The following is a 104483-nucleotide window of genomic DNA, read 5'->3' on the forward strand; positions in this document are numbered from 1 at the left end:
TTCTACTGCAACTCCAAAAACAGAAACGTTCCACATGATAGCTGCAAATTTCTTGCCTTTTAAAGTGATTACACTTAATGCAAGCATACTCATTCATTTGCCTGTTTGCCATGAAATGAAATTACTGCCTGTGACATCTCATAATTCATGAAGTTGGAGAGTCAAGCCATTTACTTGACTTCTAGTGATAACTCTTTTAAGCTGTCCCAAAGCAAATGAACTAATATACAATGCTACTTACTCAAAGGGAGAAAGAAAAACAAGAAAAAGAAACATCCTTCACTGTCTTTCATTAATTGCATCAATCAGGACACACAAGGCAGCATCTTTCTCTATCATCTGGTCTTTCTGATGATAAATTCATCAGAATATTTAACAGAATGACAAATTCATTCCAAAATTCATGGGAGCTGAATTTTCTCTCTGTAGTTGATTCTGACCAGTTCTATCACCAGCCATCCATCGCTTCAGTTTTTACTCTTCATGCCTGCCTGCTTCTGAATGGGGCAAATCATCAGGAAAAGAAGCCAAAGGATTGTGAATCATCTCAATGACCTGTTGCACATGCTTTTGACACATCATAACTATTTCAAGGTGTTAACATTTCTGTACCTTCACTGTCATATTCAAGATCTCTCCATGTGGTGCACATCTACAAAAAGCAGCTTAAGATCTTCTATCTTTCTCTTCTCATTTTATATTTCCGGGGCTCCTTATCAAAATATCTGAAAGGTCTAGGAAGTTAACAAGGATAGACATATTGAGTTTTCTCAGTTCATTCTCATGACAAACAGCATAGGATGAAGCTGTTTGATGTCCTGTCTGCAGGGCAGATGATAAGATCACCACATTGGAACTGATGCCAAACATCATGTAATTCTTTCTTATTGGAAGTGTAGGCTTGACAGGCCTTGCTGAGTGTTTCCATCTGTATATTCCTTGATGTACTGCATCAGAGACGGTAGAAGGTCGCTCACTTGCTGTGGCTCGCCCATCGTGGAAAAGCCAGAACTCCAGCTTTCTCTTTACACTGGTAGCCGCCTTGGTCACCACTGCCAACATCTGATCTCTGGCCTCCTCCTCCAAGAAGAAGCCACTGAGGCTTTTTAAAAATTCCTTTCTTTTACTCACATGCCACATCCAGTCTATCAGTAAATCATGTTGACTTTCCCTGCAATATAATTCCCAGTTTAATCCATTTTCTTCCATCCTTGCTGCCATAAACCTACACTAAACCACTATCATCTCTTGGCCTGTCACTGCAATAAACCTCTAACTGTCTCTCTGCTTTCATTCTTGTACTCTACCTCCTGATTCATTCTGCATATGGAGTCATACCTTAACTTAGTTAATATCACATTATTCCACTTTCAACAGTTTCTCATATTTTATAGAATAAATCAAACCCCTCTTTCTTCTTTTCTTCATCTACCATGCTTTCCTCCTCTAACTTAGGTCTGAGCATAGTGATCAAAGCCCACAGTAAAACAATTTTATTGCAACTGAAACCAGTTAGGTGTTTTATTCAAATTATAGCAGAATATTTTCTTCTGGAATTCTAAATATCCAAACAATAAAGCTTCATGAGGTCAAGAATGAGAGGTAAATTTGAAAAAGCTTATTAAAAATGTTTAGCCAATAAATATCTGAATTATCATATTTTAAAGTAGTTGAATTATTAAGTTGGAATTATTTTAGTAGTTTCAATAATTATTTGAATTACTAACAAGATATATAGTGTATCAGGGCAGATAGTCTTGGAAATAGGAAAGTGATATGTATTCAAGAGTAGACAATGCATTCTTCCAAAAATATCATTTTCTCAGTATGTATTTGCCTTCTTTTTGGCTTTTCTTCTTTTTTGCTTTAGTTAATTTTCCTCAAGTGTTCTTCCTTTCCTTTGTTCCTTAATGACACTTTTGTAACAATAAGGTCTCAAACTTTTGTGTCCAAATTTAGTCATTCCACCAATATTTATGGCTTCCTTACTCCATGCCAAGCACCAGTCTAGGAGTTGAAAATGGTACAAGACCCACATGGTTTCTAAGTAATCTCTTGAACAATGTCAAGCACATACTGACATCATATTCATCAATTCATTCGTGGATTAATTTATCAGTAATAACTGCTGATTATAGAAGTCTCTTTCTGTCCACATGAAAGTACCTTAATAAATCTTGTTGTTATTACCAAACATCATCTCTTACTGCATTTAGTTGAGCTGCAGAACTGGAAGCTTCAGAGAAGACTAAGGAATAGTAATTTATGATCACAGGGAATGGGGCACACCAGCTAGGAGGCTTATAATCTTGCGATGAGGAGACACTGTAAGTGTACACAGAAAAACAGATGGCATTGCCATTGTTGGGTTGATGCTGACATGAGAGGCAAGCGAGTGTCTGATCTAAGTCATCCTGGTCTTCTCCTTTTGTCCCTCATCTATCTTTATCTCTATGTTTATGTAATTCTATTGCTTTCATTTTTACCCTCCATCAGCCCAAGGCAAAGCTTGGGATTATTACCAATTTATCCAGATATCTTCTTGTTTACTATTCTTTTTGTTTAATTGCTTTTTAACTTTAGGCAATTAACTAGCAGGCAATTTACAAAAGACGATAAAGACTTATACAAACAGTATAGCAAATTCATAGTCTCACAAATTCGCTGTTGCCTTAATTCAAGCTTTAAAAAAAAAAAATCAAGATTTTTTTTTTTTTTTACTTTCTCCTAGAATTTTTGCTTCAATTTCTCAACTTCTTTTTTCTTCCAATAACGCAAACCCTCTGGCTGCAACTTTCTTGCCAAAGCATTACACAAGTGTGAAAATAAACAAATAGGACACATTGCTTAAAGATTGCAAGCCTCAACTCCAGATGTACAATTTGGCATCCAGATTGAGGTAAATTCAACCCTAGGAAACAATCATGCTTTAAACTTCTCTGTATATCATGTTAGGGAGTTAGGACTTTATAATTTTTTTTCCTAGAAAGAACTACCAAAGAAAATAGAGGTCAGGAGTCTCCCAATTTTGCACAGAATCAAATTATTTTAAGAATAAGGGACATAGGTATATCACTTAACTCTTTGTGCCTCAGTGTTTCCATACTTAAATAAAAGGCTTTGGACTTCAAAATCAATATAATCATCACATGTTGGGGAAGAAAACTATTCTTATACACTCCAGGTTCTCTGGCTACACTAAGAATTGACATGAGACAGATTAACAGAAATTAAAAACAAAATTTAATTATGTGCACACACAGGCCCATTAATGAGGCTGAGACCTAAGGAAATTACGAAGGCAAGCAATTTATATACATTTTAGACAAAGAAACAATACATCTGTGAGAAATTGATGGAACAAAGATAACTTTTGTTTGGGAATTTTGATCAGTAAAAACATCTAAACAGCATTTAACTGGTGGTAGTAAATTAATACAAGTACATGGTTTGCTAATACAGCTTTCATGACTCTAAATCCCCATTTTGTGGTAATAAGGATTTCTTTTTATCTCCTGATACAGGAATAGTGCCTTTGACATGGGAGACATCGCCTGCTTTTGGAAGACAAAGAGGCTGTCAGAGTGCTCTTCTTGCACCGGCTGTTTCTCAAGTATCTTATAATTCAGAATAGTCAATATGCCAAAGTGGGACACTGAGGCTGCTTGCTCTTCGTCTTGACATATGTTATGCTCTCATCATCTACTAAGATGAAAACTGGCTCTGAACAACGTTGCCCAGAACAACCTTAAAAGCAACAGTCAACCCTGGACAAAATTATAAAAAGAGAACTGCTTATATGTAAATTTGTTTTGTTTTGTTTTGTTTTGTTTGTTTTCACCTGTAGTCTCTGTATCCTTTCAACTATGTATAAATCTATCCCTCTGATCTCTATTAGGGGTTTTGTATTTGGGAGACAAAACATAAAACGTCTCTACAGTCTAACCTAATCTTCTCAATAAAGAATCCAATAATATTCACTCACACTAACATTTTTGGTACTGTGTTCTTCCTACATTTTATATTTATTTGCATTTTATTTTGTCCTTCCCTTCTCTCTTCATGTCATTAAATGTTAATTGAACCGATGCTATAAGGCAGACAGTATGGTACATGCTGTGGACACAGGATAAATGAAATATAATTCCTGCCCTCATATTGTTCATGTCCTATAAGGAAGCCAGGGTTGTTACCAGTAAATGATGTTAAACTGTAAAATAAAAACAGAAGGGTGGTAGGGAGTGGGAGTGAGTGTGCTTAGAAATATAGAGAAGGGTAAATGACTTTATCTAGGAATTCTGGAGAGTTATTCTGTATGTTGACAAATTGAACACTAATAAAAAATAAATTTATTATTTAAAAAAAAGGGAATTCTGGAGAGATTTCACAAAGAAAACCATATTTAATACTGAAAGGTGTGAGAGAGGTTGTTTACCAGGCAAAGGAAGATTGTGTTCTGGGGAGTGGAGGTAGCATTGCCAATCAGGGATAAATAAAATAGACAGGGTTAAAACAAAGGTTTTAATACAGTGCTGCCAAAGCGACTCCCCACTGGTCTAACTCAAAGGGCACCGAATAAGTCAGTTTTATTTATTATGTTTGAAGAAATTTTAAAAGTTTGAAGGTGGAAATTACTATGAGAAACTCAACCAGTAATCACTTGGGGCAGTGAATACATAGGTTAATTAAATTAAGGATTGATTAAAAAAGGCCAGAGTCACTTGGCTCAACCCCACACAGGGGATTCAGAGCCTTTTGCACAAGAGTAGGTAAAATGGTCAGGAAGTGGAGAAGAGCTCCCAGGACTCCTGGATACAGGAGTCCCATGAAGTGTAGTCCAAAAGCCCATTGGTGAGGCCCTGTCCAGAACTACAATTAGATAGAACATCAGAATGTAATGATTGATAGGATTATGAAAATTGGAATATTTCAGCAAGATTTTCATTAAAAAGTTGTGTCTCCTCTACCTGACTGTCTTATGGGAATGGATATCATACCATACTGGGCAACAATTCCCTGACTAGTGTTGTAAAACCAAAACCTGTTGAAGTCCTGAAGAGGCCATAGCTAGGAACATAAGGGTCGATGGAATTCAGGCAAAAATTTGTAGGAGAATTGACATGTTTGAACTGGCTTTACGTGAAGTGATTGTATCTTTTTTACCTGATTATATTATGGGAATGAACACTGTATCTGATTGGAGAATACATCCCCATCTGGTATTGTAAAACAGCAGGCATGTAAATCAGCCCTACAAGCAATGTTTACTGGACATGCTAAATGAGAATTAGTAAGATGATTCAAGCCCACACAGTGTGGAATAATAGTAGGAGCAAAGGTGAAGACAAATTTTCTATGTGATGGCTTATGTGGAGTCTAGAATGCAGTTTAGAACAAAGCCCATGAGCACGTTCCAGCCATGGCCATAGGGGCTTTGAAGTCATCCCCAATGACTGAAGAACATAGAGTGATTTTGAAACCTGAAATCGATCAATGATGTCAGAGAAATGCTCTAATGGGGATAGTGGTGTCCAGAAAAGTGTCATAACAATGTGGAAAAAGTTTATACAGGATCTTGGTATTGGGAGAATGCAAGAGAGATACTCTAGGAAGGGAGCCTCTTTTCCTCTGGGATGGACTCTGGAACTGTGTGAGGAGCTACTAGATTCCATGGTCCTTTAGCCAATGCCTATAAACAGCTCTTGACCAATTGACAAAGAGTCGCTTGGTTTGTGGAGGGATGGCAGTTCCAAAGTGAATGAACAACAGGATCCTGTTTGTAAGTTCACCACTGTGATTGAAGAAGATAAGAAAGATCTGCTTGTTGATGCTAGCAGTGAAATCTTTGGTTTTCTTAGCAGTGATGGAAGAACTGAACAGTGAGAAAAGCCCCTATGTTTGGGTTTTTTACTGACTCATGGGCAGTAGTCAATGGCTTAGCCAAGGTGACCGGAATTGACAGCGGATATCCCCTATGTTCCCCTGAGGTGGCCACGTGGGTCTATGAAATAAGTGGATATGAGGGTAAGTACAGAGACGAGCTGAATCTAGTCGCACTCTGAGGTATGTAATGCCAAGAGGAACTCTTCTGTCTGCCAACAAGGAGACAGAGACTGCAGATGGTTATGTGGCAGATTCCCTTGTGAGGAGGTCCTAATTGTAGCTGACAAGTCAGACTGATATTGATAGCCTTCGGGCTACAAATGGATCTTGACAGGAATAGACACTGACTGACTCTCGGCTAGGCTTTGCTTACCCAGTGGATAGATGCAAATGCTCAGAGCATTATAAAAGAACTGAACAAAAGATATTGCACTAGTTTTGATGGCCAACTGCCATTTCATTTACAGTCCATAAAATCCAACAATGGATAGAGAGATATTCCGCTCAGAGGAGTAGTTAGAGAATTGGAATGAGCAACTAAATCATTGATCATCTAAAATAAGAGAGACAGGGTCACCTGGGTAATTCAGTGGTGGAGCGTCTGCCTTTGGCTCAGGGTGTGATTCCGGGGTCCTGGGATCATGTCCAGCATCAAGCTCCCCACAGGGAGCCTGCTTCTCCCTCTACCTATGTCTCTATCTCTCTCTGTGTATCTCTCGTGAATAAAAAAATCTTTTTTAAAAAATAAAATAATATAAAACAAGAGATACCAGTAAAGGACTGATTTACACACCTTCACAATATGTACTCTCTACAAAACTGCCCTGTTAGATTTCTGCTTTTTTCTGGTGGATCTGGGGAAGAGGAAGTGGAGAAGGATGTTAGTATGACAATGCAAATCTTGCCAAAGAGGGAGGACTCTGGTATAACAATTTTACTTTTAAAATTATCTTCCCCACATCATCTCAACCTTCTCCCCACCCCTGCCTTGATGTAGTGGTCACAGGATCAGGGCTACAACCACAAATGCTGGTAATAGGAATGATTCATAAGGAAGACATGAGTATATGGGTTATGTCATAAGGGAAATTCAATATTTACATTAACACCTCAAAAGAGGTTTAGAACAAGAGATGATATTGTCCCTTAATTTATTATACCAGTAGCCTAAAAGGGTAAGTCGTATTATTACTGAGGCCACTTTTGCTTTTGGAAGCTGACAAGATCAAATGGAAGTCTGCAAACCTGAGTAGCCCTCCCCTAGGAGGCATTTTCATATGATATGATGGTGAACTGGAATAGTTATTAATGACTCAATGAGATTCTAGTAATGTGCCAGTGTCTTTTAACTTCTATTACTGTTTTGCTATAAGGGATCTTTTCTCAAAGACCATGGGATGGACTGTGGTATTATGATTTATAGTAAGAAATATGTATTTGGTATTCAACCCCTTCCTGGCAGAGACCTCCTAAAACCCTTGAAATTTCCTAAGTGATGAGAGAAATAAACGTAACTTGTTATGTTAATAAGGTGGCTTTGGGACGCACCTTAGAATAGGGACTGCGATTAGAGGGTTGAAATTTCCTATCGCACTCCCAACCTCTAGGAGGCAATAGGAACTAGTGAATGACCATTGATTTAATCATTCATCCCTATGTAATGAAGGCTTTATAAAACCCCAAAAGGACAGGGTTCAGAGAGCTTCTAGATTGTTGAGCATGTGGCACACACAGAGAGCATGGAATCTCCTTGTCCTTTCCCCATACTTTGCTCTATGCAGCTCTTCCATATGGCTGTTCCTGACTTACAGATCCTTCTATAATAAACCAGTGATCAAGTGAGTAAAATATTTCTCTGAATTCTGTGAGCTGCTCTAGCAAGTTAAGTCCCTCCAAGGAGAGAGCCCTTGGAGCCTTCAATCTATAACCGGTGGTTAGAAACAGGTGATAACCTGGGCTCACAATCAGCATTCAAAGTGAAAGGGAGTCAGTCTAGTGGCACTGAGACCTTAATTTGTAGAATGTGGTGCTATCTCCCCTAGATAGTGGCAGAACTGAATTGAGTTGTAGGATACCCAATTGATATTCAAGAATTGCTTATTGGTGTGAAAAACCGACCACCATATTTGAATTGGGTGTAGAACACTTAAACTTGCTCAAATGTTGGTTGCCTCATCAGATTTTCCCTATCTCTCCTCCCAACCCCACCATCCCTCTCTCTCTCTCTCTTTCTTCTCTTTCTCCTTCCCTTCCTCCCGACACACACACACACACACACACACACACACACTTACTTGCTATTACTATTATTGCTAACATAATATGATAAAATGTTTTATTTGTTAATTGTCTTTCCCACCAAAGTATCATGAAGAGAGCATCTCTGTCTTATCTCATACTGTATCCTGAGCCCTTTGGCTTATGAGCAGTTTTTGAAAGAATGAATAAGAGAATGAAATGAGTGAATTAATGAATGAATTTATTGCATTTTAACTTCAAATCTTTTCCCTCCATGATTTTCTAAAGATTATGGAAGAAGTAAGTGTATATTTGCTCAAAAACTAACAAAAACAGTCCTTGCTTCATTTTGCCTTTAAATTGCCTTTAGATAAATTCAATAATAAGCCTTAACTTTAGTAAATATGAACTGAAATATAGGACTTGTGCATATATTCCTATGATAAAATAATTAAAATACAAATGCATAGAAAAGTGGAATAGAAACTTCACTAGCTTTTTTATTATGGATCTTCTCAATCAAGAGATCCTAAAGCCACCAGATTGTATATAGTTTGATGAGTATATTTAATACTAAGGACAGATCCTCACACAGAATGGTGGCAAACAACTAATGATTCATATTTTGATACCACTTAATGAAGTTGTATGATAAGCAGTAAGTAGCTAAATTATTGTTCAACTTAGTCACCCTTCTACATGATTTTTGTTTGTTTTTTGTTTCAAGATGAATGTAGCTGAAAAATGCTACACTGACCAATTTTTGGTTCAGTTGGTTTTTTTCCAATCAAAATAGTGACAGCATCCATAAATGAATGAATTAATAAAAATAGATCCCAGTCTCCATTATCCATTGATACATCAATGCAATATTAATTCTGGATCTCCAAAGCAGATTACTATATTTTAGTAACAGTCTCTTATGTGTTTTCCCAAGGACACTAAAAATGTGTAGAGCAGGTAATAATGAAAACTAATGCCTAGTGACAACCTATTTTGCACCAATCACTATAAATAGACCTCCTTTATTTTATTTTATCTTTACAATGTAAGTATCAATTTATCAATGATAAATTAGAAGCTCAGATAATTATCTAACTCGTTCAAGTTTTCCAAAAGTCAATATTTTTAAAGAATCCTAATTCCAGAGATCTCTCCCCTTTATGCAATTAGCATGATTTGTCAGAAGGGAAAATTGTGGCACAAATTAGAGAAATGACTTGCACTGAATGGTGAGAAGGATCAGTAATAAAATGAACAGACATTTGCTTTTCCCCATGGAGTTAAATTCTCTATGCATATGTGTGCAAAAATTTCATAGTCAGCTACCTTATATAAGACATAATCTTCGAATCATTTTTCTAGTAGCATTCCCCTATAAATGCAATGGCCCACATTTATAAGACACCTGGGGTTGAGTATTCATCCTGCATCACAGGAAAAGTCAAAGGTAACCAGAACTTGTAGAATTTAGCTTCATCTTTATATTCTAAAATTCAGAGCTAAATAGCCCCATAACAAAGCATATTCTCTCACAATCCTCAGATTCCAGCAAAGAAAAGAGGAAAGTTAGTATTTGTAGGGCTTGGGAATTTTAATTGAGCATTTTTTTTCCTTTAAATGGTCCAGCAAAGGACAGAATGGTTAGCTTTACCAGAATATTATTAAAGACTGTCCCTGGAAATACTAAACACTACCAAGTCGATCTGCCATCATGTTTATAGCCAAAGATTAAAAGTTCAAAAATCATCTGAGATGGGAGAGATCAGAAAAAGATCAACTCTTTCTCAATCCCAGGATGAGCCTAACTCTCTACTACCTCCAGAGGGACTCAGAACCATTAAGCATCTTTCCCTCCAACCACTGTCCCTCCCTTCACTCATGCCCTACCGTGCTCTCACCAAACAGGTAGGAAAAATGAGAAAAGGCAAGATGTAACCACAGCCTTTGCTCCTCCCACATTATCATTATAAACAGCAGTAACAGAGCAGCCTGGGTGGCTCAGCAGTTTAGCATCTGCCTTCAGCCCAGTGCATGATCCTGGAGACCCAGCCTGCCTCTACCTCTGCCTATGTCTGTACTTTCTCTCTCTCTTTGTCTCTGATGGAGAAATAAATAAAATCTTTAAAAAAATAAAATAAAATGAACGGTAGTAACAGAAGAGAAGATTCTCAAATTGCAAAGGACTTAATAACATTTTGAAAAGAATTCAATGCCATTTTAATGCTGGAATTTTGTATTGACAGAAAAGTAAAATGAGTAGCATTTCTATAAATAAGAGCCAATATTGGAAACAGAGAAAGGATAATATTGTCAAATATTCCATCAAATGTGTCATTTAAATAATTTAGTGGTGATACATGGAGGTTTGGGGATGAATATAAAATTTATTCTTTTCAAAAAATAAAATTTATTTTCTTTAAATTGTGTATTGAATATTTTTTTGCTATTTCTTATTGTATCCTAGGAAGATTATTTATTTAAAGTTATATTTTATCTTTAAAGGGTAAAATTAAGGTCATTAAATATTCAAAGTTATAAATAGCTAAGACAGTTCTTTGTGGTACACATCAAAATTAAAATTCTTATGGACAAAAACAATTCTGTCAAGTAAACAAATAACCTTGGGAGAAAAACAAAAACAAACATATTTTTTCAAAGAAGTAACAACAATAAACCTTTACAGAGAGGTTGACATATTTTAGAGTTAATTGTAATTTTCTATTATATTTATGGTAACAAATATACCTTTGGGGTCATGTACAGTATTAACACTGAAATTAGAATATATTCTTTAAAAGCAGCTAGATTTAATAAATGTGTTCAGAATTATGACCGTATAATTTCTGAATGTTCATTGAATGTTTTTGATACAGCATTTATGAGGGAAATGCACAGCACAGTAACCATATAAAAAATATCTGACTTTCAAAAATGGTGATCTGCTCCACTTCAAAATTCCAATATTACAATGTCCCCCAAAACAATTATTCAGTTTAGTTAAATGTGATTTTTGGCTATGCAAACTATGCTTTAATTTAAAGACAATTACAGAAAGAAGTAAAAGGAGGAAGGAAGGTGACTAAAAAGAACATAGAGAAGAAAGAAAAAAATAGCCAGAACTGAGCATTTCTCTTATTGGAAGGGAAACATATTTTTAATGAGTTGTCATAATGATGCATCACAGATGAGTGGTGAATTATAAAGCCATCCCAAGAGGATTCTTAAAATATTTGAAATTGAAATAGTACAGGAATTTTTTTTTAATTAGGAAAGCAATCTTGATGCAAAATTCAAATGCCAAATTTGGAGATGAATATAAAATTTATTCTCTTCAAAAAAATTATTTTCTTCAAATTGTGTTTAGCCTCTTAAATTTCTATTTAAATCGGAGATAAGGGAAGCCTGGGGGCTCAGAGGTTGAGCATCTGCCTTCATCTCCGGGCGTGATCCCGCGATCCCGGAATCGAGTCCCACATCGGGCTCCCTGCATGGAGCCTGCTTCTCCCTCTGCCTGTGTTTCTGCCTCTCTCTCTCTCTCTCTATGTCTCGAATGAATGAATGAATGAATGAATGAATGAATGAATGAATGAATAAATAAATAAATAAATAAATAAATAAATAAAATTGTTTTTAAAAAATCAGAGATAATTGTGGATCTTCCTTGGTTGAGAAAGGATCAGTTCATGAATATCCATTTGCTAGTCGTAAGTCCCCCAAACGGACTTGTAAAATATTCACAAATAGTACATATAGGAATAGACTCTTCTTTATATGCCAAATCTGTGTTCACTGGCTGATTTTTACCTGGCTTACAAATTATTTAGGAACATTTCACTTTTCCACATTATTCTTTTATTTTTTTCCCCAAATACTCGACTCTCCCTTTAATAAAAGCTACAAGCCAAGCAGGGATTTGCTCAAAATTAAAAAAAAAAAAAAAAAAAAAAAAACAACCCTTTCCATTAGGTTGATATCCCATTTGCCTACATAACAGTAGAGAACATGATATATATCTATTTTTCTGAGACAATGCTATCTAACTTTCTATTAATGATGATTCAGTTACATTGAAATGGGAGAGGTCTGTCATCAATATATTAATGAACTGAAAACAATTTCTTTCTGTACTTCTCTGTCTAAATATTAAAGACTAACTTCATGTGTTTACGTATTTGTGTAAAAGGTGAATTTTGTTACAGGACTAGAAATTAGATAATGAGTCAAGGTACACTTTAAGGCACAGAATTGTTCCAAAGTTAGAAGTATGTTTGAGCTAGATAAGGTACATCAAGTTTTCAAATATTTTTACTTGACTTCAAGATAAGTGCTAAGGCCTTTTATCTTTTCCACTGATGAGAAAAAAATCCTTTTTGCTACAATTTGCAAAGATTTTAACTACCTTTTATATCCCTTCTGATCTTATAAATAATGCATATTAGTCTTAGGAAATTTGGAAAATGAAAAAATAAAAGAAACATATTTATTATTATACACAATTTTAGAGGGTCCCAAAACTCTCAAGGAGCAATAAACCTCCCAAAAGAAAATATGATCCTAATGGTGAAAAGTCAATAAAAGGAGCAATCTTTTGGATTAATTGAATGCACAGGAGTCTCCTTTTTTATATTATATATTTGTAACATCCTCATTTCTTCCTGTCGCTTGCCTCTATCCAATGGCTCCCTCATAAGCAGTAGTCATCATAAGCCACAATATTCTTTAAAAACTATGTTTATCTTGGGTGCCTGGTGGCTCAGTCTGTTGGGTTTCTGACTGTTGCTTTTGGCTCAGGCCATCATCTCATGGGTTGTAGAATCCAGCCCCACATCAGGATCTGTGCTCAGTGGGGTGTCTGCTTGAGGTTCTCTACCTCTGTCCTTCTCCCTGCTCATGTTCTCTCTCTTTCTCTCTCTCTCTCTCAAATAAATAAATGTCTTAAAATTTATCATGTATATTCAGCATCAGGAAACATGTTGCTTAAAACATCTTTTATTAAACTGGCTAGCTAGCTCCTGATGGGCAGAAGTATAGGGGCTGTAAATTAGAGGCTGGTCTCAGGATACCCTCAGTGCAGTGATTTTCTGTTGGTCAGTGTGTGGCATCATCTCCACAGAAGCAGCATTTACAGGTTCACTGATGTGAAAAAGAATCAAAATACAGCAGAGCCAAGAATTAAGAAGTCATGGATAGTTAAGAATTCTAGTCCACAAAGCGTCCTAATAAATGGGTCAAGTAGTTCCTAGGCCAGGTGTTAAGTGAGCTAGTCTTTAAAGCTGGGAGCTGAAATAAAAAATAAAATCCTATAAGGACATTTAACTTGAGGCTTCCTTTTAGGAGATGTGAAGTTGGGTTTGAATTGGATCAGAGGGACAGAGTCTTAGGCTGATGGTATGGCATCAGGTAGAAGGCATTGTAAATAGAGAGACTGCCTTAAGCCAGAAGAATAATCCAAATGCCAATTTGATAGGGAGTTCCCATAGAAATCCAAATATGAACAGAAATTGCCAAATTATTATACCTAGGCAACATCTGCTGATATGATGTTTCCACATGCAAAATGGTTGAGAAAAAATATTGAATTCAAAAAACTTAGAAACTTTATAAGTAGCCACTTAATTTCTTGGTTAGCTTAAAGTGACTTTTTCCCCCCTAGAAATGTGTGTGTTTATAGATTAACAATCTCATGATTCAGACTTGTAAAAATGCCCTAAAGCCACTGACAGATCCAAATACCCGTTGCAGCTTGGTCAGGGTATATTATGTGAATGTTTAGTTCCTAGATATGTTCTTGAATTTATTAAGGAGGAGCAATATCACCTGCTCTAGCTTTACTGTCAATACATAAGAAGTCTTCAATAAATGTTTTGAGTGAACAGTGAAGAGAAATGATGTGGAACCAAGAGGTTTCTTAGTTGCAAACTACAGAAACTAAATCTCTTTTAAGGAGAGAATGGGATTTGTTGGAAGAGTACTAAGTGGCTCACAGAACTAATTGATGATTGGAGACTAAAGATCAGAAAACAAGCCCCATCAAGGCCAGCTGTTTCACAGGCAGAGGACAGCACAGGAATATTCCAGTTATTCTAGTTAGAAAACAACCATTACTGTTGTTCACAAATTGCCTCTAGGATGTCAATTTCTGTGCATTTTGTATAACTGTCCCCAAATTATCTAGATTCCAGATATGAGGATCTAATTGATAAAGCTCTGGGTACAGGCTTAAACTGCCAAAGTAGGGTTGGGAGAGTTGGAAATATCCATTCTAGCTTGAGTTTCCACAGTGGGAAGTCTTTATTTAAAAATTCCCTTCAAATAGAGTTTTGGATGTGCATGACCAAAACTGACCATCAGAGCAAAAGTGACATTTATTGCACCCACATTATGTCCCAGGTTTGTTTGTTTGTTTGTTTATAGAGAGGGTAGTGAAGGGAGGGGCAGAGGCAGAGGGAGAGAGAGAATCTTAAAATAGGCTCCATGCCCAGTGTAGAGCCCAATGCAGACTCTGTCTCACAACCCTGAAATCATGACCTCAGTCAAAATCAAGTCTGGACACTTAACTGGCTGAGCCACCCAGGTGCCCCACACGCTTTGTTCTAAGTCTTTCCTAAGCACTACTTTTAGAATCCTCACTATAACTTCATGACAACTCTGTGAAGTGATTATTATCCCCATTTTTCAGAGAACAAAACCAACCACAGAATTAGACTTACCCAAGTTTATATGCCAAGTAAACATTGCAGCTGGGATAAGAAGCCAGGCATGCAGGATTCAAGGTCTGAGGTACTAAGAACTGATATATATACTATGTGCTCCAAAATGCTTTCAAGCATTTCCTTCCCCAGCTGATTATAATGCTGAAGTTTCAATGTATAGTTTTATAGTTGTAATCTTCTAATAAGAATCTTTAGTGATCCTCTATTAAAATATCAAAACATATGGTTCATCTATACCATGAAATATTTTTTACCATCTTAAGAAAAAGAGAGGAGAAAATAGTCAATGGTATTATAATACTGTTGTGTAGTGACAGATGGGAGCTACACTTAACATACAGAGTTGTTGCATCACTATGTTACACACCTGAAACTAAGTACCATTGTGTGTCAACTATGCTTCAATTTAAAAAAAAGTTAAATAGGGGCGCCTGGGTGGCTCAGCGGTTGCGTGTCTCCCTTCAGCCCTGGGCATGATCCTAGAGTTCTGGATTGAGTCCCAAATCAGGCTCCCTGCAGGGAGGCTGCTTTTCCCTCTCCCTTGTCTCTGCCTCTCTCTGTGTGTCTCCCATGAAAAAATAAGATCTTTAAAAATAATAATAATAAATTTAATTTAAAAAACAAAGAGATAAAACATACTCCAGGACTTATGGTTACATTTTTAACAAAAGAGTATTATATTGTGATGTTGACATTTAAAAAATAAGATATATGTATACGAAAATCTATTTATATATAAATGTATAGAAGGAGACTGGAAAGATAAACACCAAAGTATTGCTATGGAAGTGGAAGTGAATGGGTAGATGTTCATTTTCACTTATATAGTTCCATGTGATATGAATTATTTTTAAAAGAACAAATTTGTTTATAGCTTTTATAATTTAAAAACTACAAATGAACATAAATATACATATATATATGCATACATACATATACAATTGTTTATACTTCTCTGAAGGGGAGCATTTTTTCTAGGATGTGAGTAATACCTGCAAGGGTAGATAGAAAGGAACCAATATGGGTTAGCCGAAGAAAAGGAACAACAGTTTCAGAGTCAGATAGATTTGCACCTTAATTTGAGTCTTGGAATTTTCCAAATGATATGACTTTGGAAGTCTTTCAGTTTCTTGGTTTTCCTATTTGTACAATGATAAGAAGAAACAAACCTACCTTGCTGGACTGTTTCAAGGATTATATGTAGCATGTTTGGAGAGCCTGGCGGGTATCAGGTGCCAGTAGGTGTGAAAAAGGCCATCAAATGTTTGCTATAAAGCCACATTAGTGCCTGAAGTTCAGCAAGCTGACGCACATTGATAAAATGTGGTGGGGAGAGAGACCAAGTTCTGGAAGGGAAAAAAAAACTAAAGACCTGTTTTATTTTCCAGGAAGACCTTTGGTTCCAACCTTATCTTTGAGAAACAGCTTGCTCAAGACCATGCCTGGTTTGAGTGACTTCCCTTTCATTTGAGCTGTACACTCCCTTGGGCCCAACGGCCAGCATGCTAACAAGGTGGGACCTCCTTGGAAACCAAATGCAAGTGTCTGTCCCCTGCCTTCCTCCCCTACCATCTCCCCCTTCTCTTTTGTTCCTTATTTTAATTTTGTACAGTGGGATAGCAGCTACTGCACTCATTTTATTCGTGAATTTAGGGAAGCATACTTGGGATATAAGCCTTTCTTGGCAAGACTGCGGAGAGTAAATATTTTTAAGCATTAAAACTCTTCTCTACCTTAACCGAGTAACCAAAGGTACCATCATCTGTAAAAAAAAAAATATTGATATCATTTTAGCTCTGATATAATAGGAGAAGGGCATTTCATCTCTGTAATATTTAACCCTACAATCCATAACTCCAGACTAATTGTGTACAAACATCAGACAAAGTCAGATTGAGATGCTTTCTACAAAATATCTGACCAGCACCTCTCAAAACCTTGATCAAGGTCATGCAAGACAAGGAGAGACTAAGAAACTGTTACAAAGTACAAGACACCCAGAAGACTTGATAACTAAATGCAACACAGGTCCTGGATTGAACCCTGGAAAAGAAACAGGGCAGGATACTAATGTAAATGTATGGAGTTTATTTAATATGTGCTAGTGTTCATTCCTTGGTTTTGATCTTTTGGTCATTGTACTATGATTATGCTAGATATTAACATTACAAAGAAATTTTATGAAAGATAAGGAATTCTGTTATCTTTGAAACTCTTGTAAACATAAAATAATTCAAAATAAAACACTTAAAAATATTTTCTGATTCCTAGTGTTGATAGGATTTAACCATCTTGATGATTTTGTTATTTAAATAGTGTGTCTTCATTTTTACAATTTATTGTACTTTAATACCGAAGTTTCAAATTTTTCCAAGGAAAAAAACCCTGCCTCATATATGTATCACTTTGATAGCTCTTTAATAGCCTGGATTTATCATCTTTTTATGATTTATAAAGTTACCTTCATATATACTCTCTTGCCTGGTCTTTAAAAAACAACTGCTTTAGATGGACAGGAATCCTCACTGCCTCCCAAAGGATGAAAAAAAAAAAAAAAAGGATGACAGAAACAGTGTAAGAGATTCACTTTATGATATATGAGTTACTGACATAATCTTGTCAATAACTGGGTCAGAGCAATTTAACAATATTTTAAAAATTACCTGATGAGCAGAGAATATGAATAGATGTTACTTGAGGTACAAATTACAAATGGTCAAAAAGGCACTTGTTCAACATCAGTCATCATCAGGGAAATGCGAATCAAAATCACAATGCATACCACTTTGCCCCACTAGAATGGCTAGATCAAAAAGTCAGGTCGCAGCAAGCGTTGCTGAGGATGTGGATAAATCAGAACACTCATACACTGCTGGTGGAAATATAAAGTGGTGCCATCATTTTGGAAAATGGTCTGGCAGGTCCTCAAACAATTAATCATGGAATTATCATACGACCTAGAAATTTCACCCCTCAATGTATGAAATGAAAACATGTCTAGCCCAAGCGGTCAAAACGATCCTTCATTCCCCCTGGGACAGGTGGAAGCAGGGAGGGTACAGGGAAGCAAGAACTCTCCTGCCGCTGAGCACCCCACAAGCTGTGCAGATCACTGCACCTGTACTTGCTCCCAGGAGCATCTAGGCCAGTGCAGAATGGGAGACAGTGGTTGGTTACTTGCAGGGAGCTTGCCTCCAGAGCTAGAAATCTGGCCACAGCCATTTTTGTTTTTCCTCTTTGTTTCACCTGTGCCTAGGAGAGGTGAGGCCTCTAGGGAGAAAAGGCCTCACAGGATAAACCATTCATATTGAGCCCAGCACCTGGCGAGGGGTGGGGCATCTCCACACAGGCACAGACACTTGAGAATCAGCACAGCAAGCCCCTCTCACAAAAGAACTGCTGGAAGAACAGGGGAAGAGCAAGTTTATTGACCAAGCAGCACTGGAAAGGCCATGCCTGAGGGAAAATAGTAAATAGAACTAAAGAGTCCTTTTTTTTCTTTTTTTTTCTTTTTCCTTATGACTCATTTTTATATCAAACTAAAAATTTCTAATATTTTTTTCTTTTCCCACCTTAATTACAATATTTTACCAGCTCTTCCTTTTTAAGCTTTTTTCCTCTCATTTCTCTACAATTACATGTCTTAGATACATTTTTCCCTTCTGGATTCCATTCAACGTATTCATTATAATTTTGGTAGATATACAAGATATGGGTATTTGTTTTTTTTTTTTTCTGCCTTTTTTGTTTTACAATAGTGGATGTTAGTACATTCAAAAACACAACCAACATACACACCAGAACCAAATGGAATACTGTATTGGTTCCTTCTGTGAGATTATATCCTCTCTTCCTTTCCATTCTGCCCCCGTCTTTTATCTTGTTTGTTTTTGTGGTCAATATTGGGGTTTTATATAAGGATTGCTGGTTTATATAAATTTGGGATTGAGCATCTTCTAACATACAGAACAAAATACACTCAGAACCAAGAGGATCACCCTCTAGGACCCCTCAGGTAGACTACATTCTCTCTCTACTACCACTTCCTCATCACCACCATCCCCCACTTTTTTCTCTTTTCTTTCATTTTTTTTTCTTTTTCTTTTGGTTTCTGGCTTTTTATTTTTACTACTTTGTTTTAAAATTTGTTTTTCACTCTAGTGGTCCTTTTTTCTTATTTTGTTCTGTTCTTTTCCTTTTGTTTTCTGGTCTCTGAACTCTTTGGAATCATCTAGGGTGTATTTTACTTAGGTTGTGGTTGATATTTTTGACTCAGCCCACTCATACAGCAACTCTGCACTGGCCAAAATGACTAGAAGGAAAATTAACCACAAAAGAAAGAACCAGAAACCATACTCTCTGCCAGGGTTACAGAATTTGGATTTAAATACAATGTCAGAAATTCAATTCAGAAGTACAATTATAAAGCTACTGGAAGCTCTGGGAAAAAAAGCATAAAGGACTCTAGAGACTTAGTTACTGCAGAATTGAAATATAATCAGGCCAAAATCTAAAATAGATTACATGAGATGCAATCCAAACAGGATGTTCTCAATGCTAGGGTAAATGAGGTGGAAGAGAGAGTGACATAGAAGACAAGTTGATGGTAAGAAAGGAAGCTGAGGAAAAAAGAAAAAAAAAAGCCCATGAGAGAAGGCTTAGAGAAATAAATGATAGCTTGAGAAGGAAGAATATATGTCTAATTGGGATTCCAGAAGAGGCTGAGAGAGAGAGGACCACAGAGTATATTTGAACAAATCATAGCTGAGAACTTCCCTAATCTGGGGAAGGAAACAGGCATTCACATCCAAGAGATAGAGAGGACCCCCCCCCCATATTAATAAAAACCATTCAACACCTCGACATTTAATAGTGAAACTTGAAATTTTCAAAGATAAAGAGAAAATTCTTAAAGCGGTTTGAGACAAGAGATTCTTAACTTATATGGGGAGATATATCAGATTAACAGCAGACCTCTCCACAAAGAACTGGCAAGCCAGAAACGGCTGGCAGGATATATTCAGGGTACTAAATGAGAAGAACATGCAGCCAGGAATACTTTATGCAGCAAAGCTGTCAATCAGAATAGAAGGAAAGATAAAGATCTTCCAGAATAGGCAGAAACTGAAAGAATATGTGACTACCAAACTGGCTCAGCAAGAAATCTTAAGGGTGGGGAGACCCTGTAAAAGAAAGAGGGAGCCCAAAGAAACAATCCACAAAAACAGGGACTGAATAGGTATTACAATGACACTAAATTCATATCTTTCAATAGTTGCTCTGAACATGAAAGGGCTAAATGACTCCATCAAAAGACGCAGAGTATTGGACTGGATAAAAAAAGCAAAACTCATCTATATTTTGTCTACAAGAGACTCATTTGAGACCTAAGGACAAGTCCTGCCTGAAAATGAAAGGTGGGGAACCATTTACCATTCAAATGGTCCTCAAAAGAAAGCAAGGGTATCAATCCTCATATCATATAAGTTAAGGTTTATAGCCAATACTGTAGTACGAGATGAAGAGGGACACTATATTATATTCAAAGGATCTATCCAACAAGAGGACCTAACAATCATGAATATTTATGCCCCTAAGGTGGGAGCTGCCAAGTATATCAATAAATTAATAACCAAAGTAAAGACATACTTAGATAATAATATACTAATAGTAGGAGACTTAAACATGGCACTTGCTGCAAATGACAGATTTTCTAAACACAACATCACCAAAGAAACAAGGGCCTTAATTGATACACTGGACCAAATATATTTCAGAGATATATACAGAACTTTCCATCTGAACTCAACTGAATACACATTCTTCTCAAGTGCACACGGAACTTTCCCCAGAATAGACTGCATACTGGGTCACAAGTCAGATCTCAACAGATATCAAAAGATTGGGATTGTCCCCTGCATATTTTCAGGCCACAATGCTTTGAAACTAGAACCCAATCACAAGAAGAAATTTGGAAGAAACTCAAACACATGGAGGTTAAAGAGCATCTTGCTAAAAGACGAATGGGTCAACCAGGAAATTAGAGAAGAATTAAAAAGATTCATGGAAACTAATGAAAATGAAGATACAACGGTTCAAAATCTTTGGGATACAACAAAAGCCGTCCTAAGAGGAAAATACATGGCAATAAAAGCATCCCTAAATTTTTGGAAAAAACTCAAATACACAAGCTAACCTTGCACCTAAAGGAATTGGAGAAAGAACAGAGAGTAAAGCCTACAAAAGGAGAAGACAACAGATATTAAAGATTTGAGCAGAACTCAATGAAATAGAGGCCAGAAGAACTGTAGAACACATCAACAAAACTAGGAGTTGGTTCTTTGAAAGAATTAATAAGTTAGATAAACCATTAGCCAGCCTTATTTTTAAAAAAGAGAAAGAAAAGACTCAAATTAATAAAATCATGAAGGAAAGAAGAGAGATCACAACCAGACAAAGACCTCACCAAAAAAGAGAATTATAGACCAATATACCTGATGAACATGGATGCAAAAATTTTCAACAAGATACTAGCCAACAGGATCCAACAGTACATTAAGAGAATTATTCACCATGACAAAGCGGGTTTTATCCCTGGGATGCAAGGGTGGTTCAACACTTATCAAACAATCAGTGTGATAGATCACATCAATAAGAGAAAAATGAAGAACAATAGGATCCTCTCAGTAGATGCAGAGAAAGCATTTGACAAAATACAGCACCCATTCCTGATTAAAACTCTTCAAAGTGTAGGGATAGAGGGAACATTGCTCATATCTTAAAACCCACTTATTGGGCAGCCCGGGAGAGGGGGGGGATGCTCAGCGGCTTAGCGCCGCCTTGCGCCCAGGGTGTGATCCTGGAGACCCAGGATGGAGTCCCACGTCGGGCTCCCTACATGGAGCCTGCTTCTCCCTCTGCCTGTGTCTCTGCCTCTGTGTGTGTGTGTGTGTGTGTGTGTGTGTGTGTGTGTGTGTGTGTGTCTCATGAATAAATAAATAAAATCTTTATTTTAAAAAAGCCACTTATTGAAACCCCATAGCGAATATCATTCTCAATGAGGAAAAACGGAGAGCCTTTCCTCTAAGATCAGGAACACGACAGGGATGTCCACTCTCACCACTGCTATTCAACATAGTATTAGAAGTCCTAGCCTCAGCAATCAGACAACAAAAAGAAATAAAAGGCATTCAAATTGGCAAAGAAGAAGTCAAACTCTCCCTCTTGGTAGATGACATGATAGGGTACATAGAAAACCCAAAAGACTCCACCCCAAGATTGCTAGAACTCATACAGCAATTCGGCAGTGTGGCAGGATACAAAATCAATGCCCAGAAATCAGTGGCATTTCTATACACTAACAATGAAACTGAAGAAAGAGAAATTAAGGAGTCAATCCCATTTACAATTGCACCCAAAAGCATAAGATACTTAGGAATAAACCTAACCAAAGAGGTAAAGGATCTATACCCTAAAAACTACAGAACCCTTCTGAAAGAAATTGAGGAAGACACAAAGAGATGGAAAAATATTCCATGCTCATGGATTGAAAGAATGAATATTGTGAAAATGTCCATGCTACCCAGGGAAATTTACACATTCAATGCAATCCCTATCAAAATATGAATTTTCTTCACAGTTGTAACAGATAATCAAAAGATTTGGATGGAATCAGAAAAGACCCTGAATAGCCAGAGGAACGTTGAAAAAGAAAACCAGAGCCAGGGGCATCACAATGCCGGATTTCAGGTTGTACTACAAAGCTGTGGTCATCAAGACAGTGTGGTACTGGCACAAAAACAGACACATAGATCAATGGAACAGAATAGAGAACCCAGAAGTGGACCCTCAACTTTATGGTCAACTAATATTCGACAAAGCAGGAAAGACTATCCACTGGAAAAAGGACAGTCTCTTCAATAAATGTTGCTGGGATAATTGGACAGCCACATGCAGAAGAATGAACCTGGACCATTCTCTTACACCAGACACAAAGAATAACTCAAAATGGATGAAAGATCTAAATGTGAGACAAGAATCCATCAAAATCCTAGAAGAGAACACAGGCAACACCCTTTTTGAACTTGACCACAGCAACTTCTTGCAAGATACATCCATGTAGGCAAGGGAAACAGAAGCAAAAATGAATTATTGGGACTTAATCAGGATAAAAAGCTTCTGCACAGCAAAAGAAACAGTCAACAAAACTAAAAGACAACCTACAGAATGGGAAAAGATATTTGCAAATGACACATCAAATAAAGCGCTAGTATCCAAGGTCTATAAAGAGCTTATCAAACTCAGCACCGAAGAAACAAAAAATCCAATCATGAAATGGATAGGAGACGTGAACAGGAATTTCACCAAAGAAGACATACACATGGACAACAAGCACATGAGAAAATGCTCTACACCACTTGCTATCAGAGAAATACAAATCAAAACCACAAGGAGATACCACCTCACACCAGTGAAAATGGTGAAAATTAACAAGACAGGAAACAACAAATGTTGGGAGAGGCTGTGGAGAAGGGGGAACCCTCTTGCACTGTTGGTAGGAATGCAAACTGGTACAGCCACTCTGGAAAACAGTGTGGAGGTTCCCCAAGAAGTTAAAAATAGAGCTACCCTATGACCCAGAATTTGCACTACTGGGTATTTATCCCAAAGATACTGATGTAGTGAAATGCCAGGACACCTGCACCCCAATGTTCACAGCAGCATATCCACAATAGCCAAACTATGGAACGAGCCATGATATACTTCGACAGATGAATGGAGAAAGAAGATGTGGTCTATATACACAATGGAATATTACTCAGCCTTCAGAAAGGACGAATACCCACCATTTGCTTCGACGTGGATGGAACTGAGGGGTATTATGCTGAGTGAAATAACTCAGTCAGAGGACAACCATCATATGGTTTCCCTCATACATGGAATATAAGAAATAGTTAAAGGGATTATAAGGGAAAGTAGGGGAAGAGAGTGGGAAAAATTAGAGATGGAAACAAACCGTGAGAGACTCTTAACTCTGGGAAACAAAGGGTTGCAGAAGGGGAGGTGGCAGGAGGTTGGAGTGACTGGGTGACAGACACTGAGGAGGGCACTTGATAGGATGAGCACTGGGTGTATACTATATGTTGGCAAACTGAAGTTAAATAAAAACAAATAAAAAAGAAAACAGGGCAGCCCCGGTGGCTCAGCGGTTTAGTGCTGCCTTCAGTCCAGGGCCTGATCCTGGAGACCCGGAATCGAGTCCCATGTTAGGCTCCCTGCACAAAGCCTGCTTCTCCCTCTGCCTGTGTCTCTGCCTCTCTCTCTCTCTCTCTCTCTCTCTCTCTCTCAAATAAATAAATAAAATCTTTTATAAAAAAAAAAAAACATGTCTACACCAAAAATTGTACGGGACTATTCAAAGCATCATTATTCATAATAGACAAAAGTTAGAAACAATCAAAATATCTGTCAATGGACAAACAGATAAACAAAAAAATGGTATGGCCATACAGTAGAATATTAATTGTTCATAGGAAGGAATGAAGTACTGAAATATACTATAGCATGAATGAACCTTTAAAAAAAGTGCTAAGTAGAAGAAGCCAGTCACAAAAGACTTCATGTTGTATGATTCCACTCATGTGAAAGCCCAGCATAGGGAAATAAATAAAGGTAAGAAGAAGATTAGTGGTTGCTTGGGGCTGGAAAGGGAGCATGGGGATAAGGGAGTGATTGTTAATGGATTCAGGATTATCCTCAGGGAGCAACAAGACAGTGAGGGAAATAGCCATTTTTTTAAAAAGATTTTTTAATTTATTTATTCATGAAAGACACACAGAGAGAGAGGCAGAGACACAGGCAGAAGGAGAAGCAGGCCTCCTGCAGGGAGCCCGATGGAGGACTCCATCCCAGGACCCCGGGATCAGGACCTGAGCCAAAGGCAGATGCTCAACTACGGAGCCACCCTGGTACCCCAAAGTAGCCATTTTTAAATGTCATAAAAATAATAAACACCACAGAAACAGTACACACAATCCACTGTAAGAAGTGCTATGAAAGAGAAGATCACAATTCAATGAGAGATACTTTCAAGAACCTGGGTTCAAATGGGAAGTCAGTGAAGGCTTTGCTGAGGAAGATACTTTTTATCTAAGAACTGAAGGGCTGATGTGTGTAGGGTATGGGATATGGGGTGGGGGTGGGGAGGGGGAATGTGTGAAAAGGGTGTTCCATTTAGAACAGTTTGAGTGAAGAGCTATAAGAAAAAAATAACTATTTTCCCAGATTGTACATGTATCAGCTTATTTCAATGCCAAGGTTCAGAAGGCAAGCAGCAGATCTGAGCCCTCAATGGTCAATATGCCAACATACTATATTTTATCATTTTTAAAGAGCTTAAAGCTACATTGATATATGATATTGTTTAGATCTTCTTGCAATATATACTTTGTTGCTTTTTTTTTTTTTACAGTCTAGTATATAGTTTGTCAACATAAACACTTGGCATTTATGATTTGCTGGAATTCTCAGGAACAATCTTTGGGCTACTGCAAAACCAGAAATCAAAGTGTGGAATGGACACATGTATTCCCCTAGCTAAGCATATGAACCCACTCCTGCTGTGCCATCCTGTAAGGAACAATGGAAGTAGCCATTTCCAAAATCTTTGAACTGTAGATTCAGAAAATGTAAGGTCACTTAGTCCTAATATGTTCTGTTGTGGACAAATACAGCAGAAAGAGGAAAGCAAAACAGAACAAAACAAACTTGCTGTTTTCTTTCATAAACATTTGTTGTGATATACAATATGGCCCAGCGGTCATATGTACTTATATTCTGAATAAAACCTTTTGAAAATGAGTCTTACTAAAATAATTTTATTTAATTGCTAGCTATATGTTCTCAAAGCTCTTTATTTTGCTATGAGAATAATTACAGGATGGAAGCAAGAGCTGTCATGGTAGTTTTTAATTGTTTGGCATCTTATTTACAGGTGACTATTTGTCAGGAGTGTGGATTAACTATGTCCCTGTTTACATGCACTCTCTTCTATTTTACCACTAAAAAATATATCTCAACGTATTTGTACACTCATATACTTATATTTGTGTAAAGCAGAGTATGAATTCAAGAAAAACATTATCCTAAGTAAGCAAAACCACTTCTTATAGTGCTGTATTTTCCTCATTGCCCATTGCCTACTATTCAACATCTAGTATCTTTAATTTTGAATACAAGGCATTTTACAATCCAGCCCAGCTACCATTACAGCTTTATTCCAGACATTTTCTTCTTCCTTCCCCATCTGTGCTATATTCTAGCTTTGCATAACTAATTGCTATTCCTCAAATATGCTGTGTTCTTCTAAGCCTGATGCTAGTCCCACAGTCTTACTAATAAAGCCTATTTTTTAATGTCTCCATCAATATTGTTTTATGTGCTAGTGTTCTTAGCCTGAGACAAAATAAATTGCTGCCTTATGTATGTTCTCTAATACTTTTATAACCACTGTTATATTACCAATTTGCTTTTAAACAATCATTTATGTTTGTTTCTTTCTTCCTAGCTAGATTCTTAACTTCCTTAAGGAAATTAATAGATTCATTCTATATTTTATTTAGTTTCAAGTCTTCCGTAGAGCCTAGCTCAGTGCCTGCCATACAGCAAGCACTCAAGAAGTGTCTGTTGAACGATGTTAAATAAGATTCTAGACACTTTCGTGCAATAGATCATTTCTATAGCCTGGCTTCTTCAAATCTACATTGTATATTCTTCAAACTGGCTGTTAGAATGATTCTACTATAGAACATAACTCTCCCCAAGAGGTGGGGTGTTTCATCAATTTTACCCATTTTTTTCTTGCAATGTCATTGGAGTGAGTTGAACATGCAACCCAATTCCACACACAGAGCAGTCCCCCTGTTCTTATCAACCTTCCACAGCCTGTGAAGCCCTCAGTGTGCCTCTGTACTTTGCCACAAACATGAGGTTCATATTCCCTACCATAGCCATTTTGCTGGAGGCTTCCTTGATTGTTTTATTTGGATTCTTTGTCAAGTATGAAACAGAGCAGAATGCTATCCAGCAGCCCAACAGCACCAACTCAACAAAAGTGGACAGATCTCTTGAGTTATATCCTCGTGAGTAAGCCATCTACTTCTTATTATACATTTTGGGTTTTTCAGAATGCGAACCCATTTGGGAGACGGAGACTGTGAAATCTTTGAATTCTGTAACCATCTGAGCTCCACACTGGAGGAGCACCTTATAGAATTTGAGATACTTATGAGTGCTATGGGTATTATATGTTTATGCTGAGGTATCTGGTCTATGACATCTGGTCTCTGTAGTTAATGTGTTTGGATAGAATCTATGTCTATTAAAATATCAGCATAAGAAGCCAAAAATTAAAACAATTGATTAATCTTTTGTGTTGCCTACCTCTGCTAAATGACATTAATTTTCCCTTAAATCGACTCCTCTTTCTGCAAAGTAAAAAAATATCACCTCTCAAACAACAACAATAACAAAGAATCAAAGGTAACTTTCAAAGAAAGAGTAGAAACAAAGTGAAATATTGAGAAGGGAGCCTGGATTTCATGTGGCGGCCCTAAGGCATAAGAAGTGATATTAAGGATGATATTGGAAGTAAATGGATGTACTCTGCATTTTATAGCATTCGAAAGGAACGCAATTTGTTCCTCTGCAATGGAAGAAAAGTGTGAGCACCTAAAGCAGATTCCTTCCCTGGGAATGGTTAACTGAAGAAAAGAAAGGATTTAATTTTGAGTTTGACAGGGAAGGCAATGAAATAGTTAATAAAACAATAATAATTACCATTAACTGAGTATCTATTTGGAGCCAGGCATATTCATTACATCATTAACACCAGGGTGGGAGGTGATAATATATCCTTAGTATATAGATTTTTTTTAAATAAGGCACACATGATTTTATTATTAATTAACTTACTAAATATTAACTTTACTAAATCGTTTAAAATAGTAGCAATGTTTATTACAGTTCTATGGTGTATGTCTAAGCTTTTAAAAAAACATATGACATTTGTTCTCTCATTCCTACATTTTTTGATGGGGTTATATAATGGGGAATATTTTCATGCAGATGATCTGACCCTGGAGCCATCAAATGACTCAGCCATATTATCCCTGGCTAAAACATCTTGTAGAATAGCCCAGAAGCTACAGGATTATGATTATACAAGTATATTTTCCTACATTTTCTACATTTTTCCCTACATTTCAAATTGACTTACACAAAACTTATGTGACAGCTTAAACCGTTTAAAAAAGATTACTAAATATTCTCTTATTAAGAAGAAATGTTTGGGGCAGCCCGGATGGCTCAGCAGTTTAGCACCTGCCTTCAGCCCAGGGCGTGATCCTGGAGTCCCAGAATTGAGTCCCGCATCAGGCTCCCTGCATGGATCCTGCTTCTCCCTCTGCCTGTGTCTCTGCCTCTCTCCTGTGTGTGTCTTTCATGAATAAATAAATAAAATCTTTAAAAAAAGAAGAAGAAGAAGAAGAAGAAATGTTCAAGTCAAACACTTGGGGGTGCCTGTCTAGCACCATGTGTTGTACCAAGAGCAGGATTTAAGTTAGTACAGGGAGGGCTCTGCTCCTGCTTAAGAAGCTCATGGTGTGTTACAACAGTTCTCAACTGCAGTGTGCTAAAAATTATGAGTTTTCCACAAAGAAGCAAGGCAGAGTATTAATTTATATTTCAAATAAAACCAGTGAGATATAGGTTTATTCATCCCTCTTGCTTGCTTCTGCTATGCTTTTCTGAATAGCAGAGTAATGTATGCTGTCACATGGACCATCCCAGGGCACAACCGTCGAAGTATGTGCACATCGGAATATCATGTTTCATGTCATGAATGGCTCCTTAGATAGTCATTTTTTAAAAGATTTTATTCATTTTATTCATGAGAAATACAGAGGGAGAGAGAGAGAGAGAGAGAGACAGGCAGAGGGAGAAGCATGCAAGGAGCCCGACATGGGACTCGATCCTGGGTCTCCAGGATTGCGCCCTGGGCCAAAGGAAGGCGCCAAACCATTGAGCCACCCAGGGATCCCCCATAGATAGTCATTTGAGAAATAAGCTACACTCTGTGGAGTTTTGGCCCTCATGGTACCTAGCCAAGTATCAGTTACTCTGCTGAGAAAAATATTTTGACGAGGAGTGAAGCATGACAGTGACACTTGGCCAATTCTTGCTAATTTGTAGACAGAGTAGAAAAAAAGAGAGTTTAGAGAGAAGGCCCTTTGTTGAGGCCTGTCAACATTTTATTAGATATTCTACAGACACACATCTCTAATAGCTATGGGATATGAAAGCCACATCCATGATGTTGTTGTACTCTATTACATGCAAAGCCATGGGTCTTGCACTTTGAGTAGTTTTTACCTATGTGTGATCTTGTTATACAATGCACTGGTCATTTGAAAAATATTGATTGAAAGTTATTCATAATATAATAATCAAACATATAATATTCTAAACATTGACATAATATTCATAATATAATAATTAAAAAGGATACTTCTTAATACCACCAATAACTTCAGGAAGCCCTTGAGAAGTATCAGGAAGCTAATAAGCTCATAGGGACAGACACAAGCTTTCTAAAATTATAATTTTTTTTAAGTCAAATGCTATTACTGGCAACAAATACTGTCAATTCTTTTCCTTGAAATGACAGCCTCACTTCATTCATTTCTCAGACTGTGTCAATACCTGTCTGAAAAACTATAGCTTATGTCAGTCTTTATTTTAAATAAAAATAGAGTTCAATAAAAAAAACTACTCATTCAGCTGGTACTCAAACAATAACAAACGTGCTTTGTTTCTGAGATGCACATCATGTGTTAGCAGTGCTTTATGTATAAATGCATTTCCACAGACTAATTCAAACAGAATATCAAAAGGACATGTATAGTATAAGAAAGTCAGTAGTTAAATTAATAATTTTTCCTACTTCATCAAAGAATTCTTAATTAAAGCCTGCTTTTTTCCCCCCTTCAAGTGAGTGGTCATTAAGAATACCACATAAGAGAGGTGTCTGGGTGGCTCAGTCAGTTAAGAATACCACATAAGAACCTCTTAACTCTAGGAAACAAACTAAGAGTTGCTGGAGGGGAGGGGTAAGGGAATGGAGTAACTGAGGGATGGGCAGTAAGGAGGGCACATGATGGAAGGAGCACTGGGTGTTCCATGCAACTGATGAATCACTAAACTCTACCCTGAAATTAATAATACACTATATGTTAATTAAATTGAATTTTAATAAAAAATAAAAAGAATACCACAACAATCAGCACAGTTTGGTGCTACTGCTTTCATCCTACTAAAGTGCCCATAGTTTTTCACACCTTTATTTCCTCATCTCTGGAAATACCAACACAGCAAAAAAAAAAAAAAAAAAAAAGCAAGTGAACACCATAAAATTATCATGAAAATAGTTTTCACCTCTCAGACTCCTTGAAAGTGTCTCCAAGACCCCCGGATGTGTACCAATCAACTTTGGGACCACTGAAGATGAAGGTAAACTGGCAAAGGTTGTACATGGCCCTTAGACATTATGTTATGAATTTCAATACCAGCAATGGATTAAGTACAATGATCTATTTTTAAAGAGCTACATTTAAGAATGTGTTTCTATATTTACTCAGATGTTGTTCAGCTCATTTATTACCCAAAGATTTAGCAGATCTAGAAACAAGTTACAGGCAAAGAGTAACTAATTTGTGTAGTGTAAATGAACGCTAGGGAATTGTTTGCTGTTATTCTAAATGTTACCTGGAATTGTTTCTATTCCTGAAATAACATACTGTCTGTGGTTTATAACCTAACAAGAAGATATCAGCCTCTAGTAGAACACTGCATGTTGCCTTTGACTGAATAGTTTTTTGTGTACTGGAAAGGGCTGGAAGCAACGGGCACAAATAGAACCCAAATCCTAGTTTCTGAATACCATTCCCCACTCACAGGCTCATTGGAGAAATTGTTGGTTCCAGGTCAGGGTAAAGAAAGCACTAGGTAAGCCAAGGTGTAAAGACTAATGGGAATATGCTGAAAGATCACAGGATCCTGATTGAAGCAGCACCAACTAGACAAATTGGGGATAAATGGAGAGTTAAAAATAATAATGACATGGTAATAGTAATTCATGGAAAGAAAGATAAAGGATTCAAGGATGCCTGGGTGGCTCAGTGGTTGAGTTTCTACCTTCGGCTCAGGTCACGATCACGGGACCTGGGAACAAGTCCTGCATTGAGCTCTCCATAGACAGCCTGCTTCTCCCTCCGCCTGTGTCTCTACTTCTCTCTGTGTGTCTCTCATGAATAAATAAATAAAATCTCAAAAAAAAAGAAAGAAAGACAAAGGATTAGGTGAAACCATAGAAATATTCCCCAAAGAGGGGTCCCAAAGGGAGAGAGAAAAAGCTCTTCCTTTTAGAAGAATGCCAACTAATTAACATAAAAGAAATAATATATACAGAAAACTATAATTTTGAACTTAAAAATGTAATAACTGAATAACTGATTCCAGCAAGGTTCTTTAATGAAAGCAAAAACCATTAGGTAAAGTTACTAGAGAACACATTTCTGAAAGAATTGCCCCAACAAACTGCTTATAGTTTATCAGGCAAAAGTTACATTTATGGTGAAGAGACTTAACAGAACAGTCTCAACCACATGATCAAATTTACCATCACCAATAATATGAAAAACAACTTACATGCCACCTCGTGAGGTGAAGTGGGAAATGCATAGCACCACCCATATAATATTCTTCCCAGAATATTCAGTCTCATTCTAACTATGGTGAAACAGTCAAACAAATCCAAATTGTGGGACATTTCACATTAAGGACAAAACCGTGTGGGAGAACCCATCTAAATAAAAGACACATGGCAAACAAAAAAATATATGAAAGTTGAATGGATAAGGGGTTGAAAATCCTAAAAAAAGAATAATTTGTGAACAGTTGGAAAAATTTCAACATAGATTCTATATTAGATAATATTATTGTATCAATGTCATATTTCTTGGATGTGATGATGATGTTATGATTATTTAGGAGAATATATTTTTCATTAGGAAACTCACACTAAAGTGGTTGGGAGCAAAATGTCATCCTACTTCCAAATGATTTAGAAGAGTATTTACATATACATCTGGAGAGAGACAGTAAATATGGAAAATATCAACAATTGACAAATCTGGTGAATAGTACATATATTCACTGTACTATTTTTCTAAATATTTGAAATATGTGAAATTAAAATATTTGGGAGGTGGGAGAGGAAGGATACCACCCTAAGAATACTTTTCTCTCATAAGAGTTCAGAATATAATCCCAACTGATTCAAAGGACTAGAACTCTCTAAGAGCAAAAAGCTATGTGCTTGGCAAACACCTTGCCAGCCTTTAACCATTAAAAAGCAAAGCAACAACAACCAAAAAAAAAAAAAAAGGGCAGGTGGCTGGCAACCCATTCTATGTAATAAAGTCCCGGCCATCTGCCCATAGCAAAAAATAAAAAAATAAAAAATAAATAAAAAGCAAAACAAAAGAAGAAAGTCAACCAATTTCTAATTGACCAGCTGAACAATTTTCATGACTTGAAATTTTCATCACCAGAAAAACAATTTTTCTAAATAAAAGACTGATAGTCCCAGTTAGATGAATTCCCAGTGGCCCTCACCAGTGATCCATTTATTTATGCATAACTGAGGCATCTCCTGAAAAGCTACAGATGCCAGACTTTCTGATGGAGCCTATGAGCGACAAGCCACCTCTCGTTCTCACCTTTATGCTTGGATTCACTTTCTCCTGGAAGGGTGCCTTACTGGCAGTGCTCACTCCATAGGCTATTTGAATAAATGACAAGCATTTAGACAAGCAAGCACACAGAGTAACAAACAGACAAGCACATAAACAAGTGAAATAAAGTAAGAGGGATATGCACAGTGTTACAACTGTGACCCTTAACAGTGTGCAGAAATTCTGGTTCTTGAAGGGGGTATAGAAGTTTGCCAGGGGAAGACCCGTTGGGTTTGGGTTGGAGAGGTAGCTGGCATTACAGGAGAGAGAGGGAAAGGACGGGTGGGTCTGTTTCATTCTTTTGATGGTAGTAGTGGTGGAAAGTGAGTTGGAGCCATCAGTTGCATCTTAAACATGTTGAGTTACCACGCCTTACAAGATACCCTACCACAAGATAAAGGTGGAAGTAAAACAGAACAAAAATACCAGCTATTGTCACATTTGCTCTGGAGGCTAAAATCACACTCTATTGAAAATATCTGATATAGACAAGTCTTGGCAATTCTTGAAACCTTTTAGAAGACTTCACAAAAGTTCGATCCTCTTCCCTTCACACCATAAAACTAAACTCACGATCCTCTGTCTAGTTCCCACCCACAAATTCTGAGAGCAGGATAAAAGGCAATACAGAAACCTAATTGTTTATAGATCTTTCTTATCCTCACTTTTTATACAAAATCATTATGATTCACAACTTTGTAGTCACCTTAGAGACTTAAATAGTAGATGAGGTTCTTAAGCCCCCTTGTGGCGAAAAGCAGTAACAATCTGAGGGGGAGAAAACCATCAGCACACAGATAATATGTATGGTACTTACATTTCAAAAAACAAACAGGTTCACGTTAATTGACAGTTGCCAATCAACAGGTCACATAGAATCCCAATCCTGAAGTTCCCTGAATAGATATGAGATGGGGGTGGCCCTCCAGAACGCTGGCATTAAGTGAGATTGTTGGCCAGTCTGCATTATCTAACTGGAAGAAAGAAAGCACAGCATTCTCCTCTCTGAGGCTTTCCTCAAAGTTGCTGAGAAGAGACAATTTTTAGAAATATACTATTCCTTTTTTTGTCCTCCTCACACTGCTCCAATGAACAATAACATGACCAAAAACCTCATTGTATGGATAGAGTCAGAAGAGTAAATGACCCTAGTATGTGCCTGAATCACAGTAGGCTGTTCTCATTCCCTTTATTCTTATATTTGCTGCCTTCATCCACAAGTTAGATTGGCTTCTAGACCACCGAGGGATCCTACTGACTCAATCTATGAAACTAAGCATATCTGTCTGTCTTGTTATTCTTCGTAGAGTAATACCTTAGGATAAATCCCCATGCCCCCCAAGAAGCCCTTCATATGCCTTCAAAGAGCTTTTGAAATGCTGGGTGCCTTTGGAAAGTCAACATCTTCATCCACTTCTGAGTGGGGTCACTGTCACAGATTATTTCATTAAATCTAATTTGCAAAGTTTAAAATTAATGTGGTATGCAAGTTGTGGCAGGGAGAGAAGGTCAAGAAAGTTCTGCAGAGAGGAATGTAGCCCATAGAGAAGGTGCTACAGGTTGGCCTCCCTGGGAATCAGACTTTAAGATAGACATTAGCCTGAAAGGAGTTTTAGTAGAGAGTTCCTTAAGGATCAACACCTGTACTGGGAAGTTTTTCAGGGAGAGACCCCACAGGGTATCCTGAGACTGGAATTATTTAGCTGCAGGTGGTCCTCCCCTGAGGCCAGGGGATGCTCCTGTCAATCAGTCATTGGGTACAGGCTGACCCAGAAAAGGTAAGAGCATTTCCCTGAAAGAATTGAGAGCTCAGGGCTATCAACTAGCAGCACTCCCTACAGCCAGGGGAATGGAAAGAATAAGTTCTTAATTTCTAAAAGGGGTTTCTGGAAAGTGTATCACAGCATCTCCTACAGTAGAAAGAGCTAAGTGGCATAATCTCCCAACCTCGAACACACTGTCTCTTGAGCCCGAGGTAGAACAGAGGTAAAAAGAACCAAGAGATTACTATTACTATCACTATTACCTGTATTACTATTACAGGTCTTTGAGCACCTGGGAGGCCAACATTCTGTCTTGGTTATACTTACAACCATCCCTACCATGCTCAATGGAAGAATTGGTGTCAAGCCTGGATTCAAATCTTAACCCCACCTTTAGAAATCAGTTGGATTCTATTCTCTGAGTTTCCTCTGATATTTTTGAGGCATGTCCTCCCTCATGACTATTTCCACTTAAACCCCTGGCCACAGTGGTTCATAGTAATTTGACACTAAATATTTTCTTTTTTCCTCTCTGGTTTTATATTTATGCCCAATTCTATTTCAGTTTGCTTTATGTATCTATTAGGTTGAACCACAAAAAGTTGCCAATAACTGACCCATTTTTATGATAATTTCCATGTAAAAATTGTAAATGATAATATAGTGTGGCAAATGCTAAAGTTGAAGTAATATGCAGAATGATGTGTGAAAGACAAAAGAAAATGTTAATTTTCCCTGGGAGAACTGGGAAAGTCTGCAAGAGTGGATGATGTTTGCACTGTGCTTTGCAATGTCTTCCACAGGTAGAAAATAATGGAAAACTCTTAGGGTATTCTAAGAAAAGGGTCAAATACTGAATAATTTGCCCAAAGTCTCATGGCTGGTAGGCAGCTGGCTGCCCAGTTAATGCTCTCCCTTTGCAGTGTTTTATATAAAAGATGTAGGGATCCCTGGGTGGCGCAGCGGTTTGGCGCCTGCCTTTGGCCCAGGGCGCGATCCTGGAGACCCGGGATCGAATCCCACATCAGGCTCCCGGTGCATGGAGCCTGCTTCTTCCTCTGCCTGTGTCTCTGCCTCTCTCTCTCTCTCTCTCTGTGACTATCATAAATAAATTAAAAAATTAAAAAATAAATAAATAAAAATAAAAAATAAAAAAAAAATAAAAGATGTAACATTTAAAAATGGAATATACTATGATGCAATACTTGCTTAGTTCTCCCCCAACATAGAATTTTTTCCTCTTTTTTTTTTTTTCAGTATTCCAAGATGTGCATGTAATGATATTTGTCGGATTTGGCTTCCTCATGACCTTCCTGAAAAAATATGGCTTCAGTAGTGTGGGCATCAATCTACTCATTGCTGCTTTGGGCCTCCAATGGGGCACTTTTGTGCAGGGGACGGTGCACCGCCGCGGACAGACAATTTACATTGGAATCAAAAAGTGAGCATCCCTTATTTTCAACCACTGTGTCTTCAGAGCAGATGTTTCTCTGCTTGGTGTCTTGTCAGTCAGCCTCCGAATTGGCAGGCACACTGTCTCCCTTAGACCACAGAAGATTGTTGGGATCCCAGGATGTGCATCAACACCTTGCTCTACTGAGCTAGGTCATACATCCATGTCTGTATCTCTCTGGTTTGACTCTAAGGACACAAAAAATCCCCTTTCATGGAAAGATTATTCCTTCCATCTCAGCTACAGGGAACAAAAATCCTCCATTAGCTATTTTTCTATATGTCTATATTTACATTTTGAAATGTAAACACTGTAGAAAATAATCCATTTATCAGACTGAAAAAAATAAAGAAAAACCTAAATGAGATCAAGAACAGGTTGATCAAAAAAGGAAATATTGGGGATCCCTGGGTGGCGCAGCGGTTTAGCGCCTGATTTTGGCCCAGGGCGCGATCCTGGAGACCCGGGATCGAATCCCACGTCGGGCTCCCGGTGCATGGAGCCTGCTTCTTCCTCTGCCTATGTCTCTGCCTCTCTCTCTCTCTCTCTCTCTGTGACTATCATAAATAAATAAAAATTTAAAAATATATATAGTTAAAAAAAAAGGAAATGTTGGAGCAGCTAGAGCTTATGGCAGATGGACAAGAGGTAGGGTAAAGAAGTGAGAATGTGTGAAAGGGTACATGGGGTGAACACCTGATGGGGAGCTGTGGGGAGGGGACTTTGCACGCTGGATAAAGTGATGCTGTAATTCATCCCAGCTCACAGTTTTATGTTGGGTGTGCATTATTCTTTTATGTATTCTTTCTTTTTTCCTCAGCATGATAAATGCAGACTTCAGTACAGCCACAGTCCTGATTTCTTTTGGAGCTGTCCTGGGAAAAATAAGTCCAACCCAAATGCTGATCATGACAATGATAGAAATCGTGGTCTTTGCTGGCAATGAATATGTGGTTGCTGAGATATTTCAGGTAAAGATTAGAGGATTTTTACTTCCTAGCTTTGGACATCAGTTCTGGTTATACCTAAAGGATGCCCACTCTACATAGGGACAAACATTGATGAGCATAATAGCATAGCAAGTGTAATTACACTCATCACTTGTTTGAGTGTCTTTGGTAAACCAGGAGTCTTATCAACATTGCCTCATTTCATTGTCACTACCACACTATAACCTGGATATTATGTTGTTACTGTTATACAAATTACAGCTAATGATCACAGATGCTGAATGACTGGTCCAAATCTGGATTCAAGCCTAGATTTTTCTAACTCCATAACTCATTTTATTACATTATATTTCCTATTAATGATCAATATCTATTATATTTCAACTATTACACGACTAGCCTTTACTTTTAAAAAAAAATATATTTTATTTGAGAGAGAGACTAAGAGCATGATAGAAACAGAAGGCAAGCATGGGGTGGAGGGCAGGGAAGGGAAGGGCAGGGGGAGTGAGAGAAGCAGGTGCCCCACTGAGCAGGTAGCCAAGGGACTCCATCCATCCCAGGACCCCAGGATCATGACCTGAGCCAAAGGTGGACACTTAGCCAACTGAATCACCTACGCGCCCCTGACTAGCCCTTTCTAAGACTTTTGTTAAAGTCTAGATCAATTTTTTCCCTAAGGATAATCGATAGAATATTTCCAAGATAGAATATTTCCAATATTTCAATATTTCCCCAGTATTTTGCTCATTTCTATTGAACATTTAATGTCACAGCAAATTCTTTTTAAATTTTTATTTAAATTCCAGTTAGTTAACATACAGTGTAATATTAGTTTCAGGAGAGCAATATAGTGTTCAACACTTCCATTCAACACCTGGTATTCATCACAGCAAGTGCACTCCTTAATCCCCATCACCTATTTCTCCCATCCCCTCACCCACCTCTACTCTCAACATAAAATGTTTTCGAAAATTTTCTAGGTATCATGTGATGGTGATTTTGACTGACAAAATAGCTCATGTCCCTGTATCTATAGAATTTACAGTCCAGTGAGAGAGATAGACATTGAATAGGGAATCATATATCACCCACCCACCAGAGCCACCTGCATGTACATGCACACACAAATACTATTATAAATTGCAATACCTGCTATGAAAAATAAGTAGAGGGGACTATGGGAGAGCATAACTGGAAGACCTAATTTAGATTGTGGAATCAAGGAAGGCCTCTCTGAGGAAGTGACAGTTTAGCTGGATCTGAATGGTACAAAAGAATGTATCAAGTATGAAAATCCTAAGTAAATTAATAAGTTTGTATCATTTTCCTACCTTAATAAGTACACTAGGAACTATGCCTCACATTTGGTACTCCTAACTTTCCCTCTAGTGGCAGACAAATGTAAAAAACTGGATCAAATTCATAGTGTCCTAAGGAGGGACCTAAATATATTGCTTCAAATGAATCTTGGACCTCGGCTGGTTTTCACATCATCACATAACACAATGAAAAAAATAAAATATAGGAAAGACTGGGGATTTTGAAAGCTTCAAGTCTTTGAATTGCAATTAAGTGAGTTTTAGCTGTAATGTCAAATGAATGCAAAAAGCATCTTCCTTTTGAAACAAGCACAGTACATAATATTTCAGTAAGAATTTCCCTAACCTGGAAAAGTAACTTATAATGAATGGAAGGTCACGAATACCTAGCACTTTACAAACATGGCCCCACTAAGTCTCCTCACAACTATATTAGCTGGGTAATATTTCCCACTTTACAGAAGCAGACATCCAGAGAAGCATAGTAATTTACCTAAAGTCACATTGCAAGGAAGTACCTGATAGAGCATTGGAAGTCAGTTCTGCATGTCTCTAAAGTCTGTATGTTTTTTAATTTCACTATCCTGTTTTATTCTTTTTGGCACATCCTTCCTTTCTTTTTAACATTATGAGAAGTGAAACTGAGTCTCACTATGGAGCAATCATTTAACCAATGAAGCAGTCCTTTCATTGACTTTTGCTCCATAGTGGGACTAAGTTTCACCTCTAATAACATGAATGCTTTGCCCCTCAGGCCTCTGACATTGGAGCATCAATGACCATCCATGCTTTTGGGGCCTACTTTGGCTTGGCAGTAGCAGGTGTCCTGTACCGGACAGGCTTGAGAAAGGGTCATGAGAAGGAAGAGTCTGAGTACCACTCAGATTTGTTTGCAATGATCGGTGAGTAGAGATGAACTTGCCTGATTCAGTACCTAAGGCAAACTGCCTCTGCTGGACTGTCTTCCACATCCAGAACTAATTTCCTTTTCTGTGTTTTACTGCAGGGACTCTTTTCCTATGGATGTTTTGGCCCAGCTTTAATTCAGCCATCGCTAAAACTGCCGAGGAACAGTACCTGGCCATCATAAATACATACCTCTCTCTTGTTGCCTGCGTGCTCACAGCCTATGCAATGTCCAGCCTTGTTGGGCACAGAGGCAAGCTCGATATGGTAAGTACATATTAACCACCATGGAAGCTTCGCTAAGTGACACTGGTGGTTGCTTAGATGAGTTGGTCATTTCTGCACCACTGCTGAGCTGCCACAACAAATCACAACACCGCAAACCTCGCAGAATATTTTGAAAATTATGTTCATTTGTTTCTTCATCAAATTTGTATTGTGGCAAATCAAAAAGTGTCCCAAGGAATTTACAGTCTATTAAGGGATATAGTCATGCAAAAATCAAAGATTTGAGCCCTATTTCTTTAATGATAGAGCTGACTGTCTCCAAGGTATTAGAAAATCCTCCTTAGAAACAAAACTTGCCAAGTGTAGAGAAAGAGAATGGGGAGAAGGTGCACGTTAATTCTGTTTTCCTGACTGCAAATATTCCTCTCAAAGAAATGACAACTAAAAGCAACATGACAGGGGATCCCTGGGTGGCGCAGCGGTTCGGCGCCTGCCTTTGGCCCAGGGCGCGATCCTGGAGACCCAGGATCGAATCCCACATCGGGCTCCCGGTGCATGGAGCCTGCTTCTCCCTCTGCCTGTGTCTCTGCCTCTCTCTCTCTCTCTCTCTGTGACTATCATAAATAAATAATAATAAAAAAAAAGCAACATGACATCCTGAATAGGACCTTGGAAAAGAAAAAGGGCATTACTGGGAATGCTGGTAAAAGTCAAATAAGACTTTTACTAGAATTCATTCTATCAATGCTAATTTCCTGGTTCTATGATTGCATAAAATGTTAACATTGGGAAAAACTGGGTCAGGGATATATGGAAACTGCAGGATTTTTACAACTATTACATGTCTAAAGTTATTTCAAACACATTTTTTAAAAACCTCCCCAAGCTGGTCTTTTGAGTTTCTTGCCTATGAAGCAGAGAAATGTCAGTGAAGGAATAATCCACACATCAGCTGCTCTTCTTTTCCAGCCTGAGGGAGGAAAAGGATATTGTAATTTCTTCAAGCATAGCTAAGGACATGGATTTCAATGTACAAATTGCTTAATGAAAGAAAATTGGAAACACAAAAAGAAAAAAATTGTACATGTACAACTCAGTCCTAATTAAAAGTAGGGATGAACTTTTCCCCTCAGGCAGAACAGCCAAAACATGATTCCTGTGAGGAATTCTGGTAAATGGAAATTGGTTACTCTTTCCACTATCTTCAAATGTTCTCAATAATGAAACTTGGGAAAGCTGTTGTCTCTCATGGATAATGTGCACATTTTGGTGTCTCTACATTCCATCTTTAAATATTGGGATATCATGGACTCCACAAAGCACACAGTAGCCACAGACCTCTTTTGGTTCATGAATACCACAAACGCATTCTCCAACTGAAAAAAATAGACATACCACAGTTAGGATAACTGTACATACCCCGGTCTTCCACTACCACTTCTTTGGTTTTCCTCACATCCCTCCCCAAACTGGTCTCACTAACCCAATCACTTAGTCATTACCAAGAACTCCAGCAAGGAAGATATCAAATGTCACCTGCTTGGAAGAAAGGCCTTCTGTCATCTTTTTAAAAAATAATCTATAGCTCTTTGAACTGAAGAATGTGCCATGGGGTCCATGGAACCCTATGTAGATTGCTTCACTGCTTCCGAAGGCTGCCTCATTCAGCTCACTTCATTCGTGTTTCTGTGCTCCACACAGGTTCACATTCAAAATGCAACCTTGGCTGGAGGAGTGGCTGTGGGCACTTGTGCAGACATGAAGATTCACCCCTATGGTTCTTTGATCATTGGGAGCATTGCGGGAATGGTCTCCGTGTTGGGGTTCCGGTTCCTGACCGTAAGTATGACAAGTGCTCTCAAACTTTGAATCTGTACCATCATCTTCAGGCATGCCACCAACAGAGAAAAGCCATGAAAATTCCTTTTATCATCACCCCTCCTTGTTTGAGGATCATTTCCCTTCCTGTCAGAAATACCACTCACATTTCATTGTGTAGTGGTTTCCACTCTTCCTTGACTTCTTTTGTGTAACGGGAAAGAAACTGATAAATTATTAAACAATTACTGTGAATTAAATGTTAAGTACTGGTGTTACTTCCTTAGGACAGTTCCACTAAAGGTTTTATTGTTGGTGATGTTTATTTGTATAATTGAGGATTTTGTGCCCTTTTAACCCCTTAAACTCCTTATCATCATCAGTAGGTAAGAAGGAGGATAATTTGAAATCACTTAAACTTCAAAACCATCTACTAAAAACTAACAAGAGTAGTTTTGTACTAACATATTCAGATTCTTTGACTTAAGGGGTTTTAGATCTGGATGGTAAAAGGGGCATAGTCATTGACTTCAGTTATAGAACTCTATATGTCAAAATAATAAACCTTCTTCTTTTTACAATTTTAGCCGTGTCTTACTGCTAAACTGAGGATCCATGATACATGTGGTGTTCATAACCTGCATGGCTTACCTGGTGTGGTAGGAGGCCTCTCAAGCATTGTGGCGATAGTCTTGGGAGTATCTACAGTGTGAGTTAAAGAATGGGTTTTCCTGCACCCTGAGGTTTGATGATGTTTTATCTCATTCCTGAGGAACCTGGTGATGAGAGAGCCTTTTCTTTAGCAATCCAAGCCACAGTTCATAAGTATTGTCCTTACTGGAGCCAAAGAGACACAACTGAGATAATAGAACTGTATAGGAAGATGTGTCAGAACTAATGTTATTAATGGTGATTGGTTTTCATTTGTTTTAATTAACAGTGTTAATTTAAATTTTAAATTTTTCTACCATAGGCAAGTGTCTCCTTGCAGATAGGGCAACTTGATAATCACAACCAAATTATAGTAGGCTTACTCTTTTAGTTGGTCTCACCAAAATGGAGGATGGGGCATCCGTGATGAGCTGAGTGGTCATTTCCTATAATCAACACATAGAATAATGAGTTAGCATAATGTGAAAAGCAGCTGGATCTGGAGAATCAGGAAGACTGGCATATGCTCCAGCTTTGGTAATGGTTAATAATGAGGCCTTTGAAAATTCACTTAGCTTCTGTGGTTCTCAGTTCCTCTTCTATAAAATGAGAGAATTATATTATTTATTCTCTAAAATCCCTTCAAGCTCTAATAGACCTAGATTCTTCCCAAAGGGGGCATAACTGTTTAAATGGCTAGAGGAAAAAAAAAAAAAAAAAAACAGTTATCAGTCAAATCCAGGACAACAAAAGTAATGTCAAAGGCCATCTGTTGTCATTTTTAGGTAACAAGGTTAGAACAATTTGATATAAATGTCATCCATGCAAGACAGCTAGGAAGATCACTCAGTCTAGTCCAGATCACTCAGACATTAAGAGGAACCAAAACACTCAATTTTTAAAGCCAATTGAAAGCATGAAGTAAGGATGAACATGTTTGAAAATGTCTCAAAGCAACTACTGGCTGGAGTTGAATAATCTGAAGAGAAAAATCTCTTTAGTTCTAATAGATTAAAATTCAATTCTGTTGAGACCAGTAATGATAAATATTTGAAAAATTTGTTTAGTTTAAACATTTTCTACTGAATAGCTAGCTTGCTTCCGCTTTCATCTGGAGAGACCACTCATATCTTCTGTTTGTTTTCTTTTTTTTTTTTTTTTTTTTTTGCCTCCTTCACAAAATTGGAGAACAACCCCAGAAATAACCACATTTTCTGGTAATTCTCTCCAGGACCTAACATGCTGTTGAGACCAAACACTAGCATATTTGAATGCAAATCAAGCATGATAAATGCACGAGTCCATGAGCTCCTAAGGGCTATAGTGTATAAACACTCTGCAAAAACACTTTTAAGATGTGCCTCATGATTAGAAATAAAGGAATTCTTGAGCATCATGCCTGCACAGTTCCATGGATGTATGTAATAAAACAAGATTATCTGGCTCTCATAGGCTGGGTCTGGGTCTCATTTGGGTGGCCAGATTTTGGGTAGGTTCTGTGATTGAGAGTCTAGTCCTTGAGCAGCCACTCCTCAACACGCTCAGGGGGACTTGGAGGTGGGGGTGGATGATGAGCTTTGGAAGACCTATTCACATGGATGAAATTCACATATGTTTCACACACCAGACAAAATATTTTGGCCAACAGCCAAGACCATTTACCCAGGTGTTTCTACTCAGAATATTAAAATGCAAATCAGGCTTCTTGGTAAGCATAGAACAGGAAAAGTAAATATTCTTAAAGGATATCTGGGCACATTATGGCAGCGTAATTTTAATAAGGCTGTTAATTTTGTTAAACCTCATATTTTCCAAGCCTGTTTTATCATGGAACTCTTTTTATCAAAATATCTTTTAATACTGTGGAAAAGATTTTGGCAAAATCTGATAAAATTAACAGGCAGTTTTAAAAAGAAAAATATCAAATGAATAAATATATTTTAAGTAGTTGACCTCACTGGTAATCAAAGAAGTGCAAATTAACACAAGTTACCAATTTTTCGGTTATCAAGTTAGTAAAAATTAAGTGAATAGTACTACTGAATGGTAGCTAAAATAGAGAAATGGGAAGATGAATATATATTTTTCTATTTCAAAAAGCCCTTTAAAAAGTGTGTAAACTCTTATTAATAATTCCAATTCCAAATCGGTTTTATTTTAGGGAAATTATTGGGCAAATTCATAAGCATGCTCATAAGAGGATGTGTTCTCAGCATTTTTAAAAAAAATATGAAACATTGGAAACAACTAAGAATCCAACCTGTAGAACTATAATTACAGTACCTTTTTACAGTGTAGTACTTGGTAGTGGTACGGGACAGCTTGGTTCTTGTCTCACAGAATCGAAGAATGAACCTAGCAAAGGAGAGCAAGTAAAGCAATAGAAGTTTATTAAGCAAAGATACAGAGAAAGCTCTCAGAAGTGAGAGGGGTCCCTACAGGGTTGCCACTGAGGGCTTATAGTGGCAATTTTTTATTGAGAACTGACTAGGAAACTTGTGACCTTGCAATTCTTGTGCTGTCTTGGTTTGAGTTAGGGCTGGTGATAACATCTTTAATGGCTTACTTCTTTGGAGTCTATTCTTGACTCTTCTTTGCTGGTCGCAGATGATTGTCATAAAAAAGACATCCTCCCACCCATACACCTAGGGCAGGGTGGTCTGGCTGGCTCTCTTATCTCTGGTTTCCTTACACCTCAGCATTTTGGGGATTTCTGTGAGCCTGATTCTGTGACCCCCAACCTAGCCCTGCCTAGCCCTATTTTGTCCCTAACTCAGTAGTAATTAAAATTATGATCCAGATCTACATTTACTGACATCAAAGGACACTTTGACTAAAAGGATTAATGGGAAAATCAGTATTATAACGTGATTGCCTTTTTATAAAAATATATGTCTCTCTTTTACATTCTTGTACTGAGTAGGATTTGAGGGAAATTAAACTTTTTCCCTTAATTTTCTGGATTAATTGTTTCTCATATTTTTATAATGATCATGTATTATCAGCACAATTTTTTTCACATAGTAGAAAAAAAACCTTCAAATAAAAAGAAAAAAACAGAAATCTGAGTTAAATACATACTCTCTCTTGGATGATGAAGATGAAACACCAAAACACTCTCATTTTCCAGTTGTTTGCTTCCTCATAATCACTCATTCATTCCATCTATTTATGAATTGCCTGCTAAGAGTGAGTTGCCATGCTACAGAGGTATTCACATTCCTAGTCCTTTTGTGACTCATATAACAACCTTATGCATTTCATTAGCTTTTAATGATTCTTCCATTCCCCAAAATTATGAGGCACTTTTTTTACTAATTTTATTTTAAGGGAACTATGTCTAAGATGACTTACAGAGATTTTAATGAGTTGTCTCTACAATATATGCTAAAATTAGCTTTTCTGATCTTGCTGATTTTTTAAATTGAAGTGCAATTGTTCCTTTTGGTATGGGGTGAGGAAAGATGGCCACTAGTGTTTATTTTGTACATTACTCCATCTGTAGTGCTTAAAAGGGAAAGTGGCACAGAGTGAGTCCTGAATAAATATTTGTTGAATGAATCAGGGATCACAATCTGGTACCATATTTTTAGAAAATACTAAACTCTTTCTAAGGAAGACCTTTTCTTCATTTCTGAAGAAAAAGACAATTTTGCTTGAGTGCTTATAAGGACCTTTAAATATTGCTCAAGAATTTCAAAGAAAATAAAAATACAAAATAAAAGAAAAATCGTAACGAATGTTTGTTTGCTGATGTAATGCTGCTCTCTGGCCTGAAGATGGCAAGCGTCCACTCCCCCAGGACATGAGATTTGTCTGCTGGTAATCCTGGAAAACCAACACTGGTCTTTTCTTTTGGCTTCTCAGGTCTAGCATGACAATGCAGGCAGCTGCCCTAGGTTCTTCCATTGGATCAGCAATTGCTGGAGGGCTGATCACAGGTAGGATGAAAAGTAAACAGTTCCATGCATGCTATCAGCATAATAGATGATAAACATATCGACTGGTGAATTTGAAAATATTATAAACTTCTGATAGTAGTTATCATGTAAGCTCAAGGGGATGATTTTATAGCAATATATACTTTTTAAATATTTTATTTTTAATTAATCTCCACCCAATGTGGAGTTTGAACTCAAAACCCCAAGATCAGGAGTTGCCTACTTTCTGACTGAAGCCAGCCAGGTGCACCTTATAGCAGTATTTTTACTACTATGCAAGTAAGTTTTCCTCTTCAGCATCATAACATGACTTATTTTCTCCCTACCCTCACAGGTTTAATTCTCAGGTTCATTGTCCGTGGACAGCCATCTAAGGACAACTTCTTTGATGATTCTGTTTATTGGGAGGTACTGTATGTACAGTTTTCTAAGGATGTAAATGATGACTATATCAGGGAAAGTTTTGCTCACCCAAGCCTAATTGTCTGTTCGGCATCGTTGTGACAAACTTGGATAAACTGCATATTTATAGAGAGAAATTGAGACAATGTGTCCAGACAAATAAAATCAAAAGCTACTGTCTTTTCCAAAGCAGAAAGGACATGAAGAAAAGACAGAATTTAGTAGACAAATGTCCTTTGCCCCTCTGAGAACAATAAAAAGCTACTCATAAAAATAATAGGAATCCCAGGCATTAGCATGAGGTTTTATACCATATACCTGAGTAGTCAAAAACAGTAGAATATGGAAAGCTTAAGAACCTTAGTGAAGAATCTCACAAAAGTTTTTATGAGTAACATCATCTTCTTTCTAACCTCCAGTGTGTACCTCTTTACTCCCTTGCCATTTTCCCCAGATTATTTCTTACGAAGCTTAAGAGTGATAGATATTTTGATGTGTTCAATGGGATTTTCAGAGAGAACAACTTAGGAAAGAGAAGGTAGTCAGGGTGAGTGGGGTAAATGTTTTTGTTCTTTCATTCTTCCCCAACACAGACAATTTTTATTTTTAGTTCTTTCTGAACATGGATAATAATTATAGAAAATATCTTTGCTTCTATCCTAACCTCTGACATGACCAAGCAAAAGAAACTACAAAGTGCCCTAAACTTGTTTTCTTTAAAGGTCCCATAGGAGAAAGAACCGGACAATGCATGAATGTGATGGCTACAACCAGCCAGGACCTGAAGACTGAATATCATTCCTGTGCCTCGGCTTCCTTTCCCATTATCTAGAATCATGTTTAAAATTTTTAAAAAGCATCATCCAACTTAGAACATGGAACAGAACGGATGGGTCCTGAGCCTCAAATGTCCAATGTGAAAAATCTTACCACAATCTGGTGCTATTTCTTTACACTCATTGATTGTTTAGTTGTAGGACTATGGCTTATAAAACAGTCAAATGGATTCTTTTTAAGACTCCCAGACTACTTTCGCCAGTGGGTAGGTCCAGGGTGAATATTCCATATATATTCCTTTTTTTTTTTCCCCCATAGAGGTAAATTTACAAAGAAATCAACACATCTGATTATGTCAGTTTCTTAATATACATACTAGGTCTTCAATCCCAAAGATTATAAAACTAAAACCAATAAAACAATACCTAAGAAATCAATACAAGAAATATGAAAGAAGGGCAGCCCCGGTGGCCCAGCGGTTTGGCGCCACCTTCCGCCCAGGGCGGGATCCTGGAGACCCGGGATCGAGTCCCAAGTCGGGCTCCCTGCATGGAGCCTGCTTCTCCCTCTGCCTGTGTCTCTGCCTCCCTCTCTCTGTGTCTCTCATGAATAAATAAATAAAATCTTAAAAAAATAAGAAATATGAAAGAAATATATTGTGTAGAGCAAGAATATAATTATTTTTGGTGGTGCTTTATTGATTTAAAAAGTCGTTAGTAATATGTCTTTGCTTGAATATTCTTATGCTTAATTCTTTTTGCATGTTTAATATTTCCAACAAAAGCTCAAGTGCTATCTGACCAAAGTCTATTTTGTATAAAATTCCAATAAATTAAATGTTATTTTATTATAAATTAAAGCATTTGTCTTTGGCTCTTCTTTCTTTGGTGGTTGGAATTCATTTTATTAACAAGCACACACACACACACACACTCATATTTAGTCCATATTCAATTCCAATAAATTGTTACTATGTATTAACTACAAAATAATCAGGTTAATGTCTCCTATTATGGGGCAAGTTTTAAGAAACTAAGTCTTAGAAAAGGTAACTGACATAATCATATAAAACCATTTCTAAAGAAATATGATTTTTTTCTCTCTCTCTAGAACCTTTTAACATTTTCCTTCTGTTTCTGGAGTCCTGGGATCTTGTCAGGATATATCTTTGTATCTGTGAGGAAATAAGCCCTGGTAAAATTAACAGAGCCTTTTACTACTAGACGCTAGATTTTTAAAATTACAACAGTGAATTATTTAATAGTTTATTCCTCTGGAGAAAAAGTATAATTTATTTATAGATCTTAAGTATTTCACTAGACAATTAGGTGTTTTCTTTCAAATGTACATCAGAGTCTCTTTCACATGGATTTTGCAGTGTGCTTATTTTATTAAATCCACTATCCCTAGTCTTGCTTATCATAACAATCATCTTCACTACCCAGATGTCCAGAGACCCCCTTATTCCCTGCATATCATAAGGCAAAACTTAGAGGATCTTGAGTATACACAGGTATTTTTTTTAAGTCTATGATTGTGACATGCTTAGGAACACAGCTGTGATGGCCATTAGCCTTTGGCTTATGAACATTCTCTCCTGCCTTGCTACAATGCTGTTCTTATTAGGGGTACTCTTATTTTAAAATTCTGAATTAATGGTCTTTTTTTCATAATAGAATATGCTCTTTTTATCTATCTTGTCTAGAATTTGGTGAAGCATCCTAATTTGATGATTTGAGTCTTCTGCTCAGATAAACTTCCTTCTACTACTTAATGGCTTCTTCTCCATCTGTTAACTTTTCTTTGTCTAGTACTCCTGTTATTCACATGGAAAGTTAACTGGAACTGTTATCCAAATCTATTGTATTGGCCATCTTTATTTCATTGGTTTTAACAGAGATTCTGTGCTCCTTCTGTCCATCTATTGACTTGTTTGCAAATCATTGTCCATATTTATAGGTGCAGCTATATCTTGTGTGTGTGTGTGCATGTGTGTGCATGTGTTATGCTTGAATCTCCTTAATTGTTCTTACAACTTTGTTTATTGAGGAATGTGGTGCATTTTGTTCAAGTTTCAAAGTCTAACCTGGCTCTGTTAATAGTTAAATAACGTTTTTTTATATTCTTTATCTGTTCCAAAAAAAAGCATTTCAGATATCAAATAATACTATTTATATTAATTGGCTGATTTTTCAGCTCTACTTGGATGATCAGTTTCAGGAAGTTTTTGCTATTCTTTGTTCCTATCTAAATCTAAAAGACTGGCCTATAATTTTTAACTGCAATTTCAGACAGTTTGGTGAAAGCTGAGATATTTTCAGGCTTCCCAGCCCTTAATTCTACAGTCTTTACTGCCTATCATATAAGAGAGCTCTGTTGATCTAGGGGAGGACTACTGCAATAGCTTTTTTTTTTTTTTTTTTTTTGTTAGAAGTCACTTATTTTGTGTATCTCTTAAATCTCTTCATTTTGGGTTCTGGCGCCCCTTCAATTGGTTGTTGATTTAGCTTGTTCTCTGGGAAATTAAATTCCAGTTGCTAAGGCACCATGGGTGGCAGCAATCTTGATAATGAAGGGAGGCACAGCAATCGGGCAAAATATGTCAGAGATTTGCCAGATTGTGAAATTATAATTTCTCTAATTAAGGCTTGAACAAAGTCTTTTTGTTCTTCAGTCTTTTCTTCATGCAATGCTTGGTGTTCTTCTAGAACCAGGGCCAGAAAGGACTCATTGCATCTGGTAAGCATTCCTGCAGCTCATGGAGGACAAAGGAGTCCCACTGTCATCCCAGGAATGCTCAGTTGAGAAGATGAATTACCATTTCCTGGGAATTCACAAACTTCTGCAAACCAATAGTTCTCAAATCTTTACCCCTTGGGTCTCTGCCACCTGCCTCCAAATTCTTATCCAAAACAAAAGAGGGATGTTCTCTATCAACTTCTTTTCCTCTCTTGGAATCCAAGGTCTTACATCCTCCAGTTAAATAGTAGGCCTGGTTACTGCTCAACTCAGGGCAGGTCCTGTAGTTTGATTAGAGATGTAGGATGAAGAGGGACTGTCTGGCTCAGTTAGGATAGCACATGACTCTTGATCTCAGGATCATGAGTTCAAGCTCCACATTAGATGTGGAGCCTACTTAAATTTTTTTCTTTTTAAAAAAAAAAAGCTAGAACAGGAATCCCTGGGTGGCTCAGCGGTTTAGCACTTGCCTTCTGCCCAGGGCATGATCCTGGAGTCCTGGTATCAAGTTCCACATCAGGCTCCCCGCATGGAGCCTACTTCTCCCTCTGCTTGTGTCTCTGCCTCTCTCTCTCTTTCTGTGTCTCTCATGAATAAATAAATAAATAAATACTCTTTTAAATAAATAAATAAAAATTTTAAAAAGCTAGAACGGTAGCATACACAGAATGTCATAGATAAGAGGAGAGGGGAATCTAAATAAAATTCAAGGAAAACTTGCCAGAGGAAAAAAAAAAGCATACAGTTAGACAAAGAGTAATTTAAAAACTCTAGGGGTGCCTGGGTGGCTCAGTCAGGCAAGCCTCTAACTCTTGGTTTCAGCTCAGGTCATGATCTCAGGGTGGAGGGAAAAGGCCCTGAGTTGAGCTCCATACTCAGCATGAAATCTGCTTGAGTTTCTCTCCCTCTAATCCTCCCCCCCAAGTAAATAAATAAATCTTAAAATAAAAACATATTTTAAAATCTCAGAAAAACAAAAACAAAACTCAACTCTATTGAAAATAAAGTCAACACTCTTTCCCCTGGAAACCACTTGCTCATGAAATGAAAGATTAGATGTTTCCTCAATCCATTCTTCCTTCTTCTTCTTTTTTTTTTTTTAAGATTTTATTTATTTATTCATGAGAGACACAGAGAGATAGAGAGGCAGAAACACAGGCAGAGGGAGAAGCTGGCTCATACAGGGAGCCCGATGCAGGACTCGACCCGGGACTCCAGGATCATACCCTGGGCCGAAGGCAGGTGCTAAACCACTGAGCCACCCGGAGAACCACTCCTTTTTGAAGATAGAATCTGTTGGTGCGTGTGTAATTATGTGGATGTGGTTTGGTGGGATAGGTCAGTTGGGGAGAATAGCAAGTAAGATGAATTAACAAATTCATGAACTGTCAGATCTCTCTAATCTGTACTTTATTTCCTAAATCACCAACTTCTATCCTATCTATCCCTAGAGCTATGTTTTGTTCACTTGGGGGGCAGAAAATCCAGTCTTTTCTAACTAATGATTCTAACTAATGATCTTAGCTTTTATCTTGGCCTTATTTCACTGGGTATTCATCAAAAATCTCTTAGAAAAATATCTACCCCAATTTTAGCCAACCTAAATGAGAACAGCTCCAACAAGCATATCTTGTCCTTGTTAACCAAAGAAACTTCCTAGACCTCTTCTGACAATAAGTATAGATCTTCCAGGTCCACTTTTAGACAAATTCCTTCTTTTGAGGGGGGGGGAGGAAGGGAGTTGCCCATTAGTATGCCAGGTCTTGAATTTAACTCCTGCTTAGTCTTTTACTATTTATGTGTTTTTAGAAAAAGTATTTTATCTCTCTGAGTCTCTTTATTCACCTATAAAAAGAGATAATATCTACTTTGTTGAGTTATTTTGAGGACAAAAGGTAACATTTTGACAGGAGCACTTAAGACAAATTAGAAGAAATTTAAATCATCTTAATATTGTTTAAATTTTTTAAAGTATTTATACTAACTAGGTGCTTTTCCATAAACTGTCCAAATTTACTCTTGCAATAGCCCTCTGATTCAGATATTATCAAAGAAGCTGAGATTCTGGCTAAAGGAGATTCAAACTTATATCTTGTAACTTCAAATACCGATTTTTTTACAACCAACTCCAAATGCTTCTTCTAGAGATTAACTTATAAAAGGACAGAGAAATGAATGTCTCTTGGTGAAATTTCAAGTATTAGTGCAAAGATTGAGATTTCGGCGCCACATAACCAGCAGTTTACCTCAGCCCTGATTACATCAGGCCTAGGGAAGAGGATCTTAGATGTGAGCATTCTGCTACTTCTGCTTGAATCATGATTACTGTGGGGATATTTTAGCCCCCAGCATTTAGAATTGGTATATATTTCTCCTAAGAACTCATTTCTATCAGGGGTACCTGGGTGGCTCAGTCAGTTAAGTGTCTGACTCTTGATCTCAGCTCAGTTCTTAACCTCAGGGCTGTGAGTTCAAGCCCTACATGAGGCTGCACACTGGGCATGGAGCCTACTTAAAAACAAAACAACAACAACAAAAAAGAAAACATTTCCATCAATAAAAAAAAACACCAGAATTTATAGTCCCTCAAATTTTACCCATTTCTTGATTTCCATATATGAATTAGATGAAATGATGAATGAAGTGCAAGTAACTTTTCTGGTCACAAGGAATATCAGTACTTACCTTGAAAAAAAATCCGTTCTTGCAAAGTTCCTTTTTCTATACATGGTGTAGTTTCCAAGAACAGAACAATATTGCTCTGTAAAAACAAATAAAACCCAAACAAATGCCTGATCTGTTTCCGTGGTCACATTTTCACATCCCTACTCCAGAGCAATGAACTAGGCAGAAAGTTGCATCTTGCTTAATATATGGGAGTGCCTGGCACAAAATCCAGCACTCATGTAGTTAGTTCTGGAGGGAAGTCTCAAGTCCCATCTTACTTCTGCCTTTCAGTAATTAAAGCTCCAATATAGCCTAGAGTTTGTTGGATATGCAGGTCAATATGTTTATTTAAAAAAAAAAGTATTCTAAGAAGGCTGGCTGATTTTTTGGTCAATTTTTTCATCAACATAAATCTAAATGTTACCTTTCTATATACTTTAGTCTATTATCCTATTAAAGTAAGGCCAAACTCCTCAGAAAATACTGGGATATTTTGCTCAATATCTCTTTGAAATAATGAGATTTTCTGTAAGTCTTTGAAATAATTTTATTTTGAAACAATCTCAAGCTTTCAGAAAAAGCTGAACTATGTAAGTTTCTGGCTTCATTATCCCTGACTACTTTAGTATATAGTTCCTATAAACAAATATTCTGTCAGCCAAAACACAACCATCAAAATCATGAAAATAGCATTAATTTTCAAGCTGACAGTGGTTAGCTTGGGTTGCTATACCAAAATACACTAGGCAGCTTAAACAGCAGAAGCTTAGGGATGCCTGGGTGGCTTAATGGTTGAGTGTCTGCCTTCGGCCCAAGGCAAAATCCTGGAGTTCCACGATCAAGTCCCAGATCCGGCTCCCTGCAAGGAGTCTGCTTCTCCCTCTGCCTGTGTCTCTGCCTCTCTCTCTCTCTCTCTCTCTCTCTTGAATAAATAAATAAATAATCTTAAAAAAAAAAAAAAAAAAACAGCAGAAGTTTATATTCTGACAGTTCCAGAGGCAGGAAAGTCCAAGACCAAAATGTCAGCGTATTGGTTCCTGGTGAGCGCTCTCTTCCTGGCTTGTAGATGGCTGCCTTCTCTCTGTGTCCTCATATGGCCCTTTCTAGGTGTGAGTTGGGATGGCGGGAGAAGGGCTTGAGGAGATGAAAGGTACAAGGAGAGGGAGAGGAAGATCTCTTTCTCTTCTTATAGGACCACCAATCTTATCAGATTAGGATCCTGCCCTTATGACCTCTATCTCCAAATAGAGTCACATTGGGGGCTAGGGCTTCAACATGTAAATCTGGTGTGTGTGTGGGGGGGTGCACAATGCAGTCCAAAGCAACTATCAAATCCTGAGCTCCTCATTCAAGCTTCACCAAATGTCTTAATGATGCCGTTTGTAGCAGAAGATCCAGTTCAATATCACATTTGCATTTACTGTTGTAAATTTCTCTCTAGTCCTTCAACTTTAATGGTTCCTCAGTCTGTCTTTGACTTTCATGACCTTGACTCTTTTGAAAATGATAGGACAGTTTTTTTGTAGAATGTCCCCCATTTGGGTTTGCCTGATGTTTCCTAATGGTTAGACTCAAGTTCTAAAATGTACAGCAATATCGCAAAAGTGAAACTACATGCTTCTCGTATCCTACCAGGTAGAATTTGTTTTTGTTGTTTTGTTTTGTTTTGTTTTTAAAGATTTTATTTATTCATGAGAGACACACAGAGAAAGAGAGGCAGAGATGCAGGCAGAGGGAGAAACAGGCTCCATGCAGGGAGCCCGAAGCCAGACTCGATCGCGGGTCTCCAGGATCAGGCCCTGGGCTGGAGGCAGCGCTAAACCGCTGAGCCACCCAGGCTGCCCCTAGAACTTGTTTTTGAACTTGCTCCATTACTAAGATCATTGTGATTATTGATGAAGATGGTGCCTATTTCTCCACTTTAAAGTTTCTTGTTTTTACTTTTGTAAATAATCTTGTTTTGTTGGAAAGCAAATGGGAAACATCCCATGTCCCAATGTAAATGTTTCATTCTTCCTCAATCTTCTAATTTTTTATTTACTGATTTATATCAAAAGAGACTAATGAATTCTTATTTTATTCAAGTGTTTCCAGTATGGTCATTATTTATTGTAATAATAAAATTGTCAAAAAAAAAAAATAATAATAATAATAAAATTGTCCCAGATTTGGCCAGTGGGAAACGATTGAGGCTGGTTTCCTATATCTTTCTGACACATGCTTATCTTATACTTTCCTTGTTCCAGCTCTGGAATCTGTCTTTTTTCCAGGTCCTGGTTTCTTCTAGTGGTACAGACAGTCCTCGACTTACGATCTTATGATAGTTTGACTTACAACTTTTCAATCTTACAATGGTGCAAAAGTAATATACATTCATAAGAAACCATACTTTGAATTTGGAACTAAGATCTTTGTGGAGCTAATGATATGTAGTGTGACACCTCTCCTGATGCTGGGTTGTGGCAGTGCAGCTCCCAATCAGACATGCAACGGTAAGGGTGAACCACCAGTGCACTTACAATCACTATGTCCCCATACAATCATTCTGTTTTTCACTTTTGATACAGTATTCAACAAATTACATGAGATGGTCTACACTTTACTATAAATAGGCTGTGTGTTAGATGATTGTGCCCAACTATAGGCTACTATGCTTCGAGCACATGTAAGGTAGGCTAGGCTAAGCTGTGATGTTCAGTATGTTAGGTGTATTATGTTCATTTTTTTACTTACAACATTTTCAATTTGCAATGGGTTTATTGCGATTTGATCCCAGTGTAAGTTGAGGAAAACTTGTATTTAGATTCTGAGATCTAGGTGTGCTCATTGCTATTGCGATGTTGTCTCTCCAAGGTTCTCTGAGTGGTTGGAGATAGAGAATATCTAGATAAGTTATGTGTGTATATTTGCATCTATAAATATTTCAATACATATATATATATATATATATACAATGAGTTCTGCTATAATGTTTGCTTCATAATGTGATTTTGTTCCAATACAACTGAAATATTAAGGAACATTTTGAACATAGTGCAATTTTCATGTTTACTTAGGCATGATTTCCTCTTCAAGAAACACAAGATGAACACAGAAAACTACACCCGGTTGAACCAAGCTTTCCTTGCCTTATGTAAAACATGCGCATGCACACACTCACACATGCACATACTCACACATACACACTCAACATCTACCATCTACTCCAACTCACTTTATGTGCTACATGCCATCTGTCTGATTTCAAATAATTCTCTTTTCCATCACTTCACAATGACTCCAAAGCTGTAATCCTTCTGATACTTACTTCCACAAGCAAATTTATGGTCCTTCTAAATGTAAAATGCTGTATTTAGTATATAGTATTTATGTATTTCTTACCCATTTAACATGTTAACCGTGCTATCATTTTTACTATGTTCCAAACTTTTTTTTAAATGTGTCACTGATGAAGTGTTTGCTCCAACCTTATTTCTTTCATCAGCCCTGTTTTTTTTTATTGTCTGATTTTGTATGACATGATAGTTTTTAGGAATATGTATGTCACCTTATAGCAGAACTGACTCTATTCAAAACTGTAAATCCACACAAACATCTCTAATTCCAACCCAACAGTCCAGGATTCATTATAATTTTCTTGTCTTCTATTTTGGGAGGCCCAGTGATAGACCTAACTCTTCTTATCCTTAATCTGAGCACTTAATTTATCAAGCCCCAGTACGTAACACATCTCTCATCACTACCACTACCTCATCCTCCATGCAGATGGTCTCCTCACCACCCACACTTCATCATCAGGGTTCTCCCTGTGTAGACATCAGCTTATTACCCTCTGTTAGGTTATGACAACCCACTGAACCACTTTTCCATGTGGTCACTCTCTTCACTCTTCTTGACTCTTATTCTCTGCCATGAGCAGTTTCTTACATGGACACCATTCTTACATTGTTCAGGCTCCAACAACGTGTACCTGTCTGAGCCACTGAGTCACCCTTACCGCAAGGTTGAGCCTTGTTCAGTCCCACCTATACCTGTAGAACTGAATTGTTCATTAAAAGAAGAAATAGAAAGGGAAAGAGGAAGAAAAAGAGTTGGAATTTTTGTCAGATGAATAAAAAATAGTGACATATCACCCTGCAATAACTGTCTTTTGGACTTGCATTATGGGATTGGCTCTATTTCATTTTATTTGTTTGTTTGTTTGTTTACTGTAAGGTTTTATTTATTTGAGAGAGAGCACGAGCATCAGGAAGGGGTAGAGGGAGAAAGAGAAGCATACTCTCCACTGAGTAGAGAGCCCTACGTGGGATTTGATCCCAGGAACCTGAGATCATGACCTAAGCCAAAGGTAGAACTGACTGAGCCATCCAGGCACCCCAACTCTATTCCATTTTAGAAAAGTATAGAAGGAGCCAGGGATTACATCTACATTGAGTGAGGCTAAATTATCAGTAATTCTCCTTCCAAATTTCTAAAATGAAGCAAAATGGAGCGTGATGTGATTAAAAAATATCACTTTATAAGCTGCTGCTTCAATATGTGATGGATGTTTAGTTTGCTATGCATTAAAGACATTTTATTTTATCCTTGATTTCAAACATAAAGTGACTTTTTAGTCCAACATGAGTTTTACAAGCCTTCGATGATGACATGGAACACACTTCTCTTACAGAGAAAACGCTGTTGGGAAGGGAATGTAAGGGAACAGAGTCCAGATCACACAAGCAGTGAGCTGCACTATGATGCTATCACTTCCAATTTTCACCAACAGAACAGGTAGCTAGCACTCAGTTTATAACATAGGAAGCCAAAATATATATAAACCAATTGATGAAAACCTCTCCACTTATTCTTTGAATAAATTCATGGGGGAAAATTAAAAATCTCAAGGCAAAGTACCTTAAAGAAAAATATGAATATGGGTAAGATCAGACAATAAGGAGCCACAGAAGTATCTCTAGGATCTGATCTAAGAAGAATCTAGTTCAGTTCAAAACTATTCTCTTAGAGGCACTTTCTAATAATTATCACCAATTCTTTATTGAGCTAGAAATGAGAATTTATATCAGATTCCACAATATCCTCTTTTGAGTTTATTGGCCATAAGTATGTCAGGCAAATTGTAAATATTTCAATCATTCTCAGCAAGCCCTTTTGATATCTTCAAAATTTCCTCAGTACAAAATCCCTTTTAGATATCATCATAGTACATATAATGATTGGCTTAAAATTCATGTCTCTAAAGGGAGTGGACTCAGGTACAATGGCCTTCTCTTCAGTTTCTTAATCAATATACAGTAGAAGTTCTCTTTTACTGATATCTGTTACTCAACTCATGGAATTAAACAAGCTGACTAGTCTGTTACTATAACCATATTTCTCAAACGATTATATGTTACTAACCTACTTTATAGTTGTTTGATCCAGTTTTAGCAACTTGCCAATATGAAGCCTTTCTAAAACAACTAATTCAATATTCACTCATGTTTGAGTGTACTTAATGTGAGTGGTAATTTCTACATTGAATTTACTAAAAAGTACAAAGTTTGGGAGTCCTCAAGAATACCCTCAGGTTCAATAATTTGTTAAAAAGAGTCAGAATTCAGAAAAAGCACTTATGCTCACAGTTGCTGTTTACTATAACATAGGGCTAGAAAATAATCACACAGGGCAAGTCCAGGAAAGTTTCTGACATAAGCTTCCAGTTGTCCTCTCTCAGTGGAGTTAAGTGAACATTCCTGGTACTGCCAACCAGGAAGATCACCAAACTTTGGTTTCTAGAGTTTTTGTTTGTGCTTGGTCACACAGACATGACTGACCAACACATGGCTTATCTTAGTCTCTACCCTTCCAGAGATTGAGCTGTTACCACATGGCCCAAGACCACACTGTAAATCATAGTTAGCAGAGACTGTTTGGGTGGCCCAAGGTCCCCAGGTAAATGAATACACTCCTATCAGGCAGGACGTTCCAAGGGCTTAGAGATTACCTCCCAGAAGCTGACAGCAAAATCCAGATCTCAAACAATTGTATGTTATCAGTTTACTTAATACTTCTTTGAATGATGCAATTTTAGTAACTTGTCTATATGGAACCTTTCCCAAATTCAATGCTCATTTATGTTTTATAAGCACAATTAGTCAAAATGTTAACTTCTATGTTGGATATATTAAAAAGACTATAAAGACAAGTTACTAAAACAATGACAGCAAAAACAGATTTTGTATTAGGTATAAATAAGACAATACAGACTGGAAAATAAACAACACAAAAATCCAGAAAGACTCAATTATTTCGATTGCTTGTCAAGCTTCTTTATGTTATTTAAAGAACCTGAAGCTGAATATCCTAGACAACTAAGTTTTGTGTAGTTTATGCCAGAAAATAGATTAGAAATTTCAATCTGCAGACTGCCTCCACCCCCAAAAAAGGTCTTGGCCTTACAACAGAAAGTTGGTAAATAAGTGCATACATGTGGATCTTTATTGACTAATTCCTTTTTCTGGTTTTAAAGTTTTTCAATAACATGCCAAACATTAGATAACAGGGAATTGATAATGTGGAATTTTATCTGAGCTCTATGCTCTAGGAATAGTGAATGTTAAAGGGTCCTTACCCTTTATGCTCCAGAAAATGAAAGAGCTCACTGGAAAAAACCACCCTCCTCATAAGACTCGATAAGACTTACAAAATCTCCTTGTTTACCTATGACAAAGCCAAATACAGACCCTCCAAAATCCCATATTTGCCTCATTAAATTATAACCTCAACTATTTACACCACTGATCAATCAGAACAAAATGCTTGTTAGTCAAACTTGGTTAAGCTTCTCTCTTAGCTCCAGCTGTAGCCAGCATACAACCCCTCCTGAGAATAGGCTGGCCTCAGGTGGAAGAATATTCTCTGAGCTACTATGCGATCATGCCCTGCTTTCATCCCCCTTCAATTTTTTTCTTTCTTTTGTTTCTTTCCTCATTTTTTACCTTATTTTTCTTCCTTTTTCTCTTTTACTGCATTAGGAGGCAATTCTTTTTGAGTCACTATGCAGTTGTCAGCAAAATGGTGCCCCTGCCTGACTCCATCTCACCCCTTCACAACCTGGAAGTCTCAGGGAAACTCTTCCTGAGGAAAAGCCCGTCAGCCTAGCCCAACTCTGAGGCACTGAAAACAATGTTTTGGGTATGTTTATGCCTTATTCATTCCAAAATCACTTAAAGTGGTAAATAATGCTATTTAGATTGATTTGATTAAAAACCTTAAGTTTTACTGAGAAGTTTTTGTATTTTTGGTTCACATTTTAAATGGAGAGATTAGGAGCACGTGGGTGGCTCAGTGGTTGAGTATCTGCCTTTGGCTCAGGTCATGATCCCGAGGTCCTGGGATCTGGTCCCATGCCAGGCTCACTGCAGGGAGCCTGCTTCTCCCTCTGCCTATGTCTCTGCCTCTCTCTCTGTGTTTCTCATGAATAAATAAATAATATTTAAAAATTAAATAAATAAATAATAAAATAAAATAAACTGAGACATTAGTTTATAATTATTGACTGTAATTACAGACAGTTGGTGAAAATTTACCTGTTTTCAGGCTTTACCAGCATTTGTTTCCACCAATAATCTTTAAGCTATTTGTTGTAAATCTTGAGATGCCTCCCATGAGGCAGGGGAGGATATAAGACTATACTTTATTCATCTAGGGATTTTGTCAAAACTAACCAAATATATTTAAGGGTCCTAATTCATTAAGCAGGTTGCCACCCTCATGAATAAACTGTTATATTTTCCCCAAATTTACAGATTACCAGATAGCCTAAATTCTAATTTTGTTTGATTACCAAGAAAAAATCCTGAAGATGTTTGATATTTTGGTGTCCTATAGATGGTCCACAGAAGTGACTTCCTAAGTGAAATATTAAGGTGATCATGCTTATCATCTTGGATATAGTGAGAGAGGCAAGTGTGCAGATTAATAATAATGTACATTTTATAAAGAATCAACTATTTACAGTATAATTTTCATTTACAACTCACTAGAATGAAACAAATTTTGGGAGTGAAATGGCCCTCATCTTTTAATTAGGAATTTTGGTAATCCAGTGCTCTATATAAATGTAGAAAACATGCCCAATCATGTTTGGTAGGTAACTGGCCAATAAATCAAATTGTTTTCATACATTTATTTTATTTATTTATTTTCATCTATTTATTTTAATTTTGATAAATCCTTTATATTAATAATACTTCATATTGAATCATAGAGTGTAAGTAGCTTGGCACAAGCAACAGAATAAAAAGCAGAATCTGAATCCAAATTTATATATGCTGGTGTTGAAGGCCACACTTTTTTTTTCATTATGCCATGCATTATGCATCAAGAGCTGTATAATGTGCTTCAGACCCTCCTTAGACCCAGAAATTAAATACCATAATATAATATTGGGGTACATGTAAACTCTTAGTAATAATAATAATAGTAATAATAATAAACACTTATATTGCATGTTATCAAAATTAAGGAATGACCCTCAGTTCCACATCATTATAAAAGCATGGTAATAACCTATACACTCTTTCTCCTGAAATAAGAGCTTTGGAATCAGCAAAACGAATTCTCTTACTTATTAACTATGGGACCTCAGGCAGATCACTTAACTTTTTGTTTGTTTTTTAAGATTTATGTATTTATCTGAGAGAGAGAGCACAATTAGAAAAAGTGGCAGAGGGAGAAGGAGAGAGAGAATCTCAGGCATATTCCCCACTGAGTGTGGAGCCTGATGCAGGGCTGGATCTCATGACCTCAAGATCATGACCTGAGCCAAAACCAAGAGTTGGACGCTCAACAAACTGAGCCACCCGGGCGCCCCAGATCACTTCTTAAAGCTTCAATTTCCTAATTTGAAATACTGGAATAATAATAACAACACTAGGATCTATTATTATATACTGTATTGCCTATTATTGTATAGCAACTTAAAACAATCCACTACGTTTTAATTATTGACACACCCTGTTTGGTCTGATCGGACTTTTTGTCTCTCCCTTTACTCCTTGTTTTAGAAAAAGACCCTATTTGACAGTAACATGTTAAGCATGGATGCCATTGAACAGGTGGCTTTGATACTAACAGTTGCTTTCCATGCAAAGGAATACTGCCCTTCGTTTTGTGTCTATAGCTGCCCCTTTTAGATTATTCACAAGTTCAAGACATGGTTGAAGAAGGTTTTCATTACTGCCTGCCAGATAGGGCTAATTGGTATTGTGTTCCAGCAACCAATAGCCATGTCAAGCAGAGAAGTCACATAGTTGTATACAGAACATTTAGTATCATGGGATTAAGCCATGTGGTATAAAGAGTATTGCAAAGAAGCAGACTTAAGTCCTACTTGTGGCTCTCTTGGGAAGAAGCTTCATGACCCTTGCTGAATCTGAATTCTCTTGGTTTGTTTACCTATCTACAAAATCACAGAATTTGGTACATATAGTCACTCTGTTCCCCAAATTCCAAGTTACTAGGAATGACTCTCCAGAAATAAAATATTTGGAGGACTTCAATCACTTATTTGCACCCTGATTTATTCACTAATTTAAACTTGTTAAGTGCCAGGCATTGTTCTAAACATTGGAGATCCCACAGTGGGGGGAAATAGAGTCCTTGATTTCAAGAAATTTAAATTCCTTGAGTACAACAAATGATAAACTAAAAAAGTAAATATGAAACATGATGGCAACTTGTAGGAAACTTGAGGAAATACTGTTATCAAGAAGGCAATATATTTAAAAATTGTTCAATTTAATCTATTAAACTAGTTCATTATTCACAGTCATTCTAGCACAGAAAGGAAAGATACGTATTTCTTTCTTGAGCAAATTGACTAGAATGGGCTATATCTCAGATGCAAAAGTCAGTAGCACAGAAAGATGGAAAATTTGATGACAGCAATATAAAAAAATACAGAAAAGAATATAGACATAAACAAATGAGAAAACTTTTCAGGAGTGAAAGAGGGAAAAAATGAAGTATGCCAGGCAGTGAATTTTAAGTCTTTGTTAACAGTTGTATATGTGTCCATTTTTAACTCATTGTAACAAATGAATAATTTATGTATTTCTCTCAATTTAAAATGCAACTAAGGCTCAAAGACCTCAAGTTAAAAACCAGTGCTCTTTCCATTGGCACTGGGACTCCTATGAAACTCTTTTAAGAACTTACCATTGTATAGGAATCTTGAAATTCTTGGTGTGACACTGTCATTTGAGCAGCCACACACAGATCATGGGGTATCTTAGCAAACAATACAACTTTTTTTACTGTGAAATGTAGATTTCACATCAAGGATTAAACATACTGTGTTTCTCTGAAATTTCAAGACAAATTCTTGTTTTACATGAAGAGGAAATCCTTTGCCCAGGCTTTATTGGATAAAACAGATTGAACTGAGAAGTGAAAAGAGAGAAGGGAGGAGGAGCTGAGATAAGGCAAGCATATCATGTAGGGCTGAACTCACTTTAATTATAAAATAGATGGTTGACTATAATATAGGACAAATATTATGAGCAATGCCTCCATGTTTTTGATTTGCTTTGGAAGTTGCTGATTCTGCTTGGTTGCAATTGCAGAGATTTCTATTACCTTAATAATTACATCTACGTAGAGATAATGAGTGGGTTTGACTTTTCTATCATACTTCCAATTCTGAGCCTGCTTCTTATTTTTCTTTTAAATATAAAAATCTTCATGACTAAGGCTTCCAAGCAACATTTTCCTCCAGGACCCAGACCTTTGCCAATTATTGGAAATCTGCATATTCTCAATCTGAAGAGGCCATATCAAACTATGCTGGAGGTAAAAAATAAATGAATGTTCATTTCATATTTTAATTTTCACATTATTCTTACCCTTTTATAGGTGTATTAGCATGCACATATTTACAACTGGGTCATAGATGTGCAATGAAGTAACTAGCTAGGATTCAAAGTTAACTGAGCTGTTGTAAATTTAATTTTTTGTTTCTTTTCAATTTGGATATATAAAAATATTAGTAAATATATTTCTATTTGTTATTAAGTGATATTTTTATCCAGAAATATTTATGATTTATATCCTTTATTTCAACCACTTTGGTCTACATATTCCATACTCTATATCTGTATTCCATATCTTACATATTTCACTATGAAGGAACTGAATTATGATTATAGTCTTACTCTAGAAAATGTTTATTTTTATTCAAAACAATGTGTACAAAAGGCACAATCAAGAGTATGGCCCTAGCAAATTGAGACCTAGAACTACCTGTCATTAATTAGCTATGGCATTTGTATAAGAATTTAGTTTTGTTTTTGTTTTTTTTGTTTGTTTGTTTTTTTGCCCCTTTCCTCATTTGTTTTGTTTTTTAAATTCCACATACAAGTGAAATCATAAGGTATTTGTCTTTCTCAGTCTAATTTATTTCACCTAACATAATACCCTCTAGGTCCAGCCATGTCATTGCAAATGGCAAGAATTCATTCTTGTGTGTGTGTGCGTGTGTGTGTGTGTGTGTGTGTGTGTGTAATATCTTCCTTATCCATTTGTCTGTTGGTGGACACTTGGGTTGCTTCTATATTTTGGTTATTGTATAATGCTGCAATAAACATAGGGGTGCATATACCTTCAAAGTAGTGTTTTATTCCTTTGGGTAAATACCAGGTAGTGGAATTACTGGATCATATGGTATTTCTATTTTTAATTTTTTGAGGAACCACTGGTTTCTTTTTTTTTTTTTTTTAAGATTTTATTTATTTATTCATGAAAGACAGAGAGAGAGAGAGAGAGAGAGGCAGAGACACAGGCAGAGGGAGAAGCAGGCTCCATGCAGGGAGCCCGACGTGACTGGATCCCGGGGCTCCAAGATCACACCCTGGGCGGAAGGCAGGCGCTAAACCGCTGAGCCACCCAGGGATTCCCGAACCACTGGTTTCCATAGTGACTGCACCAATTTACATTCCTACCAACAGTTCATGAGGGTTGCAATCCTGTTATTTTCCAAAGTTCAGTTTCCTAAAGAAAGAAATATTAAAAGTTTCTTTCTCATTCTTTACCTAAACCTTAGTTGGATAAAGACCACAAGCTATGCAGCCAACAAGCCTGCATGTATATTCTTTTTTGAGTATTGCTATTTATTCTGTGAATTCTTGAAGCCACAGTGTCTTGCCTATATGATGGAAATGATGATAATATCTACTTTTCTGGCTTGTAATGTGCATTAGAAAGAGATACTGGCAACATATTTAGGAGGCAATAAATGATCATCTTGTTTATTTTTAATTATCAGAGAAAATTGAATGTTATTTTGTAGTAAGAAGTGTCACACAGTAGTGGGGAACTAACTTGGACCTACTATGGTCATAGTATCCCACAAAGGATAGAGCATGAATATGATGGTTAGGTACTCAGGGTGGTAGTCAAGAAGTGTTTTTGTCTTCTTAGAGTCCTATGTGGGCATTTTCTGAGACCAAACAAAGGTATAAGAGAGAGATACCATGAATCAATTCCATGATGTCAGAGCACTGCAACTGTGAAATCAAAATGGAGCAGGAGGACAATCAGTAGATGATCATAATAATTATGGCTTAAACAAGTGTAGCAACCAAGGAGCATCCTTAGTCCAGTATTCTCATTTCACAAGAATATAAAACTGACTCGTTTGTCAGAATTAAATTATCAAAGATCAAGATCCAGTTCATTTTTTATTACAGTATCATGTTTTAATCGCTTCTCTTTTTATTACACGCCCAAGCTCTCCCAGAAATATGGCTCCATTTACAGCATCCAAATGGGTCCAAAGAAGGTGGTGGTACTCTCTGGATATGAGACAGTAAAAGATGCCCTTGTCAATTATGGCGATCAATTTGGGGAACGATCTCAAGTGCCCATATTTGAAAGACTTTTTGAAGGAAAAGGTAATAAATTCTAAGCTTAAAATGTATCCTTATGGTCAAAATTACTAAATCAATTGCACTGTATTATCTTTAAAAATTCCTTTCATGATTTAATTTTTCCTTCATCAATATACATTACACAAATAGTAGTTACTTAGGAGAAAATTTATGATTTATGATTTTATTCTCATTGTATATGTTAATTCTGTTAAACAAATTATTATTAACCAGCAACTGTGTGAAAAGTACAGTGCTAGGAGAATATAAAGAGAACAGAGGCCATCGGCTTAAGAGGTCACAGTCTAATGATTGACTTTGATCCATCAAACAATACAGTAACAATAGTGTTATAAATAATACTGAACCATATTTTCACCAGATAAAATTGTTGCATTTTGCTTATGTGTGTCTTGGATAAATGTCCTGAGGAAATCCAAATGCTATACTTTTATGCCATTCCACTAATATAATAACTCTTTAAGTTATTACATCAACCCTTTAATGTTAATTACTCTAAAAATGGGAATAGTTTCATCTTAACATTAATTATTTTTAGTCAACTAGTAGTATTTACTAGACTACTAGTTTAGTACTAGTCTAATAAATACTACTAAGGCATTTTAATTCTTTAACAACTTTTTGAAAAAAGCATTTCTCACACTATCCTTCTCAAAAGCCTTATTCTCTGAGATATTAGTAAATGTTCTATCCAAAAAAGCAGTGTCAGTGAAGTGAATTTGAGAAATACTACATATTACGGACCTCTCTTGGACTCAGGGGGTACCTATTAGGATATTAAAACCTCTGAGAAAACATCAAAGTCTGTTTAATTTTATTTAATTCAGTTTTCACACTTATTAGTGCTTAGAAGATTTTTTACATGAAATTTATTAGTTAACATATAGTGCAATATTGGTTTCAGGAGTAGAATTTAGTGACTCATCACTTACCTACAACACCCTGTGCTCATCATAACAAATGTCCTCCTTAATTCCCATCAGTCATTTAACCCATCCCCCACCCACCTCCCTCCATCAACCCTCTGTTTTCTACTATTAGGAGTCCCAAACAAACTAGTGGTTTTTTTCCCCTCTTTTTTTTTCTTTTTCCTCCCTTTCCATATGTTCATCCGTTTTGGTTCTTAAATTCCACATATGAATGAAGTCATATGGCAGTTGTCTTTCCTTGACTGACTTATTTCACTTAGCAAAATATCCTCTAGCTCCATCGATGTTGTTGCAAATGGCAAGATTTCATTCTTTTTGATAGCTGAGTAATATTCCATTATGTGTGATTTTTTTTTTTTTTGTATATATATATATATATATATATATATATATATATACCACATCCATTGTTGGAATTTTTTTCTTAGAATTCCGACTAACATCTCACAAAATTAGCATTGAGGAGTAACGGTTCATTCAGTCCCTTATCTTTAGCTCCTGGGAGAAATTTGGGACACTTTTATTCTTTCTAGAATCTTCTTTTATTCCTTCTAGAAATTTGGGACACTTTTTGTCTATTGCCTCTGGCATCTCTGTTCTTTTTCACAATACTTCATATATTACTCACTGATTTTATGATTATACACAAAATTGTTTTAATTTGTATCAATGTCAAATCTAATATTTTTTTTCCTTAGCAAATAATTCATTTTAGGAATCAAGTAGTCTTTTTTCTTAAGTGTAGAAACTGCTCAGAGGAAAACTACTCTTTGTTCAAAGAGAAAATGATTACTTCTCTGCTCCACACCCTGTCTAGTAATCCACCCAAATTGGTACAGGCATTCTTTAAACCAATTTTGTATAAACAGAAAAACAATTTAATATTTTTGTTACCATTAAACCATTTTGGAGTATAACTTCACCTTAATAAGTTATTTTGCCATGTAACCTAAATATATTTCAAACTTCGGTCCCAGCATTTAAAAGAAGTTCCATTCCTTATAATGCTAAATTAATGTTCTCCACAATTACATGGCTGAGCTATTGCTATTCCCTGAAAGATACAATGATTTCTGTGGGCCCTTCATATTATACTACTGTGTTCTCAAATATGAATTTTTAAATATAAAAATGAGATAGTTCAAAGAATCACATATTTGTTGTAAAAGAGTTTTATGCACACAGGATCCATAGACAAATAATATTATATTAATATAAGAACTGAATGTGGGCAGAATCTAACCTTCCTTTGAAAGGAAGGCTTAACCTCACACAAAGTGGCCACAACCATGCAGGAGACATCTATCTTGTTCTGGATTTCATGTTGACACTAACAAGGATGGCGCTGCCCCATTTCCAACACCTTGGTTGCCTTATTTATTCTAGTTTCCTATTTCTGGTTATCAGTCAAACTCAGAAAGTCCTCCCCTGTCTCTTGTACCTCAAATCAAATGGAGGAAGGGCGGGGACTAGGGACTGAAACACAAGAAGAATGCCACTACTACCACAAATCCCACCATGGAAAGAGGTGGGCCACTTTGGCAACCTTCTCTCTCCTTATTTTTCTGTAAGTTAGTCCCAACTCTTCTAAACCTTATTTGATTATTATTATTTCCTGTAGCCACACACAAATTCATCTAGCTGTTTTATTCAATAAATATTTATGGAGCACCTACTATATGCTACAACAATATGTGTGCCTAGAAATTAGTACATATAGCACTAATGTGGAAGCTTGTTTACACCTCTTGGTAGTTATTTACTGTAACTTTTTTCTTGGGTACTCTTGTGTCTATAGTCTACATTCTTCCCTAGCAAAAGAGACTTTGTTTTTATCGTTCATCTATCCATTAACCACACCTACATGATGTAAGCATATAGTAGAAACTCAAGAATTGCTTAATAAATTTGTCAGAGATATAGAACTAAAACCAAAATCTTCTCCCAGCCCAGAAATCCTCCTCTCCACAAAGGTAATAGAAAAAGAAGATAATTTTATTATTGAATAAGCATCAAACCAAAATGTGATATCTATCACAATCTACTAAGAAATTGCAAAAACATAAAGAAATGCCACTCTTTTATATAACCAAGCAGATACAACCCATTACAAAAATGTCCTTAAGAGAAACAATAACTAGTCCTCAATAACCAAGAGAGCTTGGCAGCACCATTTGTCATACATAGTGCATCCTTGATTCACCCGGTAATTGGAGTGACCATCTGTGTTAATTGGATAAAAAAGAATAATAGAATTCCTATATCTTCATGATAAGAGGTAGTTTTGAACTTGGGGCAAGGTACTCACCAAAGTAAGGCTCGGCCCTCCCACAGAATCTGGGAGAAATGGGCACTTTCTTTTTTTCTTTTTTCTTTTTAAAATTATCTTTTTTTTTCTTTTTTTTCTTTTATTTGTTCATGAGATACACAGAGAGAGAGAGAGGCAGAGACACAGGCAGAGGGAGAAGCAGGCTCCATGCAGGGAGCCTGACGTGGGACTCGATATCCCAGGTCTCCAGGATCACACCCTGAGCTGGAGGCGGTGCTAGACCACTGAGCCCTGAAAGGGGCACTTTCTTCCTGGATGTCTGTATTCTGAAAAACAGGTGGCCCCAAAGTCCCTGAGAAAGCCATTGCTAGGTCATAAAGCTGACCAAAGACCTATTCTAATTTTCAGAAGGACTGAAATGAGTCCTGAAATAAGTCTGACATATCTGAAATAAGTCAGAATGACTTATGTATAAGTCATACATACATATGATATGATTATATATTACTTACAAGTCTTCTAAAGTAAATGCTTTGAGAGGGGAGTCTCTTATTTTCAACAGGAAGGATAAAGCTTCTTTTACTTTTTATTTGTCCTCGCAAATTAAATGATAAAAGCTTTGAGGAAATAATTTTAAAACACTCTCCTCATTATAAGGAATTGTTTTCTCTCACGGTGAAACCTGGAAAACTATGAGAAGATTCAGTTTGGCCACCTTACGGAACTTTGGAATGGGCAAGCGGATCATAGAAGATACCATTATAGAGGAATGCCAACATCTCATATGGAGCTTTGAGTCTCACAGAGGTGCGTAGAATGAATTAAACCATGTCTTATTTTTCATGAGAAAGAACCCAAAAGCTGTATTTTATTATTTACACATAATTTCAGTCTCACAGGAAAATTCCAAGAATTTACAAATAATTCCCCAAATCATACTCTTCTGTAACATACCCCAAATGTCAACATTTTACATTTGCCATCTCTCTTTCTCTCTTTTTCTAACCTGTTTTAAAGTACTTTGGAGACATGCTCTCCCTTTATTCCTAAACACCTCAATGTATTTCTTAAAAATAAACAAAAACATTCTCTCCCATCCCCAAAGTACATTTTTCAAAACTCAGGAAATTAGTATTGACTCAGTAATCCACAGAACTTAGTTTGCCAGATTTTGCTGTTGTGCCATTAATGTCTTAAATAGCAGGAGAAAATCTTGACACATGCATTACATTCAGTTGTCACGTCTCTTTTGCCTCCTTTAATTTGGAACAGTTCTTCCATAATAGATATGGTATCTGATCTCTTTAAATGATAGAGAGTTAATTCCATGTTATTTTAATATTTAATTATCTTCATGTTAAAAGTTTTCTCATTTCTTTAATAAACTGAGTTCATTCCTTACTAAAAATATGCTCCTTTGAGTATTATCTTCACTGACGCAGGTAGTAATATGAAGAAAAATGGTCAAAGGTAGACAAGCCTGAGATGAATACAGAAAAGATACAAGGGTCAGGGCTCCACATGCTAAATTAGCAGTCCCTGTATACATAGAGAGCCTGTCAGCACTTTGGAGAGAGTATCTATAGGAAAACATCTATTCCTTCTCCATGGTTAAGCTTCTAACAATTTCTCAGGACTTTGTGAACATAGCATCTCACATACCTCACATGTATATATTAAGAAGTAAATATATTCTCTATAGAAATTACCCCAGGTCTTTAGCCTCCACATTTAAGATAGGTGCTGATGTTAAGAGTAAGTCTTAGCATTCCAGTGGCCAAAAATAAGTGTACTTCCACTGATACATATTTAATAATCTAAATAGTTTTCAATGATGCTGAGGAAAACAGGTCCCAGTAACAGAAGAGGCTAAAAATAAGAGGCTCTGGATGAAGTTCTTTCAAGTAAAATCATCTTAATCTTATAAATATCCTATTTTAAATTTTTGAATTTGATTGAAGCCTTCTAGGTTGATATTTTCTCAGATGTTATGCTTTAACATTTGCTACACACACACGGAAATGTCCCTCACCTGGCACATTTTAATTCCTTTAAATGAGACACATGTAGATTTTTGCTAACATATACTTTCAGTATTTTAATCAAATTCGGGATATTTTTCAAGGCCCATCTACTCTCACCTCTTCTTAAAAGGCATGGTCACCGATAATCCATTCCTCCATGAAATCTTTTCTTGACAGTCTGTCCCAATCATTCCAGGACTGGTTTAATACTGTTTATGTGAGCATTCCTAATCTGATTAATGAATTCTCTTGTAGGAAAACCCTTTGAGGTCAAAACAGTAATGAATGCTTCTGTTGCTAATGTCATCGTGTCAGTGTTGCTCGGAAAACGGTTTGATTACCAAGACACCCAATTCCTGAGACTCTTAACCTTGATTGGTGAAAATGTGAAGCTCATTGGAGGTCCTAGGATTGCGGTAACTGTATCTTCCCTATTCAATTTTACTTCCTCTAGAGTATTATTCAAGAGACCATGAAAAAGTATTTGCCATTTCAAAAATGTACACTTTCTGGAACATTCTGAATACAGAGATGTTACAAGCCTGGTTGGTTAACACATCTGATAATTCTTCCATCACAAATTACTGCATCAAACACCTTATGATGCATGGATTGTGAATCATATCAATAAATAGTGCAATATATGAGTTCAGTAAATTTTTACAATCTTGGCCATTCATTTTTTACCTATACCACTAGTTATGAATCGACTATGGGGTAAACCACGAATGAATAAGAAATACTCAGTAGAATTCACTTAGAAGAGTGAACTTAAAGAACTATCAAGTACTAGAAAAAGTATTTTTTTAAATTTTTTTTATTATTACTTATTTATGATAGTCACACAGAGAGAGAGAGAGAGAGGCAGAGACACAGGCAGAGGGAGAAGCAGGCTCCACGCACCGGGAGCCCGATGTGGGATTCGATCCCGGGTCTCCAGGATCGTGCCCTGGGCCAAAGGCAGGCGCCGAACTGCTGCACCACCCAGGGATCCCACTAGAAAAAGTATTAAATAAAACTTTAACATTTATTCTGATTCATGGAAGTTCAAAATAGTGCTACAATCCAATTTTTTTATATTCATGAGCAATAAAGTTGCTATCTTCTAGAATGTTGGGACTAAGAGCCTTGTCAAATAGTTCCCATTTTCAATAGCACAACTGACAACTAACAATGTTATTGGTAGTTATTGTTAATTTGGGTTCTCTTTTTTTTTTTTAAGATTTTATTTATTTACTCATGAGAAACAGAGAGACAGAGAGGTAGAGACACACGCAGAGGGAGGAGCAGACTCCATGCAGGGAGCCCGATGTGGGACTCGACCCCGAGTCCCTAGGATCACGCCTTGGGCCAAAGGCGGCGCTAAACCCCTGAGCCACCCGGGCTGCCCGAATTTGGGTTCTCTTATGATAAGTACAGATTTACTCTAAATACAGGTATGAGAGAAGACTGGAACAGGTGACTATGTCTAATTTTATTTTTAACTCAATCAGAAAATGACAATTATCATATGGTTTCACTCATGTGGAATTTAAGAAACAAAACAGAGGAGCGTAGGGGAAGGGAGGGAAAACTAAAGACAAAACCAGAGAAGGAGACAAACCGTAAGAGACTCTTATTTACAGGAAACAAACTGAAGGTGGCTGGAGGGGAAGTGGGTGGAAGGATGGGTTAACTGCGTGATGGTCATTAAGGAGGGCAGATGATGTAATGAGCACTAGGTATTATATAAGACCAATGAATTGCTGAACTCTACCTCTGAAACTAATAATGCACACTATGTTAATTATTTGAACTTAAATAAATTAAAAATAAGTAAATAAATAGTTCAATCTTTAAAAAAAAAATTTTTTTTTTTTAAGATTTTAGTTAGGGATGCCTGGGTGGCTCAGTGGTTGAGTGTCTGCCTTCTGCTCAGGGAGTGATTCCGGATTGAGTCCCACATCGGGCTCCCTGCAGGGAGCCTGCTTCTCCTTCTGCCTTTGTCTCTGTCTCTCTCTCTCTCTCTTTCTCTCTCTGTGTCTCTCATGAATAGATAAATAAAATCTTTAAAAATAATGGAAGTCTAAATGAGATATTATTTCTATAATGCTTCTAGAAATAATGGTGTCATTCCCAGGATTGCAGGCATTACATATATATATTTAACTATGTTGTTTTCTATTCTTTCAGCTTTTCAATATGTTTCCAGTTTTGGGGTTCCTCCTAAAAAGTCATAAGACAGTACTCAGGAATAGAGATGAATTATTTGCTTTTATAAGGATGACTTTCCTAGATCATCAGCATAAATTTGACAAAAATGATCCAAGAAGTTTCATTGATGCCTTTTTGGTCAGACAGCAGGAGGTAATAGTGTTTTGCTCAGGGGTTACCTTAGCCTATTGTTTATTATTTTGCTTAATTAATAGCATCTTGAGGAAAAATATTTCTTTCAAAGCAGAAAGATCACTGGATTCCATTAAGTTAATGATGGCAGATATGTACTCTACAAAGAATGGTATTTACTACATTTTCCATTCTTGAGTATTTTCTACTGCTTTTCACATCACTCTCTTTAAAGAAAACAAAAACAAAAAAAAAACAAAAAAAAACAAGACATATATATGATCGCCAATGTTAGCTTTTAGAATTAGTACAGTATTCCTTTTATTGCATTGGAAACGTGTTTCATTAAAAAAAAAAAAAAGGAAATGTGTTTCATTAACACAAAGATTTAATGCAATTTTTAAAAAAGAAACAATGTTGGGCATATTCTAATCACTCAGTTAAAAACTAATTTCCAAATGTCAAAGAGCCTTTCCCATTGTTAGAATTATTTATCATGATTAGCACTTGGAATGTACTTTACCCCAAAATTCTGCACATCTTCATAATAAAAAAAAATCCACTCTATTGAAAGAATGCCAGGCTTAGTTTTTTAAATTCATGTTGGGTTATTTGCCATGACTGACCAGTATAAAAATATTTCATCACTAATGATTCCTTTTCCCTTTTCAGGAGAAAGATACATCTACAACCTATTTCAGTGATGAAAATCTGGTGGCACTTGTTAGTAACCTCTTTGCGGCTGGTACAGAGACCACGGCCACCACGCTGTGCTGGGCACTTCTGCTCATGATGCGATATCCTGAGGTCCAGAGTAGGTCTCCTAAGATTCAGAGCATTGCCTGAGGGAAGGACTCAGAAATCTCTTGGGTGGAAAAGCAGTATTCTATGGCCACACTGGATACCTTTAATTTATACCCTCAAGGACAGTGTGTATCTTTAGTTTCCTTTTGACATAAGAAAGGAGATTTTGCTCTTCAAGCTTCTGGAGATGGTCTGCAGGTGTCACTCCATGTAGGTCCCCAGAGGAGCCTCAGGAATAGAGGTCTAAGAGTGGAAGCAGATCAGAGAAAAGATGAGTCAGAACTCAGCGCTTAGGTTTGATTTTCACATGGAAGGAAAATTGAGAAGACTGTTCCAATATCCCCCACCCTACCCCCACTCTAATCATTCTGTATTTTATCCAGAAAAGGTCTGTGATGAGATCACCAAAGTTGTGGGGTCAGCTCAGCCTCGGATTACACATCGAACTCAAATGCCATACACAGATGCTGTCATTCACGAAGTACAGAGATTTGCTAATATCCTGCCCACAGGCTTACCACATGCAACAACCACAAACGTTATGTTTAAAAATTACTATATCCCCAAGGTAAGGGTTTAAGAAGGGGAAGTGAGGGAAGAGGGAAAAAAATGTCAGCTGCTCAAAAATCACAGAAGCACTGCAATAAACTGCCAAAGGCGATCTCAGCCTCCTGCTCCCTTCCTACCAGCCAATAAAGGTGAACTGAGGATGTCAGTTTGTGTGTAGACAGAATAGGTGCTAATTACTCTGCGCAACCTTAAAAGGTATTATTATTTTTTACGTGGTAGTTGAGGAAATTGGGGTTCACAGAGCAAGATGGGTAGGTAGGGGGGCCAGATCACCGCCAGATCCCCGGAAAGGGGTGCCACCATTTAGAGAGCGGTTCACTCCACGCAGGGCCCCTGAGAGCAGCACCTCCAGCCCCACTTCCCTCCTCACACAGAAACATGCTCAGGCCCTCTGCTTCTCAACCTTACAGCATCTAGATGCATTCTTTGCTTTGCCAGTGGAAAGAATAGATCTTTGCTAAAAGTATACTGAAGGCGGGAATTTGCAGAGGACCAGTGTCTGCCCACAGCACTAATTCTTTTCCTTAAAGTTTAGTCTGGTCACTGCTTCTGAGCCATCTCTACATGAATGCACAGGGGCCACTGGTTATGTGGACCCCCTGCCCACACTATCAGTTGCTACCCCCTGTGCGTACCCTGCAAACAAGGGGGCAACATTCATGTTTGGAGTTTCTCTTCTCAGCATGCATGAAACACACTGTTCGACTGAATTTATCAGATTATTAGCTCATGAAAACAAATATGGCAGGATTTTAGAAATAAAATATGGCAAATAATGGCAGGATTTTAGTTCTGAATTTATCAGATTATTAGCTCATGAAAACAAATATGGCAGGATTTTAGAAATAAAATATGGCAAATAATGGCAGGATTTTAGTTCTAATTATCTATCTGGCTACAAGCTACGTAGAGCACTGTATCAGAGCTTCACAGGTACAAGGGGTCTAACACGCCTACCATGCTACTGGCGGCTAGGTCCCATGGTTTCACTGAGCTCCAATGGAAATATCTAGCACAGTTCTTAGGAGGAGGAAAAATCCACAATGTCCACGTACATATACTTAACAAATAAAAAAGAAAGCAACAAAGGTAATTTTAAAATAAAACACTTTAAAGCAGTTGTTTGCTTTTCATGACTCAAAAACTATACCAATTCACGTGCTAAGCCAGCTAACCACAATGATAGTATCCCAAAGATTTCTTGGACAGGAAGCTATGATTAACTATGGTGAAATAGTAAACACTGTCCTTAACTGCGAGGCAGTCTTTTCTTCCTACTCTTATTTTATTTTTAGTCTTCAGAATACTCTTTCCTGTATCACAATTAGAGGTCCTTTCCTTGATGTCCTCAGTTGTCTCAGAGCATGTAGCAAGCTGTGGAAGGGGGGTAGCTGACTTTTGAGGATTTGTTTTGATGGGCTTGTGAGATCTAGCTTGTCCACTCTTACGTCCCTGGAGGCAAAGGAGCAAAACTTCCCTGAGCCTCAGACCTGCCAGGAACCGCACCAGGTTCTGTCCTGCATATCACTGCCTCTGAGGCTCACAAACCACCACATAAGAATTATTTAACTCCCTTCATATAAGTTTAGAAACTGGGATATAGCAAAAGCTAAAAACATGCCATTATCACATAGCAAACACATGACTAAGTAAGAAACAATTTCCAGTCCTGAGTCCAAGGCTTGTGTTTTTTAGTAGGTACTGAACAAAAATGTGGTTGAGTAAGTGCATGTTCCACACTCAATCTCAAGTCCTGCCTGCTGCCCCTCTACTTCCTCTCCTTCCATATTCTTCAAGAACATACTGTTTCTGGAAAATGAGCAACCCAGACCTTCACACTTTTTTAAAGATCCACTTTTTTCAGAAGGAATGTAATGTCTGTCATTAATAGCGCTTCTATTTCTAGGGCACTGAGGTCATCACTTTGCTGACCTCTGTACTTCGGGACCAAACACAGTGGGAAAAGCCAGACACATTTAATCCCAACCATTTCCTCAGTTCTACTGGAAAGTTTATCAAGAAAGAAGCGTTCATGCCCTTTTCACTGGGTAAGATATCCTATTTTGAGAAAGGTGCTTTGAAAAATCTAGAGAGATTGGGCCTTGTCTGAGGACTGTGCTTGGGTTTTGTAATTGTTTCCATGTGGCACTAAATGTCAGAAAGATGTGAGAGTGGAAGAGGCCTTTCCTCCCAGGCTGTAAATTGGCTGTAAGACATTAGGCACTGCAATGGCATTTTCTTAGGGAAACCTTGAAGATTCCTTACAGATGAAGCTATGGAATTTGCGGAGAAAGTTAAACAGGTGACAATGAGCAGCCACCTTCACTGTAACCAGAAAAGCTTTGCCTTATTTATTTTTTTAAGTAGGCTCCACTCTCAGCATGAAGCCCAACTCGAGGCTTTAACTCAGGACCCTGAGGACCAAGAGTTGGTGCGCTAACCAACTAAGTGACCCAGGCACCTCTAAAAAGCTTTGCTTTAATATATACAAATGCCAGTGTTTTTCTTAGGATTTCTTGGGTAGGGTAGAGAGGGAGGGGGCTTAGAGATAGGGAAGAGAGAAGAGCTTTCCACTAGAGTACATTTTGGAATCCAGGGAACTAAATGGATTTACTCTATAATTGTATGGATTCCTGAGAACCTAAAGTGAATTCTCCATTCCTAGGAAAGCATCTTAGCAAAACTGTACCATAAGCAGTTTGTTATGTTGTGCCTTTCTACTTACACAAAGAGTAGGTTAGCATTCACTCCAGGTACCCATTCAGTGATAGGTAAACAGCAGTCACCCAAAGGATAGACTTTCCTTACCTACTGCTAACTAAGGGATAGAGAGAGACACAAAGTACAATGCATTCTCCTAATTTTTACACACAAACACACACATAGGTTGATATACAAGAAAACAGTACATGTATTAATGACTCCTACTTGAAATAAAAATGTAGTATCGCATCTGGAACCAGAGTTAAAGGAAATGAGACAAGCAGCAAACAGTCCAGATTTTTTGAACGGTGGCCCATCTTCGAACAATTTTACCAAACCTTATCTCGGGAATTCTCCAGCTATACTGTGTGTGTGTGTGTGTGTTTCCTGCTGTAGGAAATCTAGAAGCAGTGATACTCTTTTTTATCATAGATAAACAAATGGAAATATTCTTAAAATATAACCACCACAAAACTATCACAAGAAAAAAATATCATAAAACCAGTGTTGAGTGTGAAGTCTTCATTCCTTTAATTGTGTTGAAGTCCTTCTTCCCCAGTTCTTCTCACTTCTTACTTACTGCATTAAGAAAGAGATTTTGCTCTCTGGAGAGCTTATTTGATCTTTGGTCATGATCACTCCTAATTCTGCATAGAGCATTTTTTTAAAAGATAAGATAATTTGCTATGTTTTCATCAAGGTACCCATAAAAGTAAACTAAACTGATTCATGCTTTCTCTTGCTAGGCAGCTAGACTCTTACCTTAAACCAAATAAACCTAAATATAGGTTAGATAATTCTCACCCTAAATTGCATTATTTATCGTTCATTTAGATGACACTACTCAATCATACATTTCATTCTGGGCAGGTGGGAAGGTCTAATCCCCAAAACTAGATTAGGTCTTCCTTCCATGGTCTCCCATAACACTCTGTTGAAGCTTGTGAATCTGTATAATATTTACCTCTTTCCTTGTTGGGCTCACCTACTGGGCAGTAAGCCCTTTGGGAGCAGTAGTCTCAAAGACAAGCTAAATTAAACATTGAATTGTTAGCTTTTATTTAATAAATATTTTCAGACAGAGAGAGGTAGTAGACATTGCCTTTCACTCCTAAAAATCCTGCCTTGCTACTAGGCATAGTGAAAAACTGCCCCCCACCACCCCAATTGTGGAGTTAATCTGTTTCCCTGATGTCCTACATAAACCAAAGTGCTACTTTCCATGAGTTGAAAAATAACCACATTTAAATACTTTTCTTAACTTTGAAGTCTTTTGTGACTCAGTATACTTGAGAATTATCTTCCAAATTAAATAAACAAACAACAACAAAAGAAATCTAACTGGACTGTCTACAACATTTCATTGGCAGGAAAGCAAAGCAGCAGGCTTAGGATTTACAGACCCTGGAAAGAGGAATGAAAAGATCTGGCTGGGTCTTCTACAGGACTGGAAGCAGAAACTTTTCATAATGCCATAGCTCAATCAAATATATTATCTTTGTTCTACAATGTAACCACAAAACTCATTAAATTTGAGCCAGAGGGGCCCCTGGGTGGCTCAGTGGTTGAGAATCTGCCTTTAGCTCAGGTCCTGGGATCAGGTTCCTCATTGGGCTCCCTGCATGGAGCCTGATTCTCCCTCTACCTATGTCTCTGCCTCTCTCTCTAGGTCTCTCATGAATAAACAAATAAAATCTTAAAAAAAAAAAAAAATTTAAAAAAATTTGAGCCAGAAAAAAATGCACCATTCTCAATTCAGTGTATCTTAAGAAATACATATAACCATTAAGTCCCCGCTTATGTCAATAAAGACTTACCTAGAAGACTTCCTCAATTTTCTTTAAGATTTTATTTATTTATTCATGAGAGACACAGAGAGAGGCAGAGACATAGGGAGAAGGAGGAGCAGGCTCCTCACAGAGAGTCTGATGTGGGACTCGATCCTAGGAACCCAGGATCACACCCTGAGCCAAAGGCAGATGCTCAACCACTGAGCCACCCAGGCGTCCTGAAGATTTCCTCAACTTTAACTGACTCCATTTTTCAAAATCTTGACATTTTCCCAAATAAGTCATGTTCTAAAAGTAATACTAACCAAATCTCTGTTCTTAAAATACTTCAGCATAACCTAGTGTCTACTTATCCTCTGGCCTCAGGTCTTGTACTCCCTAACTCATGATCCATGTTCTGGTCAGAATCAAGTTTTTTTTAGCCCCAAAATACATCATGACCCCTTCTACATCTCGCCACAATTTTGCCTGGATGACTTCTCACCGTTTACACAGGAGCTGAGATAGAAAGCTCTCATACAAAGGAAGAGGTCTCCCTGACCCTTCAAATCACATTGGGCACCTTACTATCTGTTCTCATGACACACTTGGTTTTACCTGTCCTAACATTTTTCAGGTTAAAATGTTAATGTTTGTTGCTTGTTTCCCTTGTGGGAGCTCACAGGGATAGTTAGCATATGTACTTAATTTTTGCATTTCTAGGGCTTCTGCAGAGCCCACAGGACTCAGAAGAGGTTAAAGTGACTAATTCACACATTCTAAAATAGGAGAAATCCCATGTGGACAGCTTTCATCTTTGTCCAGGTTGCATTTTAGGTTTTTCTGTTCACACATCTTATAACCGTCCATCATATCCATCACTCCAGGTCGCCGGATGTGTGCTGGTGAGTCACTGGCCAAGATGGAGCTTTTCTTGTTCTTCACCAGCCTCATGCAGAAGTTCACCTTCCAGCCACCCCCTGGGGTCTCCCATCTGGACCTGGACCTAACTCCCGACATTGGCTTCACCACTCGACCAATGCCTCATAAGATATGTGCCCTGCTCCGGGCCTAGGCTCTGCACTGCAAGCTCAGCCCCAGCTCTTGATTTGGTCCTTAGCACCAGCTCCCCTTTTCTGCATTTTGCCAGCTCAAGCACTTCAGCCACATCATTGCAGAGAGTTCTCAAGTCAGGTCAGACTGAGTTCCTTGGCTAATCAGTGTAGTGGAAGCCTCTCTACTGTCATTTTCTAAGACAGAACATGTGACAACTAGAACTTTCACTCCTGCTCTAAGGTCTTTCTTTCAAATCCAAACTATCCTTTTCCTCCAAAGCATCTGAGTATCACCAATCAGTAGTTTTAATTGGTTTGGGCAGGATGCTATTTAATGGTTTGTCTAACACACTCATGAACATCTTCAAAACTGCAATGAAAAAAATTCAACTTTTCTTTTTTTTTGAAAATTCAACTTTTAAGTGAGATCACACTATATAGAAGACATGTAAGACATGAGTTTCATTTTGTGAATAATCAAAAAAGGGTGGTTAACAACGAATAATTGCATATAAGTATTGCCAGTTTGCTGAGGTCAGAGAGTGAAAGCTCCTGCTCCTCAAATAACTGGAACTTGTGGACCTCACAACCACAACCGTGTGCCTGGTGCTCTGAAGCCCCAGGGAAGGCATAGGCAAGACACACAACCTGTAGAATAACAAAATCATGGTCAGTTCCCCTGAGATGCAAAGCATCTTCAGCCTTTATGAAGTCAAATGTATCTCCCCATCATAAACATAGATGTTCCTCTCCTGATCTTATCTCATCCCTGTCATAGCAAAACTGGCACTGGATAAAGTGACTCTATCAAAGCAAGACTTTAAGGCTCTTGTAATAGAGGAAAGATGCCAGAACTTAATCTGAACTCACCTCTGCTGAAACACAGGGGGAAGGGTTTTGAATGTTGAGTTCATAGAAAAGCACTAGCGATGTTAGTAGGGAGGCTGATCAATGGCATATAACCTCTACACTGAATTAGATCTCAATTTGCACATTTTTTCCTTAAGGATTAGACCATTTGTGTTTGCTAATTAGCATCCATTGAACTTAGGCTCCTACCCTTCCACAGAGACAAGTAGATAGGGGTGCTGTCTTCCTTGATGACTGCTTTTCAAAGGGATGGGTCACATGTCCTTGAGAAAGACATTCTTGGGTTGTAAAACTGGCAAGAGATGTATTTTTTTTTTTAAGATTTACAAGTCAGAGGGGCAGAGAAAGAATGTATAAGTGAAAGTTTTCTTAAGTAAATGCCCTAAAAAAATGGAAGTCAGGGCTTAGAGGCAGAAAGAAGCCTGTCTAAAGTGTAGTCAAACTGAAAGGAATGTTAAGTCTTCCTGGTCATCCCCAATGCAACATTTTCCACCGAGCCTTTTTAGAATAAGTCAGGTGGGGGATACTGAGGTTCCCTGACTTTGTTGAACTAAACAAAACCATCAAAGATAAAGAAACAGGACCTGCTAATTTTAATTTATTGTTGAACATATTCAAATGCAGGTAGCTGCACTTTCTGAGCTGCACTTAGAACCTAATTGGTATTGCATCATATATCAATTAATTGTCAGTCCAAAGTCAAAATGAATTTGTGGGCTGCTTTTTCTCATTAGGGGAACATAAACAGTTTTCATTAGAGAGCAGGAAATCTCAAGTTTTAATTCCAACACTCTTCATCCCCCGTGTTTGAGACTTCATGACTACATGCTTGCAGTGGCATACTTGGTGAACCTGGTACCAAAAAGATGATTTTGAAAAACAGAACGAGAAAAGAATATTCAGTAATAATCATAAAGTAAAACAACTAACTTTAATTCTTTGGTTCATCTGATATAATAATAATTTCGGTAAATAATTGTCCAGCAACTAGTAAGTAAATTTTAATAAAATTGAAGTGTCTGCAACAGAAAGAGAACTACTAAATTATACTACTCATGTAATGTTTTATTTTCTTGATTCACTTTTGATGATGAATAAAAAATAAATTTAATGTTAAATATACTATCCGAATCCAGTAAAACAGTTAATGTGTGAACTAAATTTGACTTTTCAAACAAAAAATATTATATTTTGCTGTTTCCTAATTTTAAATTTTACACGTCACCTACAATGTCAGAATTAAAGGAACTCAAGTTCTTTTCTTAATCACTATAATACCTGTATTAATGCTTATATTGATTCCTGAAATGCAGGAATAGATAGAGGTTGGAGACACAACATATCCTGAGTGAGTTCAAATGATACTAAACTCTTAGTAATCTATTCTCAAAATGAATACATGTAGTTGATTGTGCATGTGTGTGAGAGGGATATTAGGGAGACAACACTGAAGAGATCGTTAAATTATCTTCCCCATAGGGGCACCTGGGTGGCTCAGTCTGGTTTACTGTCCACTCTTGAGCTCAGGTTATGATCTCACTGGTGTGAGCTTGAGCCTCCCATTGGGCTCTGCAATGAGTGTGGAGCCTGCCTGGGATTCTCTCTCTCTCTCTCCCTCTGCCCCTACCCCACCCCCTTTTCCAAAATTAAAATAATAATAATAATAATAATAATAATAATAATAAAAATCTTCCCTATAAAAAAATAGAAAAGAAAAATTTTAACCTGTTTATTTCAAGCTTACATCTGTATTATTAAAATTCAAACAGTAACAGGATGTTTTTAGAACTTAGATCAACAATAGATTTTTTTTTCAGAAAGGAGTATTCTATCACTAAACACTTGGGGATGATAAAAGCAAACTTCCAGTCCAGCTTTATCACTGTTTTAAGATCTCTAAAGGTGACACACAGCTTAAATTTTGCTCTTGCGACAAACTCTGACCATTGCCTAGTCCTTGGCATGCCATTCAATACAGGTCACAGAATTTCCTTTCTTCCACTCCAACACTTTGATTATAAGATTATTTCACTACTACATTTGTACATTTTCCCACTCAGTTATTTGGGGATGAAAGATTGCATAACCTGATGTAATACTGTATGCTAATTATACTTCAATTAAAAAAAAAAGTAAGGAAAGAAAAGAAAGGAAAGAAAACAAAACAAAACAAAAAAGAAAAGAAAAGAAGGACTGTGTATCCTGAAACTTATAACCTCAGGGATCTGGATTAATATCGAGGCTAGCCTGGGAAGTCCACAGGCATGCTCCGGGACATGGAGACCAACTGTCACAGAATCAATCTTTACAGAAGTTGAGTATATACAGAAGCCCATCCTGGAAGTTCTCTTGGTTTGGTAGAAATTATCTGGTACCCATTATACTCCCCCTACCTTTCTCCTAAGTAAGTTGAATTTGGGAATTCAATTATACCCATATTTCCACAGACCTAGTCAGTTTTCAACATAACCTCAAAGTTGGGATGCCTGGGTGGCTCCGTTGGTTGAGCGTATGACTCTTGATTTTGGCTCAGGTCATGATGTCAGGGTCATAAGATCAAGCATTAGGCTCTGGGCTCTGCAGGGAGTCTGCTGGAGAGTCTTTCCCACTACCTCTCCCTCCACTCATTCTCTCTCTCTCTAAAATACTAAACAAAATAAAAATCCTTAAGAAAAAAAAAATCCCCAAATAGCCTCAAAGTCGCAGATTTTTTTTTTTTGGAAGATGGACACATGCTTAAGGAAAATCCAGTGGGGTTAGAACCAGCTTTCGTACTCAGGGTTTTGGACCGGGGCATGCTATATAACAAACCAGCTTTAAGATTAGGCTTATGCACCCGAAAACCTCAGTGACCAGTGGGTAATATCCATGCCTAGGTAGATCCTACACAGCCCTTACTTTAGTATTTGGGGTCCCAACAATTAGGGCATATTTCACCTCCATAAGGAAACTACTTGCAGTGTTGCACTCTGAAGGTTTCTAAGAAATAAATATAATGTGATTAATCTCCAAAAAAGAATTCTGTGACTGGATCTTCCAGAATTCTGTGACTAGGACTTCTGCTTTCTAATTCTGTCTTCAAGATGCTCCTAAAATTAATGAAAGACAACATAAAAATGAACAATGGCCAGGCCATGTATGATATATATGGAAAAAAGACAGAAAAGCATCTTTATAAAAGCTATTGGTTTGCTTTTGATAGAATTTCTTCTGTTGTACATGTTCTGTGCTTTGCTATTAAAGACTGAAGCCGGGGGTCCCTGGGTGGCTCAGAGGTTTAGCGCCTGCCTTTGGCCCTGGGCACGATCCTGGAGTCCCGGGATCGAGTACCGCGTCGGGCTTCCGGCATGGAGCCTGTTTCTCCCTCTACCTGTGTCTCTGCCTCTCACTCTATGTCTATCATGAATAAATAAATAAAATCTTTTAAAAAAAAAGTGAACTAAACAACAGCACAGATAATAATATAATATAGCTAATTTTGAATATTATTGCTTTTCCAAGTATTTTTTAACTTACTCTTAGAAAAAAATCCTCTGGGGCTGATATTATCTGGTTGTAGAACTCTGTCCTACAATTTGTGGAGCAAGTAGCTTGGAACCCACAGCCTCCGCTGCAATCAGCCCAGAAAGATCAGAACTTGGTCAGTGACTGCCAGCTTCTCGAAACACTAGAGAAAGCCCTAAGCCGATCACAGAAGAAGCTTCTCTAGATAGCCCACCTCTAGCTTCTCCATGATAATAGCTTCCAATCAGAGCATATATGAACCCATCCTTTTTTCACTACTGTCAAAGGAAAATTGTACCAGACAGAATTGAATAGGCAAGGAAGAATTTATTAAAGACTTTATAAATAAATTTAAGAATTTATTGCAATGGGTGGCTCAGTAGTCGAGTGTCTGCCTTTGGCTCAGGGCATGATCCCAGAGTCCTGCTTCTCCCTCTGCCTGTGTCTCTGCCTCTCTCTGTGTGTCTCTCATAAATAAATACAATCTTGGGATCCCTGGGTGGCGCAGCGGTTTGGCGCCTGCCTTTGGCCCAGGGCGCGATCCTGGAGACCCGGGATCGAATCCCACATCAGGCTCCCGGTGCATGGAGCCTGCTTCTCCCTCTGCCTGTGTCTCTGCCTCTCTCTCTCTCTCTGTGACTATCATAAATAAATAAAAAATTAAAAAAAATTTAAAAAAAAAAAAAAAAAAAAAAATAAATACAATCTTAAAAAAAAAAAAAAGAATTTACTGCAATAGGAGAGACTGAACTCAACTCCTCTGAAATAAAAGGTGGGAGAGTTTTTAAGCACTGGGGTAGGTTAGTGGAAAAACACAGGAGGACATGGTGGGGAGGCTGGCCTATTCAATTCTTCAACCAGCTTGTTTGCTAATTGATATTAAGGTAGGCTCTCACCTTCTCCCGGAGACTGGAAGTCAGGAGCCCACTCTTTATTGACTACATTTCCAAGAGATGGCTCCCAGATCCTTAAGAAAGACATTCCTCTGATGGGAAACAGACAAGAAGTTGAAAGAATTCTATGTCAAAGAGGCAAGGAATGACTTTACAAGCAAAGTTTCTAAAGCAAATGCTCCAAGAAAAGAGGTCAGAAGCTACCTCAGGGGGAAAAAAAAAAAAAAACTTGTCAAACTGAGGATAATGTTAAGGTCATCCTGGTGGCTATCAAGCTTTCCCACTGCCCTGTCTGCCTTGTTTTCCCCGCCAAGTGCCATGTGATGTTGACTGACTCCCTTCCTATGCCTGTCCAATATTGTGAAGGCTGCTGTCTCCCCAAAAGTATTCATTCGATCTTAAACACTTAGAATCTGAATTTGAATTTAAAGTTAATTCCACGCCTTGGAAGCTGACCAAGTCTACCGTTTGTCAGTAAACATTGGCAGCACAGTGCCAAGAACTGATTGTCATTTCTTACTCTTTCCAAAGTAAACTGCACTGTGTCTACTCTCCTCTTCATCCAGCAAGTTAGAAAGACTTGCTCTCCCTAATTAAAGAGCAAAGTACGACTAGAGTTATAAACATATCAGGGTGTTCCAGAGTCACAAGGCCTTTGTTTTCTCATCTGAGGCAGTTTATTCACAGTCAGGCTCCACCTTTCTCCCCACCCCCTCACAATTCATTAGGGGAGTGCTGGAGGCTGAAAGTCCTGACTCAGCCGGCAGAAATGAAGCAACTGTGCTTTCTTTAATGACTTCCTGCCCTTCTTCCCTTAAGGGGTTTTTAGGTAAGCAGTGTCTCACATTCTGACATAATAAGAGAACACTTCAGAAATAATTTGAGCTCCAACAATCAATGTTTCATTACGGAAAAACTTTAGAACAGTGAAGACTCCAAGAAAAATCACAAAGATTTTTAGAGATCTCCTTGCCAATTCACAAATCAATCTATATTTCAGTCTTTTGTAATCTCTAAATGCTTTTGCTGTTCTACAATGTATTCTTTCCAGGACGTTGTTAATGATTTATTACTGGAGAACAGAGAGAAAATGAAAACTTTCTAGTGTTTGTTAAGTGACCAAGTAGGATATAGATAGAACTAAATCTGGCATACATGTATCCATGCTGCTCAGACTGTACTGTGAACCACCCAGGGATCTTGTCGGAATGCAAATTATGATTCAATAGATTTGGACTGCAGCCTGAGAGTCTGCATTAAAAAAAAAAAAAAAAATTCTTACAGATGCCCTTGCTCCTGGTTCACCTTGAATAGCATCAGTGTACCTTACTTTATGTAACTGACAATACTCAGGTTTTATATATAGCTTATGCCAAGAAAAGTGTGTGTATATGTATAGGCATGTATATACACATAAAAAATGGAATGAAATACATAAAACAAGACTGGAAACGTACCAAATATTAAGAAATCGTGGGTGAATTCTTCTTTTACACCTAATTTTCTTTTTTTCTCACAAAATATTCCTCAAACTTTCCTATACGGAGTATAACTTTTTCTTTTCTTTCTTTATGTTTAGTATTATTGTTTAAAAGATTTTATTTATTCATGAGAGACAGAGAGAGAGAGAGAGGCAGAGACACAGCCAAAGGGGAGAAGCAGGCTCCATGCAGGATGTGGGACTCAATACCAGGACCCCAACCTCCGCCAAAGGCAAATGCTCAACCACAGAACCACCCAGATACAGCCAGCTTTATCTTTTAACAGGAAGATTTGTCTTTCTCCTTTTTTATAAGCGAAAAGGCACATTACATATTGGGGATAACCAACAAGAATAAGAGCAGCAAGTCAAATGTAATAAATCTCAAAGGTGTGGAAAAAAGTTTTCAGAGAGGCCAACACTTGTCTAATGGTGGTTGTGATATTTGCATTATGGTCACTTGAGTGGCCAGATGGCTTCCAGAAGTCCTTGCTATGAAATAATCCACCTAGGACAATTGGAGATGATCCTATTTTCCCCCACAAAGCAGCAGTAAGACCAAAGAGCAAAGACCCAGACATTCTTGGAGATTTCTTAACACAGGACAATCGGGTTTCACTTTGGATTCACTCCCAGGACACTGTGAATGGGAAAAGACCCCTCAGGCTCCTCACACAATAGGGATCAGGAAAAACTGTGAAGCAAATTCAATAGTACTTCAACATGTTACTTCATATCTGGGAGACATCGGTTTGAAGGAAATCTGTAAGGGCATTTGCAGGCAGTTAACGAGGAGGCTGGTGAGTGCTTTAAAAACAATTTTTGAGATAAAATCAACCTAAACATATTTGAACTAAAAGAGTTATTAAGCTGATTTGAGTAAATACATTTTTGACAGAAAGGTGATAAAATAAAAACTGTGTCTACTCTGTTTTTCTGAGACAGTAGGGCATCAGATTTACAAATGCCAGAGGGAAAACTAACCTGATACCTAAAGAAAGTATTCAAAACTCCTACTGCCCAAGGGGAACTAAGCAGAGTGAACCTCCTCAAAGACCCTGTCAAACAATGTACACCTTTGGCCTTTGAATCTTAGGATACATATTTATCACAAGCTGTGGAGGTTATTTCTAACAAATTTAAGGATGTATTTATTGATCCATTAAATACATTCTGGGAAAAGCTAGAGAGAAGTTTTTTCTTTCAGGAATGCAGAAGAGAGTCAATAAAAATCACCAGTTTGAGTTGTATGGATTCCTTGTGCTGTATGCCTTCAGCTTTTTTTTTTTTTTTTTATTAAATAAAAGACTAAAAGCCTGCTTCAGATGAAAGTGAACAATCACAACACTCATAGTAACAGCTAACTTTTGAGCATTTATGATATGCAAAGCATTAAGTATTTTTCATTTAACTTAATCCTAGGAAAAAAACCTTATGAGGTTAATACTATATATTAACCCTACTTAACAAATAAGGACACAGAAACACAGATTAATCACTTACCCAGAGTCACCGTTAGAAGTAAGAAGTGCGGCAGTTCTGAACCCAAGAAGCTGAACTTAGAGTTGGCCTCCATAAAGAAGGCAACCAAATGATGTTTTGGTTGATGTTAGGGCAGCTTTTCTTGCTGACTATATATTCAATGCTCAATCACCTGGGGCATATACTATGACTCAGAACTAATTCATTAAGTCAGGCCTGAAAACGGTCTGCCAAGAAGTTTAACCTCACATAAGGGGCGGACAGGGTTGTTGGAAGTAAAGATAATTCACTTTATGGGACCTGTATTACCTTTTCTACTCCCAAGTAGCTTTGAACACAGATGAGGTCAGGTGCTGCATTCCTCCCTCAGGTGTGGATCTCTTAGTCCTAAGAACTGCTGGTGGTGATCCTCTAGCCAACAGGCCCTGCAGGACTAAGGGGGCATCAAGATAATTCTAGCACTTCCCATAAACATAAGTCAGACAACCCAGGACACTCTGTCATCTTTTGACTTACAAGCAAGTCCCACTAAAGGCCATTCTCAAACCTTTAGGAGGAAGAATATAGTATTCTTTTCTACTCAGTAAGCCTATGCAATTACTACCTATGTGACTTACCCAAGCCACATGACCTCTATACCTAGGTTGGCTCATCTGTAAAATAGGTATGTATCTTACCTATCTGTCTGCCAGGAGGTAAGAGATGGATCAGATGATATTTGAGGGCATTTCAAGCTCTCAACTGAAAATAAAGATCCAAGAGGGAGGAGTGAGGTAGGGGGCAGGCACTGTTCAACAGTCTACTCTTCAAAAGCCAGCATCCATTTGTTTTGTTAATTCTCAAAGTAACCAAATACTTCTTCAACAGTGCTTAGGTCAAGCAGTTCGTCTCTATAGGGAATGGTTTGCTCCTCACATTATCTCCAAATCAGACCACACTACTCAAGAATTAATAAAAGTGATGTTTAATAAAAAAGAGGAACAAATAGATTTATTTCAATAGCACCAGAAGAGACTTGTATTTTCAATCCAGTTTTGAATACAAATGTTACTAATAAGAAACAGCAATAACATATACAAATATTTTATGGCAAACTCTACATTATCTACCTTTAGATCAGATTTATCTGCCATATTTAAAACATTAAAATAAATAAAAACAGGTAAAAAGCATTTTTACTAAACTATATACTTTGGGGGTGGTGAAGCCCCTTTAAATTAAGGCATTTAACCTTCAAAGCTGGGTCTTCTCTCCCTCTTCTTTTTCCACTTTTTTTTTTTTCTTTCTAAAACTTAATTTAAAAAAAAAAAAGGAAAATGTGCACATCAGGGGAAAGTAAAAAGGAAAGGTTTTCTTTACTTGATGCCTTAATTTTCTCATTTCTTTTTACTTTCTTTGTCAGCTTTAAAACAAGCCCCTCTCTCCATCTACTCCCACCCCCTTTGCAGAGAGCAGCCCTCAAACTTGACTTCCTGATTTTAGGTCTTAAAGAGCGCGGGGGAGGCAGGAAAGAGATGCACTGAGATGTACTTCAAAGTGAGAATCAACAATAGATTTTTCGTATTTCAAAAGGCCCACATTCTACCAACGTGAAAACCCCTTTCCTTCCCCTCTTCCCATGACTCAGGGCCCCAGGCAGTCACAACGTATTCAAGGCACAAGGAGGTACGGTGCGGCTCACAGTTCTGCCTCGGTGTGGGGTGTCATCCGCCCCCCTGCAGCGCTGCCCCGGCCTCGTAAAAGGTCGTCGCTGTTCTCGACACCGGCTGGTGCTCCAGGAGCGCATCCTCCCCAGGATCCTCGCTCGTCCAGCAGCCCAGCAGCCCAGCAGCCCGCAACACTCCTCCGGTTCCTCTTTCCGGCCTCCTATCCTCGGGGAGTCCAGTCCAGGGGCTGGGAGGGGACCTCTGCGCGCGTGGCCGGGCGCCGCCCCGCAGCCCTGCGCCCCGCGCGCCCCGCAGCCCTGCGCCCCGCAGCGCGCCTCACTCCCTGCCGGTGCGGAAAGTGATCGCGGTCACGCAGCGCTCCCGGGTGCGGGCGGCCGCGAGGCCCTTGGTCCGCGCGGCCCACAGGACTTCCTCGGTCGCCTCGTAGTCCACGATCCTCACGAGCACCGGCCGGGGGGGCGCTCCGGGGCGGGGCGCGCCTACGCGGCCGCGGGAGACCCGCTCTGCTCGCGGAGAGAGAGAGGGGCAGGCGGGGTCCCGGGCGGCTGCGGCCGCCGGGGAAAGGTCCTCCGCACCCGCCAGTCCTCCCCCCGCAGAGTCCCCTGGAGTCCCCAGCCACCTCTCTGGGTGCAGGAGAAACAGCACCTTCTCTCGGATCCAGGGCTCACAGTCCAGCCCGCCTGCGGCCGGGAGGGTCTCGGGGGAGCCGCCGGGGGAGCCGCCCAGGCCTCCGCCCGCCCCCGCCCCCGCCGCCGCCGCCGCCCCCGCCGGACCCCCCGCGCCCGGAGACGACCCGTCGCGCCCCGGGATGCACGGAGCGGCGGCGGCATTCGCGGCGCGGCGGGGCCACGGGGCCCCCTGCCCGGCAGGCGGCTCGCTCATCCGGCTCCTTCCAGCGGTCCACGCAGCAAACGCCCGCTGAGCTCGGGAAAGCGCCCGACCCGGGGCGGGGGGTGTGGCTCCCGGGCGCCCTGCCGACCCGCCCCACCCCGCCGGCGCCCTGCCGGCCCCGCCCCCTGCCCTGGGCGCCCCGGGGCCCTCCACCTCCGCCTTCTTCTTCTTCTTCTTTTTTTTGTTTTGCCTTTTTATTCATTTTTCTTTTTTAAGATTTTATTTATTTATTTATTCATGAGAGACACCCAGAGAGGCAGGGACACAGGCAGAGGGAGAAGCAGGCCCCCTGCGGGGACCCCTATGGGGGACTCGATCCCCAGACGGAGAATCAGGACCTGAGCCTAAAGCGGATCCTCAACTGCTGAGCCAGGTGTCCCTCTTCCTGGCCTTTGACTTACTTATTTTTATTTTGTTTAAAAGATTTATTTATTCATGAGAGACACAGCGAGAGAGGCAGAGACACAGGCAGAGGGAGAAGCAGGCTCCCTGCAGGGAGTCCCATGAGGGACTCTGGGATCTGGGGTCTCCAGGATCATGCCCTGGGCCAACGGCAGGCGCTAAATCACTGGGCGCTCCCGGGGCTGCCCCTTTCTAGCCATTTAAAGTGTCTTCTCCCCCCACCCCCCCCATCACTCCTGTTTCTCCTTCTCACCCTCGCCCCTAGGCTTGCTGCTTTTGTCCTGTTTCTCATGCTATGTGCCCTCTTACATCTCAGCTCTAGTTACCACCTGTCCCCCCACATCCCCCCATCCCCCGGCAAAAGCCGCCCTCACACAAGCGTCCCCCCTGAAGTGCCCTCTCCTTTCCTGGGGTGCGCCTCCCGGGTGAAGGAACAAGGAAGTTTTCTGGTTTTGTTTTAATTATCTGATTTAATCAGTTCTTGTGAAAAGGGTTTCGTGTCCGGTCCACATCTACCCCCACCGTGCTGCCAAAATTATCCAGTGTAGATCTAGGGAGCAGACTTTGAGAAAACAGCTTTTAGTTTGTTTGTTCTTCCTTTGAGATGCCAGGATCTGTGGGACGGTGGTCGTTTCTGTCTTCATATTGGTTTAAAATCAATGCTGACCCCAGGAAGGGGTTTAGTGCTTTAGATTGAACAGAAACAAAACAAAAAGAGGTTGTTAAATGAATGTCTTCAGGATTTAAAATTCTGTATTCACCTAGTTTTTTTTTAAATGTACCCCCTCAGGGCCACTTGGTGGCTCAGTGGTTGTGCCTCTGTCTTGGGCTCAGGTCCTGATCCTGGGATCCTGGATCAATCACCCATCGGGCTCCGGGCAGGAAGCCTGCTTCTCCCTCTGCCTATGTCTGTGTGTGTGTGTGTGTGTGTGTGTGTGTGTGTCTCATGAATACGTAAATAAAATCTTAAAAAAAATTTGCCCCTTCACTCCTTCACCCCCTTTCTCTTTAAAAAAAAAAGTATGTATTCCAAATTTGAGGCTGGAGGAGCATGTATCTCTGTGTGGACCTCCAGAATCTACTCCTTGGTGGGCACACTGACACAACTAATCTTTGGCCGGGGTGAAAGGAGAAAAGTAGCTAATGGGAAAAAAAGGAGAGCTTCGTTTGTGTTTGCCACCCCATCCTTAGTAACAGGTGCTTGTTTTACTAGAAAACAGTTGCTGTTTCCCTATCTACTTTAGAAAAATGACTGCAATGGTGGAAATTTCTACCCATATATGAAAGACCAAATAGTGTGTTGAAAGTGTTATTTTGGAAAGAGGAGACCTTCTGATGTACGCCAAGTCATTCAAATATATATTAAGGACAGCTGGGTGGCTCGGTGGTTGAGTGTCTGCCTTCAGCTCAGGGCATGATCCTGGAGTCCCGGGATTGAGTCCCACATCAGGCTCCCTGCATGGGGCCTGCTTCTCCCTCTGCCTATGTCTCTGCCTCTCTCTCTGTGTCTCATGAATGAATAAATAAAATAAAAAAAAAAAACCACACAAATATGTATTAGTGTTGAAGGAGTGAGAAAATCCAGGTCAGATCTGGCTGAGGTGAGATGCCTGACCTCGGGCTGATTACTGCTAAATAACAAAATTTTTGAGTGTTTTAGACGATAATTGTTCTAAGCACTCTGTATATTTAAATTCATTTTTTTCTTCACAACAAGCTAAGCCAGTAATACTATTACTATGGTCTCCTTTAGAACTTTGAGGAACAGAGAGGTTAAGTTTTTGTCCAAGGTCAAGCACTGATAAACAATGGAGCCAGAATTCTAACATGTTTCAATGCTTCCTCTTATTTCTAGTTACTCCTATTTTAAGCTTATGACTTCATGTTCTTTTCTGTTCATTTACTTAACCAGTAATATCTGAGTATGTGGTAAATGTCAGCCAATGTTCTAGGTGATGGGGACATCTGGGGGAATGAACCAAATTGCTCGTCCTCTTGAGGTTTTCATTTTTCAAACCCTATGTCCAAAAGTAGGATAAAATAGCTTTAATGTACACTAAAATCACCTGAGGATCGATGCCTTAAACTGCTAAAAGAGTCTGTTCTTATAGAATTGGGGTTGCACTCAGAATATGGATTTTGAGCAAGCCCCCCAGTAATTCTGATGCTAGTGGTCCATGGACAGTATTAGGAGAAATATTACCAAAAATCTACATAGATAAACTCTAGCCTTTTTTTTTTTTTTTTTTTTTACTGCTTTCAAAGTGGCAGTAACACTGCATTTTCCTTCCTTGCAGGAATATTGAGAGAATTTCAAAAAAGGTGTCTGTATTCTGAGGGAAGTGTAATGTAAACCATAAAATTTACTACTTTAAATTTTTATTTTATTATGATTATGATTATTTTGCCTCTGGAGATTGGGTGAAGGACTCCAGTGAGACTGTGGAATGAGGAAAACCTATGTGCTGAGAAATGAAACTGCTCACCCATCATGTAGCACCTGAACTTCTAGATGTCAAAAAGTTGTATATTAATGCATAAAAGAAATGCACCGGAAGTGCAGAATAAAATAAACTTCAAAGAGATCAAATCTAAGAAGTTTATAAAACAGAGAAACAGCCATTGTGCCTCCAGGATAGTGGTGCTTGGTCTGCTTTAAAATCTCAAAGTGCCTAAAAGACTAAAGTGAACCCATTTACTTCCTCTCTGAATTGCCTACAACACTTACAAATATGCAGCCATTAAGGGGTAGTGAAACAATTTATATACCTGGGGTCTGAAAAGTGATTCAGATTCTATATTCTAGTAAGGTCAAAAGCTTGTCACTAATAGCCCAGTCTCCCAGGGACCAGCTGCTCTCATTTGGCTGATTGGATTCAGAAGTTATTTTAAATACTAATGATTTAGTATCACTGTCAATATTCTAGTACCTCTGCCTTTAGAAAGTATGCCCTCATTCTCAGGCCTGACCCCTAATGTGTCTGTGTCAGGAGATAGGGTCTTTAGGAAGTAAGTAGAGTTAAATAAAGTCATAAGGGTGGGGTCTGATAGGACTGCCACCCTCCCCACTTCGCATGTGAGGACACAGCAAGACGTGGCCATCTGCAAGTCAGGAAGAGAGCTCTGACTCAGAACCTGACCATGCTGGCACCCCAATCTTGGACTTTCAGCCTCCAGGACTGAGAAATTAAATTTCTGTAGTTAAGCCACTCAGTCTATGGTATTTTGTTATGGTAATCTGAACTAATATACCAACTTTAAATGATTTAAAGGTAATAAGCTTTATCACATGGATACTGTTATTACGAAGAGCTCACAGATTTGCTGGGAAAGCAGGAGAACCCACTTTGAAATGGATATGGATCCAAGCTGTTGCAGAGGGATAGGAAGTTGACACTGTAAGAGCAGATTCCATTGCTGGATTGAATGGACAACTCTCTCACTTGTCCTTGTGGCATTTATTCAGGAGTCAAATTCTCACAAGCATCCAACTGGCTGAGTTTATGCAACTTACCCCTTGACAATGTAGGACAGTAAAAGGAAAGATACAGTCAAAGAAGATTTTGGGGGCCCTTTCAGCTCCTACAGTGGAAAAGCAAACAGCTAGTCTTACCACCTAACAAAACTGTACAGTAGGGAGAGCTAATACTCCTATAAAGAAGTCAGGGTGTTGTTAAGAAGAGGTAAAAAAAAAAATCGCACTAACATCTACTACACTATTATAAACAGAATTTGGATGTGAGAGTGACCAATAGGGCACTCTGGATAAGACAACATTATGAGCAATGGTGCAATGGTATATATGGCAGTGTATGTAGAGAATAGTTTTCTTCTTGACATTTCTCACAAGTCTAAAATACTCTGTGACTTTATTCCATGGCTTCAACTGCAACTTGTACACTAGCGATTCTCAAATTTATATCTCTTTTATACGCCATGACACTTCCAAACTTGTGGTAGATTGTATTATTGCCTCAAATTATTTACTTCTTTTTCCTGAAAGAGGATCTTATTTCCTGGCTTATTTGCCATAGGACTTGCAATGCTCCCTCTGTGGGAGTACTCTTTCCTATCCCACTGATGCTGATTTAGGCCATGTGACTTGTATGGAATATAAGCTGATGTGGTGTCGGATGCATCTGAGCAAAAACTTGGAGTCACTGCGAGGCTGGCTCTGGGCATGCCCCTGATGAGGGCTGCTGTCTCAGGTATGATCAAAGAATGAAGACAACCAACGTGACAGAGATTCAGCTGATATGTATTCTAAGCAAGAAACAAACTTTTGTTATATATAAGAAAAAAATGGGGGTTTGTTTCTTAACACAGTCTAACCGAGTGAAATATGTTTCTCTTCAGTTTTCTATTGGATGTACCTTCTGAATGTTCCATGGTTCCAAAATATCTAAAATTGAACCCCTCATTTATTCTCTTAAATCAGCTCCTTTTCTCTGTTCCTTATTTATTTATTTATTTATTTATTTATTTATTTATTTATTTATTTATGAGAGACACAGAGAAAGGCAGGCTCCATGCAGGGAGCCCGATGTGGGACTCGATCCCAGGACTCCAGGATTCCACCCTGAGCTGGAGGCAGAGGCCCAACCGCTGAGCCACCCAGGCGTCCCTCTCTGTTCCTTATTTCAAAGATTAGTAAGACTGGTGATTCTATTATCTTCATTTTCCCTCAGAAGCTACCCCCTGACCCCTCATACCTAATATTTAACCTAGTGTTGCAGATGCCACTTTTTTTCTTTCTGTTTCTTCCTCTCCAATCCCTGAAGCTACAAAAATGAAGTCAGACTCTTAGGCGTGGCATAAAAGATCTTCATAATCCTACCTGGCCTATCACTGTATACAGTTGAGTGAATAAAAAAAGAACGAACAAGCAAGCTGCTCAAATGAACACAAAGCATAGGTTTGAGAATAATGTGAGGTTATTCTATATAAATAAAATCCAGCCTGGACCCTGAAAACTATCAGCCTTTTTTTAAAAAGAGACTTCAATGCTACTTCCTTTGAAAGCTTAAATTTTCATGACCTGGAGAACTTAGACAATGCAAAGAAGATCACACTGGACTGAGTCAGGAGACTTTGGTGAGTCTCCCAATGTCTCCAATCCTATGTTCTCATTTGAAGGTATAAATAAGGTTCATCCCACTGCTTCTCAAGGCTGCTGTGGAGGTCAAATCAAAGGATTCTTTTGGTAACATTCTGAAAATTATGAAGCCTGAGAAATATATTTTAAAAAATTAATTCCGGTATAGTTAACATAATGTATTACTTTTGGTGTACAATATAGTGATCCAATAATTCTGTACATTATTCAGTGCTCATTAAGATAAATGTGTTCTTTAATCCCCATCACTTATTTCACCCATCCCCCACCCACCCTTCCTCTGATAACCATCAGTTTGTTCTCTATAGTTAAGAGTCTATTTCTTGGTTTCTCTCTCTCTCTTTTTTTTTTTTTTTGGTCATTTGTTTCTTAAATTCTACATATGAATGAAATATGGTATTTGTCTTTCTCTGACTGACATATTTTGCTTAGCATTATATACTCTTTAGATCCATCCATGTTGCTGCAAATGGCAAGATCTCATTTTTTTTTTATGGCTGAGTAATAGTCTATCATCTATATATACCACAAGTTCATCCATTCAAATATGGATGAACACTTGGGCTGTATCCAGATCTTGGCTATTGTAAATAATGCTGCAATAAACATAGGGGAGCATATATGTTTTCCAATTAGTGTTTTTGTATTCTTTGTGTAAATACCCATTAATGGAATTACTGAATCATATGGTAATTCTATTTTTAAATTTTTGAGGATCATCCATACTGTCTTTTGCAGTTGCTGTACCAGGTTGCATTCCCACTGACAGTAGATGAGAGTTACCTTTTCTCCACATCCTCACCAAACACTTGTTTCTTGTGTTGTTGATTTTAACCATTTTGACAGTGTGAAGTGGTATCTCATTCTGGTTGCTTTGCATTTCCCTGATGAAGAGTGATGTGGAACATCTTTTCATGTGTCTGTTGACCATCTGTATGTCTTCTTTGGAGAAATGACTGTTCATGTCTTCTGCCTATTTTTAATTGGATTTTTTTTTTACATTAAGTTGTATAATTTCTGTATATATTTTGGATACTAACCTTTTTATCAGATATATCGTGTGCAAATAATCTCCCATTCAGTAGATTTTCCTTTAGTTTTGTTGATTCTTTCCTTCGCTGTGCAAAAGCTTTTTATTTTGATATGGTCCTAATAGTTTATTTTTGCTTTTGTTTCCGTTGCCTCAGAAGACATATCTAGAAAAATGTTACTATGGCCAATTTCAGAGAAATTATTGCCTATGCTCTCTTCCAGGATTTGTATGGTTTCAGATATCGGATTTAGGTCTGAAAAATATTTTTTTTTTTTGAAAAATATTTTTTTTTTTTTTTGATTTTTTTTTTTTTTTGAAAAATATTTTTAATTTAAATTTTTAAAGTTCATTTTTGTTTTTTAGAACTGGGAACCTACAGCAAAGTTTTTAATGAGGTCTGCAGGAAAAGATGCAAAAGTCAAGGACTGGAGCTAGGGAATGAGAACCAGACTTGTTATCCTGGAATAGAGGAGCAAATGTTGGTAGTTATAAATGGGGGGTCGTGGGGATGGGAAAGAGACAGAATGAGAATGTGGCAATTGTGTGAATATCAAGCCGCTTAGCCCAGGGGGCTGAGATAAAATGGAAACTGAGGCAAAGTTTTAAAAATGAGATATTTGTTTTAAATTTTGAGTTATCAATATTTGTGTTCCTGGAAAAAGAAGAAAGAGACTTAAATTTGCTTAATATGTAACCCAGAGACTAATTTGCTATATATATTTTAAAATTTTATATTATGTATATACTTAAATAAAACATTTATGCATATCATCTTTTCACTCTGTAGAGAGGTGTTGACCCCTAAATGATGTTGTTGGCCAGGTACTTTGAAATTTGGAGTTAAAAGATGAAGCATACCAGGTTTGTCAGTTAACTGCAAGCTGACTCATGTAGCTCTGAGCAGTAGCTGTTTAAAAGAGATTTTGAAATTGCAATTCGGTGTCATCTGCCTGCATCAACCACAGTTTTAAAGTATATTCATCGTCATTCTCTCCTGTCAGAGATCAAGATATAAGACTTAGCCCTCTCATTGAGTATGAGTAAGTAACTTATTAAACAGGAAATTGAATCATTAGTGAATGAGTCAGCATTTAATGATGATAATGAAGAACTCATGTTCTTTGGCATATATCCATCTTGAGCATAAACAAAAGTTGACCTGTTAGATAGTAACAAGTAGTTTCTTCCAGAGATAATTTAATCTTTGACTCAACATGTGTGAATTAATATTTATGAATTATTTCAAATAAAATTATCACTTGGGTTAGTAGATTAAAGGCCATGATCTTAACACCCAATCTTGATTAGGTAAAAATCAAAACTTAAGGGGAAGGGAGTTTTTCTTCCCATTACATTATTATATTAACTAATGTACATGTGATCTGGGTAAGGGTATGACAGCTGTGGAAATCCTCAGTATTTTACATCCAGAAAGACTTCATTCTTCAAATATCTAGCTGTCATAATGTGCTACGTTATATCAACAAAGCAATGAGTGGGTAGAAAATATTGAGTCTCTTGCTTAGCAGGTCTGCAAACAAATTGATCTGGAATGTTCATGAACTAAAAAAAACTGTTAGTAATAATTTCTCTTTTTCTGTTATACATACTTCATAGTTCACCTCTCAAGGGTAAGGCTTGCATAAAATGGTGAAGTAGCTCTTCTTCAGCTCTTACATTAAGGATAATCTCATGTTTTATTTTCAGTGTCATAAATTCATTAAGAAGACATGAATTTTAGCCCTCCTTCAGTTTTTTTTTTACATTAAAGTAATTAATTTATTTATAAAGATTTATTTATTTGAGAGAAAGAGCACTCATGGGATGCAGAGGGAGAAGTAGAGAGATCCCCAAGCATATTCCATGCTGACTATGGAGCCTGATGTGGGGCTCCATCTCGGGACCCTGAGGTCATGACCCTGAGATCCTGACCTGAGCTGAAACCAAGAGTCAGCTGCTCAACCTCAACCAGCTGTGCCACCCAGGTGCCCTGACCCTTTTTCAGTTTAATACTCCTGACAGCTATCCTTTCCTCTGACCATGCTTTGAGTCTTTTCTACCTTTTCTCTGTACTTTCTCTTCCTTTTTTTTCCTCTTTTGTTTGTTTGCTTGTTTTTGTCTTTTATGCAGCTCCTTCTTGACTTTCTAATGTGATATAGAGCAGAATTGAAGAGTGTGAGTGGTGGAGTTACCTCTTTGGATTAGTTCCTACCCCTACCACATATTAGCTGCAGGGCTTTAGGCAGCATACTTACCCTTCTTTTGAGTTTCTTACTCACCTGAAAAGTGAGATAGGAATAGCACCAACCCCCTGGGGTTGTTGCTGGGATTTGATTAGCATATGTAAAGTCCCTGGAACAGAGCCTACCACTATTTCCTCAAGAATGAATGCAGGTAGGGATTTTCCTTTATTTTGTTCACTGAAATTTAACTATCACTGCTATATCCCCACTACAAGAATGGTGCCTGATACCATTGTTGAATTAACTAGTTTTCTATTTCTATCACATTTATCCTTCTCTCCTTCCCCCTCCTTAGAGCCCTGCTTCCTCTTTCTTTCCTCATTGAGGACTCTATTTCTACTTCCACATTCTTCGCCTCTCAGGTTTCTATCATCTACTGCTGACCTAAATTGTCAACTATGTCTGGGTTCAAGGTTTTTGAGTAGACTAAAACATTGCAAATTCAATATTTCTTAATAATTACTAGTCATGGATTTACCAATGAGAAGGTAAAGAAGAAATCCTTCATCAAGAAAAAATGAGAATAATATAACATCTTCAGTGTAATATTTTACATTAAAATATTATATTTAAATTTGTGGTTACTTGTGTTTGTCATTTGTACAGTTTGAGCTCCGGTAAATCTGCCACTTTTTACCAGTAGTTTTGATTCTAACACAAAAATAGTTGAAAGAACAGTTTAATAAACAGCAGCTCTACTCTTCATCTCGATTCACTAATAATCTTTTATCACAGTTGATCTCTCTCTGAGCTAGATTTTTTTTTTTTTACACATCTCAGGTTTATACATTGTTTAAAAAGGCAAAAGTATATACATGGGCTATATTCAGAGAAGCCTTGTCTCCATTCCATAAGTTATAGGTCAATTAAAAAAAAATTTCTGGTTTAATTTTCCTATGTTTCTGTTGGCAAAATAAGCAGAGGTCTTTGTTGATATATACTACTTTTCTTATTCTTTCCTGCTTGTGTCATATAAGTTGTAAATAGTCTCCCTAGTTTGTCATTTGTATTTTGACTATTTTTCAGATTAAAAAATTTTTCTTTTATTACTTCTCAATTGGAGTTTCTGAATTTCACAAGGTTTTTCTCACATCCAGGTCATAAAAAAGCTAAACCGTATTTTCTTCTAGTATTTGTATGACTTTTCTTTTTAAAAGTCCATTTATTTATTTATTTCAGATTGGTTTGGAATTTATTCTGGTATAAGGTGTGAGGTATGAATCCAGTTTTATTTTAGATTTTTTTCAAATTGCTATCCATTTGTTCCTTTAAATAAATTGTCATTTATTTAAAATTCCATCTTTACCTCAGTGATTTGAAATGCTATTTTTGGTCTTGTTTTAAACTTTCCTAGGTATGTGTGGTTATTTCTGGACCTTTATTTTTTTTCGCCTTACTCTTCTATGTAATCACATACCATTACTATACTATATAATCTTTATAGTGTTGTAATATTGGTGGGGTTAATCTACCCTTTAACTCTGTCTTTTAGGGATTTGTATTGCTCTTCTTATGTATTTGTTTTACACATAAGCCCTAGAAAAATTGTCGCAGGGAACCTACTGAGATGAAATAGAGCAAATGCAGCAAAAATTCTAATGAAACAACTAGAAACAATTCAAGGGCTTGCTCTCTGGGAAATCATCTAGAACTAAACTCTGACATCTAGTGTTCACTGAAATCACTGCATGGTACTAACCCAATGTCTGATATTCCTATTACATTACAAGCAATGCTTTTTAACTGTGTTTAAAACCTAGAGCATATTTTGCCTTGGAAAAATGTCAGTCTGTAAGCAAAAGAGAAAGCTGAACATAAATCAGTAAGAAGAATACCCAGATGTTAGCTGTTCTTTTTCTGTAAACTTTTCCCACACAAGGGCAGGAATAAGAGGAAGTGAAAAAAAGATTCATTTAAGAGAAACAAAAAGTTCACTTAAGAAGTGAACGAAATTGGAACAGGTCTGATGACATCCGTGATAGCAGCGCTGCAGATGTAGGAGGGGTTGAAAAAAAGAACAGAAGCCTAGAGCGATAACTTTCCCTCTTTTCTCTCATTCTTCAGGTATAGTAAGGGCCTCGATGAGAAAAAGCAGAGGGATATCAGCAATTGGGTTTTACAGTTAGAGCTAAGGTTTCTATGAGAGGTTGAGAAATGTGGGCTATTAGAGACTCAGGAAAAGAGAATAATGCTGTTAATTCTAGCTGTACTGAGATAGCAAAACCCTTCCATCTATATTTGATACTTCTACTATTTTCATTTTCCACACTGAAATAATATTAATGCAAACATGCCAGCCTGAAAGAAAGGAGTCATTTTTGTAGTTGATGCTGTGCTATCCCCTCTTACATTCAGTTTTATTTTTTTCTCTGTCCCTAGTGTTTACTGAGGGTAGTGATAGTGGATATCAAACTTTTGATATCAAAGTTTTGTCATAGACAACTTAAGGACATTTAATTCAGTTACTTCATGTACTTTCTCAAAATTCAAAGCACCCAACAAAAACTAGTGATTAAAAATGCAAATTGAATAGAATAGAAACTCATCATATTAAATGAGATTGTTATAGTGGATGTGTAAATGTCCCCCCAAATTGCATTGCCTTATTTTGCTCCCCAAATTTGAGCACATTGAATTTCAGTTGTTCTTCTATATTTCCCCCTCATTGGGCTTAGGCAGAGTGAATATTCATTCATGCAGAAATACACAGACACTTGCAAAGCAAGACAAGTACCTGTCTCAGGTGAGCTGAGCATATTACTTATGCCGACTCCCTTATTATGATTTGCTATAGGCAGAAAATGAAATCCTTGCTGCCATTTACCAAAGACTCCTCTTTTCCCAATGAAAGCCTTTATACTGCGTTCAGAACTATTTACCTATATGCTTACTCTCTTTGCAGTTGAATTTTAAATAGATGATACAGACTTCACTGTAGTTGCTTTGCATTGCTTTGCATTTAGTATTAGCATGTGTATCTTTTCCATATCAGCAGGCAGTGTTCTGGTGTTCTTTAGAGATTCACTGAATGGTTGCCCTGCATTTAATCAGTGAGTTACTTAAATATTTAGTTTATTTTTTAATCTTTATGAACAATGTGTAATGAAATCCTTTTATAGAAATCTCTGTATACTTGCTATTATACTAGCAAGATACATTTTAAGAAGTGGAGTTCTTGGGTCAAGGGACTATGCTTCCCCCAGATTCCAGGCCTTTTTTCCATTGATAGATATTTCATATTGCAGTGTAAGGTACTTACAGAAGAGTGCATAAATCATAATTCTATAACTTACTAGGATTTCCCAAAGTGAACATACTTATATAATCTACCCTGGTCAAGAATCAGAATATTACCAAAAACTAGAAGCACTTCCATCCTCCTTTGGCTACTATCCCGAAGGGTAACTGCTTCCTGATTTCTAAGGCTCTAAATTTGTTTTGCCTCTTTTGAACTTTATATAAGCAGAATCGTACAACATGTATTCTTCCTTCTGGCTTCTTTTTGGATATGTATTTAAAATATTTGATAGTACAATGTAAAGTTTCTATTCCTTACATATTCTTGGCCTCTTACTGTAATTTGTCGCCATTGACCATCCTCATTTTCACATTTTTCTCCTTTCTGTTCCATGACATTATCTCTTCCCTTTCCTCCTGATCTTCTGCTACTCTTCCTGTTCCAGAGTCTTCCCCTTCACTCGACCTTAAATCACTGATGTCCTCAAGGAAATCTTAGGCAATCCCAGACAAATACATGGCTTCTGTTACCATCTATATTCCTATGACTTCTGAATTTAAACTTCTATCACAGACAATTTCTCTGAGACTCAGATATCCAAGTTGACTCCATCACTTAATAGGTCTCAAAACACCACATCCCCAAACAGAACAAACAATCCCTTCTACTTCCAATTGCTCCATACCTGGTGCTGTTTCAGTGTTCATCTCAGTGAAAAAATACCACCAGCCATGGGGTTCATAATACAGAAACCTAGAAGTCATTCTTGAGATTTCTCTTTCAGTATACCATTCAGCCATGAAATCCTGACAGCTTTTCCTCCTAAATACCTCTAGTAATGTTCACCTCTAGTAATGGTTCACTTCTCACCAATATCATTATCGGCATTCAAATCCAGGCTAAACAGGATCATCTCTTGCTTAGACAATTGTCATAGTCTCCAAACTAATTTCCAAACAAGTGAATATTCTGCTTCAAACTCTTCAACAGTTTGTATATTATACTGAATAAGTTCCTTAAGGCAGCATTAAGGACCCAATCCCTCCCCCTCTCTTCTTGCAGTTCTTTCCTTTTTCCAGAAATTGCTCCACACTTTCTTTAAAAGGGTCAGAAACGGTTGAAATTTGAACAATTATATCCAACATGGTTATCTGGAAGATAAAAGTAAAAAATAATATATATATATATATATATATAAAGTTACAGTGAAATTGGATAGAAAAAAAGTCTCTTTCAAAATATCCAGCCCACTTTGGGGTAGTGGTGGCGGGGAAACATTCAGAAAGCAATGAGATAAAGGAATAACTGCCCCCAAAGAGTTTCAAGCTGCTTAAGAGACCAATTAGTGTAATGAGTAACAGCACTGGCTTCAGAATCTGAAAAACCTGGTTCTGACCATGATGTGGCCACTTAAAACCTGCATAACTTTTGGTGAGTCATGACACCTCTGAGCCAGAATTCTCGAGATAAGATAATTCCTATCCTTCACAAGGATTAAGTTATATATATCTACTCTTTGGCACAATTACCAGCACATAGTTAAATTTTAAATAAGCGGTTAGCATATTATTATTAAGAAAAAAGTAAGGCTATAATATTATTGCCACCTACCAGGCAGGAATAACCATGTTTAATCAATGCTAAAGATAATGAGCATCCCTGGGGCAGAAACTAGGCCATATTCTCCCAAGAGCTTTATGGACTTGGATTACTTGGTGTTCTTCCCTCTGGCACAAGGATAAGTTTCCAGGTAACCAGTAGCTCAGGATGACCTAAGCATATATCATTCTCAAGGAGTCTTGTTTTTTTTTTGTGTGTGTGTGTGTGTTTTTTAATTAAAATGATTCTCTCAGTTTATTTACTTCTGTCAGAATAAACATCTAAAGTTGGATCTTCCCTTATCTTTGTAGCTGGGATTTTATGACTTCTATTGAGATAAGAAAATACTTTTTTCTATGGCGAAGTCAACTTTATA

At 37.8% G+C, this 104483-nt stretch overlaps 3 protein-coding genes and 1 pseudogene across 3 annotated transcripts; 2 read left to right on the forward strand and 2 right to left on the reverse strand.

The window, feature by feature from the left end:
• Window positions 1–279: 279 nt before the first annotated feature.
• Window positions 280–995, reverse strand: LOC121486715 (annotated as a pseudogene).
• Window positions 996–5894: 4899 nt separating this feature from the next.
• Window positions 5895–47112, forward strand: RHAG (Rh associated glycoprotein). Its single transcript, XM_041747885.1, has 10 exons — window positions 5895–6024; window positions 35710–35893; window positions 36726–36876; window positions 38932–39079; window positions 39184–39350; window positions 41013–41150; window positions 41717–41838; window positions 45648–45721; window positions 46056–46129; window positions 46846–47112. Exons 1-10 carry the CDS (start codon window positions 5895–5897, stop codon window positions 46852–46854), a joined length of 1197 nt encoding a protein of 398 aa, XP_041603819.1. The 3' UTR covers window positions 46855–47112.
• Window positions 47113–63037: 15925 nt separating this feature from the next.
• Window positions 63038–79967, forward strand: LOC121486725 (cytochrome P450 2K6-like). The gene is made up of 9 exons (XM_041747900.1): window positions 63038–63145; window positions 65082–65244; window positions 69097–69246; window positions 70719–70879; window positions 72636–72809; window positions 73461–73602; window positions 73976–74160; window positions 76069–76210; window positions 79522–79967. Exons 1-9 carry the CDS (start codon window positions 63038–63040, stop codon window positions 79707–79709), a joined length of 1413 nt encoding a protein of 470 aa, XP_041603834.1. The 3' UTR covers window positions 79710–79967.
• An 8940-nt stretch (window positions 79968–88907) lies between these two features.
• C1H6orf141 (chromosome 1 C6orf141 homolog) lies at window positions 88908–90516 on the reverse strand. Its single transcript, XM_041771673.1, has one exon. The coding sequence runs from the start codon at window positions 90465–90467 to the stop codon at window positions 89901–89903; it is 567 nt and encodes a 188-aa protein (XP_041627607.1). The 5' UTR covers window positions 90468–90516; the 3' UTR covers window positions 88908–89900.
• Window positions 90517–104483: the final 13967 nt, after the last annotated feature.

The sequence above is a fragment of the Vulpes lagopus genome, chromosome 1 (genome assembly GCF_018345385.1).
Source record: "Vulpes lagopus strain Blue_001 chromosome 1, ASM1834538v1, whole genome shotgun sequence".
In the NCBI taxonomy this organism is placed as follows: Eukaryota; Metazoa; Chordata; class Mammalia; order Carnivora; family Canidae; genus Vulpes; species Vulpes lagopus.

Bases quoted from the DNA above. Each gene is read 5' to 3' on its own strand.
- RHAG (XM_041747885.1), top strand. From the start codon at position 5,895: ATGTTTGGGTTTTTTACTGACTCATGGGCAGTAGTCAATGGCTTAGCC. The intron at 6,025-35,709 runs GTAAGTACAGAG...TTTTTTTTTCAG, and splicing joins TGAAATAAGTGGATATGAGG to TATTCCAAGATGTGCATGTA. The intron at 35,894-36,725 runs GTGAGCATCCCT...TTTTTTCCTCAG, and splicing joins ATTTACATTGGAATCAAAAA to CATGATAAATGCAGACTTCA.
- LOC121486725 (XM_041747900.1), top strand. From the start codon at position 63,038: ATGACTAAGGCTTCCAAGCAACATTTTCCTCCAGGACCCAGACCTTTG. The intron at 65,245-69,096 runs GTAATAAATTCT...CCTCATTATAAG, and splicing joins AAGACTTTTTGAAGGAAAAG to GAATTGTTTTCTCTCACGGT. The intron at 69,247-70,718 runs GTGCGTAGAATG...ATTCTCTTGTAG, and splicing joins GAGCTTTGAGTCTCACAGAG to GAAAACCCTTTGAGGTCAAA.
- C1H6orf141 (XM_041771673.1), bottom strand. From the start codon at position 90,467: ATGAGCGAGCCGCCTGCCGGGCAGGGGGCCCCGTGGCCCCGCCGCGCC.